Genomic DNA, 144,179 nt, shown 5'->3' with positions numbered 1-144,179 from the left:
TCTGATGCTATTCTATCAACAAGTAACAGGAAAACTCTAAACTTTGGTAAGACACCTGGCTTCAAACTTTCACTATGCAATCGTGTAGTTGTATAACCTTGGGTACCTACTTACATTCTCGAGTCAGTGTCCTTGTCTATAAAATGAAAGTGTTAGAAGGAAAGATTCACTTGTCACTTGTGTCACTTGTCATCCCATAATCTTTGATTTGCTCGAGCAGGCACCAGTAAGGTCTCCATTCGTCCCTGTCGCATGCTAGTGTAGCCCAGTGATATCTGCTCACTCCAGGAACACAAAGAGCCTCAAAACATTCATTCAGGATTTTGACAAAGAAGTCTGACCATCTGGTAGGTGGGCAGTCACTTGGTCTTTTCAAGTCCCATGGAATCCGGTTAGTAACAGCTCTAGTCCAGCAGTCGTCTCTAAATCGCATAACGTGTCCAGCCCATCTGATTTTCGACACCTTGGCAAAAAAGACAGCATCCCTGATTTTTGACCGTCGACGGAGGTCAGAACAGAGGTCAGAAGGAAAGATTGCCAAGGTTATGCCTTTTTGCTAGAGTTGTACATGATTCATAGTGCATTGAAAATTACTATAAATTGTTCCCTGCCAATGCGCTACTTAGTTAGAACTGTGACTCCCAGATATACTTTTTTCCAAAAACCATAATTTATTAGTTAGAATAGAAAAGAAGAAAATAGCTAGCCCAATACCTAATACCCGGTTTTTATTCTATCTCAATCTCATCACAAATATTTTTTGGTCATTCTTTTTTTTTCTTTACTGTCACTGTCACTGTCATCACATTGCTCATCGATTTGCTCTGGTGGCCACCAGTAACATCTCTATTTTGAGACTTGTTACTGTTTTTGGCATATCGAATATGCCAGAGATAGCTTGCCAGACTCTGCCGTGCGGGCGAGATACTCCCGGTAGCTTGCCTTGCTCTCTGAGAGGGGTCGGCTGTGCTATCACTCCAGTCCTTTTGGACTTTTTTTTACTAATCCATTTAATCCATGTCCTTGTTTAAAAAAAAGGGAGAAGAAGAAAAGAAAAAGAAAAATACCTGTTCCAGTTAGAGTTCCCTGGAAAAATTTCATTCCAGTAAGAAAGTACTCAGGACATAAAACAACTTAAGTAAATCCAAACATCAAGTAAATGACAAACAGCAGAGCTCAAATTTTGGTCTGTGGTTCTCTAAATCCTGTTCTGCCAATATTTCAAATTCTGTTCTAATACTCTGTGGAAGAGCGCCTTCTTTGCAAAATAATCATCAAAACCACTTCAGTGAATGATGTCGATGAATCACAACACGTGAGGCTACCACTATTTATCTGGCATCCCATGCTTTGTTCAGGCTCTTCCATAAGGCTTACATTTGCAACTCAATATCTGATCTGACTTAATCAAGATGATTGCTTCTACCCACTTTCTGCTCTCACTAACTCCTCTTTCTTGAGAAGGAAAAATAAAAGTAAAGAATAGCTAAGCACTAAGGCAAAATTAATACTGTGTTTTCAATCATGTAAATGCCAGTGCAAAATTCCAAGTTTAAAGTCCCAAGGCAAGCATAGATGAGACCATTTAGTGCAGGCAGAGGAAGAAATTAATACCATACATGCTAATGAAAAAATGTTAAGTATTTGCGAGGACATTGGATTGCAGTAGCACAGGGAGTCATGACTTTACATTTTCTGCCTTGCTATGTGATTAAAATATCAATTTTGAGATAGCATTTTAATCATACTTCTCTCCCATTTGTGAAACATTCAAAAGAATTACACAAAGGTGCTACTGGCTGTATTACTAATCATAAAATATGAGGAGAGGACATGAAAAGACTGTGGTCACACAATAGGGACTACTTTAGGATGTTCAACCCTAGTTCAAAGTTAGCATATGGCAAGCATTTAAACAATATATTTTGTGAACCACATAATTACTCTTTTGAGAATGTATATGCCTCTTGGAATCTACTCTGGCAGAGGATCCAACTGGGAAACTGTGCTTTTCACACAATAGTGAGTCTGAGGGTCTTTGTGTGGTAAACTTGAATTTTCCAGACTCTACTGTCTACTTGGCCCAGAACATTTTTATAATTTGCTTAATGTTCTGTATTTTGCCAATTCCCACCATTACCACCATTATTTCCACTTATTATAACACAAAAAATATTTCTTTCATGGTAACATATATCTAGGTAAATTACATAAATTATTTTCCACCAGTCCTGGCACAGGGAATAAGTCTTTTTCTTTCTTTCTTTCTTTCTTTCTTTCTTTCTTTCTTTCTTTCTTTCTTTCTTTCTTTCTTTCTTTCTTTCTTTCTTTCTTTCTTTCTTTCTTTCTTTCTTTCTTTCTTTCTTTTTCTCTCTCTCTCTCTCTTTCTTCCTTCCTTCCTTCCTTCCTTCCTTCCTTCCTTCCTTCCTTCCTTCCTTTCTTTCTTTCTTTCTTTCTTTCTTTTTCTTTTTTCCCTCCCTCCCTCCCTTCCTTCCTTCCTTCCTTCCTTCCTTCCTTCCTTCCTTCCTTCCTTCCTTCCTTCCTTCCTTCCTTCCTTCCTTCCTTCCTTCCTTCCTTCCTTCCTTCCTTTCTTCCTTCCTTCTTCCTTTCTTCCATTTTTTATCCTATATTTCTATTTATCTATCTATATTACCACTGTACTGTAGCACTGTCATCCCACTGTTCATCGATTTGCTCAAGCAGGCACCAGTAACGTCTCCATTGTGAGACTTGTTACTGTTTTTGGCATATCGAATACGAATACGCCACAGGGAGCTTGCCAGGCTCTCTGAGGGGGACAGAGGAATCAAACCCGGGTCAGCCGCGTGCAAGGCAAACACCTTGCCCATCTATCTATAATAATTTATATCAAAGTCCTTTATAACTGTGATTGTGAGGATTTTTAGATATCTTACTTTTTATACTTTTCCTTTAATTTCTCTAATTTTGTTTCTACATAGATTCAGGTATAGTCACTAGATAAAATAGATACAGTAGCACTATCTTGTGAAGATAATTGTTTTAATGAGGGCTCTGACCAGCTTCTGTCAATCCCCAGAAAGCATGGCAGAAGGGATTTTGTTTATAATCCACTCTAATATGCTCTGATCTTTCACCTTCCCCTCACCAAGAATTCAGTGATTGATTTTGGGTCTCTTGAAAGAAAACAAAGAACTGCTAGGATGAAATTTGGCAGCTGCCCAGTAACAAACAATCAAGGTCTGGCACCGTTTGTATGTGAATGTGAAGAATGATCTGATCTGATCAGACAAGTTTCCTCCCACTTTACAGAATCCAAATTCCTAGTTTCTAATTGACCACTAGCAGGAACCTAGGTCAGAAATCAAATGGTGTTTCATAAGCATTAATTTACCTTGATTAAAATACTCTATGATGCAATAACATAATATAATATAAGTAAAATATAATATAAGTATAAGCAAAAAATTCTTGGAATTCTTTCTCTAAGATCTTTTCTCCCTTTCTGATTCCCAAGTTCAAGTCCTGTAGTTCCCAGTTAGCTACTTTGGGTGAGCAGCAACACTTTTTCTCTCCTGACACTACTCAGAAATGCTACAGAATATACCCTCTACTAAATTCCATTTTCCATATTTATATTTGTATTAGCTGGTATATGAATGAGCTTCTGGGATCAGGAGTGGCTATACTTTATATTGGGATCAGTCACTGAAATTTTCTTGTTCTTTTATAAATCTGGTAGCTAAATTGCAACTAAATTTATAAACAAATGGAAAGAGCAAATTAAATAAGTATCAAGGGAAAATTGGCCTTGCATCTTTTTCTTATCTTTCCACCTCCACCTATCAAATTCTTGCTATCTTTCAACCATAATTTTTCATTTCCATGTCTCTCTCTATATAGCATAGTTAGAAAATTAGATTTCTGTCTCTGTTCCTTTTGTTCTTGGGCCTCTCATCTTCCCAACAATGTTATCCCCTTACCAAGGTGGTACCACTTGTCACATATTCTCCTTTCCTATTCCCTGCCACCAAGAATAATCAATTCCATTCTTTTTGGTTTTTTGTTTGTTTGTTTGTTTTTTGGGTCACGCCCAGCGATGCACAGGGGTCACTCCTGGCTCATGCACTCAGGAATCACTCCTGGCGGTGCTCAGGGGACCCTATGGGATGCTGGGATTTGAACCCGGGTCGGTTGTGTGCAAGGCAAACACCCTACCCACTGTGCCATTGCTCCAGCCCCTCAATTCCATTCTTAAGTTAACCCATTCTATTTAGCCATTTGTTATTTGTCAATATCTACCCAGGAATCATTTCATTTATGTCTCTTAACTGTCTGCCATTATATTTTCTGTCTTAAAGTAAAAAATTCCTGGCTATCAGGAATTCTCTCTCACCAATTTATACCCCATGACGTCCCCACCCAGAGTTTCAATCTGAAAACTAGGTTGAGTGCTCAGATCTGAACTTCTTTTACTTTCCTATTCTCTGTATTACAATTCTATTAATTTTTCTATTCTCCCATACATGTAGAAATACTTCCCTTTCTTTTGTTCTCTGATCACTTTGTATTCTGGATCTCAAATTTCCCCACCTTTTATCAGACACATTACTTCCCAGTTTAAATTTCCTTAAAGTATTTCTCTTTTTTCCCACTCTGCTTTTCTTCCACCTAATGCCCATTTTCAGCATACATCTCCCATCCAGAGTGATCCCTTCAGGCTGGGGGGAGCAGCAGGGTGGATATGAGGGATATTGGTGGTGGGAAATTTACACTGGTGGAGGGATGGGTGTTGGAAGAAAGTATGACTGAAACCGAATCACAAAAGCTCTGTATCTCACAGTGATTCAATAAAAATAATAAAAATAAATCTTAAAAAAATTCTGCCTAATGCTGCAAATACCCGCTTACCTAGGTCCTTCTACTACCTAATATAGGTGGGCAGAGAGATCAATCAGCTACTAACTTAAGAATCTTCTGTGTGATGGTGTTACACCCCTTTACCTGTCCCTTATCATCTAACTTCCAACACTTTTAGTAAAAAACTTCAGTTTTAACAAAGGACTCTGAATTTCCAAGTTTAGTCCTGATATCACGTTTGGTGCTTTTTCGGTGCTTGCATCAGATGATATCATTTTTATTTGATTTCATAGAAAATGTTCTTGGCCTTTAACCCATCAGTAAACTGCAAGACCTATCATGAAACTTATATTTATAAGAAAAGCCAGACTAAGGCTTGAGTGTAACTCAAATAAAAGAGAGGGCTTTTTGTTCTGTTGCACGGAGACCTTGAGGCAGACAGATCAAGTGTATGTCACAAAAAAGATTAAAGGACCAACTTTACCACATGGATTTGGGGGATATGTCACATTTGATAGGTAAGAGAGAGGAATACCCTCTGATTGGATATGAAAGACATGTCAGAGGCAAGTGTTCTCAATAACAACCCAAAAGGAAATGAAAGTGGAAACCAGAGTCAAAAGAACTCATGAGTCTTTCTCCTTCAAAAGAAAAAGCTCTTCCAAAACTACTGAACCTGAATAAATATCATCTCTAAGAATATTAATCATTGTGTTCCCACTTTTTGAAAAGCTATCATTATTCTAGGCAAGAGCCATTTCCACTGAGCCCCTAAACATCACCGACACATAAATGCTAACTTGCTTAGGAAAGTTTGCTGGCAGCAGTGTCCAGGGAAATTGTGTCATCCATTTAAGATGTCTCACATCCCAGACACAGTTATCCCAAGCCATTGTTGGCTCCCTCGAAAGCAATAAGCAGCCAATATGGGAAGCTGTCAGGAAATCCAATATCTAAACCCAATATGAGCTTGTGGTCCCAATCTAATAAGAATAGATTTATTTTGCTCTCGTTACATTTTATCACCTGTTTTGTGGGAAAAGTGAAACATGATAAATCAGAACATTATGGCCACCTCTGAGGACATATTGACTCCTCATTACCTGAACTTCAGTGCTAAACATGTTGAACCATGTAAATTTAAGGAGACGAAGCTTTTCTTTTTTCTATTTCCTTATCACAGTATTACAACCTTCCTCTACTGAAGAAGCTTAAAAGTTTTCCTCAAGTTTAGCTTAAAAGACTGTTGAATGATCTGGGGGTAATTCAATTTTTAAAATATAGACATTCACCTGATCTAGAGGAAGTAGACTTGAATTACCACCATTGCGGGAGATATTTGGGATAGGTGCATTGATTAACTTTACTAGTAACTTCCATGGAATCTACAATTTAAATAAAATAAATTTGATTGAAACAAACTTGTTAAGAATATAAAAGATTAGAAACTATGACATTCCAGTTTGTTCGCATTTAGTAGGTTTTTTGGTAAATACACTTATTTGATTTTAAATATTTTTATTGCATATCTATATCCTCACTAGTATATCTGTATATTGGGTGTCTGTTTACTTTAGACTTTTATGTAAGCCCTGAGCAGGAATTTCCCATTAATCCAATCACTACAGCAGGCTATGATTAATTTACTGTAACATTGATTTTTAAGGATCAGTGAAAAAGCCTCTTAGTCAGGAGTAGGCAGGAAGCATTAAGGGATTATAGCCTGTATCTGCCAGAACTAAAATATTCATCCATATAATGTATTGTAATTTTCTATATTTCATATGGCTTGCCATAGTCTGTATATTTTATTGATATATTTTATAACATAATGGCAGGCCAAGCAGACTGCTATAATATTGGAATCTCTAAAAGTCATTTAGTGATGACCATTAAGCTCATTTTGAATCAATGAACTAGAAGGCCATTTTCATTTGTGTAATCTTTAGCAGTTTACTATTTTACTAATGAGGAAATGCAGATGCAGAAAAGTTAAATGACCTATCCATCCAACATCACAGAATGGGTAAGAACTCTAAAAACTGTCCTCCCTCTCTTGATTTTGCTCTTTCACTTCTTATTTTATAAACCTTACTGTGGCTTCATTAACTGTACTATGGACTAATTTCAATGCCAAATGTTTTCACGCATGCCATCTCACTGAATTCTCTTAGCAATCTTATGTGAGGTACTGTGAGGTAAAATGAAGGTATTGTCATTCTCTTCATTTCATATGTAGGAAAACTGAAGCTCGAAAATTTTATTTGACCAATGACATTTAACTATTAGCTGGTAAGTCACAGATTTCAAAGTACAGTTCATTTCATTTCAAATCCTAATTCCATAATCACATCCTATACACGGCACTACAATGTTCTCTTTAACCTTTTTCACTTCCCCCAGCACCTCTTTTATGAAAAAAAAAAATGTCATTCAATGAATGTCTCTAGCTTTAAGCTCAACCCCTTGCCTTAAAAATCATTCAATTTACCACCTTTTGTTTTATTCATCACTGTTAGGGATTGAAACATAACTGAGAAGTATGGTTATGGTGGATGGCACTTCTTAGAGCACAGTTTACTTTTTTTCTTGCTCTTGAATCGTATGTGAAGTTGATACAAGTAGAGAAAAATTAATTTTTAGTGCTTCCATGAGGAAAAAAATCACTCCTGGCAGACTTGGAGGACCATATGGTGTGCAGGAGATTGAACACAAGTTGACTATGTGCAAGGCAAGTGCCCTAACTACAGTCCTATCTCTCCAGCACTATTCTCTAATTCTTTTAATATAGATTTTGTGTTGATTGTTTTTTACTAATACCATTATCTATTAGTAATCTACCTAGTTATCTTCTAATACTTTAGAAAATATCCCTACTTAAACTTTTTATCTTCTCATCTCTGTGTTTAACTTTTCACCTCACATTTTGAATAGTAGGAATGATAGTAGAGCAGAAGGCAAGAGAACAGTACAATGCTCCTTAGATAATACAAATGGTATTCCCAACTCCTTGTTAAGCAGTTCTCCAAAAAGAGTGCATCTAAGCTGTTAGGACATTTATGATTAACCTCAAGAAGTTTGAGCATGCCATAGGTGAAGCACCCTGGGAAATTGGCACTCTGGTAAGAATTGTCTATATAGTGGGTTCTCTTCTTTTGCAGGGGTGGGAGTGGTGGGTGGGATTGTGCTTGTCACTAACCCCTATCAGAGAATGAAGGAAACAAGAGGAAGTCGGAGGAGAAGGTGACTTGCGATAAAGTTGCAAGAGGTGCATCTACCCATCCCACAGGGAATTTACAAACTACAAATTACACCAGAATTATCCAGAAATGAAAATAACACACACACACACACACACTACACAATACATATTATCCTCTTATAACATACTGGCTGTTCTCCAGTGGGGAGAGGTGTCTTCAGATGAAGTGAATTCCTGGAGAGTGACCCAGTTATGAGCATTCAGACAATACCCACAGCAGCAGAGAGGTGTGCAGTACTAAGAGAAGGAGTTGATCAGCATACCACAGCACCTACTACAAGACTCAAGTTTTCCTCAGTGCAGAGAGCATGCCTCATTTTCTGAGAAAATTTTTCCTTATAACATCTTCAGGGCCTGAGCGATAGTACAGCAAGTAGGCATTTGCCTTGCATAAGGCTGACCCAGATTCTATCCCAGGCACCACATATGGTCCCTTGAGCTTGCCAGGGATAAGCCCTGAAAATCACTGGGTATGGCCCAAAAATAAAACAAAAAATTAAAATAAAATAATTTAAAAAAATATCTGACCTTCCCCAAAGGTTGTGCTCAAGTCCTACCTTCTATTACCAGGTATCACCCATAAACATGACCTAATTTTGAAAATATAAAAATGAACTGTCACTGTCATCCTGTCATCACTGTTGCTCATCAATTTGTTCGAGCGGGCACTAGTAACGTCTCTCATTGTGAGATTTATGATTACTGTTTTTGGCATACCCAATATGCCACGAGTTGCTTGACAGGCTCTGCCGTGCGGGCGGGATACTCTCGGTAGGGGCTCTCCGAGAGGGGCAGAGGAATCGAACACGGGTTGGCCACGTGAAAGGCGAATGCCTTACCACTGTGCTAGCGCTCCAGCACACACACACATTTTGGTAGAGGTGATTAATTAAAAGATTTGAAGGTCAGATTATTCTGGACTAATAGGATGGATCTTAAATTCAATGACCAACAATCTTAAAAGCAACAAAGAATAAGATACAGGAAGAGAAGGAGGAAGATTTGTGAAGCCTGAAGACTGGAATGATATTAAAAGGCTCCAGAAGCTGAAAAACCCAAGATACAGGGAGAATAGCCATTTTCATTGCTTTAAGTCACAACTTTGTATTAATTTGTTATATAATCACTAAAATTTTAATATAAAATAGTATATTTGATCCCTAATAAGAAATTTATGTTTTAAAAAACACATAGTCTCAATACCTCTGCCCAGCGGATTTAATTTAAACCATGGTAGCAACATGTTAGGATCCAGGAATGCATAGACAGGCCCTGTTCACCATATAGTGCTACAAAGTATCTTAAATATTCACATAAAAAGTCTTGGTTTGGGGGCTGGAGCGACAGCACAGCGGGTAGGGCGTTTGCCTTGCACGCGGCCAACCCGGGTTCGATTCCCAGCATCCCATATGGTCCCCCAGCACTGCACTGCCAGGAGTAATTCCTGAGTGCAGAGCCAGGAGTAACCCCTGTGCGCTGCTGGGTGTGACCCAAAAAGCAAAAAAAAAAAAAAAAGTCTTGGTTTGAATTTGAAGCCTGTCATTCCCTTTGAAATGAACTAAATCTACCCCTTTCTAATAATTCATGCAAAAAATTCCAGTCAGTGATATTTCATTTCCCATACTGGTGGTTTCTTTCCCACTGTATAAAATAAAACATTAGAAAATTCAGATATTTTCCCAATAAGTTTCAAGTTGATAATTGTGTCCACTATTTTAACTAGTCTTTGACTATTGGCAGAAACCTGGTTTAAACTAAAATTTTCAGGCCTAATGAAAATAGATCTATTTTTTTTTAATGTAAGAGTGCTGCTATTTATTGAGCCATTGATTAAGCTGACTGAATTCCACATTACTTTTTTTTTAATCACGGTGAGATAGTTACAAAGATTTCATGTTCTATATTCAGCCATACAGTGATCAAACACCCATTCCTCTATCAGTACACACTTTCCACCACCAGTGTCCCCACTATATGCCTCTCCGCCATCCCAGTCCTCACCCTGCCTCCATGGCAGGCAATTTGCCCAATAACCTCTCTCTATTTAGGAGCATTATGTTTTGCTTGAATTTCCCCATCACCATTCAAGCCTGCCTGCAGGGGCAGAAGCTAGATCATTTATTGCCCATTGCTCATTTTGAAAAACTTAGGACCAGAGTGATAGTACAGTGGGTAGTGAGTTTGCCTTGTACACAGCCAATCCGAGGTTGATTCCTCCGTCCCTCTCCAAGAGCCTGATAAGCTACCGAGAGTATCCTGCCCACACAGCAGAGCTGGCAAGCTACCTGTGGTGTATTTGATATGCCAAAAATTGTAACAAGTCTCACAATGGAGACGTTACTGGTGCCCGTTTGAGCAAATTGATGAACAATGGGACGATACTGCTACAGTGGGTGCCACGGCCATGTGTTTCTGGAATCCTAGATTGTAAGTGGTTGGGTTTCAGAGAAATTTCTCTAAGGCTCTAATCTATTTTGGGATTCAACTGGGTGTCTCTGAACCAAGGCTGTTGGTGCACTAAGATGGCACTTGGAGGCACATTGTGGGTGTGACAGCCAGGTTGATGAGCAGGTGGGGAGCAGGGGAGGGACAGTCCAGTGCCTCTGCTGCCATGTGGCATCAAGATTTAATCCTGGAACCCACATACCTGGGCCTTGCTTGGGGAAGCTCTGTGTCGCTGGGATTCCATCTGGAGTAGGTGGGGAGACTGCACCTGCTCCATCTGGGGTGCCCCAGTAAAATTGGCTCTGTGTGGGGTCCAGAGAGATCTCCGGCTCTGTGGTATCTCCTGGGACTCAATGCTGTGTCTCTGGACCAGAGCTGTTGGTGTGCTAAGGTGGCGCCCGGAGGCACGGTAGGCTGACAGCCAGGCCAGCAATCAGGCGGGCAGGGAGCCGGGGGAAAAGCCCAGTGCCTGCCATCATACAGCAGAAAGACTTAGTCCCAGAACCCACATTCCTGGACCTTGCTTGTGGAAGCTCTTTGGTCACTGGGATTCCATCAAGAGTAGGCAGGGAGACTGCACTTGCTCCATCTGGGGTGCCCCAGAAATTGGCTTGGTGTGGGCCCGGAAAAATCACTGATTCTGTGGTGTCTTCCAGGACTCATTGCTGTGTTTCTGGCTTTTGATCTCTTTTCCCTTTTGAGATTTATTCACGGGTCTCTGAAGCAAGGCTAGTAACAGTGTTTACAGGGTGGTTCTGGGGTTGGTTCGTGAAGGTGACAGCCAGTGCTTCTATGTTTATTGGGAAGTAGAGGGAGGTAGCCCACCCAAAATCCATGAAAGCCTGGAGATTTCAGTCACAAAACCTACATACCCGAATTTTCAGCAGATTATATTTTGGTGAGGTCCGTCCTGAGACAGTGGAGTCAGGACAGGGATATGTCGGTGATTTTAGATTGTGGAAACAAGCAGCTGCTGGGGGCTCTGCTTGGGCAGGCACAGTCCAACCTGCCCCCCTCCGATTTACCCTGGTCTGTTCAGCCATGTGCAGGTCCAAGATTAACTCTGGATTTTGGTCTCTTTCGAGATTTATCTGTGGGTCTCTGAAATAAGGCCAATAAATGAGCTTCTATAGCTGAACCGGAGGTGGTTTGTGGGCATGGTTCCTGCACGCTAACTTTTGGCCATTTAATTTCTTGGTAAACTTGGTCCCAAGTTGCTGGGGTCGGCCAAAGGCACAGCGGCAATTTTGGGGTGTCAGAAAGCCTGAAGGCACCATCAGGCTGCTGATGCACTTGCCCTGTGGGCAGCATTATACACTCGCAAGAGGAGATCTATTAAGTGGTAACACTTGGTCTCTCTGTGGAATACTCTTGACACCCAAAGAGGTGCCACGGATAGAATCAAACTAAAGGCTACTAATCTTTAGTCACTTTTTAAAGCAAGAAATAAACACTATATTACAATAGTTAAAGTCTTAGGAATAATGCAATACTCGAACACAAAAATGTACTCCCTTTACTTAACTACAGCAAGTCTTTGAATAATAAATATATTGTTTATATCAGCATCATTTTGCTATAACCTGGGGAGAAAAATCAATTCCAAGCTGGATCCATTGTTTGTGTGGGATTTCTTTGGAAAAGCCCACATTCTAAACTATGGGCACTTTAAGTTCATTTGTGTTTCTAAATTACCCCAGTCTCTGAGTATTTGTGTGTGCATGTGTGTGTGCATGTGCACAGTTTTTATGCACGTATGTGTGCACATGTGTTTATATCTCTATGTGCACTTGCCAAATCCTTTGAGAAAAATGCATCCTGCCTAGGATTGTTGTCTTGCACACTGAGCTTCAGGCATATACCCTAAACTGGAACTAGCAAGTGAGAAAACATGGATTGAGGGGCCAGAACAATAGTACAGCTGGTAGGTAGGGCATTTGCCAAGCACACAGCTTACCCAGGTTCATCTCTGGCACCTTATATAGTTACCAAACTCTGCCAGGAATGATCTCTGAGTACAGGACCAGTGATCCCTGAAAGTTGCACGGTTGATTTGCTGTTATTGTTTAATATTATGTGCCCATATGTGAGAGACCTAGTCTTTTGTTATGTTCTTTTACCCATAGCAGCACTGCTGGGTGTGGCTCAAAAACAAAACAAAAAAAAATAGAAAAGAAAAGGAATAGTTGATTAGTTAACTAATTTGCATTTGTTTAATCTTGAGTGTGGTATCTTTGTTTGAATGCTTGTTGAAGATTTTGTTAACAGAAATATACTGAGAGAACTTTACTCTTGTTTATATAAATTAGTCTATGGTACTATTGGTTAATTAAATATTGTTTAATGTAAGGGCATAGTTCACAAGAACACATATGATTTGCAGGAGAAGGAAGGTTGTCTCCAAATCAGTGCTCAGAAGATATGAGGGGTCCAGGAATAAATTTTCTGCCAAGCAGTCGGGAAGTGCAATGCAAGGTCCCAAGGACACAGTGCTGCCCTAGGTCCCATAGTGCTGGGCATGCTTGAGAAAACATATGATGCCATGTGTCAAACCAGGGTCAGTTACATGCAAGCCATGACCTTGACCCCAGCACTCTCTATCCCAAGAAAATAAGGATTTTAACTTTGGACCTACAGTATTTTCTTCCACAAGGTCTGAGCTCTTCTCTCAGTCATTTCCAATAAAGAAAGTACTGTGCCAGGATTAGGTGAGCATATTGTACTCACCTAAGCAGTACATTTTTTAAAAATAACGTTTTATTGAATCACTGTGAGATAGTTACAATCTTTCATGTTTGGGTTACAATCACACAATGATCAAATACCCATCCCTCCACCAGTGCATATTCCCCACCACCAATATCCCCAGTTTACCCCCCCTTTATTCACCCTCCCGCTGCCTCCATGGCAGACAATATTCCCCATACTCTCTCTCTTACTTTTGGGTATTATGGCTTGCAACACAGACACTGAGAAGTCATCATGTTTGGTCCATTATCTAATTTCAGCATGCATCTCCCATCCCAACTGGTTCCTCCAGCCATCATTTTCTTAGTGACCCCTTCTCTATTCCATCTGTCTTCTCCCCTCCACTCATGAAGCAGTCTTCCAGCTATGGGGCAATCCTCTTGGCCCTTGTATCTACTGTCCTTGGGTGTCAGCCTCATGTGATGTTATTCTATACTCCACAAATGAGTGCAGTCCTTCTATGTCTGTCCCTCTCTTTCTGACTCATTACACTTAGCATGATACTCTCCATATCTATCCATTTATAAGCAAATTTCATGACTTCATCTCTCCTAACAGCTGTGTAGTATTCCATTGTGTAGATGTACCAAAGTTTCTTTAACCAGTCATCTGTTCTAGAGCACTCTGGTTGTTTCTAGATTTTGGCTATTGTGAACAATGCTAAGCCTTTCTCGGAGAACTGTGATTGGCTCTCATCTACCATCCCAGAGCACTTTCCCTATTTAGAGGACTTTGATCTGCTTCCTCACCAAAAGCAAGCAGGAACATTCAACGCTGAATCTGGCCCTGATATGATGGACAGGCAAAGAGACCCTGCAGCCTCAGCTGCTACAATCATCACTCTATCTATAATTTTGATTAATGCCACTAATTTGTCACTTTAGTCGTGCCATGTTCATTGTCCTAAGAAACTAAGCTATGTGAACCGGGTGAATAAGCTTCTAACCTCTGATTTAGCTAATGGTAGAACATTTTCCAATTTCAACATTCTATTTCTCCTTCCAAATTTAATTGAAATCTTTATAAATATTAGTTGATTATATGGGGGAAAGAAGAGTGAGGTTGAGACAATTAGATCTTAAGCTCCATATCTGCGGGGTTGCCATGACTTGACTGTATATCCATGATGAAGGTCACAGTTCCTGTCTTGGAGCTTCTCTCTCTGGCAATCTTCTTCTCTTTTCCCTTAGGCTTAGGGGAAGAAATGGCTTCTCCAAGTTTCTATCCCTGAGGATGATGTTGTGGTTCATCCTTGTCATTTCCCTATGCTTTACAATATCTATCTATCTATGCCTTGAATTATACTCAACTGTCACTTTGGAGTATTCATTCTGTATTCTATTGGTATGATACTGATTTAGTAACTCCAGGGTAATAGATTTCCTGGGAAGCAATGATTCTAGTGAATGCTAAGTCACTTGTCACAGCAAAAGTTGCATGGCTGATTTGCTGTTACTGTTTAATATTATGTGCCCATATGTGAGAGACTAGTCTTTTGTAATATTCCTTTACCCATAGCAGTTATAGCATTATGTTCTTTAGTTCTTGCTATCAGAGAAAATAATCTTGTCACCAGTAGCAATAGATTTGTCACTCGTATTTCTATCTTAAGTACTGTTATCGAATTCCATCTTTTATGTCATGAGAATTTATTTTCAAAAATTGATTTAAGCACTTTAAAAATCAGTCATAAAACATTTCAAAATTTACATTCACGAGGCTAGAGCAATAATACAGCGGGTAGGGCATTTGCCTTGCACGCAGCCAACCCGGGTTTGATTCCCAGCATCCCATATGGTCCCTGGAGCACCGCCAGGAGTAATTCCTGAGTGTACAGCCAGGAATAACCCCTGTACATCACTGGTGTGACCCAAAAGGAAAAATAAAATTACATTCACTTTGTTGAAATATGGTTTACTTTTGAATAAGTGTTTTTTTTCTTTCACTTTTCCTTATTTTTTGGGTTTTTTTCTTTTTTCTTTTTTTATTTTGATGGGTGGTATTTTCCCAAGTGTGCTCAAGGTGGGGCTGGGGGATGTCCCTATGATGATTTTTCATCCAACAGGACCAGTGTTTCAATGCAAGGACCTGAAACTGTGGTGCTATTCAGGCCCTGACACTTGGGATTACCCAGGCCACACCTAGTGGTCATCAGAGGGTTCCAGGTCTGCACCCAGAAGTACTAGGGGGGATATATGGTACCTGGATTGAATCAGTGCTGGCCTCAGATAAAGTATACATTTTAATCCCTGTGTGCTCTTCCTAATCCCATAATTTTAATACTGATATATTTCATGAGGAAGCTAAAGATCAAAATAGGGGGTTATCTACTGAAGGTCCTTGTTCTTCTCATGCATTTAGTGGTACCTCCTTTTCTTGTTATATCTGAAATAATATTAAAGAAAGGCCCTTTATCTGTCTCATAACAACCCTACTGACCTATGTGTATTTTTTTTTGGAAAAAATGGTTTCAAGTTATCCACAAAAATAAATGCCAGATGATACTGGAATAATTTAATTGATAATTTAAGAACAAAGTTTCTCCAAGAAAATATTATTTCCAGCTAAGATATTGTTAACTTCTTTTTAATTGAATCACTATGTGGAAAGTTACAAAGCTTTCAGGCTTAAGCCTCAGTTACACAATGCTCAAACACCCATCCCTTCACCAGTGTACATACTGCACCATCAAGAACCACAGTAAACCTCCCCCACACTCCCCTAAGCACAATATTTGTTGAAAATATTACTAGAGTGAAGGGTGAGTATCAGAGAGACGTTGCAGAGATCAGGCAGTTGCTTTGTATACAGTACTCCACTTTTCCATCTCCAGCCCTGCATAGGGTCCTCTTAGGAGGAATCCCTGAGAACAGAGCCAGGAGTAAACCCTGAGACCACTGGGTACTCCACCACAAATAAAACAAACAAAGTAGGCCCAGAACAAAGTCAAACCATGTATTTTATTACTTTTGAACAAGTTTATTTCAAATTTGTGGACCTTTATGGGATGTGTAAACTTTGTTGCTCCCATTAGTGTGAAACAGTATTACTCAAGATAAGTTTTCAAAAATAAATATTCATATGGTTTCTTTTACATACCAAGCACCTTTTTGGGGTTCAGAGATAGGGTTTTGACTATTGAGACAGCCTTATCAAGCACTATTTCCCAACTCATAGTCTGAGATAACAACTGTTTACAGTTACTTTGGAATGTTATTCTCCTGAACTGAAATGAGCATATGACCCAGCTGCTTGCACACGAATATATGTGTATGGGCTTTTTGAAGGAAACACATAGAAGATGCTATAAATTATCCACTTGAATGTCTGAAGAAGAGAAGCTTTTTGCACAGTTCCTGACCCCTGTAGGGTCAATTGTTTCTTGTGATTCCAAGGTTGTGCACATGCCAGATGGAGGAGGCACTGTCTCTTTGTGGTTCCCTGAGCCCTACCAGGAGTGATCCTTAAGTGTATAGCCAGGAATAAGCCATACATTGCCAAATGTGGCCCCTAAACTAAAGCAAAACGAAACAGAAAGTGAGAGCATTTAAGGTGCTTGTGAAATGCTTTCAAGTCATACAGCAGGTAATTGGTTTTCTCTAGCCTTTAGAGTAAAAAGAGAGTTGAGAGGTGTCCAGGGAGCATCAGAAATAATTTATGAAGTTTCTGTCCTCATAGAACTTACAATCTGGTGCAAACAGAGAGTATTCTGACAAGAAAGTAAGCAACCTGACTTCTCATGGTGAGCACGGGAAAAGAAATACAGTCATTGATATGACAGGACAGAGTCAGAGAATAGTTCAGAGAGGAAGGGACATTTGAGCAACCACAAAGTGAGATCACTTGGTCTTATAATAAGTATTTGGTAGAGTATTTTAAGAAGAGACTGTGAAAAACACAAAGATTCTGGTACTTAATGAATATAGAGAACCCATGGGAAAGATTAAAAAGATGGGTGTGGCGGGTGTGTGAGTGGGGGGGGCAGAATCAGTAGAGGGGAGAAGGTTGTGGTTAGTGGGAGAGTGTAGGGGTGGAGGGCATAGGGTTGGGAGAGCTGGGTTGCTGAGTTTTACAGGCTACTAGTGAAGCATGGTGAAGTGCTAAATTCCTTTCTATCATGAGTACACCCTAGAGACATATGAAAAAGAAGAACTTAGTTATAGAGCTGACATTTGAGGTTTGCACCTCTTACCAGTAACTGGCCATGAGTCTGTCTCTGAAACTTTGTTCTGTGAAATTTTGTGTCACAGTGGTAAATTTGAGTTACAGGCAGTATGAGGCCAGCATGTGTAAAGGAATTGCTTTGCTGGGGACCAAGCCTAGGCAGCATCACTTTAACCACGTGCCTCTGTTTTGACTATTATTCTTCTTGTGGCTATGTCAGTAACAATATTCAGTATATCATTAATCTTTGTTTCTGCATGAAAATAAAAAGCAATCTAAAGTAAAGTAAAACACTTCAATTCTATATTTATGGTAGAAATAAGTCTGTCACTAAAAGTTCGTCTTTTTTTTTTTATTAAACACTAAATTACTCATTTTAAGTGGTTGCATCTTCTGAAGTTCTGTGGTTCTCTAACTATAGTTAGAGTGTAAAAACAAAAATGAGGGGCTGGAGCGATAGCACAGCGGGTATGGCATTTGCCCTGCACGCGGCCGACCCGGGTTCGATTCCCAGCATCCCATATGGTCCCCTGAGCACCGCCAGGGATAATTCCTGAGTACAGAGCCAGGAGTAACCCCTGTGCAGAGCCAGGTGTGACCCAAAAGGAAAAAAAAAAAAGATACGATTGTTCTAATTCCAGTAATTCTAACTTTCTCAAAGATACTGGAGCCTCCTTTTCTCTAAGACAAAAAAATAAACATTGTGACTCTTCCGTTTGCATAGGAAACCTCCCAGTATACATTCAGTGCTGTTGTCTTTCATTTCTTTGCATCACATTGAGTTCTACCAGAAAGGTTGTCTTCCCATAGTGGTCATTAAAGCACTTCCCCTTTCTGCCACTGGTATGTGGATTGGGAGAGAAGACAAACTAAAAAGAGAAAGTGAATTATTTAGAAATGAAAATAGGAGACCTGTATTGGTTCATCAAAACAAAACCAAAGAGGAAAGTGCATAAAAAAATCTTAATACAGAAAAATAGAATTAAATTTACGTTGAATTATGTAACACTAGAGCAAGGTTAAATCAATACCTTCAATTTTTTTTTAAAAACCAGTGTACCTGTTTTTATTCATTGTTGCTTTGAATTACTATAGAAAATTTAAATGAAAAGTAAGCAAGTGAACAGACTAACACATAAACAAAACCTTAGAAGTTTCCCAGTGTGAATATATATACATATATACATATATGTGTATATCACTTGTATCACTTGTCATCCCGTTACTCACTGATTTGCTTGAGCGGGCACCGGTAACATCTTCATTTACCTGTCGTGTGCTAGTGTAGCCCAATGGCGTCTGCTCAATCCAGAAACAAGAAGAGCATCAAACCATTCATTCAGAGTCTTGATGAAGAAGTCTGACCATCTTGTAGGTTGGTGGCCAGGCGTTCTTTTGACAACCTATGGAATCTAGCTAGTAATAGCTCTAGTCCAGCAGTCGTCTCTAAATTGCATTACGTGTCCAGACGATCTGATTTTCAAACCTTGGCAAATAAGGCAGCGCCCCTGATTCTCTATTGTCGATGGAGGTCAGAACTCCAGATTCCTCTTTGGGAGGCCCAAATAGTGTTCTCATCCTGTTTTTGTAGGACCCAGGTCTCTGAGGAGTATGTTAGTGCAGGAAAAATAGTGAAGTCAAAAAACATGTGCCCAGAGCTGGAGGTTCTTTGTCCTCTTAACAGTTTCTTCAACATTCTTGAAGGCGTTCCAGGTAGCTCTCTTCCTCCTGCACAGCTCTGGTGCCATGCCATTTGTCATATTGAGTTCTTGACCCAGCTACTATAACTGCTGCATTGGGAGATGTTCATTCCACTGAGAGCAAATGGAATGTCAGGAACTAGTCCATTTCTCATGAACATTGTCTTCTTGAGATTCAGCTGCAGTCCAACTTTTCCAAACTCACAGTCAAAGTCGACCAGCATTCATACCACTTGGCTAATGTTTGTTGTTATTAGAACGATGTCACCAGCAAAGTAGAGGTGGTGTAGTTGCCAACCGTCTATCTTCACTCCCATTCCTTCCCATTCGAGTCATCATGTGACATTCTCGAGGTTGGCACTGGAATGTTTTGGTGAAATGGTGTCACCCTGCCAAACCGCTCTCTTTATGTTGATGATCACTTCCTTGTAGAATGGTGAGATCCTGGTACATCATGGTTCATCAATACAGCTAACAGAGGATCCAGATATACTGAGTTTGAAAGCCCTGTTTGGCTAGGGCTTCGATGACCACTTCAGTCTCAACAGAATCAAAGGCCTTTTATAATTAATGAATGTTAGACAAAGTGGCACCTTGAATTCTTGCAAAAACCTCAATGAGCTTGGTCACCATGTGAATATGGTCAATCAATATGGTCGATCGCCCCTCAATGGTTCACCGCCTCATCGTGGTGGGTTGGTGACAATGGTGCCAACTGGCAAAGTGTGCTGGCAACAGGTGCTGCCCAGAGATGCAGGCAGGTGTGTGTTTGTCAGTGCACAGATTGTTGCAACATGCCAGTCGACCAAAAGCTTGCATTTGGAAGACTGGGAGCACCTGCAAGGACGATTAGAGGCCTTCCTAAAAGCCTCCATCCCTCTTAGAGAGCCTGGCAAGCTACTGTGGGTATCCCGCCCACATGGCAAAGCCTGGAAAGCTACCCATGGCATATTCCATGTGCCAAAATCAGTAACAATAATGGGCCTCATTCCCCTGACTCTGAAAGAGCCCCCAATATGACAGCATTTGGAAAGACAAGCAAGTAAGGAGAGGCTGATAAAATCTCAGGGCCAAACTAGGCTGCCAAAATGAAGAAGGACTAAAAAAACTGTCTGTACTTTCAAAGCACATATGCCATCGGAAGCATCTATTGAGGACCTGATGGTGCAAATCCAGAAGATCAAGTACAATATCATTGGACTGACCGAGGTGAGAAGGCATCAAACACATCACGCTGTTTTTGACACTGGAGAAGAACTGTTCCTCAGAACATGCGACAGTACAGACATCGATGGTGTTGTTTTCCTCGTCAACACAAACTTGGCCATGCGCATTGATTCATTCGAATGCCTAACAACCCAAATCAGATGCTTACATTTAAATCAACGTGGTTTATTGCCGGCTGTTTCTATCTTTGTCGTCTACGCACCAACATCCAACTACGATGAAGAAGAAATTGAGAAGTTCTATATGGAGCTGGAGAAGTTTTATAAAGAAGACTACACCTTCTACAAGGTCATTGTCGGTGATTTCAATACGAAGATAGGACGAAGAAGGTCGCCCGAACAACTCCACATCAGGACCCATGGCCTAGAATAAAACGAACAGGGTGAGACACTGCCGGGGGAATGTGGGAGGGATACTGGGAACATTAGTGGTGGAGAATGGGCACTGGTGGAGGAATGGGTACTTGATCATTGTATGACTGAAACATAAACACAAAAGTTTGTAAGTCTATAACTGTATCTCACAGTTATTCATTAAAATAAAAAAATTTAAATTTTTTTTTAAAAAAAGAGAGAAGAAGGGCCGGAGCAATAGCACAGCGGGTAAGGCGTTCGCCTTGCATGCGGCCGACCCAGGTTCGATCCTCAGCATCCCATATGGTCCCCCAAGCACCGCCAGGAGTAATTCCTGAGTGCAAAGCCAGGAGTTACCCCTGAGCATCGCTGGGTGTTACCCAAAAAGCAAAAAAAGAAAAAATGAAAAAAAAAGAGAAGAGCAGCAGTGTTGGCTGATGTGGCGGAAGCCGGGAAAAGTATTCGCAATGCTCGCCTGTCCTTCGCCAACTACAAGACCAAGATGACTGCCCTCCAATGTTCTGATGGATCTATTACAACCTCCAGAAGGGCAATGGAGAACGTCATCCAGGACTTCTACTCGGATCTATTTGATAGCCATGTTCATCTGCCCACATACCAAATTCCAAAGGACAGATATGTTGTGCCCAGTGTTTCTCCCTATAGAAATCTGACATGCCATTTCGTTGGTAAAGAAGCATACAGCACCCGGTCCAGACAAGGCCAGATCTGAACACCTGAAGAATCTGCCTCTAGTACTCATCAATACGCTGGCTCGGCTCTTCACATGCTACCTGTCTGAATGCAAATTTCTGTCCCAATGGAAAACCAGCAGGACCATTCTGTTGTACATGAAGGGAGACATCCACAACATTAGCAACTATTGCTTGATCTACATGTTGTCTGTCATCTACAAGTTGTTCACTTGAGTCATCCTGAATAGGATTAGCAGAACACTAGATGGACAGCCATGTAATCAAGCAGGGTTCTGAAAAGGATTCAGCATGATTAACCATATGTGTGTTTGTATGTATATATATATATATGTACATTCATATATATATACATACACAATATCACTGTATCACTGTCATCCCTTTATTCAATCAGGCGCCAGTAATGTCTCCATTCATCCCAGCCCTGAGATTTTAGCAGCCCCTCCTTATTCATTTTTCCCAATGATTAGAGGCTCTTTTCAGGGTCAGGGGAATGAGACCTGTTATTGTTACTGTATTAGGCATATGGAATACACCATGGGGAGCTTGTCAGGCTCTTTCATGCATAGATACATATACCTATACATATGTATACATGCATGATATATATGTATATATATATAAAATTCACCACGGTTTTCTCTGTGTCATATAGGTGTAGATTAGTAGAGAAATGTCAAAGGAATTTTAAGAAGTGTGATTTCTAGATTATTTCTTACCAAGATCTATGAGGCAATTTGCATTTTGATTTGGGAAACAGCTGGTTTCTCTTGAATATGATAAGCTGCATATCTTAAACAGCGTAAGGTAGGACTTGGCCTAATGAGTTCCTGGGAAGATGGCAGCTGCAGGGCGGCAAGCACCAGAAGCCAAGCTAGAGCTGGCAGGGGGGAAGGCGGCTCTCAGCACTCTGAACAGCCAATGGGGTCATGAAGTTTCTGCGTGAGAGAATGTGGGTGCCCCTTGGATATTCTGGCTCAGGGAAAGTGCCATTAGATAAAACTGGTTGGTTGCCACCATGGAGCAGTGGCCCGGAATGAGAGTCCTGAGGTGGCAGCTGCCAGCTGGTGGAGCTCCCAAGCTTGTGGCACTATGGTCTGGCGAAGGTTGAATGTGTCTGAAGAGGTCGCCTCAGGTCCAAAGCAGCACCAGCGCAGAGCGTGGGTCCTGGAGGTGAGGGGATGCCCTGGATTCCCACCGTGGAGCCCTGGTGATTTGCCACCAGCAGGGCAGCCCCACCTCCATTTGTTCCCCAGACCAGCTTATGCTGCCTGCAGCATATATGGAAGAGAATTTCCCTGCGCACCACCTGGAGACCCAGGATGGGGGTGTGTGCCACCTGGTCAGGCTCTGCTGGACTGGGTGGCTATGGCCCACCCACAGCATCCGAAGCCACAAACAGTAGAAGCCCTGCCCCCAGTCCTGATCCCTGCCAAGTCGCTGCTGCCATTGCCACTGGGGACCAGGGGGTGCAGCGCCACCAACAGGTCAACCTGGATCTGCAGGGTGAATGCATTAGGACCCTGATGGTGTGTTCAGGCTTCCTGTCACTGTCACTGTCATCCCGTTGCTCATCGATTTGTTCGAGCGGGCACCAGTAATGTCTCTCATTGAGAGTCTTATTGTTACTGTTTTTGGCATATCCAATACGCAAAGGTAGCTTGCCAGACTCTGCCCTGCGGGCTCCATACTGTCAGTAGCTTGCCAGGCTCTCCGAGAGGGGCAGAGGAATCGAACAAGGGTCGGCCGTGTGAAAGGCAAAGGCCCAACCTCTGTGTAATCGATACCCCCAAATCAATGCCATGCCTCTGGTCGGACCCCAACAACTCAGGACCAAGTTTACCAAGAAATTAAACTGCAAAATGTTAATTATGTGGGAGCCACACCCACAAACTACCTTCAGCTTAGCCACACAAGCTCGTTTATCAGTCTTGCTTCAGAAGCCCATAAATACAAAAAGTTCTCAAAAGAACTCAAAAATGGCAATAATCCCAGATCTGTGCAAGGTTGAACAGACCAGTATACATTGGAAGAAATGTGGCTTAGCCCAGTTCCTACCCAAACAGAGCCCCGGCAGCAGCTTACTCCCACAATCCAAAATCACTCCATGCCCCTGACTGAACTCCACTGTCTTGAGATGACCTCACTGAGAAATTAATTTACATGAAATTCAGGTATGCAGGTTTTGTGACTAAAATCTCCAGGCTTTTTTGGGGTCGGGATGGGCTAATCCCCCTCCGCTCCACCTTCCTGTACTGTCATGAAGCTCTGGCAGTCATGTACATACCCCAAAGCTCCCACGAAGTTAAAAAAAAAAAGGCTACTCCAGCCTTACCTTCCCAATATTAATACTGAACACCTGAACAAACACGTTGACTTCTCAGTATTTGTGTTGCAAAACATAATGCACAAGAGGAGAGAGAGAAAGAAGAAAGGTGCCTGCAAGCAGGCAGGGCTGAGGGGTGGTAGAGAGGCAGTGGGAGGGAAACTAGGGACACTGGTGATGGGAAATGTACACTGGTGGAGAGATGGGTGTGGGAACATTGGATGACTGAAACTGAATCATGAATACCTTTGTGGTTGTCTATCTCATGGTGATTCCATTTTAAAATAAAGCACAAAGGGCTGGAGCAATAGTACAGTGGGTAGGGCAATTGCCTTGCATGCAGCTGACCCAGGTTCAATTCCCAGCATCCCCCCATATGGTCCCCTAAGCACTGCCAGGAGTAATTCCTGAGTGCAGAGCCAGGACTGACCACTGAGTATCACCAGGAATAACCCAAAAAGCAAAAAAGAAAGCACAAAAAAGGAAACATATAACATCTTTTATTTATGCCCCCCCCCACCCGCCTTACTTTGGTTCTACACACTAAAAGAGTTTCAGTAGACGTTAAAAACATCCACTTGTCTCTACAGACATCACATCACCCTCTTTCCTTCTGGTGCTTGGTGAAGAAGGTGTTTTTTTACTCTCTCTGGCAAAAAATTAGGTTTCTGTGTTGTAAATTATTTTTGTCATAGGTTCTGGCCTTTTTGGCCAAATCCAACAAATCCAACAAATCTTAAAACTAAGCTTTTGGGATTCCTGGATGTGGTTCAGGTTTGATGTCAGACTTAAGCTAAGTGGGAGTTTAGTTTTAAATAAGCAAATCAAGCTGGCAATGAAATTTGAAAAAACAAAACAAGAAAAAAATCTCAAGAACATAGCCCTGAATATGTCAGCTCTTTTGTTTAGCAAATGTTCCTCCTATCGTTTGTAGGACACATGCTAAGTGCTGGATGGATATTGGTCAAAACAATTGATTTAGAAATGCACATTGTTTTTGGCTATTGAAAATCTTCACTTAAACATATTAATAAATAAATCATTTTTTGAGTATTTTAAAAAAGACAGCGTAACAAGTAGTATAGGATATTAATAATACATTTGTAGACCTTGGACATAAAAACTCTTATCTCAAGGACTTAGTTTGGTAAGTGTTATGAAATGAAGAAATTTTTTTATTTTTTCATTATTTATTTATTTATTTATTTATTTTATTCTTTAATTAGTGAATCATCGTAAGGGTACAGATACAGATTCACACATTTTAGAACTTGTTTTTCCTCATACAATGTTCACAAACACATCTCTCCACCAGTGCCCATTGTCCACCACCAATAAACCCAGTATCTCTCCTCCCACAATCCCATTTCCCCCGCACCCCACCCTGCCTCTGTGGCAGGGTATTCCCTTTTGATCTCTCTCTCTCTCTCCAATTGGATGTTGTGGTTTGCAATAGGTGTATTGAGTGGCCATTGTGTTCAGTCTCTAGTCTACTTTCAGCATGCATCTCCCTTCCCGAGCAGGATCTCCAACCACATTTTACTTGGTGTTCCCTTCTCTATCTGAGCTGCCTTTTTCCCCAGCAAGTGAAACCAGCTTCCAAACCATGGAGCCAACCTACTGGTACTTATTTCTACTATTCTTGGATATTAGTCTCCTATTCTGTTATTTTATATTCCACAGATGAGTGCAATCTATCAGATAATTACTATAATTCTAACTCCAATGTTGTATAAGCAGAAACTAGACATGCTTCTATGTAAACTTGATCATTCCTTTTCCTAAACAAGCAAGTCTTTAAAAATGTAAACTTATTTTCTGGAGGAAGAACATATGTATTATTCACAAATGTTCTGTATATTTTTTGGTGCGTGATTATGGCAGATAGGGTAATACCAATCTGTGCTGAGGACTTCTTACTGGCTCTGTGTTAAGGGATCACTCAGTATTCAGGGAATTGATTATACATAGTACTGAGAGTCAAACCCAGGTTGGCTACAAGCAAGACAAGCACCTAATCTACTGTATTATATCACTCTGACCCTCTTCTTTATATTCTTATGGTCCACTCTGAGGTTTGAGGCTTAGAACAGTCAGCAATAAAAATCTTTTATTCTTCTTATTCCCCTTCCCATGAGAATATTTTCTTCCCCAAGAAAAGTATTTAACATAGCTCCCGAAACTTGGGAAATGATACCTAATTATAATTTCCTACTTCCTGTTAACAATTCTCAATTGACATTGTATTGAGCTACACCATTTCAAGCAAAAACAACTAATTGCATTTTATCTCTCTCCCATATCCCAACACTGCCCTCTCTCTCTTCCACACACCCCCACAATGCTGATTCTCAAATTCAGAATTTTATGTAAAAATAAATTTGGGGTAGTGCTAATGGGGGGTGGAATTACTCGTAAAAGTTCAGATCAGGTCATTGATTGACTATATCTAACCAATATATTGATTTCACAGAGTTTGGAAATGCTGTATCTCTGAATAAATGATGTTATCTCTCTATAACGATGATAAGAAAAATTTTGTGGCAGTCTACTAAAACCAAAGCTCATAATTAGTGGTTTTGCTCTAAGCTAACTTTTCTTTATGTCTAAAATGACAACATTTCTTGGGGGTTGGAGCAATAGCACAGCAGGTAGGGCGTTTGCCTTGCATGTGGCTGACCTGGGTTCGAATCTCAGCATCCCTTAGCACCGTCAGGAGTAATTCCTGAGTGCAGTATATGAGCCAGGAGTAACCCCTGTGCATTGCTGGGTGTGACTCAAAAATAAAAATAAAATAAAATGACAACATTTCTGGTTTTTAAGAGTTCTCTTTTTTCTCCATTTACTATAAAGAAGTATTTTAACTAAATTTTTATGTTTTGAAAAATGTTGAATGTAACATTCTAAATATTTGTATAATTCTGCTGTTCACCTGAATCTGGAAATATTAATAACTTTAAGGAGATACCTACAGAAGTCAACATTATTATTACTGAGTTGATTTTTTCCTTCAAGGATAAAAATCTTCAAGGATACATTAGGGATTCAGCTCTGTTACAGATTTTTTTCTTTTTACCTCATTCTGAAGCATGAAACATCAAAAATTTTATTTCAGACCCAGTTAAGCATCAACTATTCCTTCCTCTTTCATTGTAAAGTTCTTGCTCCTGTGACACTACTATAACCACTGCCATCCTAGGATACCAAAGAATATTAAAATAATGTTAAAAACTATTAAAATTCCTAGCAGGTCTTCTGCCTTTCTTCCCTCCTGTCTTTTATTCACTCTACACATGCCCACATAATTCATTCTGCTGAAATGCTACTTTATGATATTCTTTTGATGAAAAGTCTGTAAGTCTCTCTGACATAAAAAGGAAAGTCTGTAACCTAGAATTCAAAGCTGTCCATAATTTAAGTTCATTGGTTAACAGCTTCGCCTGAATCTAGCCCCCACTAACACCTCTGCTCCACTGCAACAGCCTGTTCACTTCATTGGTCTTAAATTTCACTAACTTAAATATGTTGGCGCTTACTGTTCCCTCCCTCTACCTGTATTGACTTACCTTGTGGTTTCCACCAAACCTGTGTTTATAAAATAAAGCCAACTTTAGATTTCACACTTCAGATGTTCTTAGATTTCTTTATCCCTAGGATTTCACCCCTTTTCTTCTTTTTTTAAATTACTTTATTTTATTTTAATGAATCACCGTGAGATATAGTTATAGTCTTACAACTTGCATGATTACATTTCGGTCATATAATGTTCAAGTACCCATCCCTCCACCAGTGCCCATTCTCCATCACCATGTTTCCAGTATCCCTCCCACCCCCACACCCCCACCCCAACCCTGCCTCTGTGGCCGGCACATTCCCTCTTACTCCCTCTCTCCTCAGGATTTCACCTCTTTTTAACGTGCTGTGCTGCCGACTCATTTGCTTCTGTGTCTTGTGTTACTTGAATCTGGTGTTCCTAGGGGTATTTTCTTCCCAACAAGGCAGTAAGTGTCCACAGAGCACTAAGACTGTATTTTAAATTCTCCTAGAACTAAGGATCTGCAGTGATTCTTTAAGAAATAATTTGTCATAAACAAATGGGTATTTTATTAGCTAAACAGTAAATATTCTGTTTTCTAAGCACTCTGGGAGGAAAATATGTAAAAAATGTAGTATCCCACATTTTAATCTTTTTTTGGCAAAGCATCAGAAAAATAAAAGCCAAGACAAATCAACAAAATTTGAGTTAGCCTTTCTGAAAACCACAAAGGTAACATTACCTTTGCTCAACTTCCTATTTCTGAAATGCCTTTTGCTCATTGAGGATAAGTATTTAGATGAACCATTTTAAGTTTGCCCAAAACACACAATTACGGCTTGCCTCTGGCAGAAATAATATGTACCCCTGCGTCGCTTTGTAAATAATTGAATTTGCCTCTAAAGTTCAAGAAGTTCAGGATATCTTTTTGTGGACGAAGTTGACAACTTCTGTGTTTTTCTTTATATGCAGCAGAGTATAATCGAAGGCAGAAGAAATGTCGCTCCGTTTGAATCTGGTGAGTACAGAGGATAATAGGAGAGACTGACATGACTTCCATACAAGAGTTATTTTTAAGTACAGAAAATGCCTGTTCACCCCCTCCCCCCCACCTTTGAAAGGACCTTTGGAAAATACAGGATTGAAAAGTGGGGGCAATTCCCATCACCGGGGAGATGCCTGCTGGTCTGTGGGGTGATGCTGCCCCCTGCTGCATGGAGACAGCCACGAAGGAACTGGTGCTCAGGTCTGGCAGCTGCAGAATCCCAGGGCCATTCCTGTTCTGCAGGCATCTGAAATCACCTCTCCTTGAGTCTGGATGCATCCAGGCTAGTGATACCAGAAGTCTAGTGATTTCAGATGAGCTCTGGCCCCGGCAGTTTCTAGGGATGAGACTCATGTACCAACGACTCGCTAACTGTCTGGGAGAACAGATTTATCCAGTGAATACTAATTTGGTAACAGCAGGAAATCATGTCATTAATACTATATGATGAAAACAAAGAGTGATTTCCCCTTGTCTGACTTGAGTAATTTTTTTAAAGTTTTGAGATTATAGGGACAGTGGTGATTGTTCTTAGAGAATTCAATGCATTTAGATTTTCATTAATTTTCCTGAGCTAAATTCCTCTTTGACAAGTGAAATAAGGGAACTGAAATCCTTCTCCAGATTTATTGGGTTTTCTTCATTTTTTGGTGGGGGCGAGCAACACTTTCTTTCATCAATGTGATTGAGAGCAATTTCCAGGGGTGAGTGGAGAGGAGGGAGAGATGCATCAAGAACAATAAGATTTTCAAAAGTCTTTCAATGTAAGACCTTTAACTCCCCCTACCCCTTAACATGCCATTGAGCGTTACCTGAACTAATAACTCCAGATCAAAAAGCAAGAATAAATTTTGAGGAGTCCCAGACTAGAAAATATCAAATACATTGTCTGATCTTTGCAGGAAACACCATTAGCTGAAAAGTAATGAATTAATATGACAATTGTCACAGCAAGTATTTGCAGTAATCCCTACAGGGTTAGCCTGATATATAAAAAAGACAGTAGCCCTTTGTGTGTGTGTGTGTGTGTGTGTGTGTGTGTATGTGTTTTCTTTTTGGGTCACACCTGGCGATGCACAGGGGTTACTCCTGGCTCATGCACTCAGGAATCACTCCTGGCGGTGCTCAGGGGACCATATGGGATGCTGGGAATCAAATCCAGGTAGGCTGCGTGCAAGACAAATGCCCTACCTGCTGTGCTATCGCTCCAGCTCCGACAGTAGCCCTTTTGTACTACATGCAACTGTCTCTTCTCACAGCTAAATTCTAATTTAATGATAGGCTGCCTTTTTTCTTAGCATCATCCATATTATGTCCAGATCCTTGTATTGAACAGTTTGGTAAATACATGAGGTCATGATATATGTTGATAATATCCCCTGAGCCATGTCCCCTAACCGCAAGAATCGTGACCCCAAGAACACACCTCAGTCAGTCTCTAGTTTACCAAGCTTATTTTTACCTACTGGTGATGACTTTTGATAGTACTGAGTTAGGACCACAAAACGTTTGCCAACTATTCTTTTCATTCTTTGTTTATTAGCCTGATGCTATAGTCTTCACTCTAACACTTTATTTTCTCAAGGGTCAGAAGGTCAATGCTGTCCATTTTATTCCATCTTCGAAAACTATCTGGCAGGGAAGAGTCACGATGTTCTCTCATTAATAACCACTTCAGGGGCTGGAGCTATAGCAGAGTGGGTAAGGCATTTGCCTTAGCATGTGGCCGAACCGGGTTTGATTCCCAGCATCCCACATGGTCCCCTGAGCACTGCCAAGAGTAATTCCTGAGTGCAGAGTCAGGAGTAACCCCTGTACATCACCGGGTGTGACCCAAAAAGAAAACAAACAAACAAACAAAATCATTTCATTTCCTGAAGCCTAGTCTCTACATTGAATTTGCTGGGCAGATAATCGCCAGCCTCATATCTGACAGAGAAGAGAGGTTTTCTGTTTGCATTCTAGTTGTTTCACCTGGCCCAAAGCATGCACAAAGCTCTTTGACACTTAGTAAAACCTTTTAGCAAGCAGGTTACCCCCAGTCAACCTCAGACTGGCACGGGAAGGGAGAGTCTACCTCTCCAGGAAATGTGGGTTTCTCTGCAAGAGTTAAGATAATAAAATTTGGTTTGAGAGTTGCCAAACACTGTTACTTCCAGATTTTATTAAAATTAAATATGTAATCCTTTGTTCATTTACCCTGCAGCAATTCTGGGGGGAAACATTTTAAAATTGGACTGAAAATCCATTATGAAAGACAATGCTTACGTTTGTTAAATGACTTCATGCTCTTGAAGAGAAATGTATAAAAATCCCATTAGGAGCTGCTCTGCATGATTTCCTTTGTTTGGGTTTTAGAAGCAGCTTGACTGACACAGATCCTGAAAAACGGAATCTTTGGATCCTGAAAAATCTCTTAAATGAAGGTGATATACAATAATCAGAGAACAAATTCAACGCTGCTCTGTGGAAGACTGTAGTTAGCACAGAACCACATTACCTTCCTGTCTATGTTTCATTTCCTGGGGTCTTGCCAAGTGATAAACAGACGCAAGCGTGTGGTAGATTTGGGGTTTTTCAGCATGAATAACGTGTCTGGAGCGCTTAGTTAAAGCCATCAATTGGCTTCTACGATAACTATGGAGGTGCTGGTGTGAAGCCTTCGGTACACCATGGAGAAGAAGTGGACATACTGTGCTGTCTACTCCATCATCCAGATGCATTTTGTCAGGGGTAAGGCTTTTAGTTGTCCTTTCTTGTCACACTGGCTGCTTTAGGAGCAAGCAGCGCCTCTGTTCATTTAAAATGCCTTGTCACTGCTGCTGAAATTGATCACCGAAGGCAGGTCATTGCGAAAGTTTTCAGTTATGTATTTAAGTGACAGCTATCAGAGAGATGTGAGATGTGAGCATCTGGAAATGGTTACTAATGAGCACTAAACACAAGAAGTAAATGAGTAGTTTGTGCCACTGCTCTGAAACATTTCCATCCGTTCCCTTTCTAAAACGGTCTCTGGAGTCATTGAGAAATTAGGCTACTTGGAAGCAAAATGGTCTCCAAATGATAGAGCAACTCCAGAAAACAAAACAAAATATTGCAAACCCATCTCTGCTCAGAGACCCTCAACTCTGGTGCCCCTTTCTCTCAAGTATCTTTTTTGTTTTTGTATATAAAAAAGCTCTTCTCCAAATACTGTCTTTGGGAGCTGAACATATGTTGAATTCTAATGAGGCAAGTATCAGGATGGACCTGGGAGACATGAGTTCCTTATGACAGTAAGTATCTATAAAGCCTATTTAAAAATAACATGAAGAAAGATTATTTTGTTTTCCATAACAAGAGGGTATTATTATAGTGAGCCTGAAAGCCTTAAGAATTAACTCCGCTAGGAAGACTTTCAGGAGCATTTCTAAATCAAAGAAGACTTTGGGAAATGAAAGGACTTGGCAGATTCAGAGGTATATTGTCACACAAAGGGATCTACAGGGAGTCATAGTATACTGGACTAACCTCTGCCTAACTGAAACTTTCACACCCATAGAAGTGTAATAATTTTCAAATAATTTTCATTTGTCAAATACCTTTGAGACCCTTGTTTCTTCTCAGTTGCTTTCTATCATTTTATCTTTTCCTTTTGTAAGCCTCAGGCCTACTTGTCATAATAATATATCATTTCTATAACAGAAGAAATTTGAAACTGAGACTCATGCTATTGAGGTATGTCACACACACATGCTAAACATGTTTTTAAGTGCCTCTTTCCATTGATCACAGGGCTGATGGGAAGGTAATTGTCTTTCGGTTCAACTTTCATGGAATCTCTACTTGAGATCCTGAGGTATTTTTGCCCTTCCTCTCCTTAGGGCCCCTATATACATGCAGATGGAGCTTTCAGAAAACGATCACATTTCTTTTCCTTTTCAACCAATTTGGGAAGTAGTTGGGAGGCTCTGAAGATTATTGAAAGAGCACTTTCTGTAGCACTGTAGCACTATCATCCAGGTGTTCATCAATTTGCTCCAACAGGCACCAGTAATGTCTCCATTGTGAGACTTGTTACTGTTTTGGGCATATCAACTATGCCACGGGGAGCTTGCAGGCTCTGCTGTGCAGGCAGGAAACTCTTGGTAGCTTGCCGGGGTCTTCAAGAGAGACAGAGGAATCGAACCCTGGTCTGCAGCATCCAAAGCAAACACGCTACCCACTGTGCTATCACTCTAGGCAAAATAAATTCACGTTCTTGATGGGAGAGGTAACTTTGAGCAAATCTCTCTCACTTGTTTAACTCATTTGTTTGTTGATCTGCTTCTTTGTAGGTTTCTTAGTTTGGGTTGCCAGGGCCTGAGGGAAAGGATACGTGCTGAGCTAGTGTGTTTGGAAATTTTGTTCTAGCTATTGTTGTTTTGGGCCACTCCCAAAGGCGCTCAGGGCATACTCCTGACTCAGAGCTCAAGGATTACTCCTTATGGACTCCAGGCAAGCATGGGTGCCAGAGACAGAGCTTGGGTCAGCTGTGTACCGCCCTACCCTCTACCACCTCTCAGTCCCAACAGCTATGCTTTTGGGTTTTTCTCAGTTTTTTGGAACCGAGGACCAACCCTCAAGGCTCATCCATGCAAGGCAAGCTTTCTGAGCTACATCCCAGCCAGTTTGTTTTTGTCATTTGTTTTTTTGTTGTGGTGGTGGTGGTTGATTTTCTGAAACCCAGTCTAATGAAGAGCTTCCTGTAAGGCAAAGCAAACTCTCTATCACTGAACTATGTCCCAGGGCCACACTATGTGTTTTGAAATAGAGTGTTAACACATCCCTTTTTGGTGTGTGAGGAGAATTGAACTAGATAATATATCTAAAAACCTTTTATAAACATATTGTTTTTAAATGTTCTATTCATACTGGTTATTTTGCAGCTTCAGAAAATGCAATTTTTGTGTGCTTGGTTTTTGTTTTTTTGATGTTGACACACAATCTTGCACCAAGTCAAATATACTAAGTACAAAAACAGTTGTCATAAGTTCACTTGTAGCTTCAACTTTTTAACAAAAAGCTTAAGCTTACTCAGAAGCAGTCAGAGACCTGTAGTTATTTTGTGGATTATTGACAGAGACTGCTATCCAGGATTCAGTACGTTCTTTTAGTGCTTTAGTACTCTAAAGAAGTCTTTTGGTGCTCAGAAGCACATGTCTCCTCACTTTTACTGCACCTCATGCTCTTTTATCTCAGTCATGTACAAAGTGCTCTTCTATCCCTCAGGCAGCCAAGGGGAAAGTCCCTCACTACACCCAAGTGGCCACTTTTTTAAAATTAAGAATCGCTCCATGATTCGTGCAAACTGAATTATGCAAACTGATGGTTCTTATCCTTCCTTTTCAGTGGCATGGGAAGAAACATTGAATGCAGAAGCAAACATTTATGCTTTTCCTGGTTCTGATGTCAATTTGACCTGCCAAACACAAAAGAAAGGTTTCTTGGTACAAACACAGTGGTCCAAAATCAATTATAAGGAGGAATTGGTTGGCCTTTATCACCCCCTACATGGTTTCCACTGTTATAGTGAGAATCCCTGTCAATCACTCGTGTCATATAAAGAAATTCCTGGGAATATATCGGAATGGACACTGCACTTAAGAAATATGTCCTCCGCGCTCAGTGGAAAGTATGAGTGTACCTTTACACTCTATCCAGAGGGCATTCGGACTAAAATTTACAATGTTCTTCTTCAGACAACTGGTAAGTAAAACTAAGCAGAGGGAGGGAAGCATACACTTTTCTTCAGCTTTTATTTTTTTGGAGGGAGGGGGACACCCAGCAATGCACAGGGGTTACTCCTGGCTCAAGCACTCAGGAATTAATCCTGGCGGTGCTTGGGGACCATATGGGATGCTGGGAATAAAGCCCAGGTCTGCTGAGTGCAAGGCAAACTCCCTACCCTCTGTGCTATCGTTCCAGCCTCTTTTCTTCAGTTTTTATCTAACAAATTTATACTATTCACAAACTATACTCATCATGAGGCTAAGAACCAGAGTTTGAAAAGAAAAATTTATTATAACCTGACAAGGAGGACAAAAAGTGATCAAATAATTCCACAAATACAAGTGAAACCGTGGTAAAGTGACAAGGACTTCATTGTTTTGTAAGAAAGCACATAAACAAGGCCAGGGAAAGTGACACGGAGCTGAGATCGGAAGGATCAGCAGATGTGAACACCAGTTCAGAGGTGGGAAGTTTGTGATCCAGAGAGAAGAAAAGGCAGTTGCGAAGGTATTTGTAGAATTTGAGGGAATCAGAAAGTGCCGATGAAAATCTAGGACGAAGGTATGATGTGAAAGCAGTATAAAGATCAGAATATGCTATACTTAAATTTAAAAATCTTAACTTGTATCTAAGAGCCATGGAAGACATTGAAGCAGTTTCAACAACACACACACACACATGCACACTCACACACACACACAAAGAATGGCATGACATTACTAGCATGATTATAATATTTTTATGTGTTAAGACACAATACATATGTGACTTGATAATAGAGTGTGTGTAGAACAGTGGCAATATACATGAGGGAAAAATTGAAGGTGACACTTATCTGGCATATACAACTGAATAATGGTACCATTTAATGAGATGGGTGACAAAGGAAGCAGAGCAGAGTTTTAGGGGGGGAATTAAAATAAATGATTTTGATATGTCATCATAGGAGAACAAAGTAACATGGAGGCATTGGACACACAGCATTCACAAGCACAGTTGTTTTAAGGTCTGTATTTGGAGGCAAGAATCCTAGGTTTAAGTTGTAGTACCGTTCTGGGTAGAAATGAATGTTGCCTAGTCACATAAATTTTCTGTACTAATCTGTAAAATGATGACAATAATGCCTACCCTAAATTACTTGGCCCTAAAGTAAGTGATTTCCATTTATACTCACGAATCATGAAATTCTGTTGATCGTCAAATTGCTCAAGTGGTCTCAGTAACCTCTCCATTCATCCTATCCCTGAAATTTTAGAAGCCTCTCTCTACTCGGCCTTCCCAAGGATGCTGATGCGGAATTGGAGGCTCTTTCAAGGGCCAGGGGAATGAGATCCAGCTTGTTACTGGCTTTAGCATATGAATACACCATGGGAAGCTCGGGAAGCTGTCCCATGTGGGCAGGAAACTCTCAGTAGCTTGCTAGTTTCTCCCAGAGGGAGAAGTCGATTATAAGATATAAGCTTCCTGGAGGTGCTTTTAAGTCTCTGGATGTTGACCGTTGATGGGATTACACACAACTGGGTTCCTCTGCCAGTACCTTCAGCGTGAGGCTTGTCCAAATGTGTGGAGAGGGGCCTTGAGCATGGCTGTGGCTAGGTTCTGGTGGTCTTCAGCCGCCGGGAGCTCTGCTCGGGGTGGAGAGGAAAGCTGGAGCCCATCCCCTCCAAGGGGCCCCGGGGAAGACAGCCAGGTCTGCGGGCAAGAAACTTTCCCCCATTATACTAATGGGGGAAAAAAAGTGAAATCCAGCAATTAGCACATATACAGAAAATGGAAAGTTTTTAACTCCAATGGAAAGTAGTTTGGGAATATAAGTGAAAAGAACAAAAGTTAACTCATGAAGACTAGGCTAAGGGTGAGGTGCAATTTCCCATGTCAGGTCTGTATTGACTACCTATTCTTCTCTAATGGAGAGAGATCATAATTTTGGAACAGTACACTTACAGAATAGGACTCCTCTTACCATTGCTTCAAAATTCCCTATTTCCATTTCTCTTTTCCAAGTGGGGAAAACTTTTTCAGCTGGGGGTTGGTGGGTAGACGGGCTTGAGTAATGAGAAGTGAAGACAGGTAAGAAACATTTATGGAATATTCAACTATGCCTATTGTTGGGTCAGATAACCCATATTTGAGTGCTGGCTTTGTTGCTTATCATATGTTTCATTTTTGGCAAGTTATTTCAAGTAACTATTTTTTTTTTGCTTTAAGGTATAACAAATATTGTTAATTGTAGTACTTCTTTATAGATAACCATTATCTTGATAATTGCACTGTAGCACTGTCGTCCCATTGTTCATCGATTTACTCTAGTGGGCACCAACAATGTCTTCATTGTGAGACCTGTTGTTACTGTTTTTGGCATATCAAATACTCCACAGGTAGCTTGCCAGGTTCTGCTGTGCAGGCCACATACTCTCAGTAGCTTGCAGGGCTCTCTGAGAGGGACAGAGGAATAGAACCCAGGTCAGTCGAATGCAAGGCAAACGCCCTACCTGCTGTGCTATCGCTCTAGTCCATCTTGATAATTTGATGAGAAAAACTTTTCAAAGCATGTAGCATGTTTCTCACTCAAGATTAAGAGTTAGATCATTTTCATTAATAATAATAATAATAATAATAATAGAATTGAATGAACTCTATTTCTAAATTCCTAATGGAACCAAGTCCTGCTCCTTCTCTTTTTTGTATTTAGCCTAAATAGAAAGCCAGCAAGATATTTGCCATGCGTTAGCACAAAAATATACTGATCTCAGTTTTGAGCACAAATTTTCAGACTTCTGCCTAAATCTGTAAACTATATCATTACAAATATATGAACCTTATGTTTCTCTTTTTCATGGAGGATCGGCAGCATGAATTCATGTATCTAAAAGAAATAAGAAATTGGGGCTAGGGCGATAGCACAGCAGGTAGGGCATTTGCCTTGTACCAGGTCAACCCAGGTTCAATCCTCAGCATCCCATATAGTCCCCCTGAGCACTGCCAGGAGTAATTCCTGACTGCATGAGCTAGGTGTAACCCCTGTGCATCACGGGGTATAACCCAAAACGAAAAAAAAAAGAAGTAAGAAACAGGATGAGCCAAAACATGAGGGGAACAGTAGAGAAGTTTCTGAGGCCCAGAAATAAAAATGATATTGCATTCTAAGAAAAGCATATTTCTTTTGAAATAGAAGAGAAAGAAAAGAAGGAAGGTGGGGAGAGAAAATGAGAAAGAGAAGAAAGATAATGAGGATAATGATAAGAATGAAACCAATAGCAGCTAAATTATAGTTACTAAAATTTGCAAATACCTAAAGAGGCATATATGTATGCTTTATAATGGGCATTTCCTAGACTTCCAGTTATAACTTTGCCATTAACTATCTGTTCCAGAGAAATTAAAAAGTGCCTCAATGTTTGAGAAATAGTTCTGGAATTGTGCATTTGAGAGCAAAGGGACAAAAATTAAAAAGAGCAAAACAGAAGGGGTAAAAAAATATCACCACAGATTGACTTGCTAATGAGGTCAAAATGAGCTTGCTGTAGAGCTAGGGGCAGAGATTCAGTTCAGAGGAGATAGTGCCATTTGAACGTCCTGTCAAGTCCCCCATCACACCCCAGGCCCCACATCTATTTTATTCTTTTGATCTTCAGTCACCTCTCTCATCATCCCTGTGTGATCTTAAATGTAAGTATTATTTTCTTCTTACATTCTTATAAGACCTTCAAGTTGACAAGTTGATTGGGTAACAAAGCACACAGGAAGTGCAAACATTTGTGAAGTGCAAGAGCAAATGCTAATCGAAGAGGTATAAGAATCTAAATATGGAAATTCTGATGCGATTGTGACCTCTTCCTGTTTCCTCTCCTTTGTCATCTGAGTCAATCTTTCACCTTATCTGCTCAAAAGACTGTGTTGAAATAATGTTTCTTTATTACCTGATTGCCTGGCTTGGAAGGGATTTTATTCTTTTACTCCATTATGGACCCGTTGTGCTTTTCTTCTCTGAAGCTGAAAATGATAGTAGAAGTATACTTTTTTTTAAATTGCTGTTAGTTCCATTTTGGTTTTTGAGCTGCACCCAGAGGTGCTTACTCCTGGCTCTGTGCTCAGGAACCACTTTGTGAAGTGCTCAGGTCACAATAAGCAGTACCAGTGATCAAAAAGGGTTTCAGGTGTGAGACAAGTGCTTAACCCCTACACTATATCTCCAGCACCTATAATAAGTAGTTTGATGCTTGCTGGAAAAGGTTTTTATTTTCATTTGACACAATTTCTTCTAAGCTTAGAAATTTTTTTAGTTATAAAGAGAAAAGTGATTCACTGACTTAAGTGTTGGTTTATTTTAATTGATCTTTCCTTATTTCCAATACTACTGGACCCCACTCTCAAATTATAAGATTTTGATGCATATTAAAATGCAGTTATTGGGGTTAGAGTGATAGTACAGTGGGTAAGGAGCTGGCCTTGCATGTGGCTGGTCAGGGTTTGATCCTTGGCAACCTATTGGGTTCCCGGACCACCATTAGGTGTAATTCCTGAGTACAGATTCAGGATAAACCGTGAGCACATTTAGGTGTACCCTCAAACCCCCCAAAATTAAAAATTAAAATTAAAATATAGAATTTATAGTTATATAAACATGGAACAAAGATATAGTACAGGCATTCTGGGTTTAATTCCCTGGCTCCCTGTGGCTTCTCAACCACCACTGGGTTTGCCCTGGTGATCCTTGCATGCATACCCCACACAGCACAGTTCCTAGTATTGAACCACAAACCTTTTCGCTAAGTATCACCACAAGTGATCCCCCGGTTTCTTGAGCATCACACCCCAAAGAAGAAATTGTACTGTGGCTTTAACTTTTCTAATTATAACAAAAGATTGGGGGACTTGTTAATGTGTTATTGAAAGCAGGAGGAAAAAAATGTGACTGTGGTAAAAGAAGGAAGTAAAGTAATGGTTTAGAATTAATGCAGAATATAATATTCTATTATTTTATTACAATGTAGTCTTGATAATATAATTTTGACAATCCCAGTCTAAATATATGCTGTCATTCTGTCTAAAGTCATGGGCGTGTTTTTTTTTGCCTTTTTCCTAGTTTATTGAAATATAATTGGCATATAATAGTGTGTTCATTTTTAATATACAGAATGATGATTTGATGTATATAGCAAAGTGATCAACATTAACATCTATTATCCCACATAGTTATAACACTTTTCTTGTACAATAGCCATTAAGAATTACTTTCTTCAAGCTGGAGCATAGTGCAGGGGTTAGGGAATTTGCTTTGCATGCGGCTGACTCGGGTTCAATCTCGGGTATCCCATATGGTACCCCAAGCACTGCCAGGAGTCCTTCCTGAGTGCAGAGCCAGGAGTAACCCCTGAGCATTGCTATGTGTGCCCCCTCCCAAAGGAAAAAAAAAGCAGAAAAAAAAGTCATCTCTTACCAGATGATCTCACATGGATTATAAAAATAACAAAACAACAATCAAAATCAATCCATGATATACCCTTGGGTTCAAACTTACAGAACTGTGGTTACTGATAGGGGTCAGTGTAAGGGACATAGAACTGGAGGGAAGTGGGAAAATGTCAGCACCTTGTTGGTGGGCCTGTAAAGGGAAACCCACATCCTGTCATTGTCACTGTCATCCCATTGCTCATCAATTTGTTTGAGCGGGCACCAATAACGTCTCTCATTGTGAGACTTATTGTTACTGGTTTTTGGCATATTGAGTACGCCACGGGGAGCTTGCCAGGCTCTGCCATGTGGGTGAGATACTCTCGGTAGCTTGCCGGGCTCTCCAAGAGAGGGGCGGAGGGATTGAACACGGGTCAGCCCCGTGAAAGACAAACGCCCTACAGCTGTGCAATCCTATCATTGATGGATATATAATAGTTCTATCAGGGATTCTTTATGTGGATAGATACTTCTCATTGTTATAATAGATTTACTTTGCCTTGATATAAGAAGATGGATCTACTCTACCCATTTTACAATCTCTCCAGCCCCTTTATTTAGGCTCTTTAGAAGTTTTATTAAAATATAGCTAACTTAGTGTCTCTTGCTTTAAAACAAACAAACAAAAACAACCTGTGCCCTAAATTGTGAATATATTTTTTTTCACCTTTTTCTGTAAATACAGTGATTTTAAAAGTTGTTGGCAAGAGTATCAAGCATCCAGTGCTACAGCTCCAATCCCACCACATGTGTCTGCATCCTTCCATCAATGATAAGATGTGGGGTTCCCTTTCAAGATTTTGCTCTTATCCGACCCCAGGGGAAGGGTGTGAGACAGTGGTCACTGTCATTGTCACTGTCATCCCATTGCTCATCGATTTGTTCGAGCGGGCACCAGTAACGTCTCCATTGTGAGACTTGTTGTTACTGTTTTTGGCATATCAAATACACCACGGGTAGTTTGTCGAGCTCTGCTGTGTGGGTGGGATACTCTCGGTAGCTTGCCAGGCTCTCCAAGAGGGGCAGAGGAATCAAACCCAGGACGGCCATGTGCAAGGCAAATGCCCTACCACTGTGCTATCGCTCCAGCCCCTTTCAAGATACGTAATATTTTTTGTTCTTGAGTTTTAAGATTCTTGGATCTGTGAATAATCTTGAAGAAAGTTTTAAAAAATCAAAAACATGCAATATTTTTGGTGATTTCTCTCAAAATATTTTTCTCTGTCTTTATTCCTCCTTCTAAGTTTTCCTTTACATATATGTATGACTAATAGCATTGTCCTGTATGGCTCTGAATCCCCCATTTCTTTAAATTGTCTCTGTTCTTCATATTAGAGAATTAAAGTGATTAAAGTGATTAATACTCAGATGCACTTATTCTTATTTCAGTTGTAACAGAAATAGGATGTTTGAGAATCTCCAGTACCTAAAAAAAAAACAATATTAACCATTTAACGTAGAATAATCATTTGACCTTTATGTAATTTTCTATTTCTCCACTGAAAATCCCTACTTATTGAGTCATTGTCACTGTGTTTCCCCCTAGTCCTTTAAACATTCTTATATTTGCTTTGAAGTCAGTGTCAGGATCAACATAGAAACAGTCTAAGGGAATGAAAACCTGTTTTTTCCCTGAGTAAGGATTGCATGTTTCTGTTTCCCACTGTGGTTCATAATTTTTGGTTGAAAACAAGAACTTTTTTTTAAGTCTTCAATGACTCTGGATTCTGCAGAAGATATTCAGTTTTATTAAAAAAAAAAACTTAATCTCTTACCCATATATAAATGATGTTGAAATTATCATTTATTCTATCTCCTTTTAAGTTTGTGACCACTGTTATTTCTGGATAGAACAGCTTTCTATTGTAATTCTTACGTCTCTCTTTTTCCTTCTAAGAACTTATTTCTGCATTGCAAAGGCCATTGTTTGGTTCACCAGTGAGTTTGGCAAAAGTTGTGCTCAAATTTCTTTATTTCTATTAGACTTCCATCCCCTATGCATAATCATATTTGGACTAAGAGAGGGTACATCCAAAGTTGCAGTCAGTTGTACTGTATCCTTTGATTTGTACTTTTTTTAAAAAAAAATGAATTATGTATCATTGTATTACTGTCACTATCATCACATTGCTCATTGTTATGCTCAAGCAGGCACCAGTATTGTCTCCATTGTGAGACTTGTTGTTACTGTTTTTGGCATATCGAATACACCATGGGTAGCTTGCCAGGCTCTGCCGTGCAGGCGAGATACTCTTGGTAGCTTGCCGGGCTCTCTGAGAGGGGCAAAGGAATTATGTAAGATACACAGTTACAAAGATGTTCATGGTTGGTTCTCTGATTTTCACCAGTTGTATATCATGGGATGTATAGGGAAATTTTAACTATTTAAAGAACTTCTAATTTCCAGGATCTATATTATGTGTTTTTCTTTTCTACAACTAGCTTAAGTAACCTCATATTTTATGACTCTTGAATATAGGATTTTTACATTTGCCTCACATTGTTACATTTGCTATTTCCTTGTATTTTATTTCCGGGTATACAATGAAAAAGCATTGAAGATAATATATTGTTGGAAATGAAGCCATAAGAATACTTAGTTTCTCTTTTCATCAAAAAGTTAAGTCATAGTAATGATGTCACTCAAGTATAACAAAAAAATAGTGATGTGGTATATAGTAAACTCTATTTGGAAATACCAATTTTGTTTGTTATTTTTAATAAGGGTTGAGTAATATTTATTCTCTTCTATCAAGATAAGGAAGACTCTGATCTCACCTCTTGACCTTAAGGAATTAAGGTCAGGTACAAGAAAATAAACAATCACTCTTTGGATTTGGTTCAAGGAAGATAAACCCTAGTAGGAAGCCTGGTTTAAATCAAGAAAAAAAGAAGGAGTTAGTAGTAAAGAGGATAGCTGATATGTATTAAAGATTAAAATATAACAGTTTTGACAACTACAGATAACATTCTCAATCAAAGAAACAAATTTTTAAAAATATACTTGTTTATTATTAAAATATTAATACTTCATGACCCTTTAATTATACTTCTGAAAATATTTCTTAAGTAGATAAATGGTCAAAAGGAAGCTATCAGTATAAGCACATCCTTTGTCATAAAGAATATAGTAGTTTAAAGTAAAAATCCAAATAAAAAAACATAATGATTGAATAATTATAAAAGTAAAGAGGATGGGTATATGTGAATACTCACATAAACCCTCTAAGAATTTTAAGTACAAATATTATAAGAGCCACACAAAACCTTTCAAACTATACATTCAGATAACATTTAGGGGCCAGATCAATAGTATAGTGGCTATACTTCCCTTGTACACTGGCAACCTGAGTTTGAACCCTGGATTGCTGTATAGTTCCCAGAGCCCAAGGAGTGATCCCTGAGCAGTGAATCAGGAGTAAGACCTGAGCGCCAGAATACATGGCCAAAATTAAAGAAAAAAAATGTATATATATATATATATATATATAAACTGGACTGGAGCGATATCGCAGAGGTTAGGGTGTTTGCCTTGCACATGGCCAACCCAGATTTGATTCCTCTGTCCCTCTCGGAGAGCCCGGCAAGCTACTGAGAGTATCCTGCCCACACAGCAGAGCCTGGCAAGCTACCCGTGGTGTATTTGATATGCCAAAAACAGTAACAACAAGTCTCACAATAGAGACGTTACTGGTGCCCACTCGAGCAAATCAATGAACAACAGGATGACAGTGCTACAACAGTGCAGTGCTATATATAAAACATTTGTTGGTAAATAAGTTGGCAAAATATGGGAAAACATATGCACGCAAATAAGATTTGTATAAATATAAAAGCAGAAAAGGAAATTTTCAGGTTATTGCTTAGCATACTTGCTTTGATTTCTAAATTGTTATCTGATACTCTTAACACTTTAGTCACAAATGTGATGTATGTGTATGTAACTTTTCCCAAGAGCATCTATACACATATTTATACCATGTTATTTTAAAAATAAAAATAATTTGCAATGCGTTCTCTGAGGGTTTTTTAAATATATACATTTTGGTACTATTTCTTCCTTAAGTGAATGTCAATGAATGTTTATAAAGTCTGAAATGGCAAGTTGGCATAAAGAAAGAAAATAAATAGATGAGTGAATATCAAGGATTTGGCATAAGGAAAAGATGAATTCGAGCAAGTTTAGAGGATTTCCTGGTCAATCAAACTCTTATGCAGAATAATTGCTGTGGTGGATACTTATCACATTATACAGCTTTAGTAATTCTTAGAATGGGCAATGCCAAGATGTAAATGTAAATAACTTTCATGTGATAATATAGCACTGTCTTCCTGTTGTTCATTGATTTGCTTGAGCAGGCACCAATAACGTCTCCATTGTGAGACTTGTTACTGTTTTTGGCATATCAAATATGCCACACGTAGCTTGTAGCTTGCCAGGCTCTGCTGAGCGGGTGGGATATTCTCAGTAGCTTGCTGGGCTCTCCAAGGGAGACAGAGGAATCGAACCCGGGTCGACCGCATGCAAGGCAAACGCCCTACCCACTGTGCTATTGCTCCAGTTCATGTGATAATATAAGTTCATTATTTTTTACAAGTGTACCACTGGGTTGGCTATATTAGAAGGGCACGTGGGGCAAGAGATGTATCATAACCCTCTGTACCTTTCACTCAATTCTCTATGAACCTAAAACTTTTCTAAAACAATTAAAGATTCTTCGAGGGTTTAGTATAAAGTTGTATTCTATCTGATTAGGAGGTATGAATCAAAGTCTGGTACACCAATTTGGGACTAAAGCGAAGAACATACCAAATCAAAGCTGAATTCTATTAAGACAGCTTTGCAATTTTTTAAGCAAAAACGACCCTCTCCTAGGTCCTTTTTTGGCATTTATAGAATAAAGACTATAGCGGGGCTTTGCTTCTTCACTTCATAGGTGTGCCAAGCTAAGAGAATCGTAGTGGCTATAAGAAATAACGGGGGAAAAAATAATGGGAGAAGGTGGAGGATAAGTCTGAACAAGAGGGCAAACAATTTTATACAATTTTACATAATGTGTATCTGACAATATCTAATGTCATAGCACAATTATTTCTATTAAAAATAAAACAGTTCTGGGGTCTTCAGGGATGTACAGCAGGTAGGGCAGTTGCAGTGCACACAGCTGACCCAGGTTGGATCCCGGTTATCCCATATGGTCCCCCAGAGCATCACCTAAAGTGATTCCTGAGTGCAGAGCGAAGAGTAACCACTGAACATAGCTGAGTGTGATCCAAAAGCAAGTAAACAAACAAAAACTAGAAAACAAAAAATTGTTCTTATTTTTTATTTGTTTGATAAGTAGTACTTTACAGACCAGTAACAGATCCACATCTTTTTCACCTTATGCTCATGTCACAGTTACCTATGATGAGCAGAGAAGCAATCACACAATAGAAACGGAGATAAATCGGACTCTGGAAATACCATGCTTTCAAAATATGTCCTCAGAAATTTCATCTGAATTCACCTTTGCATGGTTATTGGTAAGTATTGCCCTTTGCAGTGAATAACTATAATGATCTTTAAAAATTAATGAAGTGAAAATAAATAGCAAGTAATAAAAGGGAAGGAAATACACTGGATGAGGCAGGTGTTATGTGAAAGGTTCGGGAATGAACAGAGAGGAATCCACAAGAATTCCTTCTAGCTCAGCAAGCCTCCAAGTATGAAGTAATCATTTAGAAATCAGTTACTGAAGGCTAATTCAGGTATTAAGACATATGCCAGAGTATGATTACAAAGAGAAAAACGGGGTGACGATCCTCCAAAATGGAGTCAGTCACAGCACAAATATTTGTTTTAGCAACAATATTAGCAGAGGAGTAGACGCTCTTCTCAAAACTCTTACTACTTTATCCTGGAATCTATATATTTATTTAGATAAGGAAATGCAAACTTTTATGTCTATTAAAATATAGGTGTAAAATATATTTGAGGGAAATAGAACTTACAATGAAAATTGTTGCTCAGCTTCACTATTACCACAGGAATAATTGCATAGCCCCATAGATGCCATGCTTTCTGACTTTAAAAAAAGTTCTGAAAACTGAAATTTTGTTTTGTTTGTTTTGATTGTGTGCTCAGGGAACATCACTGACCCCTGACATTTCTCAGGGAAATCCTGTGGTGTCAGGAATGAACCCAGACTTCCTGTATACAAAACATATCCAATTGAGCTATCTCTCTTAGGCCCATGAACTTGAAAGTTTATGAGAACTTTATGCAAACCAACTACACAGGAACCAGCATTTTTTATATATATGTATATATATGTATGTATATAATACTATGTTAATTATCTGTATTAGCTATATACAGTAGACATCAAATATCATTAAACCAGATAACTTAATATCAAAAAATATAAGGATAACCTTAAACACAAATTCTAAAATCACATAATGTTTATTCATTTAATACAAAATAACAACATGTCAATTTTATTTACATTAAAGCAAAACCACAGACTTAAAACTTCTTTCAGAACTCAGATGTCTAGGAATAACAAAATAACAACTGAAACAGCTGGCAAAATATTGTATTCACAAATGATTGGTCATTTGTATTAAAAGTTACCTAGACATTTTTGTGGACATTTGGAAAATTAGACACTTTAACACAAAATTATTTAACTGAAAATGTGACAGATATAAAATAACCAACTTGCAAATAGGCCTTAAAATATAACCTAGTGTTGATTTTTCACTGTCTAGACACCTTTTGGAGAGTCCGTGGGATGCAAAGATAAAAATATTCTAAAATAACTTTCTCAAACTGTTCTAAATTCTACAATTAGTCTTTGTAATCTGTTGAGTGAAAAAAAAAGTCTCCATTTTTGTGTTTGGTTTTCAAAAGGTAAGAGTTCCTAGGTATTATGCCAAATCATTAATATAAGTTAATTGTCTTTAACAGCAAACCTGATATAATATGGCTTTTATAAAAACCCTGAAAGTGAAGATGATTTCAGGAGGCAGAAATCTGCTATGCCAAACATTATACTTACCTTGCCACCATTTTTATTATTTTTGCCTATAATTAAAAAGGTCCCCACTCAAATTTTCAAAATGTGGGGCTGGAGTGATAGCACAGCGTGTAGGGCGTTTGCCTTGCACGCGGCCGATCCGGGTTCGATTCCCAGCATCCCATATGGTCCCCTGAGCACGGCCAGGGGTAATTCCTGAGTGCAGAGGCAGGAGAGACCCCTGAGCATCGCTGGGTGTGACAAAAAAAAAAAAATTCAAAATGTACTCTTCATGAGAATCATAAAATTAAGTGACAATTTAAAGTACAATTAAAATTTAATAAAGCTTTCTGTAGAGATTTGTGATGGCAAGTAAGTAGATTTATTATATGCTTATATTATTTCATCTATGTAATCTGTTTATACAAGGAAACATAAAGTCCTTGATCAGTCAGGGATTTTCTGTGACTGAGCCTTTCCAGAACCAAAAGCATTATCACTCTTAAAATGTCCTAACATTTACTTCAGTACCTGGAATATATTAAACAGATAATTAATAAATATTGAACGGATCTATTTCCTTTTGTTCACTTTCCCAGATTTCTACTCACTGCCCTAGTAATTGATGGCCATTGAGTTTATTACAGAAGTTTGATTAGTAATAATCAGCAGCTTATTAAGAATCAGTGTCTAGATCCTTGATAATGCAGCCTTTATCTAGTGAGTTTCTTCAAAGAAACTAAAAAACTTATGGAGATACTATCTTGAGATGCCGCCAGGACCTTTCAGATAAATTAGAGAAAGAGAAAGTTCATTGATGGTCACAGAGAGAGAAAATTCTACCCTTCTACTAAAACCTCACCCATGCAATCTCTTTAAATAATGCATTATTATAGACAACTTAAGAAATATTTCTGAAAGAGCTTCTTTTCATGGTGAACATTGTATTGGCAAATGTGCTGATTAAATTCCTACTGTGCATTCCCTTTTTAAATGTCAAAATCTATTTGCTCCTCTGATTTACATCTGTACTCCCCACAGTCACAGAGTTGAGCTCCATGCTGTTGGTGACTACGATTCAGCATGTCTGATGTGAAATTGCCTAATATCTTTTTGTTGGTAAAAACTGCAGCTCTTATGTCATGACTATTATGGGTTTGTAGAGGACATAAATATTCCATCCAAACTGTACTTTTTTAAGGTTTTAATCCCTAAGCTAGCAATAATAATCACAACTAAAAGGCAATTATTCTTACAAATATATGATGCGATGCGACTTTTAGGGAAAAAAATTTAAATAAAGATAATAAGCCCAAGCCGAGAGGGCAGAAACCAGCAATATCAGAAAATCAGTTCAGTACCTAAATTTTTTCACTTCAAATGCTATCTTCAACCCTGAAAAAAAATTTTAAGTTAAAATTATTTTAACATAGTTCACTGGAAAATAAAGGTCTTAGCTTTCTGCATGTGGAATTTTATAAAATCTTGTCTTTTTTATGACTTTCATGGGAAAGGACTGTTTTCTGATTCTAAGTTATAATTTTAATATATGTGTATATGTATATTTTATATGTAGCATATATTGTATTCAGGCTATGTTAAATGTGATCTTGAATAGAATGCTCTGCATTTGGGGAAGTTGCATTGCAGAATTATGACCACACTAAAGTTGACAGATATGGGGCAAAGTTGACAGATATGAGACAGTATATATAACTTAGAGCTAGCCTGAGAGAACAGAGTAAAGGCAAGGGTTAATATTTAACCCATTTGTGGAAACTAATAGTCCATATGGTAGATGGTGAGCTAAGTAGTCATAAAATGTGCATCTTTAGATGAAATCCAACTGGCAAATAAAGGGCAAGTGATATTTTTCCATTCATGTCCCAGGACAAGCATATAGCCATCAGAATAAAAGTGCAGATTCGCTATGGCAACTCCTATATAAAGTCTTATATTTGTGTTTTCATTCCAAACTATCATCCCAATTTCCCACAGTAGAAATTTCAGTTCAATACAGTAAACATATATGAGTCTGTTTTGTGTTCTAGGTTCTGAAGGGATGCAAAGCTGTATTTAATGAATAAACCACTATAAATGAACTTTAATAAAAATGTTTTAATGGCATGAGATAGTGGATATATAGTTTGATTCTGAGAGAGCTTGTTTGTTTGGAGGTTCTAGCAGGGGAACTAGAGAGTCTCTTGCCCACACGCCTGGATGTCTTTCCCAGGGCCCCTCAGAGGGGATGGGCTCCAGCTCCCCACCCCGAGCAGACTCCCGGCGGCCGAAGACCACCGGAACCTAGCTACAGCCATGCTCAAGGCCTCTCTCCACACGTTCGGACAGGCCTCAGGCATGAAGGTACCGACAGAGGAACCCAGGTGTGTGTAATCCCATCAACAGCCAACATCCAGAGAGACTTAACAGTAAGCTCCCAGAAGTAGGCTATCTTGTAGCCTACTTCTCCTTCTGGGAGAAACTAGCAAGCTTCTGAGAGTTTCCTGCACACATGGGACAACCTTGCAAGCTTCCCATGGTATATTCATATGCTAAATCCAGTAACAAGGTAGATCTCATTTTCCTGACCCTGAAAGAGCCTCCAGTGTGACATCTTTGGGGGAGGGGCCGAGTCAAGAGAGACTTCTAAGATCTCAGGGAAAGGATGAATGGAGAAGTTACTGAGCCCACTCAAGAAATCAATGATTAACGGGATTTCGTGATCGTGATCATGGTAGTTTGATTCTGACTGCATAGATCTGGAAATAGATTTTAGGTTATATATGAGGTAGGTGATAATGGTGTCTCCCTTAGCAAGCTGGAGCAATAGCACAGCACGTAAGGCATTTGCCTTGCGTGGGGCCGACCCGGGTTCAATTCCTCTGCCCCTCTCAGAAAGCCCAGCAAGCTACAGAGAATATCTCACCCGCATGGCAGAGTCTGGCAAGCTACCCATAGCATATTCAACATACCAAAAACAGTAACAAGTCTCACAATGGAGATATTACTGGTGCCCACTCGAGCAAATAGATGAGCAATGGGATGACAGTGATACAGTGATACAGTGATGAGGTAGGTAACAAATAGTTAACCAGAAAATGACATGCATGAACTATAATAAGACCTTTAAACTGTGAGTACATCTTGGTCTTGGGGGTGGTAGAGGGGTTGAATAAAATGTTTGTCTTCAAAATTGGTGACTAAGTGGAGCTGGGGAGATAGTATAGTGGGTAGGGGGTTTGCCTTGAGTGCAGCTGACCTTTGATCACTGATACCTCATATGACCCCCCAGTACACATCCAGGAGTGATCCCTCAGCATGGCCAGGTGTGTCCCTAAACTGTACAAAAGTTCACAAATCATGAATCACGAAATCCCGTTGATTGTCAATTTCTCGAGCGGGCTCAGTAACCTCTCCATTTCCTATCCCCGAGATTTTAAAAGTCTCTCTCCACTCGGCCTCCCCAATGATGTTGCACTGGAGGCTCTTTCAGGGTCAGAGGAATGAGATCTGGCTTGTTACTGGCTTTAGCATATGGATACACCATGGGAAGCTTGCAAGACTGTCCCATGTGGGCAGGAAACTCTCAGAATCTTGCTAATTTCTCCCAGAGGGAGAAGTAGGTTATACAAAAGTTAGTTCAGAAAAATAAAATTGTCATTTTCTCTTTAAAATCACAAAAGAATATAACTATATCACATTCAAATGGCTCCATATAAATATAAAAACATGAGATTAATTATAGATGCTTCTATTAAAAAATTTATCCATATACTTCTTAACAATAATATTTGAGTATTTGTCATGCTTTCTATTTAAACAATAAACTAAATGGTGCTTAGTATAATTTTGATTTTCTATGAAAATAGAAAAGCTTAGTGTTCAAAAACAAAGCTATAACACCTTCTATATGACGTTGTTTGACCCCAATTGTCTTCATTGTAATCAAAATTTAAGTGCTAGTCAATTTACAAAGTGTTGACAATGAATTCAGATGATTGAGGAAATAGCATTCTTTATTCTCTGAAATGAATAAGGGGAGTACTGCAAGCAGCCTGCTTTGACAGCACTGACTGAATGGAGACTAAGTGGAGGCGATGTGAAGATAAGAAGCAGTCTGGAGCTAAACAAACAACAATCAATAGAGCTAAAGGCATATATTGAATGAACACTATCCACCCAACACTTAATATATTGTGGCTAACACTCCCAGGTTTCTCATGGGGCCTGGACAAGTCTATTTTTTATTTTTTGTTTTTGTTTTTTGGTCACACCCAGCGATTCACAGGGGTTACTTCTGGCTCATGCACTCAGGAATTACTCCTGGGGTGCTCAGGGGACCATATGGGATGCTGGGAATCGAGCCCGGGTAGGCCTCGTGCAAGGCAAATGCCCTACCCGCTGTGCTATCACTGCAGCCCCAAGGGCCTGGACCAGTCTAGAGGTGAACAGCTTCACTAAATTGAATCGTGCCAAAGTATCTTTTCTGAATTGGAAATTCTGATTCTAGTTTAAAAATAGGGAAGTCTCTTTAAAAAAAAAAAAAACTCTTAAAAACTTTCTGGTCTTTTAGGAAACATTTTCATATTTGAATTGACCACCCTGTCCTCATCATGCCATTTGTTTTTTCCAAGTTCAACACATCATTTGATATTGCATTTATTTATCCTCTATACATCCTGAGTTTGCACTTATTTTTCTTGCAAATTTGTTGTACTTAAATAGACTGAGCAGAACTAGTTCAAGAATTATACTCGAGAACTCTTCATCCTACCATTTTTGTAAAGTTGTACATAGCAAAGACATTAACAGCATGACTTTTGAAGGGAAATCATTTTTTTCCAAATCATGACTTTATCATTTGCTGTGTGGCCTAACAGCTAAGATGAAGATGATAAGACTCTCATCTCTAGGGTGTGTTTAAAGGATCACCAAAAATATTAGTAATTCAGATAAATGTTTTAATAAAATAGAAAGTTGGTGAAATTTTATGATAAAAAATAAAATCTTAAATAAAGATGGGAAGTTGTTTGCTTGTTATATTGTTCAAAAAATAGTATTTTAAAATCAGTCTGTGGGCTTGAGTGATAGCACAGCGGGTAGGGCATTTACCTTGCAAGGAGCCAACCTGGGTTTGATACCCGGCATCCCATTTGGTCCCCCAACACCGCCAGGAGTAATTCTGGAGTGCAGAGCCAGGAGGAACCTCTGAGCATTGCTGGGTGTTACCCAAAAAGGAAAAAGAAATCAGTCTGTGTTCTTGAGGAGTAATGGTACCCTGTGTCCCAAAGTTTCATGTATGAGGGTTGACAAAGAAGAGAGTGGACAATAAACAAATTTATAGAGTCATGTATGTTTTCCTTGATTGTTGAGTCTTTATTAACTTTTATTCACTTTGCCAAAATGGAAGATATTCTGATGAGTGCATATAGGGCACACATGTCTTCTTTTGTCTCAGACTCAATATTACCTTGGATACGTTTCCTAAATTTTAGTGCCCTCAATTTTTCAGGGGAATCATCTATAATACCAATTTCATGGTGTTGTTGTAAATTATAAATTAGGCAATGCAACTAAATAATTTAACATAGTACCTTTAGAGCGATAGCACAGCGGGTAGGGCACTTGCCTTGCACACAGCCGATCCCGGTTCGTTTGATTCTTCCATCCCTCTCAGAGAGCTATGAGAGTATCCCACCTGCACAGCAGAGCCTGGCAAGTTACTCATGGTATATTTGATATGCAAAAAAACAGTAGCAACAAGTCTCACAATAGAGACCTTCCTGGTGCCTGCTCGAGCAAATTGATGAGCAACAAGATGACAGTGATACAGTGATACAGTACCTTTAGACAGTATATATAAAAATAATCTTTAAATGGTTAGTTTTATGACTTTCAATAATTCCTTGATTTAGTTAGGCAGAGAGTGAACACTCATGAAGTAAACCAATCATTCAATGGTTAGTGAGGTTAGTGAGTTTTCAATACTTGAATATCTATTGAACAGTGGTCTGGGTAGATGCACAACAGTTGAGTTAATGAGCCAACATCACTGTATCACTGTCATCCCTTGTTCATTGATTTGCTTGACTGGAGCCAGTAACGTCTTCATTTGTCCCTTTCTCGTGTTAGTGTAACCCAATGGCATCTGCTCACTCCAGGAACACAAAGAGAACATTGTTGTTACTGTTTTTGGCATATTGAATACGTCACAGGCAGCTTGCCAGGCTCTGCCGTGTGGGGCAAAAAAAGAAAAAAGGAGTGAATCAACATAACCTCATTAAATTATAAGAGTATACCAGGTTGAGAATCCCATGGAATTTTAGAACTCTTTATTAATATTTGACAAAGTTATCAACCTTATTTTTGAAGAACAGAAAGGAAGATCAGGCAAGAATGAAGACTCCCCTATCACACTGTTTCTTATAGATTGGTTGTCTCTGGTCATTGTTATCAGGCAGGATTCTGATTAAAAGCCCACCTCCTATCAGCAAATTACCAGCATCTCTGAAATTGCAACCTATATAAAGCCTCTGGTTTCCTGTCATTGCTTTTAACCGTCATTTCAGATGTTCCCAAGAGTTTTATCTGTGTTGTTATTATTTGGGTTTTTTTTAAATATCTATAACCTATAATCTCTGCTCTTGCATATACCTATTCATTAATATTGTGACTTGAGTAACATCTTACTCTATTGAGTAAACTATTTAACCTCAGTTTATTACAGACTGTTGTTAAGATTATAAAAAGACTTGAAAAAAATTGCACAGTGCCTGAAACATAGGAAGTTCCAAATCAATTTAAACTATGGCTTTTAAAAATATAAATATAAAAATTCTAAATATAAAAATTTAGAAATAGTAGTGCATAATATTAGCATTATTTTCCTTCATCTTCAACAGACTTTTCACTGTTTTCCTGCACAAATTTTTTATGCTCCTTCTATTTGATGGGTAAAGGCATTCACTCCTATGCAGATTCTCACCAGGCCACGTTTGTAAGTGCAAATTTTCTAGTCTCCTTCATGAACTCCTGATGTCTTGGTTACAGGGAATCTTTGCAACCAAATTCTATCATGCCTGGCAAAGAAAAGAACCCTTTCCTTTAAAATAGTACTGGAGCGATAGCACAGCGAGTAGGGTGTTTGCCTTGCACGAGGCCGACCCGGGTTCGATTCCTCAGTCCCTCTCAGAGAAACTGGCAAGCTACCGAGAGTATCCTGCCCACACAGCAGAGCCTGGCAAGCTACTCGTGGTGGATTTGATATGCCAAAAACACTAACAAGTCTCACAATGGTGACATTACTGGTGCTCACTCAAGCAAATTGATGAACAACTGGACGACAGTGCTACAGTGCCGCTAAAACAGCTCAGAAAAATGAAACAAAAGAATCTTTGCATTAATTGTTCTTTTAAAAAATATACCTTTTCATCAGTTATGCCAGGTTATACACAGCTATGCACAAAAAGAAAGAAGCAGCTGTGTCTCTAGTGTCCACAGCTCATATTTCCACAACAAACTGAGAGCAGAAACAGTTCAGATCGTGCATCATATAGCACATGACCAAAAAAGCATTCTGAACTCCAGATTCCTCACAAAAACAGTCACTGAGCAAGAAGCAAGAGCTATCAAATTCGGCTGGTTGTGATGAATGACCTGCAGGGGGAGCTTGCACCCTGACAACTGGCCTCCACATCAACAGATGCTGAGTTAAATGCTTCCTTCCTCTCTTCCGTGATATTCTTAAGAAGCCATTCGAGGTCCCTGTCTCAGAATACAAATTCCTCCCTCAAATTCTCTGTACCCTTTCACATTAAAAAGACAAACTCTCAGTTTAGGTCCATCTTTATGAGAGTGTTTATGTCTGCGTTTCTTTGGGAACATGCCCTGAGCAGAATTTAATTCTTCACTGACAGTTCTATCCACATGTCTCAGTGTAAAGTTGATGTCAACCTTCAGCCTACCTACCTAAAGAATTTTGTCTCATGTAGGAGTTTCTACTGAGAATATTCTGCAAACATAGCTATGTAAGAAGTATGATTTTTCAATTTTTAACTATTTACCACGGACTCTCAGTTCATACTTAAATTCCCTCATTTACTAGCTTCTATTTCATCTAGCCTAAAACTGTCCTTTCTCTGTCTTTCTTGTTTGTTTTTAGGCCACACCTGGCTATACTCAGGGCTGACTCCTGGCAGTGCTCAGGGGACCAGGCGTGGTGCCAAAGATCAAACCCTGGTCAGTTTGGTGGAAGGCAATGCCTTACTTGCTGTACTATCTCTCTGGCTCTGTATAATTTTTTTAAACAAAAGATTTCACATTGAGGGTCATTTTTCCCCCAAATTTTGGTGACTTCATCTTCATTCAATGGTGCATTCCTGTTCACTCTTCTCCATTACAGCTCCTTCCTTTTCCACAAATATTTTCACATAAGGTTTTATCTGTTTTATATTAGTTATTCTCATCCCTAGATCCCTTGAGCAACTTTGTAAAAATACCCCATCCTGGACCTCATCCTAGACTAACTGAGTTAGACTCTCTGGAGAAAATCGTTGTGCATCAGGATATTTTCAGAACAACTCTTTTGAGAATACAGTTTTATTAAAGGAGCATGAGAGCATCATCTTTCCTCTCAGGCCCTTTCACTTATGCTCTGCCAGCACCTCCCTTTCAGAAGGAAGCAAACAGCACATTTACTAACGCTGATCGTGTATGGCACCAGGGAGACCTTGTTCATGAAAATCCTTGATTTGGGGGGCTGGAGCGATAGCACAGCAGGGAGGGCGTTTGCCTTGCACGCGGTCGAACTGCGTTCAATTCCCAGTATTCCATATGGTCCCCTGAGCACCTCTAGGAGTTAATTCCTGATGGCATGAGCCAGAAATAACCCCTGTGCATCGCCGGATGTGATCCCAAAAGCAAAAAAAAAAAAATCCTTGATTTACTTGCGGGGTGAGGGGGAGTGGAGGATATAGAATGACATTAAGCAGTACCCAGGGACTACTTTAGGATTCCTGTTTGGGTTTTTCTTCTGGTAGCACTCACGAGAACATTGCAATGCCAGGGATTTGAACCTGGGCCTCCTGCATGCAATGCATGGGCTCATCCTGCTGAGCTATCCTTCAGCCCAGTTCTTAAATTTTCTTATTAAGAATTGAAAATTCTGGGGGCTGGAGCGATAGCACAGTGGGTAGGGCGTTTGCCTTGCACGCGGCCGACCCGGGTTCGAATCCCAGCATCCCATATGGTCCCCTGAGCACCGCCAGGAGTAATTCCTGAGTGTAGAACCAGGAGTAACTCCTGTGTATCGCCGGGTGTGACCCAAAAAGCAAAAAAAAAAAAAAGAATTGAAAATTCTTAATAAGGGATAAATAATGGGGAAGACATTTTTTCACAGACAGACAAATTGGGATGAGATAAAGGAACTCTCACATCCAGATAAACTCTGACCTCCGAAGTTCAGATTTGCATACTATTCTTTGTGCATTCTTTCTGAAGTTAGTACAGGTGCAAAAATAAATGCAGAAAGATGAAGATCATGACTAGGCTGAGATAAGAAGGCCAGGATGTGGCAGGGCACTATTTAAGAAGGTAATTGCTCCCAGGTGATCACCTCCACTTAAAAAGAAAACTCAAAGTGTCTTCTTACATTTCAACCAGCTCTTTGCCTCATCCTGTTCCCCAATCCACTCGGACAGTAAAAAAAATGTGATCTTTGCTCAAGGAAGGCTGGGAAAAGTCAACTGCAGATGAAATATTCAGCTAAAAATTTGGAAACCAAAATAATTGTAGTTTCTTCCACAAATCTTGGTATTGTCATGAGACTTGTGATCTGCCATTGTCCTCCATACTTTATTCTTCAAGTGCCTTTAAGGGAAATCATAAAGGAGAAGCTCATAAGAGTAGCAAATGCCTGCATGTTAAGGGGTGACAATAATTTTAAATTCAAATTCTAGTGTAATAGTTCTGAAGTTTTCATTCGTCATCATCTTGATTTTCAGAAGATACAAATCTATATACATATATCTTCTGAAAATAAATATATATATATATATTTTTTTCTCCTACCCAGAAGATACAAATATAGTAATATCGGTATAACACCTTCCCCAGAGCTAGCACAATTATGTGTTTGAAAAATGATAACTGGGCTGGAGCAACAGTAGAGTGGGCAGTGCACTTGCCTTGCACCAGCCTGGGTTAAATCCTCAGCACCACAGATGATCCTCAAAGCCCCCAGGAGTGATCCCTGAGCGCAGAGCCAGTAGGAATCCTTGAGCACAGCTGGGTGTAACCCAAAAACAAACAAACAAACAAACAAACAACAACAACGACAACAAACCCCACACTGATAACTGTTTTTCTTTATAGGAAGACAACGGAATTCAGGAAACACTTCTCACTAGAGATCATCCCATCAGCAATTCTACATTATTTAAAGACAGAGTCAAGCTGGGTGCAGATTATGCCCTTGATCTCTCTCCAGTCCAAATCCATGATGACCATCGGACATTCTCTTGTCAGATTATTGTTAAGCCTGGAAAAATATTGAGGAGCTCCACCATGGTCAAGGTTTTTGGTAAGAGCTTTTTCTTCTCTGATGTCTTGCTCTTGCTCTTGTTCTCTCACATTTTCCTGCCTCTCTCCAAGGAGAAGATGAATAGCCTTCCAAAGATAGCTATTTTGGAAATCAGCCTTGACACTTTTCATTTATGTTGTGGTTGGAGACAAAAATCAGGAAGCTAAAGAATAGTAATTAAATTAGTATAACAAACCATACAAAAAGCCATAAATCAGTCAGTTGGTGAACACATCTTATTTACAATTTTAATGTTTCCCAAGAACGCTAGGAATCTCTTTAATTATATCTGTCAAATTCTAATTGCTTTGATGCTTAATTGTCATAGCCGCCTGCCAACAGCAAGGCAGAATGAGGCCGGTGTGACAAAAGGAGGATAATAAACAAAGCTCCAGAGAAAGCCTGCAGGAGTCCCCACTCCCACATCCTTTTCGATGCCACAGCCAGTCCCACCCACATAAGGTCAATGTGAGATGTCAATCACCTCCAGGCAAGGACCACAACTGTCCCTGATTCTCAGGAACCTGGGGCTGAGCTGACTACCCACTGCTGAGTATCTCAAGCTGCAGAGACTCTACAAGGTGCACATTTCAGGGACGATACAAAAAGTCTATTTTGCTCAGTGAGGCAAGCAAATCTTAATGAACAGAAGCCTACAGCTTTGGAAATTTGTTTATAATCTTTGGGAACAAGATTCATTTGTAAGTGAAGGCAACAAGGAAAGTAGTGATGTGGATGAGCAATTAATTGCTTTTTGAAACTGAGGTAAACAAAGAGAAAATAGTTTTACCAAACCCAAGGGCATGGGATGTTAGGTCTTTCCTCAGTTCTCAGAATGGCAGTTCACTGCATTTCAGTTCTCTGAAAAACTTTATTTTTGCTTAGGATCTTATTGCATTTTTATTGGAAGTCACACAAATGAATCTTTGGAAGTAAATGCCAACCCAATAGCTCATAAAGATGAGAATAGCTATAGTCAAGATTTAATTTTGAATTCTCTTGTTTATAGCTGTTAATAGCTCTCTGTCATGGTCTGTCTCTGTCTCTCTCTTCCCAATTCTCCATCTCTCTCCATCTTACTTCATGGAAAGAGTAGTGATTCCGTCCTTGGTGAGTAGGCTCTTAATATAGATAAGATGGAGCATAATATGGCTCCTGATGACTAAGACTTTGAATAATATCCTGTGAAGAGTTGGGAAAGCCTGTTCACCTCTCTTAACAACATTACCATTTGCTCCAACTAACACTCCTACTGGCAAATCAATGAAGGCTGTTGTCAAAGATGTAGGGGAAAAAAGTAATCAATTCTAAGTTAGACAAACTGTCTCACTTGATCAAGTGCTATTGCACAATTACCTAATCTAATTGCCTTATCAGCATTCAAACTCATCTCTATGGCATTAAAATACCTTCATTTTGGTCTAAATAATTTACCTTCCTTTAAGTCTCACACTGATCACCCTTCACATTTCTAGATTTCTCTATCTCTACATTTCTTTTTGCTTTCTTTGAGTGGTTTGTTAAAATAAGAGTTTCTACTTGATTGCTCCTAGAATTATAGTTCCCCTTCTTTGGAACTTTCCCCATTAGTAAACTTAACAGCTATATACTATTCGGACCAGAGTTTTGCCTGAATTTTAACATAGTTGCAGGCATCACCAGAAGTATATTTCACAGTGAACCCAGCACAGCTATGTAATATATCAATGATTCCAAATTCACTCTACATTTCTTAGTGATTCCTCTGGAATAATAAATAAAACAATTTAAAGTTTAAATTAAAAGACTAGAGCATCACAGATCCATTCTTCATTCCCTAATCCCACTTATGTCTTCTCCCTGAGCAATCCTGCTATTCTCAAATACATAAAGGACTCAGATTTTTCCAACTTTTTGCGCATTCATTAGTCTCCTCCCATTTTGCTTTTATTACCAGGAAGTCATTCCTTAAAATGTGGTAAGGGATGACATCCTGGTAAAAGCTGTCCATGATTGGGTTTTAGTCATACAATGTTATAACACCCATCCCTCCATCAGTGTAATTTCCCAGTACCAATGTTTCCAGTTTTCCTCCTACCCCTCCAAGCCCCCACCCCTCCCAGGCCCGCCTGCCTCTATAGCAGACACCTCCCTTCTTCTCTGTGTTTCTCTTTCTCTTTCATTTTAAGCATTATAATTTGCAATAGAGATTCTGACAGGTTAACATGTATATTCTTTTACCTACTTTCAACACTCAGTGACAACACTAGTTGGAAATGAACATCTTACCACACTTCTGTTCTTTACTTCTAAGCCCAATTGTCCTAGGCTTCTAAAAGAATATTTATTTCTGTTAACTCTTTGACTTTCAGTAACTGCTCTTTCCTCTTTCTTTCTCTCTTTCTTTCTCTTTCTTTCTCTCTTTCTCTCTCTCTTTCTTTCTCTCTCTTTCTCTCTCTTTATTTCTTTCTCTCTCTTTCTCTCTTTCTTTCTTTCTTTCTTTCTTTCTTTCTTTCTTTCTTTCTTTCTTTCTTTCTTTCTTTCTTTCTTTCTTTCTTTCTTTCTTTCTTTCTTTCTTTCTTTCTTTCTTTCTTTCCCTCCAACCAGTAGCATTTTTGGTTAATAAAAGGTTAGAAATAATTCTCTCATGATTATTTTAGAGTTGTTTCATGGGTTTTGGTTATCCTGAAACAAAATATCAAGGCAAGCATTTGAGAATTAATTTATTTTAAAAGAACCCTGGGATACATTTAAAAGGAGTTAGGAAATAAGTCAGTAAAAAAAAGGAGAAAGGATGAAATAAAATGTATATTTTATTTACGTTTTATAGCCAATTGCTGCTCTGAGTTTGGAGCTTTTTCTCATTAGGGAACTCTTGAAGAGTATATCAAAGTTGTCCCAAATGTAGGCAAAGAAGTTGGTATTATCTATTGAATCCCCATATACCCTCTCTAGATCTTTGGGACATCCTGTTTGGTCTACTTGTGAACTGAATGTGCTCCCATAGCCTCTGTAAATTATTAGAAAGAGTCACAGATCAGGACTTCATGCCCTGTAAGAGTCTTCAATATGTAGAGGCAAATACTGTGAGGGATCACAGGCATCGATGACACCCACGAAGGGCTCTTAAGTTTTTTCCTCTAATCCATAGATGACTTCATAAATTGTGCTCAAGAACTAATCTGAAGGCACGTTAGTTCAACACAGTCAATGTACTCCGTGTCAGCCTTGTTCTGGGCACTGTTTGGTGCAGAGATGGATGTATTCAATATTGGCTTCGCACTGGCCACCATTAAGTATAGAAATGGAAACATGAGTAAAGCTATCTGGCCTCAGGCCTTAATCCAATAAAACAAACAAACAAACAAAAAATCATCTTTCAAGTGTCAGATGCTGCATATTCTGAAAGTCTTCTCTTACCCTGAGGGTTGGGTTAAACTTCTCTTAAAATTTTTCTTTGGGGTACACCACTAGGACTAAGGGGGGAGGGAAATGGACAGTCTGGTGTGGTGCTGGAATTTTAAAGTATACAGCCAAACTGTTCAGCTTTTTAAATCACGGTGCTTAAAATAAGATTTTTTAAAAATTTTTATCTAATCCCCTACATCCTTAATTGCTTGTCTCAGTGTTTTATAATGTCTCTCATCGATCTGTATTTTCCTTGGAAATGCCAATTTCCTCTTGTTTGGGGGCACAACAATGTTGCTCAGAGGCTATTTCTAGCTCTGAGCTCAGATATGATCCGTGGTGATGCTTAGAGCATTCAAACAGAATCGCAGCTGCTGCAGCTGCAGCCTCTTAAGAAAAATGAATATTATTCACCCAACTTCATTTTATGGGCACATGTCATACTACCAAGCACAGAATGGGTGTTTCATTTAATGTTTATTTAATGAATAAGAAATCTTATGCATATACACAGATACATCTGTGCAGACACACATACATTGTACATTAGACTGGCTTTAAGGGTTACTGATGGCTTTAAAGATGGCTAACTGTCTTATTTGCTTTTAAGCTAAGCCAGAAATCCCAGTGATTGTGGAAAATAACTCCACGGATGTCTTGGGAAAGGTGAGTCACGTTAAAGTCTTTGGAAATCTACAATATAAAATGCCCAAAACTTTGTTACCCAGAATGTTTTCACAAAAGACCTCAATCCTTGATCCTGAACCATTAACTTCAGGTGAGGATGAAATATAACTGAATTGATTCTTTAAAATGAATGTGAGTTCTTGATGCATGACTTAAGGCTTTCAGGACATTTGATCTATAATTCTTTTGTTGTTGTTTTTCATTGATTTTGGTTTTAGACAACACTCAGCACTGCTCAGGTGTTACTCCTGGCTTTGTGCTCGGGAATTACTCCTATCGGTGCTTGGGGGACCATACAGGGTGCCAGGGATTGAACCTGGGTTAGCCAAGTGCAAGACAAGCACTCTATCCACTGAACTCTCTCTCCAGCTCTGTGATCTATAATTCTTAGCCCTAACACTTCCCAGGGAAAACAGTCTCAATAGTTTCAACTCATTTTTAATGAAAACTGAACTAGATAATGAAGAAAAAAGTAGAGCAAAACACAGTGTGAGTCCTGGTGTAAGATTGAGGTTTTTACTCAGTTCACATTGAATTTGTTCTAATGTTTTCCTGTACCAATTTTTGCATTATTTTTATTTTAAAGTGACAAGAGGAATTTTCCCTTATGTATCTCTTTAGAATTCTGGTTATTTCTTAGACAGTAGATGAAAAAGTAGGTGAGAAAAGGAAAGGTAGTATAGGCCCTCTGATGCATAAGTAGCTTCGGGATCTAATCACTAGGAGTTGAACTTATTAGCAAGCATTTCTTCTTGTTCTCTATGACCTTGGACATATTACTTAACAACTTTTTCATTCCCAACTGTAGGAAATGGTAAGAGCATAAAATATAAAAGAGAATAAGAAGGGGAAAAAATATTATTCCTGTCCCAGGGAGTTGGCTCAAAGGGCTTCAGGGTTGAGACATTTTTTTTAATTAATTTATTTTTTAATTAGTGAATCACCGTGAGGGTACAGTTACAGATTTATACATTTTCGTGCTCATGTTTCCCTCATACAAAGTTTGAGAACCCATCCCTTCACCAGTGCCCATTCTCCACCACAAATAAACCCAGCATCCCTCTCACCGCCCCCAATCCCATCTCCCCCCCACCCCACCCTGCCACTGTGGTAGGGTATTCCCTTTTGTTCTCTCTCTCTAATTAGGTGTTATGGTTTGCAATAAAGGTGTTGAGTGACCATTGTGTTCAGTCTCTAGTCTACATTCAGCACACTCACCCTTCCCCTTCATGGCCTCCAACCACATTTTACTATTGGGACGGCCCTTATATTTGTAAGGACTGTGGGAACAGGTCCACTCACTCCTCCTTATAACACATAGCAATATTCATACTGGAAAGAAAACATATGTCAGCAATGCGGGAAGGCCTACATTATGCCCTCAAGCCTTAGAATCACAGAAACATTGATCTTGGAGACAGACTCTTACATATGTAAGGACTGTGGGAAGGCCTTCACTCAAACTTGGCGTCTTACTAAGCACAGAAAAAAATATATACCAGAAAGAAACCATATAATTTTCTGTCTTGTGGGAAGGCCTTTACTCTGCCCTGTAGCCTTACTGTGCATTTGAAAAGTCATAGTGGAGAGAAATCTTATATATGTAAGAAATGTGCAAGGCCTTCTCTCCACCCATAACCCTTACTAGCCATATGGAAGAGCACATACTGGGGAGAAATCTTATATTTGTAAATGTGGGAAGGCCTTTGCATAATGCACATTGCATGCATCAATCCTAATGACTATCCCCAAGTTCAGAGGCATGCCCCTAGGGAAGACAAGTTTTGTTTGAACCAGGAGTGTTAGGGGGCTGCAAGAGTACAGCCAAGAAGCAAATAATCCAGGTTTCATGTGACAAACTTCCAGTGACATCAGTACTGTAAGGGAAAGGTACTTGCTGATTATCACCTGGGCTTCAGCGATAGCAGTGTCCCAGCATTTGGATTTCACATGTATGTTAACTTGTAAGTAATGGGTCTTGGCGGTGGTAGTTTGCTCGAGCTGCACCAGTAATGTCTCCATTGTGAGACTTGTGGTTACTGTTTTTGGCATATCAAATACGCCACGGGTAGTTTGCCAGGCTCTGCCATGCGGGCGGTATACTCTCAGTAGCTTGCTGGGCTCTGTGAGAGGGACAGATGAATCGAACCCCGGTTGACTGCATGCAAGGCAAATTCTCTACCCGCTGTGCTATCACTCCAAAACGTAAATATAAATGGGTAATAGCTCTTGAAGCAACATAAAGATTCAAAAATTTTTAGGGAGTCTTGAAAACCCGGCAATCAGGTATAACAATCAATGTATCACTGTATCACTGTATCACTGTCATCTCGTTATTTATTGATTGGCTTGAGCAGGTGCCCGTAATGTCTCCATTTGTCCTAGCCCTGAGATTTTAGCAGCCTCTCTTTACTCATCATTCCCAATGGTGCCACATTGGAGGCTCTTTCAGGGTCAGGGGAAAAAGACCCATCAATGTTACTGTTTTGAGCAAATCAATTATCAACAGGATGACAGTGATAGAGTGAAAAATATTATGTACACAATTGTTTTCCAAAGTTAAATGAAGGAAAAAGTTTAGTGTATGTGTGGATTGATTAAAAACCCAATAAATAATTTGGTTGTTTTTGTTGTTGCTATTATGTGTTAACCATGTATCTCATGGCATTATAATTTCATTTAAGCTTTCTTTTTGAAATTCTAAGTAACATGAATATTCTAATGAATTTTTATAGGATAAAATATTCTTGTCTCTTCTAGCCCTAATAATATTAAATCACTTAGGGTATCAGTTCTGCTGTAGCCGAGACACTTAATTTGATAACTTTATACAAATTATTGCTCAGACTCTGTGGGGGTGATTTGAGAATAGTCTACATTTCTCTATATAACTATACATGCAGATTTATATATGTACATTTATACATGTACATACATATATGTATAAAAAGTCTTTGCATCTCATTTTTTTGTCCCTTGGATATAGTCACTCTAACGCTAAATATCATCATCATCATCATCATCATCATCATCATTCCATTGATCATAGAATTTATCGAGCGGTCTCCGTAACGTCTCCATTCATCCTAGCCCTGAGATTTTAGAAACCTCTCTTTACTCATCCTTTCCAATGGTGCCACATTGGACACTCTTTCAGGGTCAGGGGAATGAGACCTATCATTGTTACTGGTTTTGGCATATGAATATGTCATGGGGAGTTTGCAAGGCTCTCCCGTGTGGGCAGGAAACTCTTGGTAGCTTGTCAGGTTCTCCCAGAGGGAGAACTAGGCTATAAGATCTCTTCCGGGAGCTTGGTTTTAATGTCTTTGGATGTTGGCTGTTGGTGGCATTACACGGCATCCGGGGAAGTCCCTGTGTGTGACCACCTAGCTACTGGAAAATGGGGAATCTGGGCAGAAGAGGCCCTAAATTACCGATCCGAGCAAGCTTGGAGATCTCAGCCCCGGGTCCCACACACCTGGGTTCCTCTGCCAGTTCCTTCATGTGTGAGGCTCCTCCGAACGTGTGGAGAGGGGCCTTGAGCATGGCTGTGGCTAGGCTCTAGAGGTCTTTGGCCGCAGGACCGCTGCTCAGGGCAGGGAGGGAAACTGAAGCCCACCCCCTCCAAGGTGGGGGAAGACAGCCAGGCATGGGGGCAAGAGACTCTCTGCCCTAAATATGTAGGAAAAAAAATTTTTTAATTTTTTGGAAAATTTTTAAATTTACCAGTGGAATTTATTTTAATAGTGTAAACAAAACAATAATCTAGTGGAAAATATTTGACAGATGTTCCTGTTTATTTCCAGAATTAGGGACCAGAGCAACAGTGCCGCAGGTAGAGCACTTGCCTTGTGGCCAACCTGATCCCTGGGATCTCCTATGGTAGCCCAAATCCTGGTCCCTGAACACCATCAAGTGTGAATCCAAAACAAACAAATGAAAAAGAATTACTTTTAGACTATTATTGCAAGTATGACAAGTAATGTATACTCAACCCAGATATAGAACAAGAGATTAAATCAAAGAATTCTTGTTTTAAAAGAACTTTTCTTTAGATGTCATCAAATTTCCTCTTTCATATAAGCTTTCCTAGATGTCATTAGAAACAGCAGAAATTTCTTTCTAGAGAATTAGTGAATTGTCTTTCATCAACTATATATAACCAGCTATAGGACATGTATTGTCTCTAATCTTTTAAGATCTTGCAAAACATTATTCCTCACTATGCTATTTTTATAAGCCCCATTGTATTTTAAGCAATCCATTAACTTTCAAAGCCATCTCACATGCTATTACCATGTGATATTCTCAAAAATTCTCTGAAGCCATTTTGCATAACTGATTTTTGGCAAGCCTAAACAACTGACTGGACGCAACTGAAAAGCAGAGCTGGGATGAGAATTTACTATGTCCACATACCCTCTACAGGACAATGATTTTCTGTAATCTTTTAAGATCTAAAAGTATTTAAGATCTAAAAGATCCAGGCAGGTAACATCAGGGAAAGATAAAATTAATGTCAAATCCTAATTGACTACTTACTAAGTACTTATCTTCATCAGATAATTAACTTCCATGATTCTTGCCTAACTCACTTCTAAAACAGAGATCATTATCAATGTTTCACAGGATTCCCAGGTGAATTAAAATTTATGGCAATAATGGAGTACATGGTAGGTAGTAGAAATCTCAAGAATATTTCTTCTTTCTATTTCTTCTATTATTTGTCATTCATACCCTCTCTTTTACCAGTTCTTTTCTTTGTCAAATTATGAGTCTATTTTTGATTCTAAGACACCGGGATAATAGAAAACCAGAAAGCAGTTATAAAGTCTTATAAACCTGGGTCTGATTTTCTATCACTTATTAACTTTGGTCCCTGAAAACTTCAGTTTTTTAGCTTCCTCCTCAATGAACGGGTACAATGATTCCAACCTTGCAAAGGAAATACAAGGGTTAAAGGAAAGAGTATATGCAAAACATCTGCCATCTGGTACCTGCCCAGTGTTGGTAATAAGAGTTTCCTACCCTTTCCTTTCATTTCTTCAGGATTAACTAATTCAAAATGCACATATTGGATGTGTTTCATATTTACTACAGCAACAGTCATCAGTATTAGAATAATAGAGACAGTTGTGAGGCATGTCTTCATAATCGTTAAAGTTATAAAATTTATGGTTAATTTAGTTTTCCTATGAAATAGAAAAAAGCCTCCAAATGACTTTAACAGAGATGCCTCTCAGGCTTGGGCATGCCAAGGTATACCAAAAAGAGTGTCCTGTCTGTGAGTGGCATGTTCTGTGTCTGCCTGGGAGCAAGGCCTCTCCAGAGTTGCCACTAAGCACACTGCCATACTTCTGTAGCTGAGGTTAAAGAAAAGTCTGCACCCTATGTATAATCTCCCAACAGGACCTCCCTTCTCACACATTTTGCATTGAAGCAAAGTGTGTTGGGTCAAAGAGCTTCTCATTGCTGGGTCCACATTCCCTGACCTCTTACCCCCAACTGCCCTTCTCTAATAATCTGGTAAAACAAGGCCCAGTTGATTTAAGACATTAGTTTTGCATGCAATAATGCTTCTGTGATAATGCTTCATGCTTTAACTTAGTCATCTCCTGTGGTCCTGTCGCTGTCACGCTCTCTCTTTATGGCCTGCATTTAAAACATTTTTTTTAAAGCTACCTAACATGACATATAGGGAACAAAAGCAATTAAGGAGATAAATTCCTAAAAATACAGAGAGAATGAGATAGAACCATGCTAAGTAGACACCAGAACCCAAAAACCACATGCCAGAGTTCAGCTGGATGACATTAAGAGCTTTTGCAGACCTTAAGTGTTTGCATTTATTTATTTAACTTTGATTTTGCTGAACCCCAATCTTTATAAATTGCCTGACCTTCCTAAACTCCATACTCCATTTCCTATGTGTTTGTGTGTGTGTGTGTGTGTGTGTGTGTGAGAGAGAGAGAGAGAGAGAGAGAGAGAGAGAGAGAGAGAGAGATTAGGTACCAAAATATCTTTTCTTCTTTCTTTTTTTTTCCTGGCACCTTTTCTGTCATAATTAGGCTGTAACTTCAAAGTCAACCCAGTGACTCCCAGCCAGCATCACCATCACTGGAGCTAGAAGACCCATGTGTTGATAGTCCTCAAAGGGGCACAACCTCTCTTGTGCGCAAACCACACGGAAAGTAAAATCATAGACATATTTCTAAGGAGAGAATGAGGATTACAATATTGTAGTACATCAGGGTTTTCGTTACAAGCCTAGTATTTGGATTTGCAATTTATTTTATAAACAGCTCACAGGGAAGATATAACTATCCGGCTATTAAAACTGTCGAGTAATTCGAACACATACTAAGAATGAGTCACATAGGAGAAGATGGAATGAGCAAAAACAAATCACAGACCAAGATGATGTGTTTTTTCACTTTCAGGGAAGCAACTGTCCACACAGTATCAGGCTATTTGCAATATAATGAGAAACTATCTACTTTTATCTTTCTAACTCTCCCCATCTCCAGCCCCCACTATCAACCCATTTTTAAAAAATAGATTCTAGAGGAATCACTCAAACATTAATTAGATATAGTGCAAGTGTCAGAGTGGTTTCCAGTTTGATTCTATTCAATCAACAGGTTGATGTTTAACATATAGCCTCAGCACTCAAGTAAAGTGTTCTCTTTCTGTGGACTATTAGGCCTCCCCATTTTCAAAGCAGCTTTGATATTTAAAAGATTAATAGTTAAAAATGATCAGAGAGGAGCCAAGTGGTTAAGGTACCTGCCTTACATACAGCAGACCCCAGTTTGGTTCCCTACTCCCCAAGAATTGCCAGGACTAATCCCGGATCTCTAAGCAGAGCTCAGGAATATAAATCCTGAGTGCTGCTGGGCTTGGTCCAAAAACAACCCTCTCCCCACAAAATATCAGAGAGCACAATAGACTGAAATGCATTTAGTATTTCAGAGGCAAGAACTAAATCCAAAACCTACTGCTCAGATGATTATGTGATTTGTGGACAGAAAACATATTAAAATTGATCTGAGGTTCTAAGAAAGTATTCTATATCCTTCACTTTCCCAGAAAGTTATTGCTTTTATTTCTGCATGATAAAATTAGAGAGCTGTCTCTCCTCTCCTTTCTTCACATCTCTTCTTCATCCCTTTTCCTTTCTTTTTCACACATCTGCCCCTTTTGTTTATTTCTCCTTCACGATCAAGATCATGAAATCCCGTTAATCGTCAATTTCTCAAGCGAGCTCTGTAATCTCTCCATTCGTCCTTTCCCTGAGATCTTAGAAGTCTCTCTCGACTCGGCCCTCCCAAGGATGTCACACTGGAGGCTCTTTCAGGGTCAGGGGAATGAGGTCCAGCTTGTTACTGGATTTAGCATATTAATACGCCATGGGAAGCTTGCAAGGCTGTCCCATGTGGGCAGGAAACTCTCAGAAGCTTGCCAGTTTCTCCCAGAAGGAGAAGTAGGCTACAAGATATCACTTCTGGGAGCTTGCTTTTAAGTCAAGAGAGTCTCTTGCCCGCACACCTGGCTGTCTTCCCCGGGGCCCCTCAGAGGGGATGGGCTCCAGCTTCCCTCCCCACCCCAAGCAGAGCTCCCGGTGGCCAAAGACCACCGGAACCTAGCTACATCCATGCTCGAGGCCCCTCTCTACACGTTTGGACAGGCCTCATGCATGAAGGTACCGGCAGAGGAACCCAGGTGTGTGTAATACCATATTTCTCCTTAGTGATCCATATTTTTTTTTGTTTTTCGGGTTTCTTTTCTTTCTCCTCACTAACCTTTCCTTTATCAGGCATTAATATGACATCACTATATCACTGTATCACTGTCATCCCATTGCTCATCAATTTGCTCAAGCAGGCACCAGTAAAGTCTCCATTGCGAGACTTGTTGTTATTGTTTTTGGTATATTGAATACACCATGAGTAACTTGTCAGGCTCTGCTGTGTGGACGAGATACTCTTGGTAACTTGCCAGGCTCTTCAAGAGGGATGGAGGAATCGAACCTGGGTCGGCCACATGCAAGGCAAATGCCCTTCCTGCTATGCTATTGCTCCATATCTTTAAATACATATGAATTTTTCTAGACTCTGTTTCATGTTTAAATGAGTTAGGGAGTCTTTTTATGCTAATTACACAAAACTTATATGTTAATATTGAAAGGACTGACAGGGTTCAAACAGGTTAAATTGATGAAGCAGCTTTAATAAAAGCAGGCAGAGCAACACTGCAACAATGAGAGAAAAACAAGCACTTATAAGGAACTGAAAGCTTCAGACTCAATATTCTTTATCCTTCAGTTATCCAGTCTATCAGAACAAGTTGAGTACCCGCTTTTCAAATCAACATTAATGTACACAAACACCTAATTCCCAGGCTATTGCTCGGATCTCAGAGTGAAATGGTCACTTTCTAACTACCAGGACCACCTTGACCACTGAAACCTTCAACTCCACCAAAACCAAGTGCCAGGCATAAATCTCCTTCTTACTCATCAGTGCTTAGAGGTATATTCTGCCCCTAAGCCAATCACTAATGGCAAAGTATTTATCTTTAGTCAATACATTTCCAAGTTTTGGTAAAGGGTCAATGCAGTGCTAGGAACTCTGTAACGAGCATTTGGTCATCGCAGATCTGATGAAATGAATCCATACTAATGCACAAGCTTTCTCTCAAAACCAAACCCCACTAAACTAGTCAGTCCTATGTTTAGGCAGGAAGCAACAGAGCATTTGGCTCTGATTCTAATTGTCTGATTCCAAGAGACAGACGTTTCTGATTTCTGAATAGAGCCCCTCCCCCAAGTCTGACTTAAACAAAATGAAAGGGATGTGCTGCAGCAGGCTGGTCCCTCTGGCTCTGGGAGGTCTCCTTCTCCGCCCTCATCTTCCACTTCATCTCCAGGATGGCCCTTTCCACTTCCTCCAGGGCTCGCTCTCTCCTCTCCACAGCCCGCTCCCGCCACTCTACTGCCCTCTCCCTCCTGACTATCTCCTTTTCCTTTTGGCTGGCCCAGAGTGCCAGGGTTCCCACCTGCTCTAGGAGCTTGGCCCAGTCACCCTCAATGCCCGTGGGGAGTGGGGACCCTTGGGGCCTTGGGTCCAGGCGCTGCCCTGCCTGACCGTGGATGCTCTTCTCCAGTTCCTCTCTGTGCATGCTCTTCAGGTGCTTCCACAGGGCTGTGGTCCCCACGTTTACCCCGGGGCCACGGCTCACCTGCCTGCCACACAGACGGCAGGTGGCATATTGGTTGGGATGGTGCCCTGCGCGAGCAGGAGCCAGGTGGAAATACTCCCAGGCCTCAGAAAACCTCGTCCCCTTGTGGTGGGGCATAGGGCTGGGCATGGCACTCACCAAAGGGCCAACCAGTTCTCCGGTCTCACTGATCTCCTCCTCCTCCTTCATCTCTAAGTCCCCCTTTGCCTTCATCCTAGTCCTCTCCCTCTCTGCCTCCTCTTCCCTCCTCATTGTCTCCTCGCCTGCTTTCTTTGAGCCCACAGTCCTAGCTGAAGCACAACTCAAGGCGAAAAGTATATCTGTCAAGGAACCGACAGAACTCTTAAGGATTTGCGTCAATGGTCAGTGGTTGACCACACCCAGGTGTGTGATGTTTTCTCCTTTCTGCTTCATTGGAGTGTCGCGATGAGTCAAAGTCAAGGTGAATGGCGTCTGAGTCTCTCAAAAACGTCCCCTTCACGCCCCAGATGTGTGCTGCTCTCTCTTCAGCCAGCCCAGGCAGGCTAAACAATTTAGTCCAATAGTTACAAAACCGGCCGGTGAACTCAGTGTTCTCCGTGACAGTGTATGTGGGATGTTGAGATTCTCTCTGGACTCTCTTTCTGGCTGCACTCCACTGTCTCTGTGCTCTCAGATATCTATAAAATATGAATTTTTAAGGCATGAGGAACAGTCTCAGTTAAGATCATTCAAGTCCCCTGGGGCTGAGGTCTCTCCAGGTCTTCCTCAGCTAGGTAGACTTCGGACCAGTGCTGCTGTAACCAGAACGAGAACTTCCTCAGATCTTACAGCAAGCAGTTAGGCAGAGAGTGTATAGCCTGCCAGCAGCTGGGCAATAAAGTCCCCAGAATATGTTCAGTGTATTCCTAGAGAGGTCTCCCTGGGTCCAGGATTCCAAGAAGTCCAAACAGTAAGTCTTGCCTTTTTTTGAAAAAGAAGTTGGCCTGCACGAAGGAAAGAGAGGTAGATGACCTCTCACAGACTTGATGTCATCTATTTATTTTCAGCAAGCAACTCATCATCTCATCGTTTCCCATACCATCACCTACAAGGCCAACAGCTGATAAGACCACCTGATAGCAGCATATGCCAGGTGTTTGGCTTATTTATCCCATTTTATTGATGAATAAATAAGTGGAAAATTTCATTACAGTTTTTAAAAATCTAGTTACATGCATGCGCATGTGCACACACACACACACACACACACACACACACACACACACACAGGCTTTTTAAATAAATGAGAGCCATACAGTGAAGTTCCTATCCCCAAATAAGTAGAAACTATTCCCCAACCCCAGTCACAAGTGGGTACTTACAGGAAAGCAGCTCTGGACCTGTCTCTTCTGGCTCCATACAGTCTGAGTGCCCCTGCGAGTGTGGAGAGCTGTGGGCTGGCTCTGCCGCCAGGAGGAGGAGGATTGCTTTTAACTCCGTTCCCTCCCTCCAGAGGAAACTTCATTCCAAGTGGCTGTGCCTGTGCTGGATGAGTTGTTCTGCAATACTTAGACATGCACACAAATCTTTCTGTGGCTCCAGTTTCAAAACACACACACACACACACACACACACACACACACTTGGCAAATGTCATGACGCGAAACAGTAAGTCAAGCACCTACAAGTCTTAGCTCGACTTCCCAACTAGATCACTTGGCTCCTCAAGAAAAGAATGAGGCTGGAGGGGGAAATGGGCACGATACTATGGAGAACTCACACGGCTCAAGGCCATCTGTGCTTTCTGACATTTGGCCCCATTGTCCAACTGTGCTTCTAGGTTTGGAGAGCTTAGACATGATAGATACATGGAGTAAAATAGCCAGAGAACTTGCAAACAAGGAAAGAATAAATGGAAGAAAATCTTCCAAAGTTAAAGAAATATGAAAAAATTGAGAAACAGATTTCAAATTGCTTTAAGTTGTACTGGGAGCAAAGTAAAAGAATAACCAACACTTAAAATATATGTTTACCTTTACATAATTATTAATACATAATATCCATATACACATGTATAGAATTTAAATATGCATGTGTCTATATATGTGTGTTTGTGTGGAGAAGGAGAACGAAAGAGAGAAACTGAGCAAGAGAGGGAAGTTTTAAAGACAGTCTTTACAGAAGTAAACATTTTAAGTTATGGGAGAAAAGATGAAAATGTCAAGAACCCTTTAAGCACCACCAGGATGACCCCAGTACTCACAGCTCTGAATAGCTCTCCAGATCCCAGCAGCCCCTCAGACGAGGTTGACAGAACATTGTTAGGAATATCCCTTGGTGCCTGAACACTGCACAGAAGGAATCTCTCGGAAATGGCAAAGTGAAAATATTTGTAGACCGGAAACGAAAATTTAAGTGGAAATAAAAGAGTTGAGCGAGAGGAGGAGAGATGCTAAGTAGAAACTGAAAAGTAGACAAATTAGGGAAGGGAATCAAGAGTTCTCTTTCTAGACCAGAACTAATTGGTTTTAAAATGTCCTATGAAAAACCCTTTGGAAAATGTCCTGTCCAAACATAGACTTATTGAGTATGCACTTAACTTCCAACTGGTGACTCCAAAATAAGGAAATGGTCAGTCTTATGGAAAGGTTTATACTCATTTTTTTCTGATTTCTTCATCATTTATGTCTCCAACCATTTGCTGGCTTCCTTCTGCTTCCCAGGCCAGTTGGACAGCTGTACACTCCATTTGCTGAGCACATTTTTCCCCAACTCTCTCTTTCTCTGTTGCTCTTTCTATTTCTCTATTTTTCTTCCTCTGTCTCTGTCTATCTCTGTCTATCTATCTCTGTCTCTCTCTGTCTCTCTTTCTCTATCTATCTCTGTCTCTCTGTCTCTCTGTCTCTTTCTCCTTCTGTCTCTCTGTCTCTTTCTCTCTGTCTCTGTCTCTATCTGTCTGTCTGTCTGTCTGTCTCTCTCTCTCCCCCTCTCTCTCTCTCTCTCTCGCCCCCCACCCTCTGGATTCCCCACTGCTTTCTAAGGAATACCTGCAGAACCCAAGCCCACCTCTTGCCAATCTACAAATTGTATCTCTGTTCTCTAGCTTATTTGTTCCCTGATTTTTTCCATTTTACACTCCTACAGAACTCTCCAAATACTTTTAGCACTTACTGCTAACTTTTTTTTATATGTCTCATTTTGGAAAACATGTTTGGCTGTTCTCAGGGCTTGCACTCAGGAATCACTCTTGGCAGACTCAGGAGACCATTGGGGGTGATGGAGATTAAGACCAGAGAAATTGAGTATGATCCAAGTGCCTTAACCATTGTGCTATCTCTCCAACCCCCTTTATACTAACTTAACATTGTATTTCTTTCTCATCTAGACAAGTAGAAATTTCCAAATGAATATAGCTTTGCTTGCACAACAAAACCACACACGCTTGGCATTTTATAAGATGTTTGACCTCAGTTTGAACTAGTTTAGTCTGTGGCTTTTCTATTTTAGAGATAGTGGATAGAGTTTCAATTCAACTATGATATTCCTAAATAGAAACTCGGAGTCTGTCTTTTGGAGTAATAGTCTGTCTTTAGGAGTAACTAGTATGTAGGGGCACTGAGTATCATATACAACTAACTCATTTTGTAAGTTAAATAGCAGATTTATCAGTTGTGGGAATTGTTTGAGAGGTAAAAACTTGGACTAGTCATACATAAAATATACTTATTTCTTAAAAATAAATACAAATGGGAATTCTAATTTTGCAAAGCCTTGGGATCAATGGTATTTTGTTTATTTTGCAGTCAAACCCACAGCCTCACACCTGCAAGTTAATTACTCTACCACTGAGTTATATCTCTGGCCCTAGTCTGAGATAAAAATAAGTTATATCCAGGACTAGAGTGATAGTTACAGAGGAAGGATGCTTGCCTTGCATGCAGGCAACCTGGTTTTGATCCCCAGCACTGTATATGTTTCTCTAAGCCTCGTCAGAAATGATCCCTGAGTGCAGTGGCAGGAGTAAGCCTTGTGCACTGCAGTGTGACAAAAAAAATTCCACCAAAAATATGAATATCCAATAAATATTATTGTATATTTTCACCACATTGATGAAGAATCCTCACTCTCTCTCTCTCATACACACACAAACACACACAAATGAAAAAACAAAGAGTCTTCTTACTAAAACATAACTGATCATATGTCTAAGTTTTCTGGTTTGGAATATAAGCAGCCTTTTATTCTATTTCCTTTTTGCATTTCAATACTATGTGTTTTTTCATAAGAAATATTACACAAAATTTCCCTACAGATAGTTCAAAGATCTGAGCACATGCTTTGTTTAGATGAAGCCTGGATTCATTCCTGACACTTCATCGTCTCCTGAGCACTGCTAGGAGTAACCTCTGAGTAGAGAGTCAGGAATAGTCTTCAAGTAACACCAAGTGTGGCCTTTAAGGTCCCAAAAATATTTTATATGAAGGCATGAAGGCTCAAGTGACATAGATCTCAATTGTACCTTTGCCTACTTTTCCACATCCTTTAACCATTCTGTTCCTAGTTTTCCCCATCTGTCAAATAGAAATATTAAGAGATGCGCGACTTACCTGATGGTGATGGGATGGTGAAAACAATAAAATAGGAGCTGGAGAGATAGGAAAAAGGGTTAAGGCTCTTACTTTGCACTCAGTTCTGATCCAGGTTTAATCCCTGGCACAGATCCCCTGAGCACCCCCAGGAGTGACCCTTAGCACAGAGCCAACAAGAAACCTTTGCAAAGTGGCCAACACCTCTTCTCCCCCACCCCCAGAAAAGGAAAACAACCCCCAGTAGTTTTAAAAAGTGACCAAAACACTAGGCAAATTTCTTAAAAGTCAAAAGTAAGGTCACTGTCACTGTCACTGTCATCCCGTTGCTCATTGATTTGCTCAAGCGGGCACCAGTAATGTCTCCAGTGTGAAACTTGTTGTTACTGTTTTTGGCACATCAAATATGCCACTGGTCGCTTGCCAGGCTCTACCGTGCAGACGAAATACTCTCAGTAGCTTGCCAGGCTCTCCAAGAGGGGTGGAGGACAAAAGTAAGGTATTCGCATTAAATTATTTCCATAGTTATGGCTACAAATAATACTCCTTGTCATTTGGGGAGCAGAAACAACTTAAGAGTTGATCTTCTTTAGCTCTTAATCTAAGATGACATCGCTCTTCTTTCCTCTATCCTTTGTCTGTCACTTAGTATTAGTTTATTTTGCCTATGGGGAATTGTAATTCCACTTTCCCAGAAACTGGAATCTAGATTTGTAACATGAGTATGGCCCTAGATTCAACTTAAGTTACTCTAGGATTCTAGTCATGACAGTATAACATCTCTAACAGAGTTAGCATATTTTTAGTAAATACTTTGACACAAACTCTTAAAGGTAGATGCATCTTGTCAAATGTCAAAAAAAATTGTTCACCAATTTACTTGGTATGGGAGTTTGTGGAGTAGTAAAGGTTATAAATTTCTTCTTAATTTTCAAACAGTATTTATGTGTTCTGTCTTTATTCCCAGAGAGTATTTACCTGCTTATTGAAGAAAGTATTTCCTGCAGCAAAGCTTACATGGTTAATAGATGGAAACTCACCTCAAGGTGAAAAAGGTAAGGAAATCAATCAGTGAGCATGGGTTTAGCAAGGAAAGAAATAAAACAAAGAGCACAAATTGCCATTATTCAAGTGAAACTTGATATTTAAGGAAAATTCTCCTTACAAGAAAACTGTCAATTTGGGGCTAGAGAGATATGCAGCCAAGCCAGGTTCAATCCCTGGATCCCATGTGGTTTCCAAGTACCCCCAGGAGTGATTCCTACATAGCCAGGAGTAACCTTTGAACATCTCTGGGTATCACACACACACACAATTTTTTTTTAAAAAGAAGAAAAATAAAAGGAAAAATATTACTTTGATGACTACCATCTTTTAATAGTATATATGCCTCCTACAAGAGGCTAAAATTTAATATTTTCCATCAGGAAATAAAGCTGAATGCCAGGATGGTGGCTCAGTGGTAGACGGAATGCCTTGTACAAGTGAAGTCTTTCTTCTATTTTCAGCATCACAAAGAAAAGAGGAGAAACCCAGCATATTTCGGTCAATTTGCATGTAAACATGAAAGATTAACTATTAGCAAAAGCAAATCTCTTATGTGAAAGAAAGATAGTAATTTAGCATACATTTACTTAATTTTTTTTAGTTCGGTAAAAATAGTACCAGTTGTGTTGAGCAATAAACAAATTATTTCTACAATTTCTTGAAAATATCTGAGTGGACAGCAGGAGGAGACTAGAGGAAGTGTACTTAAGGACATGGGTTCACAACAAAGAACATTTTCACCAGGAGGATTATAAGTTCCTGGAGCAGAAACACACTTTGAGACAAGCTCGGGTGATAATGTACAAAGCAACATTTTTCATAGGTGGTAAACATAGAAGCCTCTGCCAGAAAAATTCCCTGCCTGGGCCAATATCCCTGCTCCTTTCTCCTGGGTAATTTCCCCCAAAACTCAATATCTATGCAACAGTAATTGTGTCATGTAACTATTGCTATGTTATTTTAAATAATAAAATTAAAACATATTGATGAATGATCATATTGACCACAATATAATTTTCTAGTTATTTATGGCTTTGAAGTCACAAACCACAGTGTTTAGGGCTTACTCCTCACTCTGGCTTAAGCATTACTCCCGGCAGCACTTGGGAGACCATATGTGGTTTGGGGGATGTTAACCCAGGTAGGCGCCATGCAAGGCAAGTACCTTAATCCCTGTAATATTTCTCTGGACTTTGCAATGCATTATGAGAAAGCTTTTGCTTGTTGCAAAAGCATTTTGAAATAGCTTCATGCATATTGGGTTTTTTGTTGTTGTTAGCTCATTTTAAAAATAGCTTACGCACAAATACAGGACACAATTCTGAAAATATCTATTGTCAACAAAAGTATATTTTCTTTTTAAATAAACCCTGATTTGATGTGTAGATTATTCTCCCAACCACGGGGCAAGATAATTTTGTCAGAATTCCACCAGTGCAAAACCTTATTTAGCTATTAGTTTGACAAGTAATAATAATGTTAGAGCATTTGGCTCTTTTAATGAAAAGAAGCTGTGAGAGTTCCAAACATTCTGTCCCATGAAAACAAATGGTTTTACATTAATTTCTTGCTGCTTTATAAGGGGAAACAAGCAATGTGATACAAAATTCCTTAGAGGTAGGAGCTCAAATAGAGCCTTAAGTGTAGTAAGGTTTATTTAACCTTACTATTATTATTAGTTAACATTAAATAAATGTTAACTAATGTCAATTAATTAATTAAGACTTAAGTTAATGTTACATACTATTGGTCACTTAGGCTTGGGCCTTTTACAAAACCAGGTTCTCTCCCAGATCAAACAAATCATCAGTCTTACTGTCATCAATAAATAAATTAGATGAGTCGACAGCTCACTTCAAACCTCCATGGATCCATGTCCACAAACAAAGCAACAATATTAATTGACACATTTTATTCCTTCACCATGGATCAGTGCTATGCTAGATTTTAGAAAACAACTTATATCAATCTCAAGCCTGTGAAATAAGTCCTTACTCCCCAAGAGACACAGTTTGACCACTTTGGGTTTAATTCTAGTCTTACCTCTGCATCATTAGTCACTTAAATAGAAAACTTGGTGAGTAACATTGTCCTTATCTTTCTTGTAGAAATAAACATTACTAACGAAGTGAGAAAAGATCAAGATGGATTTTGGGAACAGAAGTCAGTTTTGACAAGGCTGTCTGGTACTATGCCTGCCCAATCCAACAATATGACTGTTTGGTGTGTGGCTCTGTCTCCAGTGCCTGGAAATAAAATGTGGAATATGTCATCTGAAAAGATCACTGTTTCCTTGGGTGAGTTGTCTGTTCAAAATGGTCAGCAAAGGGTGACCACAAACTACCATAGGCTCAAAACATTTCTAATTGAAACAAAGAAAATATTCATTAATTCCATAATCTTATGAATCTCAGAAATCTCTTTCTACACAACTCAAAACGATTACATTTTTAATTATTGAATATACTTGGCAACTATGACTCCAAATAGTTTGTTCAAATAGTGAGCAACTTATTTGTGTTTCCAAGAATTTCTAGGGAATATAACAAATTTTTCCTTCAAAACCCATTAATAATAATTATTCACTAAGTGGCATTTTTTTGTTAACCTATGTGTATAATTAAAATTAATACCATATACTAATGACCAAAAGATTTCAAAAATTTTAACATTTCTTCTAAGTTAAAAAAATCTTTAGTTATATGCAATATATGTAATTTCAGTGCTTAGGAACAACTAAGCCCTATATGAGACATAAATACATATGGGTAGGATTGCATCTTAATGTTTTAGTACTTTAAATTTGAAGCACAGGCTCTGAAAAAAAAACACTTTAATGACTTGAAAATTGCTATATAGGATCATTCTACTTATTATGATATTTGATTAATCATAATATTTCCTACTCTGAACTCAATCAAGTAATGGAAATTTCACTATATGAAAAATGTTAGAAATATAATGGCAAATTAGAAGTTTATAAATGGCAGTAGTCAAATATGCATATGCAATGGTAAAGTAATGCATATGAAAGTAAAGCAGATTTGCAAATCATTATTACAACTTTTCAAGACCATTAATATCTTTACCACTTCCCCTAGTTTCAGAGATATGACATTCTATAACACACTCATAAAATAAAATCAGAATAATTCATGAGCCAGTGTTCTTCTCTTTGTTTCAAGGGCACTGACTGCAGCTTGGGTTCTGCTCAGCTCGAGCACAATCTGTTGGACACTGGGAACTTTAGGAAAAGTTACATAACTCAGTATAAATTCAATTCCATTACTTACAAGTGGGTGTCATGCTAATCCTGGCTTTATGGCATGATCCCTGGAACTCTGCCTATATTAATATGTATGTGTACAAACACAATATTCTGTGAACTTTGAGTTAATCTCTCAAAAAACTGCCACATGTTTACACTGAAGCAATGACAGTAAATTTTGCCTGATTCCCTGGGAAATGCAGGCCTCTTCTTCCTAGAGGGCAAATATGCGCAAAGCTGTGGGCCTAGGACAGTGTGAAGGGAACTTGTTCTCACTGGTTAAACAGCACTTGAAGAAGCTTGTGCTGATACCCTAATCTAGGCCAGTCCCTCTCTTGTGCTTTTAGACGGTGTCTGGGGCTTCTATTGTCAGGGCACATGGCACATAGTTCCCTGGTGTCTGCTACCCATGTTCAAGGCTTAAAAGCAGCCCCTTGTCTTTGTCACCGTTATATATCCCACTGCCTTATTATAGTAGGGCCCAATAATGATTTGTTATATGAATCAATAAAGGCGTTTTAAGTGGGGCAGAACCATGTCCACACGTGGCCTCGCTATTAAATAGGTCACTGTCACTGTCATCCCGTTGCTCATCGATTTGCTCGAGCGGGCACCAGTAACGTCTCCATTGTGAGACTTGCTGTTCCTGTTTTTGGCATATCCAATATGCCACGGGGAACTTGTCAGGCACTGCCATGGGTTATTCATTATAAATTTCTGTTTTATCCTTTCAGGATCAGTGAACCCTCCGACAGTTCCTCCAGTCACTGTGACAGAATCTTCCCCTGGCACCCAACCTTCTCCAACCAAAAGCACGTCACATATAAGTAAGAATGTTTTCATGCTGCTTTAGCTTTTGTGAGCTTCTAATCCTTCAACTGAGCAGACTTATAAAAAGATTTCAAAATATTTCATGACTCATGCCCTTTTCTCATCACTTGACATTTTAGATGGAGATATTAAGGACTATTCTCATAGCTTCAAAGAGTTAATAAAACTCCCGAAGCCTTTCCCTGAAGCTCTGGCAAAATCAAGATCAACAACATTCAGTGATAATTTTAATGTTTGTATACATTATTAAGTAGGTTAACAGATTAATAATTTTTCTCCTGAGTTCTCAGTGGGGTATCTAAGAAATTGGCTGTAAATGGGAATTGTGTAGACCAGCGGTACCATAGATGGTTTCGCACTACAATTTGTTCTAGTTCAAATTAATTTTGACAAAGTTGACCGGTGAGGGCTATGAATTCAGCCTCCCAGAAGCATTATTAATAATGGAGGTCAGGCTAGGTCAGTGTTGCTATGGCAGAGAAAAGCAGTGACTTTCAGAAGTTGGCATTGATGCAAACAAATAATAAATTCTCATGTTCATGGACCTTGTACTTAATAAAGAACTGTGATGACTTTCCCTCATGCCAAAAAATGTATATTCAACAGAAAATAGATAGTATTCGTTTCTAATTTAATTAAGACTAATTATTTTAGTTGAACATGAGAACTGAAATCGGAATATAAAAGCAGTCAGTAAGAATAATCAATTTCTTTAGTCTGTAGCCTTTAGTTATACCCTGTGGAAACTGTCAGTTTGGTACCTTTCAGAAGAGGAAACCTGTGGTAAAGCAAATAGTGTCTGTAGATCACCTATTAGAAATTGCATATTTATTTGTAAAACTAGTTGTCAGTTTCTGTAATTTCCCTTTTTTAAGCTTTTTTCTTCTGCTTCTACCTCATTAATCACAAATAAATCAAACTAGATTATAATATTCTCTATTCAAATGTCCTTAGCACTCTATATTATTTGCCTTGTTTCTTTTTTTGCTTTTTGGGGGCAACACCCTGTGATACTCAGGGATCCATCCTGGTAGGGCCAGGAATTGAATCCTAGTATTCATCTGCAAGACCCACTGTACTATCTCTCCAGCTCCATAGAACTCTATGTTTTTGTTATCCATTACCATACAATAGATTATTATTAACCCTAACAACTTACTAAATATATATTATATTGTGTGGTTTTGAAGGGTTAGAGATCTAAAAGCATCTTTTTATTTTTCATCTTTCTCATTTCACCCTTTGGCCGCCTGTGCAGCTATTTCTCACGGTGATTTTTTTTTTAACAAACTTATGAACTTTCATGTTTGCATTTGGTTTACATCCCTCCACCAGTGCCCATTTTCCCCCACCAATGTTTCCAGTCTCTCTCCCACCTCCCCTGCTTCAACCCCCACCACCCTGACCTGCCTCTTGCAGCAGGGCATTCGCTTTTGTTCTCTCTCCTGTTGGGTGTTGTAGCTTTCGATAGAGATATTGAGTGGCCATCTAAAAGCATCTTGACTGGATGGTGTGCCTCGGGTTTTTTCATGAGATTGTAATCAAGCTATTGGTTGAGGCTGACTTTATCTCCAGGCTTGACTGGAGGGAAGATTCTTTTCAATTCCACTGTAACTGAGAGGAAACTTCAGTCCCTCCAAAAGTGAGTCTCTAGACGGGGCTATTTACAACGGGGCAGCTGGATTGCCCCAGATCAAGTGAATTGAGAAAGGAAACAGAGTGACTAAAGAAAAATCTACTGTGATTTTATGACCTACTGTCTAAAACTGCACACCATCTCTGGCTTTATTCTACTTGTTATCAGAGAGTCAATAAGTTCAGTTCATACTCAAATGGAGAATTTCACTTACTGAATTAAAAAAATATTCAAGAATTTATGAACAAATGGAAACCATCATATGCTTTCACTTAGAAAATGTACATAAAATTAAATGTGATTTAAACTTCTTCATTATAAGAGACACAGAGGAAAAATATTATTGTTCCCATTTACAGGTGGGAACACTGAGGTCCGAGAGTTTAAATGATTTCACAACTAGAAAGTGGAAGTTAATATTTATAACAATTTACTGATTCTACATCTTGTTTGCACAACATTAAGTATGATGTTCTCTCCACTTAGTTAAACAGAACAGGGTTCATAGTTAATTTTTCTCCTACCACTTGCCAAATCAAAAGTACTCACATGAAAAACAATAGTTGAGTGAATTATTGCATAAAAACAAAAATGCTGGCTTGATTGGATGGATAGTATAGTGGGCAGGGCAGTTGCCTTGTATGCAGCCATCGGGAGCACCACATGTGGTGTCCAGAGACTGTCCAAAAGTGATACCTGAGCTAAGAGTTAGGACTAAACACTGAATGCCTTTGACTATGCCGTCCCCTTAAAAAAATGTCAAGAGTGCCAGTTATTTGTAAGAAACCTTGTGTTAAATCAAGTCTTGGATGTTGGATATCATTGGTTTGTCCTTTCCCCCTTGCCACTAGGAGCTTAGGTTTATCAGTCACACCCATCAAAGTGCTCCCGAGTCACTCCCATTCTTTTGTTTATCTGTAACCAATTCTACCAGTTTATCTGCTCTTCCCTTAATCAAACTCTGTTAATTGGTAAGGTCAGAACTTCCTAGGACACTGAATATTATAACATTGCCTTTCTCTCCTCTTTATGCCTTTTGAATAATTTACTTTAAAGCTATGTCTTTTTTGTATAGACACAAGAAGACAATATTATGTTTTTATAACTTAAGACTTAATTGGCCTCGATATTCCCTCCTGGGCATCTGCTTTCTCCACTTAAGCCTCAGTTGCCCTCAGTTCCTAGCACCCCAAAGTAGGGTCCCCGACGTGGGACGGGAAGGATCCAGGGCAAGCGGTGAGTTATGTGCTACCCTGGCATCGAGATGGGCCTGGCCAAAGTGCCTAATTCTTAACTATAAGTTAAGAGCTTGATCATAGACAAATGCTGTCATGATCCAATAGTAATTATGAGACTGGGACCCTGCCAGGGATGGGAAAGACTGATCTGGCCTGAGCACTGTAGTCTGAGATTGAGATGGCCCCAGGAGAGCAATTCTATAAGCTTTAATGCATCTCTTATTGTGTCCATACAAAATGATTAATATTATGAATTCTTATATGTTTGCTGGCTGAGGAGAAGAGAAACACATTCATGGGACTCTGCCCTTGGGTGGGTCTTCCTGCTGAAAGAGAGATTCTGTCCTAGTGAAGGCATTCCCCTGAGAGATAGAACTATACCCCCTATGGATTGTAACCACACCTTTAGATAAGCCCCAGGCGGCTGGGGGACGGGGAGATTTAAGGTAGCTGTATGAGGGGGCAAGGGGAGAGTTCCAGAGGAGAGTGTATAGAGGGAAGATTGGAATAAACTGCAAGTGAGACCAACCATCTTGGCTCCGTTCCTTCCTTCGCCTGCCACATCTTCGCCATCAACCTCCCCGGGGTGGGGGAAGCGGCTGGAGGCTACCGAACTCGGGTGGCGGGAGAGACGGCTGCTGCCCTAGGCCCTGTGCCTGGCTCGGTGCGGTGAGGCATTCCTCTCCCACGCCCGCGCCTTTTATTTTTATTTTTACACACTTGGACATAGTAAAAGCAGCATAATCTGGACCTTTATTGAGGTAGAAATGATAAATTAGGTAGAAAAAGCTGATTTTAATATGTAAAAGAAATTCAAATAAATAGTTGACTCTATAGAAGGACAACTAGCAAACTTAGCAAAAGCTTCCTTGAATGATTACTAAATTACTGCTGAAAAATCTAAATTTTTTCTTAATAATCTGGTGGTAATTGTGAAATACTGTTGTGACGAGTGAGCTTTAAACTTAATTTGCTCTTGTGTGAAAAACTTTTTAAAAAGGGAAATGAGTTAGAATTTGTTATGGATATCAGCTTTAAATAAAAACCATGTTTTCATTCTAAATTCTAAGAAGTAATTAACTGTATAATTCAGTCATAGTTATTAAGCTATATGTCTTGCTGCAAACATCCAATTTGTGGTCCATTTCCCCTCAATGAAAGGACTTTTTAAAAAATATTGTAGTAGATAATGAAAACAATATTCTTTAACTAGAGGGTACAGAAGCATAACACATAACAATCTGCAAGAGCGACTGAGGGAAGTCCAGCTCAGTTTGACCTAACTAACTGAGGTTCGTTAAGTCCCAACTGCATTTGCCATACTGTCTTAAGAAATGGCACGAGGCTGACAAGCTAAGTGGTGAGAGGAGACAAGCCCACATGTAATAACCCGGGACACCTAACAATTCTAGAATGGGGCGCTAATCTGTGCCAACCTTTGCCAGACTGTGCCAATATGTGCCAGAGTTTGCCAATATGTGCCAGGTAATATCAGTCTCACCATGCGCCAAGTTGTACTGACCTATGCCAGTCTTGAGTTGTGCTATCCTGTACAAATTGGCACCAGCCTATGCCTGTGCCAATCTGTGCCAGATTTGCCAACCTGTTTGACCTGGTGCCAGCTTGCTAACCTGTGCAAAGAAGTGCCAATATGTTCCAACCTGTCCTGGGCTCTTTAGGATATCCCATTCAGTGCAAACCTGTGCCAGTCAGTACCAACCTGTGCCAGACAGTACCACCACATATCAGTACTAACCCATACTGGGCAGTGCCAAGCTGTGCCAATTTAACCCAGTGTGTGTCTATCAGTGCCAGTCCATGCCAATCAGGCCAACTCATGGCAGGGTGTTCAATGTCATCCCATGCCATTTGGTGCCAGTCTGTGCCACCAATGACAGGTTGTGCCAGATGCCAGACAGTGTTGACCCATGGCCATCAATACCAACCTTGCTATTCAGTGCCAGCATATGCCCATTAGTGCTGACATATGGCATAGGTTCCATTCAATGCCAATTCATGCCAGTCTGTGCCAGCCTGTGCCTCTCAGTGTCAACATGTGTCAGACATACCAAGATGTGCCAGACCATACCAAACTGTGCCATGTAATGTCAGGTAGCATCAGCCTGTGTAAGTTGGTGCAAGCCTATGCCAGTCTGTGTAAATATGTGTAGTAGGGCATGAGAAGATAAGAAAGATGAGTGCCAACAATGCTTTTGAGGAAGGATGCTGCAGACCTAAGGAGATGAGGTGGAATCATGTGAAGTTGAGTTTAACTTAACAGAGTTGGACTTCAGCTTTGATTTGAATGTCAACAGTTACTGTGACTTTTGCATTTATGAAAAACATGAGTAAATTAGGTGTCTGTGTATTAAAGATATTTTGTGCATCGTAGGTGGTAGCAAAAATGATCAAAGTATGGTATTTTAAATGATTGAAGATAATCATGGGTTAAACTAGGATATGTGTGTATAAAAGAAGAGAGTTACTAAACATAGCACTCCACAAGCTAGTCTACCTTAGCAGAGGGTATAAACAAGAGGTGTTGAGATTTATTTATAAAAGGGCCTTGTAGGTTTATTTTTCCCCTAATACTTGAAAAGTTTTACAAACTCTAATGCTTCTATTAAATATCAAGCAACAATATGACATTATGTGTTAATATCTGAGTATCTCCAATATACCTGATGTCAATCTAAACTAGTACATGCATTATTTTACTTACTCTTCCAATACAATGATAAAGGAAATATCATTGTTTCCATTTTACAAGTGAATATTAAACACATGAGTACTTACTGAAAAAGTCACTGTCACTGTCATCCCATTGCTAATCGATTTGCTCAAGCGGGCAACAGTAACGTCTCTCATTGTGAGACTTATTGTTACTGTTTTTGGCATATCAAATACACCACAGTAGCTTGCCAGGCTCTGCCACGTGGGTGAAGTACCCTCGGTAGCTTGCCGGGCTCTCCAAGAGGGGCAGAGGAATCGAACACGGGTTGGCCACATGCAAGGTGAATGCCCTACCGCTGTGCTATCATTCCAAGTCACACAGAAAATATATGATTCATAATTGAATGGACCCCAAGCTGTCATACTTCAATGCCTGAACCCTGCTGACCAAGTTTATAAGGTTGTATGCAATACATGTCTTTAGAACTAAGTAAACCCCTTACAATATGTCTGTTATGAAAAGATCAACATGGAAGCAATGCTTATTTTAATTTCTCTATTCTATTTCCATATTTTCTTAAAAATGCAACCTCCAGGAATTGGGTTAATATTTTCTCCATTTAAAATGAACCAGAGTGGGCCAGAGCAAGAGTACAATAGGTAGGGGGAAATATAACATCTCCTTCCATTACCTGCACCTCAAAACATCACTGTAAGTCTTCTTGCCCAGAAACATGAATTTAGAAAATATATCCAAAATTCAAGTGTTGTCCTTGAGCCCTACAAAATTCTGGTAATTGCATCATTCACTTCACCTTGCTGCTGGGGGAGGAAATCAAGAAATATGACTGCTTATTTGTCTGATAACTAGACCGCAGCTGCACAAATTGGCTCATCATCTAACTGAAATGTGCACTCTGCTTGCCTTTTCTGCTTTAAAAAGCTGTCCAAACCATACTCCTCAGTTAAAATGTACTGTTGGGACCACTGAACAGTGTAGGTAACTAAAATCAGCAAACACCTCTATATACTTTTAAGATTTGAGGGACACGTATGAATGACTGTTCATCATATGGTCACCCAGGACAAAGACTCAGTAAATATTCTTGATTTTTTATTTTTGGGGGGCTGGAGCGATAGCACAGCGAGTAGCACATTTGCCTTGCATGCATCTGATCTGGGTTCGATTCCTCCACCCCTTTTGGAGAGCCCGGCAAGCTACAGATTGTATTTTGCCCGCACAGCACAGCCTGGCAAGCTACCCGTGGTTATATTCGATATGCCCAGAACAGTAACAACAAGTCTCTGGGGCCAGAGTGATAGCACAGCGGGTAGAGCTTTTGCCTTGCACGCGGCCAACCTGGGTTCAATCCCCAGCATCCCATATGGTCCCCCAAGCACGCCAGGAGTAATTCCTGAGTGCAAAGCCAGGAGTAACCCCTGAGCATCGCTGGGTGTGACCCAAAAAGGGCAAAAAAAAAAGTCTCACAATGGAGACGTTACTGGTGCCTGGTCTGGCAAATTGATGAACAATGGGATGACAGTGATGACAGTAATGATTAGTTTTGGGGTCTGTACTCAAGAATTACTCCTGATGGTGCTCAAGAACCTTATGGGATGGCAGAGATTGAACCAGGGTCCTGCACATACATAGAATCAATTTCAGATTACACTTGGCTGTGACTAAACTATTTGTTTAGTTCTGTGTTGAGAACCTCTGGGAAAATGTCAACTAATCCAGATGAGACAGATAATTTTGGTAGCAACAGCCAGGACTCACAAATAACTTTCACCTTGTGTAATTGGAGACAAATTTATTTGGGTAGATTTTTTTTAAAAATCTCCTGATCTTATCATTATATGTCTAAATATTCTGTTATTTCTTCCTAGCCTCTGAAAGAAATACAGATTCTTTTGCTGTTTTGGTTTTCTTCAAATTATAAATGTTTGGTCCATTTCAGCAAAAAGAACAGACTTGTTTCAATAATTAAAACATTTGTCAAATGTGATGTCAAAATTTATGACAGTTACTTCATTCAAGAACTTCACCCCCACCCCACCCTACCCACTTCTCTCCCAGCCAGTGTGGATCTGTACTATGCTGCGCTTGCCCGGGAAGTGCCCTCCCATGCTTCTCGTCCATGGCAGGAAGAGATTGGAGCAGAGTGACATTAGAAACATCTTTATGGTTTCTTGGCTCCATTTTCTCCTGCACAACTAGACTTGGAAAATCCTTGGGATCTTGGTATTAAGAAAATAGAATAGGGTGAAATAATGAGGAAAGAACTTTTGTGATTGGAATTAGGTGACCTCTGTATCACTGTCATCCCGTTGTTCATCAATTTACTACAGCGGACACCAGTAACGTCTCCATTGTGAGACTTGTTGTTACTGTTTTTGGCATATCAAATGTGCCACGGGTAGCTTGCCAGGCTCTGCCATGCAGGCGCGTACTCTCAGTAACATGTTGGGCTCTCCAAGAGGGGCAGAGGAATTGAACCTGGGTCCGCCGCGTGCAAGGCAAATGTCCTACCCGCTGTGCTATCGCTCCGGCCCTAGGTGACTGTGGACATGGAGGTCTGATCCACTCGGGAGTTTCTTTGTTTCTCTAAGTGTTCTTTCTGGATGAGATTTCTTTTCATGGCATTCTGTTTTGTCTAGAGAAGCATGAGTCCTGCCCTGTTATACAGTGGGAGGCACTCCTCTTTTCGATTGTGCTCACATCAATCTTTTTATTTTATTTTGTTGAATCACCGTGAGATAGTTACAAGCTTTCATGTTTGGGTTACTATCTCACAATGATCAAACACCCATCCCTCCACCAGTGCACATTTCCCACCACCAATATCCCGGGTATACCTCCCTTTCCCACCCTCCCCCTGCCTATATGGCAGACAATATTCCCCATACTCTCTCTCTACTTTGGGGCATTATGACTTGCAGCACAGACACTGAGAGGACATCATGTTTCGTCCATTATCTACTTTAGGCACACATCTCCCATCCTGACTGATTCCTTCAGCCATCATTTCCTTAGTGATCCCTTCTCTATTCCATCTGCCTTCTCCCCTCTGCTCATGAAGCAATTTTCCAGGTATGGGGCAATCCTCCTGGCCCTTGTATCTACTGCCCTTGGGTGTCAGTCTCATGTGATGTTATTCTATACTCCACAAATGAGTGCAGTGCTTCTATGTCTGTCCCTCCCTTCCTTACTCATTTCACTTAGCATGATACTCTCCATGTCTATCCATTTATAAGCAAATTTCATGACTCCATCTCTCTTAACAGCTGCATAGTATTCCATTGTGTAGTTGTACCAAAGTTTCTTTAACCAGTCATCTGTTCTAGGGCACTTGGGTTGTTTCCAGATTTTGGCTTTTGTGAACAGTGCTTCAATGAATATATAGGTACAGATATCATTTTTACTGTGCTTTTTTTCATCCTTGCGATATATTCCCAGAAGTGGTATTGCAGGGGTCATATGGAACTTCAATTTCTAGTTTTTGAAGGACTGTCCATATTGTTTTCCAGAAAGGCTGAACCAGTTGGCATTCCCACCAACAGTGAAAGAGCATCCCTTTTCCCCACATCCACGCCAGCACTGGTTGCTTTTATTCTTTTGAAAGTATGCCAGTCTCTGTGTTGTGAGATGATATCTCATTCTTGTTCTGATTTGCATCTCCCTGAGCTCACATCAATCTTCTCAACACTTATTCATCACCTATAGTCAAGCAGTGGGTCCCATCATAGTCTCTGCACCCTGATTCAGGAACTGTTTATCCTTGCCTCAAGCTCTAGAACACCAAGCCAGAAGCCTAGTGTTTGGTGGGTTTTGTTTGTTTATTTGTTGTTGTTTTTACACCACACTTCACTTAAACTAGACCTGCACTGTAACACTGTCATCCCGTTGTTCATCGATTTGCTCAAGTGGGCACCACTAACCTCTCCATTGTGAGACTTGTTACTGTTTTTGGCATGTCGAGTATGCCACAGGGAGCTTGCCAGGCTCTGCCATGCAGACTGGATACTCTCTGTAGCTTTCCAGGCTCTCTGAGAAGGATGGAGAAATCAAACCCAGGTCAACCATGTGCAAGGCAAACACCCTACCTGCCGTGCTGTCACTCCAGTCCCACTTAAACAAAACAGGACAGATTCTTCTTTCCTTCTGCCTTAAAATCTACCTAATCCATAGAACCTGACAACTTTCTCCAGAGAAATTTTCACCTAGAGTTTCCATCTTTACACAGCCTTCAGGGTGAAGAGAGACAAGAGCTAACAAATCCAGGCCACTCTGCTTCCCACATCCTTCATAGGTCACCTAAACTTTGCTACATAAGAAAGAATAACTTGTACTATAATATTCTTAGCCATTGAGAATCCGTCTAACATAGGAGGTACAATGCACTCTATTTAAAAATCTGTTCTGCATTATCTATTTAAATGAAATTTTTAAAAGAAATTCAGTAACCACACAACAATCTGTTTAAAAAAAGAAATAACAAAACAGTCCAACTTAAAATAGCATCAATAAGAATAAAACATCTAAGGATAAATTTAACCATGGCTGTGAAAGACATGTACACAGGAAACTATAAAATTTTGATAAAAGAAATTGAAGGAAACCCAGACCAATGAAAAATTACTGTATTTATGGGATAGAAAAACAGATGTTTGAAAATGTCTGCTTATTCAAAGTGATGGATGTTTTCAGTGTAGAGCCTATAAAAATTCCAATTATATCATTTTTTAAAACCAAACTAAATCCTTAAATTTATAGGATACTATAAAAGATATCAATAGCCAAGCCAATCTATCAAACAAGATCGGGTGCGTTCAGGGTGGTATGGCCATAGTAGCCAAGCCAATCTAGGAACAAATATCCCACTTCCTAACTTTATACTATATTACAAAGCTATAAAAACATCATGGCACTAATATAAAAACAAACACAGAGGCCAACCAATGAACAAAATAGAGAGCCAGAAATAAACATAAGTATACATTATCAGCTAGTAACCAACAAGGATGCAAAAAAAGAAAACACAATAGGAAAACGATAGTGTCTTCAGTACACGGAACTTGAGAAAATGAATAGCCACCTGAAAAAGAAGCAAGCCATTTTCTTACAATGCCCATGGAACCAGATAAAGAATAGATTAAATTCCTAAATAAAAGACTTGACACTGCAAAAATTCTAGAAGAGAGTGAGAAAGTTCATGGCATTGATTGGCCTTGATAATTGTTTCTTAGATATAGCACAATAAAACTGGACCCCCCAAAAAGTATACTACATCAATAAAACAATTGGGAAAATGAAGGAGCAACCTATGGACTGGGAAAAACTATTTGAAAGTCATATAAATGGTCACTGTCACTGTCACTGTCATCGCATTGCTCATCGATTTGCTCGAGCGAGTTCCAGTAACGTCTCCAATGAGACTCCTTGTTACTGCTTTTGGCATATGGAATATACCATGGGTTGCTTTTCAGGCTCTGCCTTGCGGGCAAGATACTCTCCATAGCTTGCCTGGCTCTCCAAGAGGGGCGGAGGAAGATATAAGATATAAGATATCTGTCATTCTATGTTTATTGTAACATTATTGACAATACCTAAAATATTAAAATAGCATGCCTCTTAATATGTAAATGGAAATATAAATTATAGTATTAGACGCTGGAAAGATAGTACTTACCTTACATGTGGCTAACTCGGTCTGATCTCCAGCATCACATATGGTCTCCAGAGCATCATCAGGAATGATCCATGAGCTCGTAGTCAAGAATAAACCCTGCGTACAGCTAGTTTTACTCCCACCCCATAAAAATAAACTATGAGATTAGAAAGATACATAGCAATAGACTTGGTTATTAATCAACCTTAGAAAGGAGATCTTGATATTTGCACCAGCATGTGGATGAACCTGAAAGAAAGAAGCCAAAAAAAAAATAGATTAAAATACTTACCATGAGCTCATCTTATTTGTACTATTTAAAGTTTTAGCTAGATAGAAGCAAAGACTGTATCAGTAATTACCAAATACAGGATGGTATGAGAAATATTGAGATGATGGTCAAAGAGTGAAAGGTTGGAGTAATATAAGATGATTACATCTGGAGATCTGAAGCCTAGCATTCCTGCTAACAATTAATGTAAAATGAGTTCTGAAAATTTTTTTCAGGATTTTTTTCAACCTTACAGAACCCTGGAGATTTGCTAAGAGTCTAGGTTTCAGATACTCACACACAATTATAAATGGTAAGGGAGCATGCCTCAGATGGTTAAAACATACCTGGCATGTGAGAGGCCCTTTGCTCAACCCCTGTCATATCATAGACCCTGAAAACTGCTGAGTATAGCCTTGGTGGCCTCAGAGCACCTGCAAGTGCAACTTTGATGACCTCCCAGCACAGCCAACTTCAGCACTGTCTCCCCGAATCTAAGCACCAAATGCTTGGCCGACACCACTGGCCAAGGATTACCAGAAATGCCACAGGCCCCAAAGCACATCTAGAAGTGGCACCCTTTTTTTTTGCTTTTTTTTGGGGGGGGAGTCACACCTGGTGATGCACAGGAATTATTCTTGGCTCTATATTCAGTAATTACTCCTGGCGGGGCTCAGGGACCATATGGGATGTTGGAGGTCAAACTCAGGTAGGCCACATGCAAGGCAAATGCCCTACCTGCTGTGCTATCGCTCCAGCCCCATGGCATCTATTTTTAATATTAAAATAAGTAAATAAATGTTACGAGTATGAAAATATGATATGTAAATTACCTTTGACATCATAATCATTTCACTATGTGTATATATGCATATATACATATACGACATATACATTATAGTGCTCTATATCTTTAATTTGACAGTTTAAATATAGTTTGACAAATGATAAACAGAATGCCAAAGTGCAACCAAAGGTTAGGATGCTTGAAGAAAATTGTGAAGACAAAAGAAAAATGAAAAAAAATGTTAAAATGGGTCCTTTCTTCTTAAAGTTGATTAATTAAAAACTATTGATAATATTAGGCATGCAAAATGCCTAATAATCTAGCTACTCTGTAATATAGACAGCATATATTCTATATACTGTAATGTTCAAATGGCTTCTCACTGAAGTTTTCTATGGCTACCTAATTTAAACTATGATCTCACTCTGTCCCTTTTCCCTGATTTATTGTCTCCATTGTAGATTTAGTAACCGACTTAATCTTACAAGAAAGATAATCCCAAATGAGGACATAGATTGTGTATGTGTTTGTGTGTGTGTGAAAGAGAGAGAGAGAGAGAGAGAGAGAGAGAGAGATTTGCCTACTGAAGTATCTGCAGTACTTGGCCAGTGATAACACATGGTTACTACTAACTAATGTCACTGTTACTGTCACTGTCACTGTCATCCCATTCTCATCGATTTGCTCGAGCAGGCACCAGTAACGTCTCCATTTTGAGACTTGTTACTGTTTTTGGCATATCGAATACGACACCGGTCACTTGCCAGGCTCTACCGTTCAGGCAAGATACTTGTCAGGCTCTCTGAGATGGGTGGAGGAATTTAACCTAGGTCTGCCGTGTGCAAGGCAAATGTCTTGCCTTGCCGTAACATAATAAAATAGTTTTTGAATATTTTAAGAAGTGCAGAGGTGGAGGGGAAATTAACAAAAGAATGGTTTTAGAAAGAGCCAAGTAGACTCCAAAAAAAAGAAAAAGAGTCTTGTAAACAGTGTGTAAAGGTTGGGCAGTCTTAAGGTAAGAAACTTAGAGGTGATAATAGGAGACTGGAAAGGTCAGAAAGGGTCTTTTATATTTTGACTATTGTGAACAGTGCTGCCATGAATATATAAGTACAGATGTCATTTCTACTTTGTTTTTTTGTATCCCTGGGATATATTCCCAGAAGTGGTATTGTGCGGTCATATGGAAGCTCAATTTCTAGTTTTTGAAGGACTGTCCATATTGTTTTCCAGAAAGGCTTGACCAGTCAGCATTCCCACCAACCGTGAAGGAGCATCCCTTTTTCCCCACATCCACACCAGCACTGGTTGCTTTTGTTCTTTTGAATGTGTGCCAGTCTCTGTGGTGGGAGATGATATCTCATTGTTGTTTTGATTTGCATCTCCCTGATGTCTAGCGATGTGGAGCATTTTTTCATGTGCCTTTTGGCCATTTGTATTTCTTTTTTGAGGAAACTTCTGTTCATTTTTTTCTCCCCATTTTTTGATGGGGTTGGAGGTTTCTTTCTTATACAATTCTACTAGTGTCTTGTATATCCTTGATATTAATCCCTTATCAGATGGGTATTGGGTAAATATTCTTTCCCATTCTGTGGGCTCTTTCTGTATTTTGGTCGCTATTTCTTTTGAAATGCTGAAGCTCCTTAGTTTGATGTAGTGCCATTTGTTTATGTTTGCTTCCACTTGCATGGTCAGTGCTGTTTTGTCCTTAAAGATGCTTTAAGCTTCAATGTCATGGAGAGTTCTGCCTATATTTTCTTCTATGATCCTTATAGAGGAGTGTAGGGTAGCATCACATGAGGCTGACACCCAAGGATAGTAGATACAAGGGCCAGGGGTATTGCCCCATAGCTGGAAGCCTAGTTCATGAGTGGAGGGGAGAAGGCAGATGGAATAGAGAAGGGATCACTAAGAAAATGATGCCTGGAGGAACCAGTTGGGATGGGAGATGCATGCCGAAAGTAGATAATGGACCAAACATGATAACTTCTCAGTGTCTGTTTTGCAAGCTATAATGCCCAAAATTAGAGAGAGACTATGGAGAATAGTGTCTGCGATGGAGGCAGGGGTAGGGTGGGAAAGGGAGGTATACCCGGGATATTGGTGGTGGGGAATGTGCACTGGTGGAGGGATGGGTGTTTGATCATTGTGTGATTGTAACCCAAACATGAAAGCTTGTAACTATCTCACTGTGATTCAATAAAATTTTTAAAAAAATTTTAAAGAAAGAAGAAAGGGCCTTCTGTTGCTGCTGTTGCAGTGAGCTAGTGCTATGATGGAGCTCTTCAGGGGCTGAGTGCCGATGATGCTGTGCATGATTAACTGTACTTCATAAGGCCAACTCTGCAAGGTCAACTAGACTTAATGAGGCTATCAGAGTAAAATAAAACTAACCCTTGATATTACACAGGTGGGTTCAGTTCTTATTTTGCCACCCACTAGTTCTGGACGTTATTTTACTTCTTCATTTATATGGTTATTGCTTCAAATTTGAAAATGTGTGGAAAATGACTATGCTGTTTGAGAAAGCATGTCACGATCACAAAGAATCAAAAAAATAAACTCAAAATAAATCATGATATTTACATGTCACTTTTCAATTCCTTGAAGAAGTGTACAATGACCAAATTGGTTTTTCTTCCTTTTAATTGATTGTAAATTGGTTTATACTTTTATGTAGGTTACCTTCACATCTCTTATATGTGCATAATTCTCACCATGCCCACGACCAGAGTTTCATCATCTCATCACTAAATATAGTTCTCTACTCATTCCTCCTGCTGCCTCTCCTCTGCTATATTTTTTTTTTGCTTTTTGGGTCACACCCAGCGATGCTCAGGGGTTACTCCTGGCTCTGCACTCAGGAATTACTCCTGGCGGTGCTTGGGGGACCATATGGGATGCCGGGGATCGAACCTGGGTCGGCCGCGTGCAAGGCAAACGCCCTACCCGCTGTGCTATCGCTCCAGCCCCTCCTCTGCTATATTTTTATTACCTTTTGTCTTTTATCCCTCACTTGCCTCCACTGCAACAGAAAAGTTCTCTCTTTTCATTAGAACACAGTAGGTCATATTAAACAATTCTTAAATTTTACATTGTTTGGAAAATATGTCAACATTTCTTCCCAATTAACTCACCAAGTTACCTTTAACCTCTCCTTGCCTTTTCAACATCTCTGGTAGCAAAAGAAACTCTCACTGGGAATATGGAAGTATCTTAGGTTCTGAGACGTGACTTGACCAGAATTAGCTACTCCAGAACGTTTCTTTCTCTATTCAATAGAGATAACTAGATCTGTCTTTTATCATAATTGAATTACAAGTGATACTATAAGGCAGTAATTTTTAGTTTTGTGAGAAATAGCTTAAAGAGTGGAAATAGAAATGGACTAGGAAGGTTTGCAACACACTTGTTGAAATGTAAGGCACTTTATAATATAAATAAGTATTATTTATGAAGTGGTGTTTTTTTCCTCTAAGCTCCTTCTCTCTTGAAAATAAGCTATCATATGTCTGAACACTTGTAAGATTGAATAATAATAGACATTCAAACTAAAGAAAAAATAAACAACCATTAAACAAAGCAGCAAACCTTTATCACTGGGTTGGTCTTATTACACACATAGAGAGTGCATATAATATAGAACCAGCACTGAGTGCTGCAGAGGGCTTTGCTAAGTGGAAAAGTATAAGCTTAACCTTGGACAAAAGACAAAAAAGCACCCTATCTTATTTATTTGCTGAAGCTTGTGATTAATATGAGTCCTTTAGAAACTTGCCTAGGAGAAATACAACTACTTTCAAAAACTGCTATATTTGATGTCCACAGACAGATAGATCCTTCTAATTGTAAAATCCCCAAATAGGGTCCTAATGAGAGATTTCTTTAAACAATAGCAACAGGGACAGAGTGATAGTACAGCACAAGGCCAACCCAGGTTCAATCCCCAGCATCCCATATGATCCCCCAAGCAATGCCAGGAGTAAATCCTGAGTGCAGACCTGAGAGTCACCAAGTGTAATCCAAAAGGTTAAACAAACAAACAAACAAACAAACCAAAGGTTTAAACGAAAAACCTTGAGAAATAAGCAGTGTCACTTCCACCAGTCTGCCACTGCCAGATCATCTATTCTGTTGAGGTATGGGTGGGAACAGAGCTCAGTTCAGCACAGAGAACAAATAGACTTTCCTTTGTGACCTGTGAAGGCCCAGCCCTGGAACAGACAGACAGGAACCACACATCATGAGTATCATACCACATGTTAGAACACCTGTTGGGCCATTGAACTGGCTGTGACCTTTCTGAAAACCCATCTGCCCTGCATTCTCCTGTCCTCAGGAAAATTTTACTGGGACTCTGGAAGTCCTTGTCCTTTCCATGTATTCTCCTATTTGAACTGCTTCCTGTGGTTTTCTGGTTGATGTCCATATCCCCCATGAACTAAACTCCAGAAGAGCTATTGCATCCTCAGTACAAAACACAATTTCTGGAAGTGAGGTGCCTTCAAATGTTGAGTGAATAAATAAAGTAATAGTCATCCTGTGCATTTTTTTCTGTCACTAGCATATCTGATGAGTGGTGGGTGGCAGTGAACAATTATGGAGTGAAAATATTGTCTATTGGAGGGCTAGTGAGGTGAAGTGTGGGCAACACTAGTTGAAGACATTAGTGCCCAGCATAAAGCTCCAGAATGCTGCTGTTCTTTTCATCACCAATGATCAGCTTTTTACCGGTAAATCCTTTTAGTTTTGATTTGAACCAGACTAGCAGACTAGGAAAAGGAGGATTGTGATTGCAAGGGAGAATCAACCTCCAAAAAAAAAAATCAAGGAAAATGGGCAATTTATAGAACTCAGAGGAGAATGAAGTTGTTGCTAGAATTTGCTTGTGTCTCAACACCTGAAGTAAACTGCAGCTGACCTATTTTATGGTTTCTAAGATTACTTTTTTAGCACTTACCTCATGCCAGGCACTCTCCTAAGTAGTTTATATGTATGACTCTCAATATTCGCTATCACCCTACTAGAAAAGTACTGTATTCACAAATGAGAGATTTGAAGAAGAGAGAAAGGTTATCCTAGCACCATACATCGAACAAAGAACTTAACCAAGGTTCAACCCAGGGAATCACATGAAATTCAGGCTTATGATCATTAAACTATGTTACTCTTGCAAATCTTTGAGTAGTTTGCAAAGCCATCTCCTAGATTCTGTAGGCAAGTTGGGGGTCTTGGACAATGGCTTCTTAGCAGTTAAAACATGGAAATTTGTTTTCTGGGCAGCGTTTGGCTCCCCTGACCCAGCAACTGGCACATATATATTTATGACCTATAATTTTTTCTCTTATTTTGACTGACTTGCTCCACTTATGGAAAATTTTGGTATCCTTAGCTTCCTTTACACCAGATGTTCCAGTTTTCTTCCCTTTTCTCTGATTCCACTTTTTTTTTCTGCCATTCCCATATGTGGTAGAACATCTCATATTCAATCTTTTTGTTTGTTTGTTTGTTTTTGCTTTTTGGGTCACACCCAGCAATGCTCAGGGGTTACTCCTGGCTTTGCACTCAGGAATTACTCCTGGCAGTGCTTGGGGGACAATATGGGATGCTGGAGATCGAACCCAGGTCGGCCGCGTGCAAGGCAAACGCCCTACCCGCTATGCTATCGCTCCGGCCCTCATATTTCATCTTAAACTCTCTTCTCTTTCCCTTGGATCAGTCTTCTTGGTGTTCTCAATTACTTCAGTTGTTTTGAGGGTTTTATTGTTGTTGTCATTTTGTCTATGTGGGGGTTAAGGGAGGGGTTCTTTTAAGCAGTGTTCAGGGGCCCTGGGGCCACTTTCAGTGATTCTCGGTCAACCCAGTAATATGAGGGCCCAAGTATATAATGTTGTATGGGTTCTGTAGTTGCAGGAACACTGGATCCATCCCAGTAGTGATAAGGAATCCGAGGGATCAAAACAGAGTTTAGGCACATGGAAACGGGGTCAGCACATATCCTTACAGTTTTACTTTACCGATGCCCCTACTCCAATTACTGTCAAAATACCAATGTGTCACAAATATGCGAAAAATTTCACTCCTAATATTGAACTCACATCAGCAATCACTTGTATCACTTGTCTTCCGCTTGATCTTCGATTTGCTCGAGCAGGCGCCAGTAACGTCTCCATTTGTCCCTGTCACGTGCTAGTGTAGCCCAATGATATCTACTCGCTCCAGAGATAGGAAGTGCCTCAAACCATTCATTCAGGGTTTTGACAAAGAAAGAAGTCTGACCATCTCGCTGGTGGGTGGCCATGAGGTCTTTTAATGTCCCTCATTCACATCAGCAAACCTCTGCTAAAATTGGATGTCTCCTATGCACTCAGTCAATCTCTCCAAAATTAGTTAATCTAAGAACCTTTGGACAACTGCTTCTCCTCTGTTTATTAATTAATGATAGGAGATTCAAAAAGTTTCCCAAGCTAGACAATTGGAAATTATTTGTGTTTTTTGCCTGCAGACAATCAGTTGCCAAGTTCTTTTGAACCATGTTTTGTTGTTGTTGTTGTGTTTTTGTTGTTGTTGTTTGCTTTTTGGGTCACATCTGGCAATGCTCAGGGGTAACTCCTGGCTCTGCACTCAGGAATTATTCCTGGTGACACTCGGGGGACCACATGGGATGCTGGGAATCGAACCCAGGTCAGTCACGTGCCAGGCAAATGCCCTCCCCACTGTACTATCATCTCTCCAACCCTGATTCCATGTTTTAAACCTATTTACTGCTTTTCATTCCTTCTCTATATAGTCTAAGTCACCACTGACTTACTATTGGCTTAGAGCCTCTTTCAAGTAGAGTTTAATAACATTGTCTGCGTAAAGTTTTGGCCATGTGATATTGCTTCTTCATTATAGTAGTGGTTGTGATTGTGATGCTCTTCAAGAACGACACACAGCAGCAGTGGCACCAAGGATGATCCCAGGGTCAATCATACTCAAGGCATGTGTCCTGTCACTGAGGCATTTGAGGACTGTTGCTCTTTCTTACTTTAAATCCTTATTCTGTCACTTTCCACAGAGTACCTTCAGCATTTAAACTGACCCCAGCATTCTCTTGTCTTTCTAAGCCTGTTCACACTGCTTAGAGTGTGATTCTCCAGTTTCATCTTCTTTCTCCTTCCCCCAACTTGTCTTAGTGATTCCCATCCTTTTTCAGACCGACTTTATCTGTCACTACCTCCACAAAGCTTGGCTTGAGCTCCCATGTTATTGTTCCATTTGCCTCCTCTGTAATATCACAGTCCCCAGTATTTGCTCTACCACAACACGTGTCGCCTTGCACTGCTGTCATGTTTTTACTATTTGTAAGAGAAGGGGAAGGAATGACAATCACTCCAAAATTCCATTTTGCTCATTTCTATTTCACAGAGCAAATGTTCGTCAATCCTAAAGAAAGAGTTAATGAAGGCCCCAAACTGGTGACTAGATTATCTGTTCCACCTTCATTCAAGGACCCAGATCTGTCACTTTAATTTGTGTCATCTTCTAAGTCATGTTGCATCATATCTGGAAAACACATAGAAAACATCACAGATCATCATATGAGGGAGACTTTATTAGTTAGGCTTTGGAATGGCAACCATCACACCGACTCGAATTCCATGGGGCCAGTCTCAGAACTGGGCCACACCTCTATAACCACTAGCTAAGTAGTGAAGCTTATGTGTACCAGAAAGAAGAGGATTGGGGTGGGTGATCAGCTGGAAGTCTATCACACTGGGATTTATTTTCATTAAGCTATATACTCTGTGAAGACAGGATAATTATTTTTCCCCTCACCCTATTTAGTACACACGGGGGGCTTACTATTTGTTGGATAAGCGAAGGTGTGAACATCCTGTTTTTTTTAATTTGTTTGGGGTCCACACCCAGTCATGCACAGGGGTTAGTCATGGCTTTGTACTCAGGAATTACTCTTGGTAGTGCTCAGGAAACCATATGGCATGCTGGGATCCAACCCAAGTCAGAATAGGCACTGGTAGAGAGATGGGTACTCAATCACTGTATTACTAAGACTAATCATGAAATGTATTACTAATCATGAAATGTATTAGGAATGTATTACTAATCATAATAATCATTACATGTATTACTAATCCTGAAAGTTTGTAAATCTGTATCTCATGATGAGTCATTAAAAATATTTTTAAAAAAATCAAATCTGTTATATGCAAGCAAGTGCCCTACCTGCTGTACTATTACTTTGCTTCAAGCATCCTCGTTTATTTTCCTTGTTTTGTTCACACCCAACGGTGCTCAGGACTTTTTTCTGGCTCTGCTCTCAAGGATCACTACTGAAAGGTTTAGAGAGCTGTACGGGGAACCTAGGTTGGTCATATGCAAGGCAAGTGCCCTATTCACTGTACTATCACTGCAGCCTCTGAGCATCCTGATCTTAAAACATATTTTCTCCTATGCTCATGTTGGATGTTTATTTTAAATTTTCAAACATCACTATCTAAAGCAGCCATATGATTATCTCATATCTGATTTTAAGGGTGATGTGAAGTCTCTGGTATTCAATGTCAAGACTCATTACAAAATAACTAATCATTCTGCATGCTGACTCTTATAGCTGCATAAACCACAATGCCAATTTATGTATTCTCCATTATTCATAGATTTGATTATCCCTATTTTCTATTTAATGTATTTCTTTACCAGCACTGAAGGAAGCTGGGAGATCATTTACTACTAGGTAAAACTTCGGGTGGATGAGTATATTGGCTGTCAGACTGTAAGAATGTTGTGAATATAATATTAGTTACATAGTACTTTTTTAAAAGAATAGAAAGAAGTCTAGTCTCTTTTAAATCACTGTAAAAGAAACAGTTGTGTTTCTCTTGAAAAGTAGCTATTTTTATCATATGATATTCAGAAATAACATAAAATATACTCATTGTTATTAGAAAGTAATTAGCATTGTTACTAGAAAGTTCTAACCAAGTGTGGGGCTCATAATATATTAAGAATATACTACATCAAAAAATGAATTCTCTATCCACTCCGGTTGCAACAGGATTCAACATACTTTTATTACCAGTTTACTCCTTATTCTTCCTTTCTATATGTGCATTCACAGAGACAACCTTAAAACTACTTTGAGGGACAAAGAAAGAGTATATATATATATATATATATATATATGTATATATATATGTGTGTGTGTATAGATATGTGTGTATTTGTGTATATTTATATATAGATACATAGATGAAAATATTAAAAAGTTGTTTTGCAAAGAGATCTAAACATCTTTTCAAAGGAGTGTGACTTAGCACTATCCTCAATCTTATATCCAGAGATATTTTCAAATGAGACTAGGAAGAAGTCTTTCTTCTTTTTCTGGCATGAAGTAGAAGGATAGGAGGAAAAAAGGAAGGAGAACAGGAAATAGATAAGCATATTTAGACATAAAATATGTACAATGAAAAGTTCACCACATGATCAATCCTATGAGGATAAGAACCTCATCTTCCCTGTTTATGTGAATAGAATCTGTCCCACTGCAGACACTGAAGCAATATATTTTGAAAAAGTGAATGTAATGTATTTGGACTTAAGACAACTGGGTTACTATCAATAAGTGATATTGAATAGTGGATATGGAACCTCCAGATTATATCTGAAGGACTAATTTCCATAACTTACAAAATGAAGCCATCAGACTATATGTTTTCAAGGATTCTTTCCAACTCTAATATCCTATGCTCTGAATGCTGCCTTTGTTAAGTATAATTGCATAGTCAAACATTTGAGTATAAATGGTTATAACAATTTTGAAATTTTATTTTCAAATTAGGATTTCCAGATGCATCTTCAACAGCCTTTGTAACTGTGAATACACCCAGCCCAACTACCATGCCTCAAAGTAAGTATAGCAAATCTTTCCTCCTATGATTCAACAGAGAAACACACTAAGAGTTTACTGCAGCGACAGTGATGTTGAGTTTTGTGGACAAGCTATATTTTGTCATTTAATGTCATATTTTGCTTTTGAATGTCGCCTTGCACTGACCCGGTCGGTCAGTGCAAGGCAAACGCCCTACCCACTGCACTATTGCTCCAGCCCATCAGTAAATTTAAATTAAAATTTTAGCTTTTATAAAGGTTGAATTTGGGGATCAGAGATATAAAACTGTTTTATTACAAATAATACTGATAAGACAAATAACGGTATTTTCTTTGCTTGCAATCACTTGCACTGACTGATTTGATCGCCAGCACTGAATAAGGTCCCTGAGTACCACCAGGGGTCACTCATGAGCATAGATTGAGACTAGTCCACGAACACTGCTGGGTGGCCCTAAACCCGAACTAAAACAAAAGGTTGGCTTCTGAAATTTTTGTCTTTTAGCCAGCAATTTCAATGTGACTTCCCAAGGCTTCAACGACTCCTGGATCTCCAGAGGGGAAGAGGCTGAAAACTGTAAGTGTAATTCAATCCCGTAAGTCATTTTACAAACACAGATATTGAATAAGTACATGTGTAGGTCATAATAATATTAGCAAATTAGGTATCAAACGGGCTGGAGCGATAACACAGTGGTAGGTCATTTGCCTTGCATGCGGTAGACCCGAGTTCGATTCCTCCGCCCCTCTCGGAGAACCTGGCAAGCTATCGAGAGTATCTTGCCCTCAGGGTAGAGCGTGACAAGCTATGTTTTTGGCATATTCAATATGCCAAAAACAGTAACGACAAGTCTCACAATGGATATGTTACTGGTATCAACCATGTTTAAAGCATTGTTACAAGAGCTAGGGATGCATCTATGAATGAACAGAACTAAGGGGGAGAGGGACAAATAGTGGTATGTGATATGGGGTGGGGGGAAAGGCAGTGAAGGGAAAGAGTGAAATGAGAACAAAAATGGGTTGCCTTGATATGTTTGGGATTGTTTTTGTTTGTGTATGTTTGGTATTTGCGCCACACATAGCTGCACTCCAGGCTTAGTTCTGCCTCGTGCTCAGAAGACCATATTTGGTAGCAGGGAGCAAATCTGGGTCAGCTAGATACAAGCAATTATACTATTGCTCTAAGGCCTGGATTATCGATTGGAATATGGTGTTCTTAGCGACTGTAAGGAAGAAAGTCAGACGTGAGTAATGCTTAACCAATGGTGTGATGTGAACGAGCAAAACTTGATTCTATCAAGAGAAAGAAAATTATGCAGAATATGCATGCCACTTACAGAAATGAAAAGGAAACCCAATGTGAGCCCTTAAAATTATTTTCTGCATTTTGTAAAATCATTATTTTCCTATTTTAAAATGTATTGATAACTAATGATGTACAATAGTATTGCTTTTGTTATTTTATGTTTAGCTTACTTTTTACCACACTCACCAGCATCAATATCCTCCCAGAGTTCTTTCCCTCTCCCTTTGGCAGTTCTCAAGTTCTATTTTGTTTCTCTTTAGGGGTCACATTTGAAGGGGTTTAGATCTTACTCCTGCCTTTATGAACAGGGATCACTCCGGGTAGGGTTGGGGAGACTGTATGTGACCGTATGTGGTGCAGGTGCTGTGTAAAAGACAAGAAACTTGTCTCCTGCCCTTCAGTCCTCAGTTATGTTGGCAACATCTCAAGATTCATTTCCATTGCACATTCCTTACTTTGTTTCTTAATACTCCACAAACTAACAAAAACCATAGTCTTGGGGCTGGATCCATAGTCCAGTGGGTAGGGCGTTTGCCTTGCATGCGGCCAACCTGGGTTCGATTCCCAGCATCCCATATGGTCTCCTGAGCACCGCCAGGGGTAATTCCTGAGTACAGAGCCAGGAGTGACCCTTGTGCATCGCCGGGTGTGACCCAAAAATAAATAAATAAATAAATAAATAAATAAATAAATAAATAAAAAGCACAGTCTTTTTCCCTCTGACTCACTTCATTTAGCATGACATGCAAGATTCCATCTTTTCTCATAGATGAGTAGTAACCATGTTTGTCTATACCACAGTTTCTTTTTGTTTTTTTTGGGGGGGCCACATCCAGCCAATTTCAAAGGTTGCTCCTGGCTCTGCACTTAGGAAGTACTCCAAACTTGCTCAGGGATCATATCAGATGCCAGAGTTTGAACCTGGGTCAGCTTAGTGCAAGGCAAGTGTCCTACCCATTGTATTATCTTCCCAGCCCCAATACCACAATTTTTTAATATATTTTGTGGGGCAACCAGGCTGTTCCCAGACCTTGGCTATCTTGTGCTGTATTTATCCTAAAATAATGTAAGTATCCCATGTTATACACTTAAATTTTCTCAAAGTCTTTTCTACACAGTATCTCAGTGGTCTTAATCTTGGGAACTTGTTCTTAGCCAATGAAGCAAGAAAATGGACAAGCATGTTATTGATCTTTGTAGCATTAAATAGCTTTCTTTTCTCTCTTATATGATTCTCAAGTTCACACATTTCACAAATGGATGATCTTCAATTCTTTGCACACTTCTATTATTAGTCTGTTCATGACCTTCTATAATGTTGCATGACATATTTCTTTAATAAATATTTAATGACATAATAGATGACTGAACTCAATGCCCAAATACAAGACTGAAAAAGTACAATCAAAAGAGCAGGCTCACAGAGTTCCACGGATGTTTGAAATTAGTTATATCCAAGGAGGCATTTCAGATTACCGCAAAAAGAACAACATAGCCAGCAAGTGGGCTAAAATAATTTGTTAATGAAAAGTATTAAAATATACTTCAACCACTCACACAAAAATGTACTCTGTATATTTTATTTGTCCCAAGAGAAAAACATTAAAACTTATTCTAAGATAAAAATGGGCCAGACAAATAGTACATAGGCTCAGGCACTTGTCTTGCATGCTGCCTACTCCATGCTGAATCCAGCACCACCCATGGTCACCCAGCCTCCACCAGGAGTGAGCCCTGAGCACAGAGCCAGGAGTAGGTCCTGAGCACAGCCAAGTGTGGCCCCAAATCTTCAAATGTACATAAATACATATGAAGGATAGAAGCCACACAAAGTACTTTCTGCCATCAAAAATGCAAAACTGAAAAGATATTTCTTAAAGGAGTGGAAAGGAGCAATTAATGGTGATGGAAGACATTAGACTATGTATTGGTCATAATGTATTTAGTATGTATATATCTAATTATAGGTCTGTCTAAAATTACATAACTGTATGCCTATGAAAACTATTTTTAAAGTATCTTATAATTTATGCAAATATATTCTTGGTCTGTTAAATATATTGGATAAATAAATGAACATTATATCATTCACATTGTCTTCCCCCCAATTTAACCCTGTATTCATTCTCTACCTATCTTTATTATTTTTCCATAAAAACAGCCTTATAAATTGTGAGATAAGTAAAACATTCTAAAAACTAACAAACTACTTCTCCTGACAGTAAATGCTCATATTTTTACTTATGCATGGATATGATGATCTTGTTAAACTGCTGCCAGTTTTTTAATCCATAATCTTAGAGAAAAATATTTCCTGCAGTAAGTTGTTCTATTTATAATCATTCAGAAAAACACATTAGGATCCAAGTTAATATTGATTGCTCACTCCAAAACTGTTTTTTGAAACATGTTTTTACTTGTTCAGTTGTATAATAAAGTGCCATGCAATATTAGATGACTCATTTGGCAAAATTCATAACAGCCATTGGTAATGGAATTTTTCTTCTGGTATGTTTATTTTAGTAGATATATGAAACATTCAGAGGCAGAAAAAATGGTAATGGATAAATTTCTGTTGATTTCTATGGCTCTTACAATTTGCAAACATTCTCCTTGACATTTTCTTCTATTTGTTACTTGTTTCTTTCTTTTGGTGTGAGAGCCACACCAGAAGTGCTCAAAGTTTTCTCCTGGTTCTTCACTCAGGGATAATTCCTGGTAGGGCTTGGGGGCACCATATGGGGTGCCAGTGATTGAACCCTGGCGGGTTGTGTGCAAGGCAAGCATCCTACTCACTATACTATCTCTCCAGCTATCTTAAACATTCATTTTCTATAGTCCATACATATTTGAATATCACTAGATGACTCTAAACACATTGCATTTATGCTAAATTATTATGTATATGATTCAATTTTTTGTCACAGGGAGTGGGCCACACCCAGTGGCTTCAGGAATTACCCCTGGCTCTGTGCTCAAGGGTCACTACTGGTGTGCTCAGGGACCATATGTGGTGCTAGGGCTTGAGCCAGGTTGGCTGCATGTAAAGCAAGTGTCTTAAATCACGCACTATCTCTCCAACCCTCTTTTGTCATTTGTTTATCAAATTGAAGAGGTTTTTACTGGAATTTACAAATATTGGAATCCAACCCCTCTTCAGTTTCCAAGCTTATTACTATATTACAACTTTAAAATGTGAATTCCACATCTAGTCATCAGATTGCCAAGACATATTAAAGTTCATAACATCCTGAGACAATTTTCATTGTGACACTGAGATGATTGGGTCATGCCTCAAAAATGCACCTTAACTATGTTCATTTTTCTGGGTGTTTTCCCTACCATCTGCCTCGGCAAGCGGAGAATAAAGCCACAGTGACATCAGATGATCTGTTTCAGATAAAACAGCAGGAAAATGATATGAGTCCCCAGGGCCCCTGTGCCTCCAACTTGACCACTACCAAAATCAGCAACAACATGCATGTGCGTGTGTGTGCGTGTGCCACTGACACCTGGGACTCAGAGTTCATACTTCTTATGAACTGATTTTTCTCAGATTTTTGGAAACATAATAATAGCATAGTGATCCCTTCTAATTTCTTTAAGCAGAGAGAGTGATAGAGCAGCTTAAGTGTATAGATTGAGGATGAAAGGCAGGGAATAGTAATGTCAGAGTCCACAGCAGTTCTGGAGTTGTTCCTGTTTCAGACTAATTATAATACCTGCAGCCTCTGTTTCTGTTAGTTGGGAAGACGATTCTCTGGCCTCACTACTTGTCCTTAAAATTCTAGAAATGTCAGATGTCTAGGATCCCATCTCATTCCATTTTCCTCTTATCTGAAATGTTTTTCTCTTATTCTGTTCCCTAGCTTCTGATCTTATCAGTCTTAAAGGAGAATATAAGTTTGTATGAGGGAAACATTACCCTGATAACAAAAAAAAGACAGAGACAACACTAAAAAGGAAGGCTATAGATCAATATCCTTGATGATATTGATCCTTAACAAAATAATACCAAATCAAACCTAACAATACATCAAAAAGATCATATCCCACAGTCAAGCAGAATTATCCCAGGGGTACAAGGATGGTTTAATATAAACAAGTAAATCAACGCATTGCACCATTTCAATACAAGTAAAAATAAAAATGATATGGTCATATCAATATGTACAGAGAAGTTTTCTGAGACGTTCCAATGCTTATTCATGATTTTTAAAAATCAATAAAATGAAGATAGAAGGAAATTTCCTCAGTATAGTTAAAGACTTCTGCCATGGACACATAGGTAACATTATACTCAATAATGAAAAGATGGAATTCTTTTGCCTAAGATTATGCACAGGACAAGATTGCTCACTTTCACCACTATCACTCGGTATAAGATTTAAAGTCCTTACCATAGCAATTAGGCCATAAAGAGATATTGTCCAGACTATGAAAGAGGTCAAATTCTCACTATTTGCAGATAATATGATACTATCCTTAAAAAATAAAAAATATTCCACAAAAGGTCTCCAAGAAACAATGGTTATGTGTCAAGGAAGGCTACATAATAAAGACAGAAATCTTTGGCATTCTGATATGCAAACAATGAAATAGGAGAGAGGGAAATGAATAAACCATTTATTTTGCAATTGTGCCTTCTAAACTATACCTGGAAATCAACTTAACAAAGGAAGCATAAATCTTATATTAAAAAACTATAAATCACTACTAAAATAAATAAAAGAAGACACAAGGAAATGGAAACACATCCCTTTTCCATGGATTAAAGGACTAATGTTGTCAAAATTACTCTCTGACCTAAGGACTATACAGATTGAATACAGTCCCTATAAAAATACATATGATATTATTTAAAGAAATAGACCAAATGTTGTCTAAAATTATGTGGAGTGATAGAAACCCCACAATAGCAAAGCAATCCTAGGGAAAATAATATGGGAGACATTTTTTTCTCAACTTTAAATTATACTATAAGGCAATCAAGACAACATGGTACTGGAATAAAGACTCTCACACAAATGAATAGAACTCAGAGGTCAGAGGCAGATCTACAGGTAGATGGACAGCTACTATTTAACAACACAGTTAAATGTAAGAAGTGTAACAAGGAAAGCCTCTTCAACAAATTATGGAAAAAGTTTTCAGTCATGTATAGCAAAATGAACTTATACCCATATCTATCACCATGCACAAAGCCACTTCAAAATCAATTAAAAACTCCATATCAGAACTGATCTGTCAATTATATTGAGTAAAATATAAGCAGAATCTTGATAACACTGAATGAATCCAGAGTCATCGTCAACTATTCAATAACACTGTCCAAAGACACAGAAGCAAAGATACTACAATGGTACTACATAAAATAAGAAGCTTCTGCACAAAAAAAAAATAATAAACAACCTTTAAAAACTTCACACAGACAGAATGGGAGAAAGTATGTGTCCACCACTCATATAATAAAGGGTTAGTTTCCAAGATATATAAAGCATTTGTAAAACAAAACAAGAAAAAAATAATCCAATCAAAAAATGGGAAGAAGAGATGAAAGAAAATACTGAGATAAACAAAATCTTACTCAAGGAAGATATATAGATGGACAATGTGTACATGATAAAATGTTCTGCATCACTGATTGGGGAAATGTAAATCAAAACAATATGATATCACAGAAAGACTGGCAAACATTGCAAAGAATGAAAACAACCAGTGTTGGTGTGGATGTGGGGAAAAACAGGAACGCTTATCAACTGCTGGTAGAAGTATCAACTGATTCAATGTTTTTGTAAAACAATATCAACATTTTTCAAAGAACAAATGCACAAATGCATTTGACCAAGAAATTTCACTTTTGCATATCTATCCCAAGAGACCTAAAGCTCTATTCATTTCATATATATGTATATGTATACATATATATATATATTCCTCTGTGCCTCTCAGAGAACCTAGCAAGCTACCGAGAGTATCCTGCCCACACGGCAGAGCATGGCAAGCTACCCATGGCATATTCGATATGCCAAAGACAGTAACAAGTCTCACAATGGAGACATTAACTGGTGCCCGCTCGAGCAAACCTATGAACAATGGGATAACAGTGCTACAATGTTACAGATCCATATATATATACATATATATAATGTGTATATACATATAAGGGAATAACAAATGGTCCAAAGCAATAGAATCTGTTAACTGATCTACAGAACTGAGCTTACCATAATGAGTATATGGGGTAATGGTGTTAAGAAGGGGATGCTGAGACATTGATTGGGGGCAATTGACATTTCATTGGGAGATGTGGAATTGGAATGTTGTTTGCAGGAAACCCTATATTTGACAGTATTCTAAGTCACGGTGATGAAAACAAAACTTTTTTTTTTTTTTGCTTTTTGGGTCACACCCGGTGATGCACAGGGGTTATTCCTGGCTCTGCACTCAGGAATTACTCCTTGCGGTGCTCAGGGAACCATATGGGATGCTGGGAGTCGAACCAAACCCAGGTCAGTTACGTACAAGGCAAATGCCCTACCCACTGTGCTATTGCTCCAGCCCCGAAAACAAAACTTTTCAAAAAATATAAAGTTCCTCTGGTTTAAATATCTAATCTTCTGTTTCAAATTTTTTTTTTTTGCTTTTTGGGTCACACCTGGCAATGCACAGGGGTTACTCCTGGCTTTGCACTCAGGAATTACCCCTGGTCATGCTCAGGGGACCATATGGGACGCTGGGATTTGAACCCGGGTCGGCCGCGTGCAAGGCAAACGCCCTACCCGCTGTGCTATCTCTCCAGCCCCGTGTTTCAAATTTTTAATCCTTTGCTAAAATACTGATTCTGTGGGCTTTCTGAGTTATTCATCAATTAGTATACAAGCTCTGAAGTTCCAAAGCTTATTATGCATCATCTTCATGGTAAGGAAAAGAATAAAAGTCTATAGAATAGAAGGTCCTGTAAAAATAGACATGGTAGAAAGTGCTGGCTTGTGTATGCAGGTGAAAGGGATAATGCTGGCTCACTACATATTGACAATGATGAAGAACATGGGGTGGAAGACCAAGATCATTGAGGTTCCTATATCAAATCTTAGCTTCCCTGACTATTGTTTGCCATCTCTACTATTGTTCTAGAGAAAACAAGCAAAGATGAAAGAACTCAGTAACTTAAGATTGGATAACCAATGGGAGTTGGGGGAGGGAATATGTACTTTTAAAAGTATGCCAGGATTCCAGAGAAGTTCATTAGACATAAAAATAAAAGTATAGGATTATCTGTGGTTTTAGCAATAGAGAAGCTGTCAAACTTCAGAATTTAATATGACACTAAGTAGATTTTCCTAAAGGAAAAGATTCCTGGCTTGTCATAATATTCTTGACAACTGTAAACTAGTTACAGATGAATACAACAAAAACTGTTGCAACTTAAAGGAAAAGACTGCTGAGTTTTTTCTGCTTTGATCAGAGGAGAGAAGTGCCCTTTTAAGTTAAATTACATAGTTTTCTTGTTGAACAAGCTATGGCGAGAGCTGAGTTTAAAGAGATTGTGGGAGAATCGGATGTTATGCTCAAGGAAAGATGTCACAACTCATTGGAGAAAAAACAGCACAGTACTATACTTTGAGTTTACTGTAGCAATATACTAGGAAAATGCATTCATCATATTGGTTTTTTTTTATTTAAACACCAGGGTTTGCAAAGTGATTCATGGTACAATTTTTATGGGTTTTTGATATTCCAACACCAGTCCCAACACCTCACTGACTTTCCCTTCACCATTACCTCCCATTACTTACTCCCCAGGCCTGCTCCGGTAGTAGGTACATACACAACAATTTATCTTATATTGCTGACTACAACAAAATGGCTAAAGGAATTATCAAAAATAATTCAGTTAAAGAAAATTTGCGAAAATTGTGGGCTGGAGCAATAGCACAGAGGGGTAGGGTGTTTGCCTTGCACGCAGTTGACCTGGGTTCGATTCCTCTGCCCCCTTGGAGAGCCTGGCAAGCTACCAAGAGTATCTCGCCCGCCCAGCAAAGTCTGGTAAGCTACCTGTGGCATATTCGATATGCCAAAAACAGTAACAACAAGTCTCACAATGGAGACGTTACTGATGCGGCTGAAGCAAATCGATCAACAACGGGGTGACAGTGACAGTGACTACTATATCTCTTCATAGGGTTATTAAGTCTTTGAGGTTTTTTTTTTTTACTGAACTGTTCATTGCTACTTGATCATTCTGTGTTAATGTTTTTGTTTGTTGAGTTTAGTTGTCACTTCTATGATTGAAATTTTATGTCACTTCTATGATTCAAATGTCAGAGTAGTGGTCTTTCACAGATTTTGATGAACTTGTGTTCTGAAAGGATTTAAAGGAGTACTTATTGGTATATTTAATTAACATCATGGTATGTCGAAAAACTAATCTTTCAATTAATGTAAATACTATATCCATATAGTTATTCTTAAAAGACTCTCAAGAAGATTTAAGAATGCAGATATCGTAGCCAATGTGGACACATCTGAAAAATGAATATCTAAGTGATTGAGTAAAGCATTTTAGCAAAGATGAATCAATGGAGGTAGCCGGGTGTACCTTACTGATGATTCTCTGAACAAATGTTTCTTAGAAATAATTTCTCTCCTGTGGGAACAATTGGTTCAAGAACTGCTAAATCTCATCTTACTGATAAGCTCTCATTTTGAATATATGCTTGTTTTTGAAATTTTTCTTTTACATTGCTTAAGTATTTTCAGACATGTCCCATCCATCAACTAGAAATTCCTTTTCTTTAACCTTGGAAGCATAATCACACACATATGTATATGTGTATACGTATATATATGTATATAATTTATCATGCTAAAATAATCTTAATACAAAATTATAAAATAGCTTCAAATTTTTTCAAAACAAACTTCTTCTGTAGTTTAACTTTTAACACATTTTTGTGGAATTATTTTTATACTTGAAATTTTTCTAGAAGTATCAAAAGAAATTTTATTAAATGACCAAATAATTTACATAACTGTAAGTATGGCCGTTTTTATTATTTGGATGCATTATGTTCTGCACTTACCATCTCCTTAAACTTTGGTTTACTTGACTGTTTGAAAATATTAATAATAAGTCAAAATATTTGCCCTCTATATTTAAGGAAAAAAGTTGATGTCCACAGTAACTGATGATTTTCATTTATTTATTTATTTTCAATTTGGAGGCACATGTGGTCAAGCTTACACCTGGCTCTGCACACTGGCATCACTCTTGGGTGAATTTGGAAAACCATATGTAGTGGAGGGATTGAACCCAGGTCTTCCATGTGCAAGGCAAATGCCCTGCTGGCTACACTATCGCTCCAGCCCACTGATCATTTTTAACTCTTCTACATTAATAGAGTTGCTCAGGGGACCATATTGGGTACTGTAGATTGAAGTCAGTTGGTTCCGTGCAGAGCAAGCCCCCTACATGCCTCACGCTTCTATCTCTCTAGCTCCAAAGTGGAAACTTTTAAAAATCCCACTTTCTTGAAAGAATACCCATATCCTTCAAACATTTATCAAATATTTATATTAAAGCATAAGTCATGTATTATATCCTTTCTTACAGACATTAAAGAGATATGAAACAAAATTAAGGAGACTATATTGTAAAATTAAAACCAAAAGTTACAAACTTTGTTCTTCATGATTTTAGCTAGTCCAGGCATTCTTATAGTTTTCTTTAAATAATTGTTGATCTTTAGCAATAAAATTCTTGGCTTAGTTTTTAACCATTCAAACTGTGCATTAAAAACATTTGGTCTTGGGGGCTGGAGTGATAGCACAGCAGGTAGAGTGTTTGCCTTGCACGAAGTCGATCCAGGTTCAATTCCCAGCATCCCATATCGTTCCCCGAGCACCACCACGAGTAATTCCTGAGTGCATAAGCCAGGAGTAACCCCTGTGCATCACCGGGTGCGACGCAAAAAAGAAAAAAAAAGTTTGGCCAAAAGCACATGAAAAAGTGCTCTACATCACTAAGCATCAGAGAGATGCAGATCAAAACAACCACGAGATACCACCTCACACCACAGAGACTAGCACACATCCAAAAGAACAAAAGCAACCGCTGTTGGAGAGGATGTGGGGAGAAAGAGACCCTTCTACACTGCTGGTGGGAATGCCGACTAGTTCAGCCCTTCTGGAAAACAAAATGGACGACTCTCAAAAAATTAGAGGTTGAGCTCCCATTTGACCCAGCAATACCACTGCTGGGAATATATCCCAGAGAGGCAAAAAAGTATAATCGAAACGACATCTGCACATGTATGTTCATTGCAGCACTGTTTACAATAGCCAGAATCTGGAAAAAACCCGAATGCCCTAGAATGGATGACTGGCTGAAGAAACTTTGGTACATCTATACAATGGAATACTATGCAGCTATTAGAAAAAAGGAGGTCATGAATTTTGTATTTAAGTGGATCGGCATGAAAAGTTTCATGCTAAGTGAAATGAGTCAGAAAGAGAGAGACAGACGTAGAAAGATTGCACTTATCTGTGGAATATAGAATAACAGAGTGGGTGACTAACACCCAAGAATTGTAGAAATAAGTACCAGGAGGTTGACTCCATGGCTTGGAGGCTGGCCTCACATTCTGGGGAAAGGGCAACTCAAAGAAGGGATCACCAACTATAATGTAGTCGAAGGCCATGTGGGGGAAGGGAGTTGCGGGCTGAATGAGGGCTAGAGACTGAGCACAGTGGCCACTCAACACCTTTATTGCAAACCACAACAGCTAATTAGAGAGAGAGAGAACAGAAGGGAATGCCCTGCCACAGTGGCAGGGTGGGGTGGGGGGAGATGGGATTGGGGAGGGTGGGAGGGAGGCTGGGTTTACTGGTGGTGAAGAAAGGGCACTGGTGAAGGGATGGGTTCCCGAACTTTGTATGAGGGAAGCATAAGCACGAAAGTGTATAAATCTGTAACTGTACCCTCACGGTGATTCACTAATTAAAAATAAATAAATTTAAAAAAAAAGTTTGGCCTAGGAGCTGCAGAGATAGTACAGAGATGAGACTCTAAACAGTATTAGTTAATAGATCTATTTCAAAAAATAAATGTGTTTATCAAGCTTACTGCATTCACATGAGGGGAAAGATTGTCTCTGAATGCATCAGAACTTCTCCAGATCCTAACAAGCAGTGTGAACATAAGGGTCTAATAATTCACTGTTCCATAGCTTACTTTCAGTTTTGTTTTCACAGTCTTTTACACACAAGTACAATTTATTTTTCTCTCATATATCTTCAACCAAAAGTCCTTTTAGCACTTTTTTTTAAATAAAGTCACCAGAATATACCTGCATTTGTCAATGTCACCAACTCTTTTAATGAACTTGAAGATGGACATTAGTAGGGTCAGAATATACTGGCTAGAGGAACCTCTCTTAATGTGTCTATTGCACCTAGTCTTAGTTATCAATTATCAAAGACTTCCCTATTGGAGACTCGTAGTATAAACTTTCCTTCAACTCACCCATTCAAGGCATGTTTGGGAGCATTCTAATGTATGTTGCAGAATGATTCTGTGACGTTGCATGTAATATAACCTCAGGGTCCAGATAGAATGCAACAGGTAAGGTGCTAGCCTTGCGTGAGGCTTACCTAGGTAATCCCTGGCACCACATCTGGTTCCTTAAGTCCCAACAGGAGTGGTCCCTGAGTACAGAGCTAAGAGCAAGCCCTAAGCACTGCTAAGTGTGGCCCCATAACCAAAAATAAATAAATACTAATGTAGTTTTCCATATTATACTAAATTAAATATCAAGAAAGGACAAAAAATAACTAGGCTTATAAATATTGACTTATAACATCTTCCTGTTTTAGCAGTTTCATGGATGCCTAGTGAAATATATAGTTCTTCCTCCTCAGATGAAGCTTCAACACATCATGGTGAGTACTTGAGAGGGAATTCGGGTTAGGGGAGATAGTGGTCATCTTAATAAAAGAAAAAGTGGAAAAGTAAAAACTGTTCAGAAGCCTATTCCAGACATGTAATTTAAAATGAGTCTTGATGATGAAAATGATAAGGAAAAGAACAAAGAAATTAGGAGGAACTGAGTCTTTCATTTTTCTTGATTTGCTTGAATATAAGGTCTACCTAACAATATTTTCCCAATTAAATCCACAAAATATATGTTTTAGTCTTTAATTTTCATGGGTAAATGAAATAATTATACTATTGATTTGTCTATCTAATGTAGAAAACTAATTTTTATTGACCATATGAAACAATGCAGAAAAAAATTATTATTGATCAACTGTATCTCCAATAGCTTAGTAAAATAGGAATAGGTCCCTAGTTTAATATTTTTTCATAACTACTTAATTTTTACCTGGATATTCTTTAGCATATACAGTTTTGTTATGCTTGCTGCAAGGCTTTTCTTTATTTCTTTCAAACTTTCACTTCTAAACAGGTTGTTTAGAAGTTGTTTCTAAACAGGTTCAAGGTTCTTAACCTTCTTATCAACCATTCTTAGTAAACTTAGTACCCAGTGCTGAAAAGACAGTGCAGAGATCAAAGCTCTTGGTCTTGAATATGGCCAACCCCATTTCAAATTCTGATGCCTTGTGTAGTCCCCTGATCACTGCAGGGGTATATTCTGAGCACAGAGCCAGAAATAAACTCTGAGCACCACGTGGTATGACCCAGAAACAAATTTTTCACAGAAAATTTGATGATTATTTAGCCATTTTGATTCAAATCTTTAATAATAGCAAGTGAACCCCAGTATAGATTCTATAGTATTTAATCATGATGAAATGGCCGAAAACATCAGTTTAGATACCTCCTTTCTATTCCTAGGTGATGTCTTTGCCAGTACTACTGATGCATTTTCAGAAATTTCGACAACTGCCAATATATCTACTAAAAATAATCATGTCCAAATCACCGGTGAGTCAGTGGGCCATATTTTAAGGGTTTTATGCTTTGTTCACATAACAAATACTTACTGTGTACCTACCATTTGTCAGATACTATGCCAGATGTTACATGTACAATAAAATCACTGGTATGCTGAAAACTATTATAGCAAATAATTAAGTAACAGAATTTAGTTGTGGTGAGCACTATACTACAAAACTTAGTATCCAACTCTTACAGAAATATATGAGTTTAGTTGAAAGACAGGAGAAAAGTTCTGATGTTTTTTCTTAATTTTATTTATTTTTCATTTTATTTTTAAAATGTTCCCTTTTCAATTTATTTTAATGGACAATGGTGCATAATTTCAGTAGTATAACTTACACCTCTATGTCTATCACCACACCTCACACCAAATTAGAAAGATAAATAAGAATTAATTGGATGAAAAGTAATGAAAAATAACTCAATTGTAAAAACATAACTGGCTGCAAGAAAGAAATTGTCTAAACATTTCTTCTGCAGCTCAACTAGTAAAATGCTCTCGATGAAAAATGCAATCCTTCCTTTAAATCATAAAGAGTCAAAGATTCAATCAGTTTAGGACCTTCAAAAGAAGGTCACAGTTGTAAATTCAGAGGCATAATCAATTGTCTCACTTCAGGAAGTGTTGGTTTGACTGATCAACTCTCAAGTTTATTTTTTGTCTAAGATTATACAGTTTCAGATCACTGAAGCATTGTCACGCACACAACTTGTCGGTTCAGCTTCAAACTTAGATAAAGCCAGTAGACTGAGGACTCTGGGGCCTTAAAGAACCACCTGCTTTAAAGAAGGGTTAGAGTCCAGCTACTCCCTAAGATAATGTTGAAGTCAGTGGTCTTGTTATTCATGTTTAGTTGGCTGAAATTTTGTAAGCATTGATGTAAGACCTATTTTAAATCTTTTATTCATAAGTTTCTCTAAAGCTTTTGAAGAAAATGCCATATTCTTGGGGCTGGAGTGATAGCACAGCAGGTAGGGCGTTTGCCTTGTATGCGGCCGACCAGGGTTCAATTCCCAGCATGCCATGTGGTCCCTTGAGCACCACCAGAGTAATTCCTGAGTGCAAAGCCAGGAATAGCCCCTGTACATTGCCAGGTGTGCCCCCCCGCCAAAAAAAAAAAGCCATATTCTACCATATAATATAGTGTAAAACCAAATAAATCTTTTTACTTGACTAAGCAAATTTTATTCAGTCCTAGGTTTTACATTATATGTGAATTTCTGTTGTGATCATGATATTCTAGTAATTTGAATTTGTATTGTGTGACCCTAGTTACCTATACATGCAGAATATCATGTGGTTTTGTATCCTAGGACTATGTATCTTCAAGGCAAACCTCATACCTGCTTTGGCAGTATTGAGGTAGGATGAGGATCAGAAATATCATGAGTCCTTAAATATATGTTATTAAAGGGAAAATATTCAGCACTAGTTATCAGTGATAACATCACAAAATCACATGGCTGTGGTCCAAACTATGTAAAACATGGAAAAGATTTGGTAACTAATATTTAAAATCCAGTCTCTGACCTGTATTTTCTTTAGACTTTGCTGTAGAAAAATGTTGAGACTGAATAATGGAAGCTGTGTAATAAATCTGAGACAATAAAAAAAGAAGAAAAACTTTCAGTGATCTGCAACTACAAACAATTCATAATGCACTTAAAACCAAGAAAGTCAATCCAGATAATTATGAGACACAATTATTCTTCTTGCCCAAATGATCTTTGTAATCTGACTATTTATAATGCATAAGGAATTAATTGGAGTGCTATTAGGATAATAAAAATCTAAAAATTATTATCAAATTACCAAACATTAAGGGATAAATTAGATATACTATGGTAGAACCAGACATTGGAGATCTATTGAGTCACTGAACAGAATGAGATATGTCTCATTCCCTGTTTGTAATTTATAGATAATGTGTGGTTAAGTACAAGTTAACTATTAGAAACAATTGTCTTTAATATGGGTAACTGACATCTGCAACAATAGACACTGTTTATTATAGTTTTATATTTTCTGTACTGTTTGTATTTTTTAACAGAAAGGTAAAATAGCTTTGTTTGTTTGTTTGTTTGTTTTAAATAAATTGGCCAGAGTGATATCTCCAAGGGCTGATCACATTCTTTGCATGTCAAAGTCCTGGATTCCATCGGTGGCACAGCCTGGTCCCAAAAGCAGTGAGCTTGGAGTAGTCCCTGAGTCTGCTGGGATGCCAGAATCAAAAATATTTTTACTTTTTTTTTTTTTTGCTTTTTGGGTCACACCTGGCAATGCACAGGGGTTACTCCTGGCTCTGCACTCAGGAATCACCCCTGACGGTGCTCGGGGGACCATATGGGATGCTGGGAATTGAACCCGGGCCAGCCACGTGTAAGGCAAACGCCCTACCCACTGTGCTATTGCTCCAGCCAAAAATATATTTTTAATTTTTAAGTTTAAAAATTATACTAATTACTAGCTATACTATGTGACTATAACCTTCCACTTTTATTCTTTGCCATGTAGAATAGACAATATTTCTAAACAGTAGGTATTCTTATTTCTTCCTTTATGCCAGAAAAAAAGAGGTTAGTCTAGCATCTGACCTCTATATTGCCTTGTAATGTTTTTATTCTTGCAATTTTGCCTTGGTGCTCAAACACTAAATTTGAAATGAATGAATTGAGTTTGAATATAGGTATAAAGGATAGGAAAAATAAGTCCATCAGTCACCCACATTATAATTTTAACCATTTATTTTGATCAGCCACTTATTTTCAACATTTACCCTTTTTTTTAAGACCATGGAAAGAGCAAGATCAGCTGGTTACAGTCTCCTTCCACTTTCTTACTGCCAAAATATATAGAAGGGCTGAGGAGATAGTCCAGGAATTGAGAAATATGGCCAACATACTGCTGACCCCAGTTCAATCTCTGGCACCACAAAGTCCCACAAACATCACAGAGTTCAACCTTGGCGGCCCCCAGAGCACACCCAGAATAGTTGGCAGGATAGTTCCGGGCACCACAGTCCCCAAGTAGAACTGCATCCTCAGGTCCTCATTGATCCACCAGCAAGTTGACCAAGAATCATGGATCATGGCCCCCAGACCTCCTGAGCACCGCTAGGGAGACCAAAATAGTTGACTGACTAATTAGTTAAAATAAAATGTATAGGAAGAGAAAGAAAAAGAGAGGAGGCAATAGAAAAGGATCACAAAGTCTCTATGCTGGATATGATTCCTTGAGTAACTTTTAAATGAGCTAGCTCTCTATGAAATCTTTGGGGTACAACATTTGGCAGCCAAGGAAACAAATGAGATTTTCTTGACTTGGGACTTTCAGGACTTTAGAATGTTAAGTTTTTTACTCTGTCTTTCTCCTCTTGAAAGCATAGAACTTGGAAGGAAGGAAGGAAGGAAGGAAGGAAGGAAGGAAGGAAGGAAGGAAGGAAGGAAGGAAGGAAGGAAGGAAGGAAGGAAGGAAGGAAGGAAGGAAGGAAGGAAGGAAGGAAGGAAGGGAGGGAGGGAGGGAGGGAGGGAGCGAGGGAGGGAGGGAGGGAGGGAGGGAGGGAGGGAGGGAAAGAGGGAAAAATCCAAATCCAGACTATTATTTCTCATAAGGAGTTTTCATTACTAGAGTAACTTGGAATAGAAATTACAATTTATCATTTTTATTTAGTCATTCTTACAAATAATACTTCAGTGTATGTCATGTGCCTTAGGAAAATGAAAAGAATATAAATCTTGAGTTAGATTTATTGTAGTTCTGGAACCTTGTTGGGTGGGACTCCAAAGCAGGCTCAGAAAGCCTGGGTGCCCCACCCTGCTATACTCTGCTAATCAGGCTGGTGGTTCCTGCAGGCCTGAGTATGACACGCTATTTGGATCTTCGGTGCTCAGGATTACCTGGAACAGCCTGGTGGTGCCAGAAAAGGGGTGCGGGGGGTGGTATTTCTAGGGTCACACCCAGCTGCACTTGGGGACTAGGACTGCATCAGCAGCTCTCAAAGAACCATGTGGTGCTGTGCTGTGGATGGAACTAGGGTTGGCACAATGCAAAGTATGCTCCTTACAGGAGTTACTCCTGGCTTTGCACTCCTAGTGGTGCTGGGAGGACCATATAGGATGCCAGAGATCAACGACCCATCTTCTGTGTGCGAGGCAAATGCCCTACTGGCTATACTATCATTCCAGCCCAATCTCCAATCCACACTTCTGAGATATTTTAGGAAGAAAAGTACTCATGTTAAAAAAAAAATCAGTGAAAATAAGCTATAGACTTGCTCCCTGTGCATGATTGTAGTTGATGATACCCTCAAGGACTTTGGAGAAAACAGGTTTCAGGATTTTAAACAAAAAAAAGTTTAATACCTCTGTCTCCCAACTGCCACATGTTATCATTAAAACTAGGTATAGTAGAGATGACATCTGCATTTCCATGTTCATTGCCGCTCTGTTTACAATAGCCACAATACGGAAAAAACCAGAGTGCCCGAAAACAGATGATTGGCTAAAGAAACTCTGGTATATTTACACAATGGAATACTATGTAGCTGTCAGAAGACATGAAGTCATGAAATTTGCATATAAGTGGATCAACATGGAAAGTATCATGCTGAGTGAAATGAGTCAGAAAGAAAGAAACAGATATAGAAAGATCTCACTCATATGTGGAATATAAAGTAGCTGAGAGGTACAAGCTTACAATGTTGCGATTCCTGGCAGACATTTCTCTGGACTTAGTTACTAAAATACTAAAATACAGAAATCTAAAACTGTGCTGCTGCTAGTGCGGCCTCCTGACCTCATATCTCTTCATTCTCAGCAGTGGAAAACAAATTACCAAATGCTTTCTTTTCAGCAGATCGACTTTAGGGGGGAGAAACTCCAAATCAATAATAGTGAATTTTTTTGTTTAAATATTGAATGTAATCAAAGTAAAGTGAAAGTAAAGTGAAATTTACCAGTTACACATGCGGGGTGGGGGACTGGGGAGGTGGGTGGAAGGGGGGAGGTATATCGTGATTCTTGGTGGTGGAATATGTGCACTGGTGAAGGGATGGGTGTTTGAGCATTGTATAACTGAGACTTAAACCTGAAAGCTTTGTAACTTTCCACATGGTGAATCAATAAAAGAATTAAAAATAAATAAATAAATAAATGACTGAGAATCGTGACGTATAAGATCTGCTCAAATATCTTCTGTAGAGTTCACCATCCCTGATTTCTACCTGTCTTCTTGTGCTTTCTTGGTTTTCCACTAACTTATCTGTAATTATGTATGATTCACTTATACCTTGTATTTATTGCCATTCTATAAATGTGTCTTAGAGTTTATGTTCTTTGAGGTTTGGGGAATATGTCAGAATTAACTCTCTGTCCCTAAGGACCGAATGGCTCTTTGAAGAGATAATAAGATAATAAGAGCATAATATTTATCTGTAAAATCAATAATCAAAATATTTTTTATTTTACAAATAAAGTTTTATTTTTCAATTTTTTTTAAAAAACTAATTTACTTATAACCTCTTCAGGAATTGTTAAAAAGCCCAGAGATGGAATGTCCTGGCCAGTGATTGTAGCAGCTTTACTCTTCTTCTGCATGCTGATCTTCGGTCTTGGAGTGAGAAAGTGGTGTCAGTACCAAAAAGAAATGTGAGTAGAATACTGGTCTGTCAGGAATTGTTCTTTTTGGTCAACAAAAAATATTTATTCAACACTCAAAATATGATTACATGGAGTTCCTCTCTTACTGACCGGGGTAAGGTGCAGAGAAGCTCAGAGAAGTCACCAGCTTTCTTGGCACTGCACTGCCGGCATTTGATGCACCACTTCTGACTCAGTGTCCACCCACAATAAATGCATCAGAGTGCTCCGCCCAACACTCGCCAGATGGATCCAGTCAGTGGGCATGAAATGAGAGCCAACGCTGGCCTCACCTCAAAACTAAAACTGAATTTTCTTTTAATCTTCATTATTTTTTTCATTTTCATGCATCTCTGAGCTGCCTGAGCCCAACTGGGCCTAGATGCTCAAGTGTGAAATTGAGTGAGAAAGGTATTTTTAAGAAATTTCCAGCTCTTTTTCAACAATATGGGTTTTTACTGCCCTTTTCCTTTCTCCCCGCAGGGAAAATAAGGGAAGCAGTTTCTTAACCAAATCCTTTTTATTTTTTATCTTACTGATATATTTTCTAAAAATTTTCTCCCTCAGTTCTGTAGTCTGAAATGACATACAAGGTTAATCCTCACTTTTTTGACTTGGATAAATCTGGATTAGATCATTAATAGAAAAGACAGCCATAATATATAGAGCTGATCTTCCCCAGGTCTTCATCTACTCTCTGTGGTAACATTTAGCACTGTGCAATATCTTCTACTTAAAGTATTGTTGAAAAATCTCTAACCATGTCCAGAGAGAGTTTCTTGGTGAATAAAGTATATTAAGGTGGTAGTCAGAAATTCTGAGGTTCTTGTCTAAGGACTGCACCTTGGTCACCATATGTCCTTAATAAACATTTCTGAGGGAAAAATTTGAAAATGAAAGTTGTTTAGAATTTTTGTTCCAGGGGACCACATCAGACAGTGATTGGGGCTACTCCCAGTTCAGTGCTCTTAGCTTGCTATGGTAGTGCTCTGGGTCAAACTTGGGCTTGCACATGAAAAGGATGAGCTCCAGTGAATCTATCTCCCTAATACACATCAAAAATCCATTGAAGTTTAAGAAAATCAGGTAACAGTCTTTAGGAATTTTTATATTAAAATGATAATGGGATCTGAAAATCTGAATTAATCATTATTGTTTTCTATTCAAATATCTGTTCTATAGAAAGATGATAAATAGCATTCATTTTGTTATATGTAAATTTTGAGGTGCTTATGAGGGATATACAGGATTGGAGGTCTTTGAGTCATGGACATAAATATGCTTACAGATTGTAAGTATATTATATTTCTATTTCCTGATATCAAGAGAGTTGAAGAATTTGTATGGCAAAATCCCACACTCATCTATATACTCAAGCCTTTCTGATAAAGAGATGTGTGCTACAAAAAGTTTATGCAGTAATAACTTTAGAAAGCCATGTGATTCAATATAGAGATCCTGGTTTAAAACCAGCCAACTCTGGGACTCAGAAGAGCTTTACTTCCAGCTTCTACCAATTTGCCCACAATACACAATGAATGTGTGGGTGAAGGCACGAGGTAAGCTGGCAAAAGTACTGCTTTAACAGCTTCAATTTTCAGTCCCAAAATTTGATAATTTTCTCTCTGGAGGAATGTTTTCACTCTTCTAAGTGATATACTTCTTTTATTAAGAGACAGTTGCTATGGAGAATATCGGTTCTGGTTAGAAGACTTGAGTCTAGTTCTCTGAGCAAGCAAAATTAAAGCCTCAGAGACTCTGTATCTGGAGAACTGTGACAATAGTATCTCATTAAGCTACAAATTAAATAATGTTATGACTAATTTTCAAACTCTGGTCTGGAATACCATGCTAATATTAATTAATTATATTATTGTTGGGTCAAATGGCTGATAGAGCTAATAAGCAGAAAGTTATGCTGGGAGAAATTTTTTGAGAAAATCACTGTGGCATGTCTCCTCTTGTGTGTCCGACATTTTAAAGCAAATGAAATATTTCTTCTTTAAAAATTTTGTTCAGGGCCAGAGAGATTTCACAGTAAGTAATGAGCATGCCTTGCATGTAACCCACCCAGGTTCAATTCCTGGGCAGCAATATGGTCTCCCAAAACTTGCCAAGAGTGATCCCTGGATCTAGAGCCAGGAGGAATCCCTGAGATCAGCCAGGTGTGACCAAAAACAGACAATTCTTCAAAAACTGCCTCTGTTGCTTAGCACTGACAGAGTGATGTTTTGTTCCTAGTTTGGAAAGACCGCCACCTTTCAAGCCCCCTCCCCCTCCCATCAAGTACACCTGCATTCAAGAGTCCATTGGAGGTGACCTGCCTTGTCACGAGATGGAACCCCTCTGAGACTTTGTACAACAAAACTGCCCGCATCCCTGTAGACCCTGTGCTTGAGTAGTAACCAAATCACAACTGCGGCTGAAATGAATGACAGAAGCAAATCACCTGCTTTCCTAGCAATGCGACGCTCATCTGCAGCTGCTTGAAATTTAAACAAGACTGCAGGGTATGTCACGCTCACACCCAATGCAAGCTGTAGGGATTTTCTTGCTTATGTAAGAAGTGCAAAGTAGGTTGCTGCCATTAAAAGAAAATACTTGTAGTGCTTTATTTTTCATTTCAGTTAACTGATTGGGTAACAACAATGGGTTTAAGCAGATATCTGTGGCAGATCCTCTTCTCTCTGACCATCTGCCAACATTCTAAGCTGGTTGCCAAAGTTATAATAATATTGGAAGTTTGTTTCTTTCCTTAGGAAAATTACAGGAAGAATAAAATGCAAATTTTCTTGCAGGAGATCCAAATAATGGGAAAGTACAACTAGTCTTGTCAAAAATTTGTTATTTAATTTCACTAGAGATAGACAGATTATCAAGCATAAGATCCCCAGTTCCAATATTCCTTCGCCCTTCCATCACGTTTAGTACCGTGGGATTTGGGGAGTCTCAAAGGAATAACTAGTCAGCATCAAAGTACCAAATAATCTAGTAGAAATAACTCCTCACTAGACTTTCAAATAAATGAACTGAGGCTGGAGCGATATTACAGCGGGTAGGGCGTTTGCCTTGCATGTAGCCAACCCGGTTTCTATTCCCAGCATCCCATACAGTTTCCTGAGCACTGTCAGGAGTAATTCCTAAGTGCAAAGCCAGGAGTAACCCCTGTGCATCGCCAGGTGTGACCCAAAAAGTAATCAATCAATCAATCAATAGATAAAATTAACTAAGATTTGTTTCATCTTTGTTGTGTGGGGAGGTGGGGAGGTAACAGAGTTTGCTAAGATTTGATCAATTTTTAGGCAAGCACTTGAAAGCATGGTAAGAAGTAGGGATACAGAACACCTTACATATGTACATTTCTAGCAACACAACAGAGGTGTGGAACAAGAGGAAAATAGGCAGAGAATGGAGTTTCCAGATCTGTTGTGCAGCAACAAATACATCAAGGTGAGAGAGGACATCATGGAACTTAGAGGGGACCCAGTTACTAGCAACCTTCGTGTTTAGTACATTCTGTTTAAATGACTAATTGTTTCTGTGGTCCCATCCAACTCCTGCTCATTGTGACAAGCGGGTCTGTCTTTCTCTTCTGTTCGGGTCAGCTTTGTGATTTATGACATCTATCTTTACCCATTTCTAGAATGTGTCACTCAGAGGTTCTGCCTCGACTAGTTGACTTCCCACTGCAGACTGGTGATTTTTAGATCAATAATACATCAGATAAAGCATTTCTTAAGCAAAATGGTAAAAAAGTAAAGGAAAGAGTAGTAAATCAAAGATTACGTGGAAATCAAAACTGCAATTTAAACTTTGATCATATCATGTGTTTGTGTGTGTGTGTGAGAGAGAGAGATACTTACAGGACTCACTCTCTCTCTCAGTATATACATCCTAATTCTAATCCAACTCATATAATTCTCATTATTCTTTTTTTCATCTGGAAACTTCATTATTAATCTAATGTGCTTATTGATATCTGTCTTGAAACAATAAAAGGCTAAGGTTAAACTATTATTAATGAATACATTCTGTTCCTACCAATATTTTAAGTTATTTGGACAAAACATAAATATTAGAGAAGTTAAACCTCAATTAAACCTGTTCTGTACTCAGCAATACTTAATGAATATATAAATTACAGTTGCCATTGTCCCGTAACCTTCCCATATATCACTGGCCTGAAAGGGGAAAAATAGATGTTATTAATGTATACAATATGCAGATTTTGTATGGACTGTTATCTCAAAAGGAACATTTAGTTCCTTTGCAGAGTATTATATCCTACTGTACCTAATAATAACTTGGGCAGTGCAAAACAAACCAAAAGTACAGGGTCAGAGAAATGGCTCAAAGGACTAGAGATCATGCTTTTTAATTGAGACCTTAGGTTTGATCCCAGGCACTATATGGTCCCCCATCACTTGGAGTGACCCCCACGTACCAAGCTATAATTAGCTCCTGAGCACTCCAAAACAACAAAAATGTAAATCAGGCTACACATTATAATTATTTTCTCTTTCCACTAATTAGGTCAGAATTCTGTGGTATTGAACATAGGCAGCAGTACACTGATTCAAGTGTCAGTAATTGTTGAGCAGGGGTTAGAGATATAACAAGGTGTTAAGGTGCTTACCTTGCATTCCACCAAACTGGATTTGAGCCAGGCACATGTATGATCCCTTGAGCACTGTCAGAGGTCACTCCTGAGCACAAAGACAAGAATCACTCCTGAGCACCTCTGTGTGTCACCCAACTCCCTGCCATCCACCCCACCCCACCCCCCCAAAAAATAACTGCTGAACAAACAGAGAAGATAGTCACAGGTCTGGGGAGTGTAATTATCAGGCATAAGACCTGTGTTTGCTCCCTAGTACCATACCTTCTTCCAAGCACCAGGGTGACCCTGTTTAATATACTATAACTGCCCAAGCATTAAATCTTCAGGTCAGTATGGCCAGAAATTGCCCCTAGGCTTCCTGTATTCTGCTTGGGAATCCCAAATGAACATAAAGTAAAAGTGTCCAGTGGACCATAGAAATTCCTTCTCATTGATCATAATTGTTTAAATCTTGTGATGGCCCATGAGTAAATCTGTTGAAAAACTCCAGTATGTAGGTTTTGTAACCCAAATCCCCAGTCTCTTACAGAGTCAGGAAAGGGCAACCTCCTCCCATCTCCCTCTTCTCTGGGAGCCTGGCAGCCACACCCACAAACTGCCTCTGGCACCACGTAAGCTCACTAATGCCCATTATGTAGAGACTCAAGGGTAAGGCTCAGAAGGTATCTACAAGCTGCAGAGATGCCTCTGGACCCCCAAATCACCATCCTGTTAAAATTTTAACTCCAGCTATATCACCCTAATTAAAATTTTAGAATTTCTGGAGCACAGGCCACACGACTCTACACCACTGATGTACCAGGAGTAGCATACCACATTAGATGACATGTAAAGTAGAAAGCAACTGATCTCGATAAAAAAATTAGTACACAAGATTCAACCTGTAATAAAGCTGTAATAAACATGTAATAAAATGTTAGTAATCTCTTACACAAGGGCTTACTGGCTCCAGGGTGAGATAGAACAATTTTTAAACACTTTCTTCTAAGGAAACATTTTTGGATCATTTTTAGCAGATTATTCATTCATAACAAGCAATACAAAATAAATTATTTAGGGCCTGCTATTAGGGCAGGTTTGGGTGGTGGTTGGAAGATTCAAAATAATGGTGATGAGAAGGTATAATGGTCGTGGGATTGGTGTTGAAATATTGAGTTTTAAATTATTGTGAACAACTTTATAAAAATAGAATAAAAATTTATTTAAAAAACTAAACATATAATAAAATTTTAATGTCCTGCTATAAAAAAGAAAGAAAGAAATCACTGGTGTAACTCTATACAAAAAAAAAACTACAAAAAAAATGGACTGAAGAGATGAACAGAAACTTTGTCATAGAAATGCAAATGACCAAAAGGCATATGAAAATAATGCTCTGTATCACTACTTATCAGAAAATTCAAATAAAAACAACAATGATATATCACCTCACACCAGAGAGACTGATATGAGGCATTCATCAAAAAGAACAACTAGTGTGGGCAAGGGTATGGGAAAAGAGGGACCTTTATTCTCTGCTGGTGGGAATGTCGACAAGCCTTTTTGGAAGACAGTATGAACATTCCTCAGAAAACTTAGAATTGAGCTTCCACAAAACCCAGCAATTATCTTTCAGGAATATATATCCCAAGAACCAAGCAGAAAACACAATGCAGAAAAGACATCTGATCTCCTATGTTTATTACATCACTATTCACAATAGGCAATATATGGAAACAATACAAGTGTCCAAGAACAGGTAACTGGATAAGGAAACTATGGCACAGAAACACAGTGGAATGTTATTTGTTTGTAAGGAAAAACTGAAGTCATGCAATTTTATGCTACATGGGTGGATCTGGAGACCATCATACTGAGTGAAATCAGAAGGAGAGAAAGGGACTTAGAATGATCTCTGTCATATGTGGGAAATAAAGAAACTCTGTAGGGGAATATCAAATGCTCAAAGGCAACAGAAACAAAGAGCAAGAGAACTTGTCATTAGTAGGAAGCTTACCACTGAGGCCTGGTTGGGGGGATGAGTTTGGAAATGGGGGAGGGGAAAAGTTCCTGCCACAGAGGCAGTTGGGGGCAAGAGGAAAACTGGAGACATTGGTGAAGGATAGTGGACACAGGTAAAGAAAGTGTTTTTGGACATTTTATGCATGAAATTTAACTGTGAATATCTTTCAAACTTTGTAATTCACCGTGATTCAATAACAATTTAATTTCCATACAACACAAACTACAATATATAATAAGTGAATAATTTTTTACAGATTATTATTTAAACAATATTGTGATGATCAGTCTCCAAGATGGCTCCTTGATTTTTCTCTCTGGGTTTTCATTTCTTTATATTGTTTTCTCAAACACTGATTTCAGTTGTTAATGTAAATAACCAGACAGAATTAGCATATGGTGAGTGGGATGCAAAAATTGAAGGAGGAAGTCATACTCAGGTTAATAGCACTGTAGCACTGCCGTCATGTTGTTCATCAATTTGCTCAAGTGGGCACAAGTAACGTCTCCATTGTGAGACTTGTTACTGTTTTTGGCATATCAAATACGCCCTGGGTAGCTTGCCAGGCTCTTCTGTGCGGGCAGGATACTCTCAGTAGTTTGCCGGGCTCTCTGAGAAGGACAGAGGAATCGAACCCAGGTCTGTCACACGCAAGGCAAATGCCCTACCCGCTGTGCTATCTCTCCAATTCACTCAGGGCAATATTCTTATATAATCTTGATAGTGAGTACCAGTTCCCAGGCTTGGCAAAATGAATATGATATTGCAACATGACTAGTAAGACCTCAAAGGCTAGATCATAAAATGCAGAGCTACTCTTTCCTTGCTCAGTCACACTGGGGTGAAGCCAGAAACCATGCTTATGAGTAGGTCTGTTTTTGTGGTTCTTTCTTTGAAATAATGGAGACCTCCTACTATCAGCCAACATTTAACTCACCAGGCATGGGAATGAGTCATCTCAGAAGCATCACCTCCAATTTCTAATAAAGTCTTCAGACAACTGCAGCCTCAGCTGACCTCTTTTATTGGGATCTCATGAGAACGAGAGCCACCTAGAGACTCCTGACACACAGACACAATGTGAGATAATATGTACTTGTTTAATAGACGTAAGTTTTGGGTATAATTTATTGCACAATAATGGATAACTAATACAGCCTAATAAATAGGAAAATGTACTAATATTTGCTTGTCTTAATTACCTTCAATTTCTCATGAGTTCTCTATACTTAACATATGTATGTATGAAAAGAAACCTCACGTAAGCATTTTCACGCTCATTTTGAAAGCACAGTGTGTCCGATGTCACTGTCTCTCAGAAATATTTACTTTCTTACATCATGAGCACGCTTGGAGTTTTTTTTTCTTTTGGATTTTTGGGTCACACCCGGCAATGCTCAGGGCTGACTCCTGGCTCTGCACTCAGGAATCACTCCTGGGGACCATATGGGATGCTGGGAATCAAACCCAGGTCAGCTGCGTGTAAGGCAAACGCCCTACCCACTGTACTATCACTCCAGCCCCCACCCTTGGACTTTAAACTTAACAGTGTGGTTTGCTTTGGACCATATAATATCATGGCATGACTCACCCAGCATTTGAAAGGTACTTGTATAATTGGACTCTCTGCTCTTCTAACCTGCCATGACCAGGCAAACAACACCTTTAAGGAAATGGGGACTCATGACGTGGAGCAGAATCACCCAAACTAAATCCAATCTAGAACAACTAACCTTCAATTATCTCAAAAGCACACAATTAAGTAGTTGCATGTGACTGAAGTTGTTTGACTTCTCTGTAGCATTATTGCAGCAGTATTTAGCCTAAGCATGTAAATCAAAAGGTAAGCACATTTCAACTAATGTGCAAGCACCTATGACAAGAGACAGAATGTTTTTGTTTTGGGTCTGGGGTTTCTTTTTTTTTTTTGCTTTTTGGGTCACACCCAGCATGCTCAAGCGTTACTCCTGGCTCTGTACTCAGTAATTACTCCTGGCGGTGCTTGGGGGACTATATGGGACATCGGGGATTGAACCCGGGTGGGCCACATGCAAGGCAAATGCCCTACTCGCTGTACTATTGCTCCGGCCCCTATGTTTTTTAAAAAAATCTTTCTTTTGTTTCGGTCTAGGTTTGATTTAACTAAAAAGCATCTGTTTCCTTAACCAAATTGAATTTACATTATAGGTCTTCAAAATCATAAAGCATTTGCCCATGACAGCAATTAGAGCTCATGTTGCAAATAAAGAATTAGAGGCTCCTGAAATTGACTTGTCCAAATTCACATAATTGTAAATGAAATTATCAAAATGACATACCTGCTCTCTATGTTACAGTTCATAGTATGATCATCTCCATAAGATTGTGATATTTAATTGGTTTAGTGTATCCTTTTTCTATATCATAAATGGTGTGCGTTTGTAAAAAACTAAAGCTCACCGAGGGGCACACGCACTCGAGGGCTCTCCGGGCAGCTCTGTCTCACTGCCCGCATTCGGTGCCCTCGAACCGCTGTGTGTGCTGTCGGGTCAAGGGCAGGCGATGGAAGGAAGAAGGCCAAAATGGTTGCTCAATCAGTTTCTTTCATTCTCTCTCTCCGCTTCTCTCCCAGCTCTGGATCTCTCTCTGGATCTCTGGATCAGGCCTCCAACCCACGCTTACAGCCTAGTTAAATCTCCCCAGCATGAGGGGGTTGGGGCGTACACATAGGTGTGGTCACCATCAATAGGGTAAGGTTCCTTTCCCTTAGGGGATGCTTCTCCTAGGACTTAATTCTCTTTCAGCAGGAGGATCCACCCAAGGGCGGAGTCCTATGAGTGTTTCTCTTCTCCTCAGCCAGCAAACATATAAGAATTCATAATATTAATCATTTTGTATGGACACAATAAGAGATGCATTAAAGCTTATAGAATTGCTCTCCTGGGGCCATCTCAATCTCAGACTACAGTGCTCAGGCCAGATAAGTCTTTCCTATCCCTGGCAGGGTCCTAGTCTCATCATTACTTTTGGATCATGACAGCGTTTGTCTATGATCAAGCTCTTAACTTATAGTTATGAATTAGGCACTTTGGCCAGGCCCATCTCGATGCCAGGGTAGCACATAACTCACCGCTTGCCCTGGATCTGTCCCGTCCCTCGTCGGGACCCTGCTTTTGGGGTGCTAGGAACTGAGGGCAACTGAGGCTTAAGTGGAGAAAGCAGATGCCCGGGAGGGAATAATATTCGAAGCCAATTAAGTCCCAAGTTACAAAAACATAATATTGTCTTCTTGTGTCTATACAAAAAAGACATAGCTTTAAAGTAAATTATTCAAAAGGCATAAAGAGGGGAGAAAGGCAATGCTATAATATTCAGTGTCCTAGGAAGGTCTGACCTTACAAATTAGCAGAGTCAGATTAGGGAGAGGAGCTGATTAACTCTTCTTGGGGAGGAGAGCATAGAGAAGTGATTACAGCTAAACAAAGGGATGGGAGAGATTTGGGAACACCTTGACGGGTGAGACTGGGGTAAGCCTAAACTCTGGGAAAAACCGGGACAAGCTACTCATGGCTAGGGGGGAGAGGACAAAGTAATGTCATCCTACATGTGTTAAGTAAATGCTTATTCTTTTTTGGTGGGGAAAGAACTCCCAAGGGTGCTCAGGGAGTCCAGGGGTCACTCCTAACACTCAGACAATAAGGCCAAACAGTTTATCTCTAGGTTCCATTGCTGTGGTACCCTCTCATGGGGGTCACACACACTGAAGCTTCCATAGCTATACTCAGAGGTGTGATGGGCGGGGTAAGGGGGGGCCACTTACAGTGCCAGGGATTAAACTCCTGGTCCTTACAAATAAAAGACATGTACTAACCCAGAGATGACTTAGTAAGTAGCACTGTAGCACTGTAGCACTGTCATCCTGTTGTTCATCGATTCACTCGAGTGGGCACCAGTAACGTCTCCATTGTGAGTCTTGTGACCTAGTAAGTAATGCTTTTTAATGCTCAGGTGGTGTGTGTGTGTGTGTGTGTGTGTGTGTGTGTGTGTGTAAAAAAGTAGAAGTAAACAACTCACAACAGTGGATTAGCCAAGAGAGTGTAAAAAAATGACTAGGAAGTGAAATGAGGAGCAAAAACTTAATTAAGAGCAGAAGCTGGAAAGGATTTGAGAAAATGAGTGAGACAAAAATCAATAAAAGGCCTCTTACTTAATTTAAGCAAGGGAAGCACTTCTTAGTGGTGTTGACTTGAATCTGAGGTCAAGTTTTCTGAAATGCAGAAAATTTGTTTTCTGAGGACTGACATTTATAACCTGAGTTTATAAGACAAGCCATTATGGTATCTCTACCAGATAAAACTGTGTATCCAGCAGAAGCAGCTGGAATGCTGAGTGAAAACTACCACCACAAGAGAAAAAATACTGATTTTCCAGCCTGAAATACATGGGGAGGTAGTGAAAACATGCCAATTTATTTCCCAGCTCCTGCATGGGGATCTTCCCCCCTCACTCTGGATTATTTGTTTAAGAAGAAAGCTACAAAGCTCAAGTCAAGAAGGACTGAACAGAGAGCAAGAAAATATGTCTGTAGAAAAGGGAAGAGCCAAGGAATACTTATAAATTTTTCTTAAATCCTGTCTAGTGTTTCTGTAATGGATCTAGACAATAGCTGAGTGTGAAATGACACTAGAATGAGAACAAATGACTCTTAATTTTTCTCCTCTGAATTCAGAATCATGCCTTTGTAGATTTGTTACATTTTTGCCTGATTTCTGATTCAGATTTCTTTGGTTTGCTCAAAGTTTTCATGGTTTTACAATTGTAGGGAGGACACTGAGGAATATCAAGGAAGCACTGATAAACTCAAGATCATAAGATGAAGGGAACATTATTGGGCATGCACACAAATAGCCTTGGTAAATGCCAGGAATGTGAGAACATTTGCTCTATGTTGTCAAATACTTTTCTATTTACTGGCTAAAGAAATCCACACTGTAGCACTGTAGCACTGTCGTCCCATTGTTCATGGATTTGTTCGAGTGGAAACCAGTAACATCTCCATTGTGAGGCTTGTTGTTACTGTTTTTGGCATATCGAATACACCATGAATACCTTGCCAGGTTCTGCCATGCAGGCGGGATACACTCGGTAGCTTGCTGGGCTCTCCGAGAGGGAAGGAGGAATCGAACCCCAGTCGACCGCGTGCAAGGCAAATGCCCTACCTGCTAATCTGAAAAAAATCATATCACAAAAAAATCAGATTATGTCATTCAATATTATTCCACCTAGATATCACAAGAAAATACCCAAAAGTGTCAGGAAGGCAAAGTTGAGTGGATAATAGGTACATGAATTGCAAAGAGAAATTTGATGATGGATTTCATTCAGAACCACACGCAAGAGCTGACCTCTATTCAAGTGATTTCTTTGAGAGACAATGACATCTACTAATGTTGAATGGGGAGGAGGAAATGAGATTTGAGAATTTTATCTGTGTAGAATCAGTTTTGCACCAGTAATTTGAGATCTGCCTCATCCCATGCTACTGAATAATTAGGTTGCATTGTAATATTCTTACACATAATATTGTTGCACTGATGCAGAGGGACATGTTTTAATGTCTAATAAATCTGAATAAGATATATATACTTATTAAGAGGAATTGAATTCTGTGGCTAGTTAATGAAAAGCATGACAAACTGCTTCTGAGTCCCTGTTTGGATGCACAAAAACACAGAGTTTATAGATTTTATTTGTAAGTGCTGCTGTAAAAAATGGAAGAACCACTCCATGCCCTCAGTGCATACAGAATTTAATAAGAAAGACATCCATTTAAACAAATATAGTACAGTGTGATGCATATGAAAATAAAAGCAAATACAAAGAAAGAAGTGAATAACAGGGTATCATTTTAGAGACAAAGGTATCACAAAAAGAGGCAATGGCATTGAAGCAGAGACCCAAATATCTGAGACATAATAACAGACCCTGTTGGGGCGTCTGCCTTGTATGCAGCTGACACAGTTTCAATCCCCGGCGTCCCATATGATCCCCAACCCCACCAGGAGTAAATTCTAAGTGCAGAGCCAGAAGCAACCCCTGAGCATCCAAAGTCTGATTTTAAAATAAACAAATAAATACAATAATGATAATAGACCCGAAAATTTTAACTAAGAATGACACTAGAAACGCAAAGAAAATTCAATGATAGAAGCTCTCAGTATAATTCACCATATAAATAGGACTTAAGAGAACATAATACTAATCTCCATAATTTCCTATAAAGTTTGAAAAAATTCAATAATGTTTAATATTTAAAAAATAAAATCTCTTGAGAAAATGGGTAATTTCTTAAACATATATGATTATAATTACATGTAGTGTGTATGCTACATATACATAAAATATGTATTGTATATCTCTGAACTTCACATCTCTGTATGTGAACATTCAACATTGCATTATACTATGAAAATACTGTAACTATTGTTATATTACATAGTATGTACATATGCTATAATATGCACCATAAATATGGTACAACCATATGATAGAAACATACATATATAAATATATATGTAAGTAAAGGAAAGATAGGTAAATTTGAGTACTGAAAAATAAAATTGAGTGACCTCAGAGAGGTCAGTAGTTGAGTTATGCCAGATAGGCCCGAATGTGACTGAGCCCAAATCTCTGGTACCTTCTGGAATCGAAACAGACCAAGCCCTGGCCCTGCCAAAGGCCAGCACTCCACCCACCCTGGGTGCTCCTGCTTCTGCCACAGAAAGGGCCCATCTTCTCCACTGGTCTGCAGAAAGAAGGCGGCAGCTGATGGTCCAAGCTCCAAAACTCCTGAAAAGTGTGGTCATGTATGCAGCCAGACAACACCTCCACATTTCACAGAGTTGAGAGCCCAGCACAGAAAATTATATGGGAAAACTCAGTAGAAGCTCACTAAGATAAATACGTGAAAATTATAACACAGAAGGATCAACTTGGAACTAACAGCTGTAAATCCTCAGACCAGGACTTTAGCAAACCCATTAGAAGATATATTTTGCAACAGGAAATATAAATTATTTTGTGCCAGCTAACGGAGCAAGCTGGGGGTGAAGTGGAAGTGGGGGTCTGGGATTAGGGAAATTGGTGGAGGGAAAGGCACATTCATGGAGGGACTGGTGCTGGAATACTGAACACTTAAACAACTGTGTTGTGAACAGCTTTGCAAATCATGTGTTTAAACAAAGATTAAGGCAAAAAAATCAAATAATTTAGATTAAAAAGAAAAGCTAAAGGTAACTATAAGCTGTAGCACTGTAGCACTGTTGTCCCGTTGTTCATCAATTTGCTTGAGCGGGCACTAGTAACCTCTCCATTGTGAGACTTGTTACTGGTTTTGGCATATCGAATATGCCACAGGTAGCTTGCCAGGCTCTGCCATGCAGGAGGGATAGTAGCTGTCGAGCTCTCCGAGAGGGACAGAAGAATTGAACCAAGGTTGGCTGCATGCAAGGCAAATGCCCTACCCACTGTGCTATCGCTCCAGTCCAACTATAAGCTGAGTAATAATTCATTAAAAAAAATAAGTGAATAAGGAATGACTAAGACTTTCACAAATAAAGGTAAAAATTTTTTAAATATTGAGGTTAAAAACTTAAAAATTACCCAAAGATGGGTTAACTCAATGTAAAAACTCACAGCATATGCAAAAATAATTTCAAAACAAGAATATAATTTGGGCCTGGAGTGATAGTATAGTGGGTAGGTTGTTTGCCTTGCACTCAGATGACCTGAGTTCAATCCTCGAATCCCACATGGTTCCCGGGGCACTGTGAGGTGCATTTCCTGAGTGCACAGCCAGTAGTAATCCAGGAACATTTCCAGGTTGTTCCCAAAACAAAAACAAAAACAAAAATAATGAATTCATCCATTTTAAAAGAAATGTTAATTAAAACTTGACCTTATTTTTTTCCTTTCCCATTTACTTGTCAAGAATTTTTAATTTAACAATGTGCTCTCTCTTAAGACTGTGGGAAAACAGATACTCTCTGCTGTTGCTGAAACCAGTGCAAAATGGTACAATCACAATGGAGAAGAATTTATTTTATTTAAGAAATTACACATTGATTTATATTTTGATCTAATAATTCCTCTTCAGGTATTTAGTGTGAAACTCTAATTCTGGAAATATCAAACTACATATACTTGTGTTTTGTCTCTGCATCATTATTTGCAATTGGAAAATACTGAAAATGTTCTACATGTCCAAGCACTAAAGATTAGTTGAATAAACTATGGTAAGTGCACAAAATGGAAGTATTGCACATTATAAAATTGAGAGCAAAAAAGACCCTTATTAACTGATAATGGAATGATTTGCAATTACTATAAAATATATATTATATATAAATATTATAGACAATAGTGCAAAAATAGACAACAAATAGATAATAATGCGAAGATATGAGATGCCACCTATGTGTAATAAAAGCAAAAAGCACATGTATATTATTTATATAGATGATTATACATATGTGTTAATATACTTATTTTATACATTTACAAAAAGAAATGCAGGAAGATAAACCAAGTAATATTGATTTGGTTGGCTACAATTTTAGCCTATTATAAAAATAGTAGTTTAAATTAAAATAAACATGAATACCCAGTCTAGGTAGGAGGGGGCAGTGGAAGAAGTAAAATTACAAACACATATGGCAAGTTTTACAGGAATTTGTGGGGTTTGTTGGGGATGGGAGGCTGGTAATGATATGAAACTATTTGATAGATACTATATAGTTGAGTAAATGCTTAGATGTGTTGTTTAGGACACCCAGATTCTCATTATGGATAAAGGAATAAAACTATGAAATAAGAAGAAAAGAGTCTTATGCACATTTATATATGTATTCATGTTAAAGATATCTTTTTGGAATTTTGGATCATATCTTGCAATGTTTAGGAATTACTCCTGGATCTGCACTCAGGAATTATTCCTGGTGGTACTCCAGGGACCATATGGGATGCCCAAGATAGAACTGAGTCAACCGGCCTGTAAGACAAATATGCACTACCTGCTATACTATGACTCCATAAGTTAAATATATTCATGTGTACCACTTATTCAATATATGTGACAACATATGTGCATTTTCATAGATCATGGTGTCTTTCTCTGGATATTACATCTGGAGACATATAATCTTCACCTATTCCTCACTGATATACTAATTTTGATTATGTGTATGTTGTTTTATAAGTATATGTATGCCATACTTGTCTTTCCAAGATCTGTATTTTGTAAGACCCAAGAAGCAAATATTTTAGTAACTATGAGGACACTTGATATTCAGATCATCAAGCTATCAATAATACAATTTTTCACTGAAAGGAATTTAAAATTTTCTGGGGAAAGAGATCTAATGAATGACAAAGTAGAGGTAATACAAGATTAGAGTGTCTTATTCTGTCTGAGAGAATGTAGGTTGTTTTTAAACTCTAGGAGTATCCAAAGATGAAAGGAAGGAAGAAAGGAAGAAAGAAAGAAAGGCAGGAGCTGGAGAGTTGTACAGTGGGTAGGACGCTTGCCTTGCACATAAGTGACCTTTGTTCTATCTCCAGTCCCCCATATGATCCCTGAGCGCAGAGCCAGGAGTAAGCCCTGAGTAACACCAGATGTCACACAAAATAAGGAAGGAAGGAAGGAAGGAAGGAAGGAAGGAAGGAAGGAAGGAAGGAAGGAAGGAAGGAAGGAAGGAAGGAAGGAAGGAAGGAAGGAAGGAAGGAAGGAAGGGAGAAAAAACAACAGGTAAATAAGGAAAATGTTGAGGAGTAGGTAAGATTTATTTTGAAATTAACAGTGAAAATTGGAGCAGTTTAGGTTGATCAACAGATACTAAATCAAAAAAGAAATTTTGATGATAATCAAGATATATATATTTTTAATTTTATTAAATCACCGTGAGATAGTTACAAGCTTTCATGTTTGGGTTACAATCTCACAATGATCAAACACCCATCCCTCCACCAGTGCACATTCCCCACCAATAATATCCCGATATACCCCCCCTTTCCCACCCTCCCCCTGCTTCTATTTGCAGACAATCAAGATATTTTTATCATCTTTAAGAGCCTCCATGAAACATGCTATTTACCAGGTAGGAAAAAGAAGCAGTAATTATGTAACTGTGAAATTGGATAATTTATCAGTAAGAACAGATGGGCATTGTGTTCCTTTGGATGTGACATTTTAGAAATGACACAATATCACTTAATCAATATTGAGATGAAAAGACATAGAATTCAAGCATGAAGCAATATCAAATAAAATAAACATTCGAAAGGCAAAGAAAATCTCTAAAATTATTCACAATTAAATGACACTAAATAAAGGGGTTGAATAGATAATGCCTAGCGCACGCCAACTCAGGTTTAATCCCTGGTACTCCATATGATTCTCTGAACCCACCAGGAATAATTCCTGTAGAGTTAGGAGAAAGCCCTAAGCACAACCATCAATGGCCCCAAAGGCAAACACTTAAAAATAAATAAATAAACAAACAAACAAACAAACAAATAAATAAATAATAAAAGAAGCTAAAAAGACATTAGTTTCTTTTCTTTTTTTTTTTCTTTTTGGGTCACGTCATACCTGGTGATGCACAGGAGTTCTTCCTGGCTCTACATTCAGGAATTACTCCTGGCGGTGCTCAGGGGACCATATGGGATGCTGAGAATCGAACATGGGTCAGCCGGGTGCAAGGCAAATGCCCTACCCACTGTGCTATCTCTCCAGCCCAAAGACAACAGTTTCTTATATCTAATTCTTGACTGGGTCCTTTACTGGAAGGGAAAAAATGGTAAAAGAACTGACAAATCATATTAACATTTTTCAGACCATATAACAAAATGGAAATATGAAGATTAGACAGAAGTATTGATAACTCTTCTCTAGTTGTATAAGAGAATGTTTCAATTCTTAGGAAATTCACACTGAAGTATTGAGAAGTAAATGGCCGTATGTGTATAACTTCTTTTCAAATGGGTATGAGGGAGTATATGTAATACTTAGATGTTCATATATGAACACATGCAAACATATATATATATATACTTATAGAGACAAAAGAGTTTATAACATCTTAGCAACTGATTTATCTAGGTAAAGGGAATAAGCAGTTCTGTTTTTGTTTTTGGTAAATCTTGTTGAAGTTTGGGATTATTTCCCAATACAAAGTTTGTAAAATGTTTAAGATTCTAATAAATATTGCTCACTTAGACACAGAATTAACCTGCTTTCCCAAATATTGTGACCCTTTAACACATGATATAATGAGATCCTTTTGTTTGAAGTGAGTTTTTGTTCTCTAATCTTTGGCTGTTTAATCTGAGTTCAGAAGAAAATAAGTGAAGATTCGTCTTTCAAGTTCACTGTTTCTGTTTCATTTCTGTGTTTCATTTTGCCTTGTATATTGGCTGGGATTCACTAAAACTTCAATCATTTTTTCTTTCTTAAGGAAATGAATGGAACCCTTTGATTCTGCCAGATCTCCGGGGCAAACTTCTCTTCTCACTATGAAACCATTTCATATCAAAGGGAATAAGCTCTGTCTCTCCAGACTTCACCCAGGCCTTCAGCGACCCTTCAAACTTTAGTGCAGGATTTGTTGTTGACATCTTAGTCGAAACTAGGGAAACTGTTTTGGGGTATACAATCCCTGCGGGCAAATCCCACATCTTGGGTGGCAGCAGATGCAGCTGCTGTGGGGAACTCTCCGAGAAGGAACAGAAGCAAACTCAGCAGTCATTTCCCCCTGTGCCCCTAGAGAATTTTACACATCATCTTAAATGTTTACTATACAACATAACCAACACATACTGCCCACTAAACCATTTGCAGATATGCTCTATTTTATGGAAAACAAACATTTTAGTTCTCTGATGTCTCTTAGGTGTAAGACTCAAGTAAAAACTTGCCGTGTGAGGCCCAACTGGGTTGACCCCTGACACCACATGTTCCCCCAAGTACTGTGGGGTGTGTCCTTGGAGATGTTGCAAGCTGCCAAGCTAGTACCAAAATGATTCAGTAAGACAAGGCACCTTGTGACCTGAGCACCATCACACACTTCCTCAGACACTCCCTGAGAATCACAGGAGGGGCCCCAGGCCTCCTGAGCACTGGTTGGAAGCCAACAACCTCCCCAAAACAAAAAGAAAAACTTGCTTTGGGAGTGCCCAGTTATGGAAATGCAGACCAACACTAAATTTTCTGTGGGTTTTTGTTCTGTTTTCTCTCTCTTTCTTTCTTTCTTTCTTTCTTTCTTTCTTTCTTTCTTTCTTTCTTTCTTTCTTTCTTTCTTTCTTTCTTTCTTTCTTTCTTTCTTTCTTTCTTTCTTTCTTCTTCCTTTCTTTCTTTCTTTCCCTTCCTTCTTTCCTTCCTTCCTTCCTTCCTTCCTTCCTTCCTTCCTTCCTTCCTTCCTTCCTTCCTTCCTTCCTTCCTTCCTTTCTTTCTTTTTCTTTCTTTCTTCCTTTCTTTCTTTCTTTTCATTGAAGCAAGAGAGTCTTTATTAAACAAAACTTACTTAGAAAGATTTCTGTTGATGGTGGCAGGGGTGGGGAATATATGTTCAAGAGAGAGCATGAGCTTGAAAGAGAAAGCAAGCAAGCAAAAAGACAGAAAGATGTGTTCAAGGTGGAGTATGGGCTTGAAGGAGCAAGCCTTCTCTGTGGGTTGTAAGTGTCCTGGGGTGTGAGGTTGCTATGTGAGTCTCAGCAGTTGCAGGTGACTGGGGCTTGGGGACAAGTTAATACTCAATTAAGTGATGTGTGAGTGCATGACAGGTGATGACAAATACTCATTTTGAGAGAAGAGAAAGAAAATGCCTCGAGAAACAGAGAATTTAGCTAAGGGTGTGTTGTAGTTGCTCAATGAATGGTGATTTGACTCATTCCAGGCCACAATCCATTCCATCAACTGGACATCTATGTTCCTCAAAACGCAGATGCTTTGTGGCAGGTAAAAGACTAAGTCTGGGTGGCCGGGCAGATACTTTAAATTATGCCGGTCACTGAATGAATTCTGGGAATCAATGAAAACTAAATATAAGTAAAGCAGAACACTACAGGGGCCATGAGTGTGGGGGTAGGGATTGAGGCTGAGGGTACTGTTAGTGTTAGATATTAGCACAAATTTCTAATGAGAAGAAAAATAAAGTCTGGCACTATGGTAACTAAACTAAAGCCAACATACTATTTTGTGTACTTGAAAATTGTTAAAAGCATAAACCAGGGCCGGATCCTACAGTGGGTAGGGCACTGGTTCAATCCCCAGCACCACATATGTTCTCTTGAGCACTGCCAGGACTGATCCCTGAGCACTGAAGAAAAGTCCTCCCCGAGCACAGCTGGCTATAGGCCCAAAATAAAGAATAAATCTGAAGCTCACTGAGTGTATACCTCCCATGTGTATCCCTGGGTTCAATCCCTGGCACAGCCACAAATAAATAAGCATATAAATCTAAGTTGTTTTGCTAAAACAACAAAATGCTAAGTTTCTAGGAAGGAGAAAATGTTAGCTAACATCGCAAAATTTTGTAATCTATGCATGTGTCAATTATACCTCTTACATTTCTATACTGTTTAATGTTGTTTATATTTTTATAATACTATTTAATTTATTATAGATATTTTATAATAACATTTTAATGAATTAGCCAGATGAGGAGCCATGGTGTGAAACTCTGAGAGCAAGAATCGAATGAAACAGGCCAAAGAATAGCGATGGGGCTGGAAGATGGCTTCAAGGGCTGGGCACATGATTCAAATGCAGGGGCCCAAATTTGATCCTGGTATCACATATTTCCCTGAGCACTATATCAGGAGTAGGCCCAAAAAATCCAAATTAGTGCTTTTAAATTTTAATCTACATATTTTGTTTGTTTAGGGTCATACTCAGTGATGCTCAGGACTGACACCTGGCTCTGAGCTCACCAATCACTCCTGGCAGACTGGGTGGGGGGGACCAAATAGGGTGCCAGGGATTAAACCCAAGTTGATTGAATGCAAGGCAAGTGCCCTACCCACTATATTATTGCTCCAAACCCTTAATTTTCAATCTAAAAAGAAAGCAATAGAAGTGCTAGATGGGAATCAGAGGTGTTTTCTGCCTCCAGTCCAAACTAACCAGGCATCGCTATTTTGTGACAGAACAGTGAGGGCTATAGTTGAAGTTTTATCCTGACCAAGTTAAGAACAGGTGGGGAAGTCTTTCACCCCCTATTTCCTTTAAGGGGCTGGTCTTAGATCAGATGTTACAAAATATATATGGCCCATATCCCACATGCTTAACCTGCTGTTGTCTTGTGTTGCCTAAGATTTATCTAATTATATATGTCTAAATTATAGACTTTTTTTTTCAAGCATTGGCCTCAAATTCACCCAGTCTTCTACCTTGCTGAATTAGGTCAGAGGGTGAGTGAACCTAGAGAGCTCTGTGTGTCTAACTGAATTTTCATAGCACTTTTAGAACATCAGTTTTATTCAAGATATATATTGACGCTTACAAATATATGTATGTGTGTAAATATATTATGTGAATTTTTCTTTTAAATGCAACTTGAAAGAAGTGCCATGATAGGTGCTACCATAATCATTTAGGCCTTTGTTCTTCTTCATGATAGGGCGCCTCAGGTAGATTTGCAAAATTCTTCCTTGGCTCACATATTTCCATCATAAGGTATTGAAAGGCAAAAGGTAACTCCAGGCCAGTTCAGGCCGTTCATTATTCTTTTTTTTTTTAAATTTTTTATTGAGTCACCATGTGGAAAGTTACAAAGTTTTCAGGTTTAAATCTCAGTTATACAATGCTCGAATACCCATCCCTTCACCAGTGCTCATATTCCACCACCAAGAATCCCAGTATAGCTCCACCCCACCCCCTCACACCCCTAACCCCCCCATGCCCCTAGCCCCCCCACCCTAAGCCCCCCCCCGCCTGTGTAACTAATAAATTTCACTTTACTTTCACTTTGATTGCATACAATATTTCAACAAAACTCACTATTATTGTTTGGAGAGTCTCTCCCCTAAAGTCAGACCTGCTGAAAAGGAAGCATTAGATAATTTGTTTTCCATTGCTGAGGATGAAGAGGTACGAGGTCGAGTGACCACACTTATCGGCCTCTCAGTTTTGGGTTTCTGTAATTTAGTATTTTAGTAACTAAGTCCAGAGAGATATCTGCCAGAAGTTGCATTGTTGCCAACTTGTACTTCTCAGTTACATTATATTCCACATATGAGTGCAATCTTTCTATGTCTGTCTCTTTCTTTCTGACTCATTTCACTCA

General features: G+C 39.2%; 2 protein-coding genes across 3 annotated transcripts; one reads left to right on the top strand and one right to left on the bottom strand.

The window, feature by feature from the left end:
* The first annotated feature begins 31,026 nt into the window (after positions 1-31,026).
* On the top strand, positions 31,027-124,586 carry CD96 (CD96 molecule). 2 transcript variants are annotated; one of them, XM_055128145.1, is made up of 14 exons: positions 31,027-31,093; positions 33,731-34,087; positions 44,967-45,091; positions 56,941-57,148; positions 61,146-61,201; positions 75,977-76,064; positions 78,165-78,353; positions 80,059-80,151; positions 102,277-102,345; positions 102,832-102,903; positions 115,513-115,578; positions 116,495-116,584; positions 122,125-122,245; positions 124,478-124,586. In XM_055128145.1, the coding sequence occupies exons 1-14, from the start codon at positions 31,033-31,035 to the stop codon at positions 124,584-124,586; spliced, it is 1,704 nt and encodes a 567-aa protein (XP_054984120.1). In that variant the 5' UTR covers positions 31,027-31,032. The 2 variants fall into 2 exon arrangements, with proteins under 2 accessions (XP_054984120.1, XP_004606859.2); XM_004606802.2 differs by having other exon boundaries at positions 102,277-102,354; positions 115,516-115,578.
* On the bottom strand, positions 69,531-70,714 carry ZBED2 (zinc finger BED-type containing 2). The gene has a single exon (XM_004606728.2). It carries the CDS (start codon positions 70,712-70,714, stop codon positions 70,058-70,060), a length of 657 nt encoding a protein of 218 aa, XP_004606785.1. The 3' UTR covers positions 69,531-70,057.
* Positions 124,587-144,179: the final 19,593 nt, after the last annotated feature.

The sequence above is a fragment of the Sorex araneus genome, chromosome 2 (genome assembly GCF_027595985.1).
Source record: "Sorex araneus isolate mSorAra2 chromosome 2, mSorAra2.pri, whole genome shotgun sequence".
NCBI classification, from domain to species: Eukaryota; Metazoa; Chordata; class Mammalia; order Eulipotyphla; family Soricidae; genus Sorex; species Sorex araneus.
Note: the sequence above shows the minus strand (reverse complement) of the source record. Positions and strands in the feature narration are given on the sequence as shown.

Bases quoted from the DNA above. Each gene is read 5' to 3' on its own strand.
- ZBED2 (XM_004606728.2), bottom strand. From the start codon at position 70,714: ATGAGGAGGGAAGAGGAGGCAGAGAGGGAGAGGACTAGGATGAAGGCA.
- CD96 (XM_004606802.2), top strand. From the start codon at position 31,033: ATGGAGAAGAAGTGGACATACTGTGCTGTCTACTCCATCATCCAGATG. The intron at 61,202-75,976 runs GTGAGTCACGTT...CTTTATTCCCAG, and splicing joins CCACGGATGTCTTGGGAAAG to AGAGTATTTACCTGCTTATT. The intron at 116,585-122,124 runs GTGAGTCAGTGG...TAACCTCTTCAG, and splicing joins TAATCATGTCCAAATCACCG to GAATTGTTAAAAAGCCCAGA.